Genomic DNA, 144179 nt, shown 5'->3' with positions numbered 1-144179 from the left:
GGAGGGGCGCCCGGGGGCGCCGGTGTGGCACGCAGGCGCCCGGTTGAATGCATGATATTGTGTGTTTGAGGTCGTCGTCTTCGCCGGCGAGGACGGTGTCGTGTGTGTGTGTAAAAGTGTGGTCGGGGTGGGATAACTATTGAACGGATTTTGATGAAACTTTACAGTACTATACTTTATTTATCACAATAACATATGGGCTATAATATTTATGCTAGTAAAAATCAGTAGAGGATGATAAAGTGAGCAAGAAGTCAGGTCAGTTGTGCAAATTCACTAGGAATTCATCATGATGATTTCCAGGGTAAACCCCGTGGAAATTCAAATTCAAATTCAAAAATCATTTATTCATGTAGGACATTTTAGCCGCTTATGAACGTCAAGTTTTTACATTATAATTTTTTTTCCCTACCGTCCAGTTCGGTATATAGATCCAATTGAGAAGAACTGGCAAGAAACTCAATTGAATTACTTTTTTTTTTAAATCCAGTTTATTTACAATGCATAGGTATTTATATAGGTGTCTATGTCTAACATTAAATGAAAATCCCGAACATGAAAACTATTGCCATGCACGCTCGTCATTCAAGTGATCATTTTGTGAGTAATAGGCCTTGCTCAGTAAATATGATTTAACAGATGTTTTGAATTTATTTAAGGGTAATTCCAATATATCTTTTGGTATCTTATTGTAAATTTTTATACCTATGTATTCCCATAAAAGACCTATTGACTTTTTCTAATCTAATCAACTTGACATGGTACATTTCTAGCACTGGAGTTAACAGTCCATGTTACTAACAATCCTCTTACCCTCAATGCATGCATGTTAATTGTTACGCGATTTCTTCATCAGTCAGTAGACAGCTACTACCCCATCTGTTTAGTCGTGAAGATATTATATCACATTCCCTTCTACAAACTAATTTCACTGAATCATTCCGTATATTACTTGCTCGATTGTTTTTGGCAGAATAAGTTCGTTCCGTCGCCACTATCTTAACGAAACTAAACAAAAAAAAAGAAACATAATAAAACGACACAAATAAAGCGAATTGCTAGCGTAATTCTATGATTTAGTAGCTTATCCCGGGCTAAATCGCGATTTGGCGCTATGAATGAGAAATTATTCCGTATCGCAGCTGGATTTCCATAAAAAAGCACTTAGGGATGTATTAAGGGGATCTATATTTATACAAAGGGACAACCTTGTAGGCTTTGATTAGATACCACTCGGTGAGGTAGAAGTGGAACAATACAATCTTCAGTTTTAAAATTAGATACTGTTGCCAATAATTTTATTGCAATTTCCAATTAATATCTCAGGAGAATTTATACAGCTCCATCTATACCAAAGCTAATGAGATATTGTGTTAATTTATTAAAAAACGGCATCGTCATATACGGAATAGATATTTAGTATTATATATCCTTAATCCTTAATCACTATATAGTATAAAACAAAGTCGATGTCACTGTCTGTTCGTCCCTATGTATGCTTAAATCTTTAAAACTACGCATCGGATTTTGAAGCGGTTTTTTTAATAAATAGACTGATTCAAGAGGAAGGTTTATATATATAATACATGTACACCCGTGCGAATCCGGGGCGAGTAGCTAGTAATATTATAAATATGAAAGTAGGAATGTTTGTTACGCTTTCACGCAAAAACTATTGAACCGATCATCATGAAATTTTGATCACATATTCTTGGAGGTATTAGAATGAATATAGGATACCTACTTTTTGTTAAAAAATATATTTTTGATTCAATGCGAGCGAAGCCGCGGGTAAAAGCAAGTATTACATATATTGTTCATTCAACTAATGTAAGGTATATTAGTTATAGTATAGTATAATATAATACAAAAAACTTGATTTGAAAATGGAACGAGTATATTCTTTTCAAAATTTATAGTTAAATATATAATTTTTTCAAAAATATATAGGTACATTTCAAAAGTATTATACAAAAAACTTGATTTGAAAATGGAACGTGTAATATTTTTTCCAAAATTCTTAAACAACTGATATAAACAGATAAAAAAATACATCATCAGGAATGCAACGCATGTACCGTAAATATTCATGCCGACTATTTTCACTTTCATCAATTCTGTTATCAGCTTGTTATGGTTTCCAGTTACGTAAAAATAAAAAACAAAGTAAAAAATGTCGTCGCGGCATGCCTACCAGATGTGAGATTTAAAATTTTAATGGCTTTGGTGATCTAGCAGTTTAGCACACCGCCTTACTGTAGATCGGTTCAATCCTCGCGAGGTGCAAACATATCTTTTTTTTTTCGGAATACTCTAATGCTGTTGGCAGCAGCTGGCCTTTACAGCTTCATCGAACAATAGGGGGCGAGTGCAAATCATCATCATCATTATCATCGCAGCCTGCAAGACGTCCACTGCTGGACATAGGCCTCCCCCAAAGATCTCCACGACGATCGGTCCTGCGCGCATCCAATGCCTACCAGCGATTTTGACCAGATCGTCGGTCCACCTTGCTGGAGGCCTTCCCACGCTACGTCTTCCGGTCCGTGGTCGCCATTCGAGGACTTTACCCAAGGCCATCTGTCCTACGAGCTATGTGCCACTTCAGAGTCGCAATTCTTCGGGCTATATCGGTCACTCTGGTTCTTCTGCGGATCTCCTCATTTCTGATTCGATCACGCAGAGTAACTCCCAGCATAGCCCTCTGAGTGACTCTGAGCTTGTTCATGGGCCCCATAGTTAGCGACCACGTCTCTGTGCCGTAAGTCATCACTGGCAACACACATTGGTCGTAAACCTTCGTCGGGAAGCTCCGATATATCTTTTCGTCCAAATTTCCGCGGTATCTCAAGACGAAGGGCGAGTGCAGATGGCACTTCAAACCCGCGGAAGGTCTTATGGAGCAGCTGAAGGCCAACTCCCGCCTGACGTATACGACTTTAGTCTGAGAGCACCGCTTGAGGTTTGAACCTCGGTTCAGGCAGATGTAATTTCGATCCCCGTTTGAATTGGACGGGGGATCGATCGATGAATATGATTGTCTGTATTGATCTGGATGTTTTCTATTTATATTATGTATGTATTTACAAAAAATATTGATTTAAGTATTCTAGCAATTGTATAGTATTCATAATACAAGTTTTGTGAGCAGAGCTTGTGTTATGGATACTGGACAAACACCTAGGACCAAACTAAGACTGAAACCTAGATGGTGTGTGAGCTATCTTGAGCTATTATGACGACCTCGGTAGTCTAGCGGTCTAGCACACCGCTATACGTCCGATGGTCGCGGGTTCGATTCCTCGCACGGCACAAACATTTGTATTCATGAGTATAAATGTTTGTATCGGTCTGGGTATATTCTATGAATAATATGTATGTATTTACGAAAAAAAAATATATCTATGTATTTGTATCAGTTGTCTAGTACCCATAACACAAGCTTTAGCTAGCTTAACTTGGGTCTAGATGGCGCTGTGTGAATTGTCCTGAGATTATTATTATTATTATTTTTATTTATTTATTTAAAACTTTATTGATTTTGTACAATAGGTGTGCTTAATGCTAAGAGCATTCTCTGCCAGCCAATTTTCTTTTTTTTTTCAAAAATTCTCATCTCCCCTCTTAAGGAAAGGAGATGGCAACATACCCCCGGCAGAAGCACAGTTATTATTATTATTATGATTAAGTAAAATTAGTACAGACGTTGTACTCTGAGAAATCGTAACCACAATGTTTCCATTACTTACAGAGTACGTTATCACCACATTAAGTAAAAAAAAACTATAAGACACTTCGCATCCTTATTTCCTCAGAACAGAGAAACAGTTATCAGTGTAGCTAGAGATATACATCTGATATAACTGTTGCAGACAGCAGGAAATGAATCCGAGACCGTCCGCGTAGGTTCTATAGACAATAATGTAAGATAAACGGCACAGATACAAAGATTTGCGATTGTAATACAAACTGAAGTTTTATTGTCTGCGGATTCGTGAAATAAAATAATAATAATGTAATTTAGGGACTGGACTGCAAGATTTATTACGTTACAAAAGTGACTATTTATTTACATGAATAAATTTTACTATTTGACAGTATGTATTCACATAAAGTCCTAAAATTTAAAGTATATATATATTAAATAATAAATCAAATATCCTATATGTTCATAAAAATCTTGACTTATTTCCAAAAAACAGCAATATTCATAATATTAATACTAGATTTAAAGACAAACTTGCTGTCCCCAAGTATCGTTTAGAAAAAGTAAATAGGTCTTATATGGGAATAGGTATAAAAATTTTACTGAGCAAAGCCTATTACTCACTAAACGATTACTTGAATGACGAGCGTGCATAGCAATAGTTGTTCACACACTAGATTTTCATTTAATGTTAGACATAGACACCTATATAAATATACATTGTAAATAAATTGAATTGTAAAAAAAAAGTAATCCAATTGAGTTTCTTGCCAGTTCTTCTCAATTGGATCTATATACCGAACTGGACGGTAGGCAATAAATTAAAATTAGAATGTAAAAATTTGACGTACATAAGCGGCTAAAATGTCCTACATGAATAAATTATTTTTTAATTTGAATTTGATTTAATACGCGAAACAAGAACTTTGTACCCCTATTTATGGACCATGGATGGAGGAGAAAGAAATTTCGCACACTTCACATTAATTCACATCTTACTAATATAAACGCGAAAGTTTGTGAGTATGAATGGATAAATGGAAGGATGGACGCTTGTTACTCTTTCACACAAAAATTACTAAACAGATTTTGATAAAACTTTACAGTAATATAGGTTATATATGAGAATATCATAAGCTATAAATTTCACGCAGGTGAAACCTCGGCCACTGTTAGTAGGTTATATAGAAAAAGAGTACCTACTAGCATATGCTACATATAAGAATAATGCATAGGCTACTTTCACGCGGGTAAAATCACGAGCAGAGTCAGTAGTTTATATAGGAGAAGGAGTGAAGAATGCAATTTTTTTTCTAATTTATGCATATAAATACTTTATATCAATAAAAAAACACATCCACACTAACATATATTTGACACATGCACATATACACTCTTTTAAAGTCTGTGGTCAAACTAAGAATAAATTAATATTGTTTGTCTTTAATATTATTTATCTATAGTTCTGACGACCTCGGTGGTCTAGCGGTCAAGCACACCGCTTTACGACCGATGGTCGCGGGTTCGATTCCTCGCACGGCACAAACATTTGTATTCATGAGTATGATTGTTTGTAACGGTCTGGGTATTTTCTATGTATAATATGTATGTATTTAAAAAAAATATCTATGTATATGTATCAGTTATCTAGTACCCATAACACAAGCTCTAGCTAGCTTAACTTGGGTCTAGATGGCGCTGTGTGAATTGTCCTGAGATTATTATTATTATTATTATAGTCTTCCTGAGTCGAATTTCGACCACTAGTTTATTTAAAAACACCAACATAGGTTTCTGGTTGCTCGTTCTTGTTGAGTTTGGAATGAGTGGTAGAATAAAAAATTGTTTATATTTTTGCGTATATTAATAAATTACTCTTTTGTATTCTATACCATTGTAATGTATAGTTGAACACTAGTTTAGGTAATTCGGCAGAATAATTGCTACGGATAAAGCGCTATGTTCGTTTCACACCGGAGCATAGTTCACAAAGCACAAAGTAAGGTATAAGTTCCCACAGAGACGACTTCTTTCAAAGTCTCCCACTGGTCTGTGATACATCTATTTGCACTAAATGTTAAATACATTTTATTTTAAAACCCTAGATCCACAATAGTACGTGCCTCTTGTCACACTATGTGAATTACACTAAAATGGTCATCATATACTTTTGGTGGGATGAACTCTGCAAACATACGTCTACTCTAATGAGTAATGTAATGTAAGCGACTTAAAATCGAGTACCTTCTGTGTCTGGTTATTTACTTCATCAATTAACTTAGAAATGTATTTGATTTTTTATTCGAATTTATTTACTCGACCCCGGTGATCTAGCGGTCTAGCACACCGCTTTACGACCGATGATCGCGGGTTCGATTCCTCGCACGGCACAAGCATTTGTATTCATGAATATGATCTTTTGTATCGGTCTGGGTGTTTTCTATGAATAATATGTATGTTTTAAAAAAAAATATCTATGTATATGTATCAGTTATCTAGTACCCATACCACAAGCTTTAGCTAGCTTAACTTGGGTCTAGATGGCACTGTGTCAATTGTCCTGAGATTATTATTATTACTTGCCGTGAGCGATTCGTTTTAGGGTAGGTATTAGTTTCTATAGTAGAAAAATAAATTAACATAAAATAGGACCGTAATTGTCAATAATAAAGAATCAGTACATTTTTTTAATGGATGATAATGACATGGTTTACCAGCTTACGCTAACTGTTTACAGCATAGAGTCAGGTTAGCCTGTCGTGACAAATTATCAGGAACTTATCACGTTGATTTCCAGAGTGAAACACGTGGAGGTCAACCTGACGTGGTACATTGCTAGCAATGGGTTCATTATCTATTACTAACAATCCCAGTACCCCTTGTAATGTAAATTGGACTCTCTTTTCCTCTCATTAGGGCCGTTGTATGTGTAGAGCTAGACTACTAACGTAGCCAGCCACACTCCTCCCAAAAGCGCAGAAGTCTCCTCATGTCTTCGCAGACTTCACGGAGCGACATCAAAGTTCCGAGGATTTGTATTCGTTGTGTGGCCATTGCTACGCCAGGATCACGTGAATAACCGTTTCTTCGGCTTTAAAGCAGTCCCGACAGAGGGAATTGAACTATAGCACCTATTGTGTATAAATGTTTTTTTAAGGGACCCCATTCTCCCTATAGTTGATAGTTACCACATACCTTCAGCCAGTCCGTCAGTTTGCTTGACATTTCAATTACGTAAAAATAAAAAAATAAAAATTTCCCTTAGCTTAGTGGATTTCCTGCATAAGGCACGTGTTATTCAGTCACTCCACCATGGCTCCATCTAACAACGATTTTCATTTATCCGTTGTCAAAAACAGAAATGAATTGTATATTTTTTCGCTAAGAGACCGCTTTGAACGAGTTAGGCGTATATTTTATTTATTCTACGATTACTTTACCATATATTTTATACACGTTCCTTTTGGAAAATCATTTGAGTTATGAAAATAATGAATTGAGGCTTGCTTTGTAAGATGTGTCGATTGAACGATGAAATGTATGTAATTTTATTTCTCCTGAATTGCTGTTGCAAGTGCAAGCAACAACTATAATGTCATGACTTTTTTTATCATCAGCTATCGGATGAAGTAGTAGTGACTTTCATTGTTAAAATAAAGAAAATGTCTAAATAAGGCTTTTAGCCTTAGTTACTCTTCATAATATTAGCTACATGCTAGCGAGATAAACAAGAAGATAGTTAGACAGACAATTTTTTTAATTCATTTATATGGTATAAGTATCGTATAGGTTATATATACGTATTTAGCCAATAATTTAAGTAATTTTAGCTTAATTTGAAATTACAAACAGTGTGCCTAAGATACTAGCAGCGTTGCCTCTTTGAATGGTCATACTTAACTTTTCGGCTAAGAAGCTACCAGCTCTCGTGTCACAAGTAACCTCTATAAGCCGCGCTGAAATAAAAACTAAAAGCAATTTGGCTTCCGTGCTCCATGTCCCAACATCTCCAAGCTAAATAGCAAAAACCAGATTCGAGTCTTTTCGCCTTCTTTTTCTCTTCTTGTCGCCTACATTGCTGCCGCACCAGGATGAGAAGACGATCTAGACACATAACTTGGTGTTAATGTATACACGTGGCATCCCATACTAAACGTATTTCTACTATCCACCAGATGGGAGGACAAGGGACAGTTATATACCTACTGATAATGATACAGTTAAACCGTTTCCCACATTAATGGAAAATGCAAGTTCTTTTTTCAAAAACGTTTTTTTTTTAAATTCCATACATATTAAAGCTATAGTATTAGTAACTAAATTGATAGCAGTACGGGAAGTAGCTAGTGTGGCCACCAGGACCACCATGAGAATGAAAAGATTTAAGGAGCTCGCCAACACACAAATAGCAGGAGTAGAATGTAGAATGATTCATTCCAATAACATATCTATATAACGCAGAACATAAATATTGAAAAATCTTATGATGGTGCTGAAGGTATGGACCACAGCTGCAAAAGAAGGAAAAATAGCGCGAGAATCATAAGTATTGACGCTATGAGGGTTAGTGTCGAAACAGCTGCAGTGGAGAACAGATTGGAGTGTGCCAAAGCCTCAGAACACACACCATTAATAGTGAATAAGGAAAAGGAAAGAACCTACAGTACTTCTACTATACACGCTTAATACAATACTTTTCGTGGAGGAAGTGAGGAAAAGAAGAAACAAAAAGAATTTAAAATAAAACACAAAAAGAGCATGGACTTGTTGAACATGATCTATAGAAAGCAAAGGTGTAATTATATAAGAAAAAGTAGCTAGTGTAACAGACAGTGTGTGAATAAGGAAAAAGGAGAGAACCTCCACTTCTACACATATGTACATATAACACAATACTTTACGTGGAACAAGTGAGGAAAAGAAGAAACAAAAAGAATTTAAAATAAAACAGAAAAAGAGCATGGACTTAAGTCTATAGAAAGCAAAGGTGTAATTATATAAGAAAAAGTAGCTAGTGTAACAGTGAATAAGGAAAAAAGGAGAGAACCTCCACTTCTACACATATGTACATATAACACAATACTTTACGTGGAGCAAGTGAGGAAAAGAAGAAACGAAAAGAATTTGATGACGCGAAAAAGAACAAGGACTTCAGTCTATCGAAAGCAAAGGCGTAATAAAAGAAAAAGTAGCTAGTTTAATACAAATAGATATATTTGAATTCCATTTACAAGGGAACAATCCAATCAATGTTTCAATCTACCTCGAGGCACATCCTTAATTCACAGCGTGATTGATAACACGTCGCGGACCGCGGCCGTGTCACGTCATCTGTCCACGTCACGTCGGCGGCTGTCACTCGGAGCAAACCCTTGCCTGCTAGCGCGGACATTTGTAATTTGTAACTCGAACATTTCAATAGAAATACATTTTATTTGGACAATAAACACGTTTTCACTTCAAAATCCTAAAATTAAACGCTAAAGTGAGTATGTTTGTTCACGCTGTCACGCCTTAACTGCTTACCATTACGCATGTTATCCCAAATAAGGTAATAACTCAGAGATTGTCAAATAATAACATTCCTGGATAATTCACATAACACAATCTAGTCTCAAGCTACAGACAATCATACTCATGAATACAAATGTTTGTATCGTGAGATGAATCGAAACCGTGAGCAATGGAAGTAAAGCAGTGTGCTAAACCACTAGATCATCAAGGCCATCAAATGGTTAAAGCAAAACTTGACATGTCTACATTTCGCTCAGCATATATGTAAAAGGAGGCGTACCAACCACAACGCAGATCTATCACATGAGCAGGGGTTATGATCATTCTTCTTGTGATGAATCATTTCTAACTTCTGTATGAGTGGAAGAATAAAAAAATATGACTATACAAAAGTACTTATTATTAAATTTATTAAACATTATATAATTATAATTTGTAACGTGAGTGCTAATAATATAAATCATGTTAATTGAAATTGTCGCGTTTTTAATTGTAGATTATATTGATAAAATTACAGGCAAATTAATTGTTTTATTTGTGCATTAAGTTTTAATAAACAAATAAATTACGTATTAATATGTAAGAATAAAAAAATGACTAGTAAATTAAACTAATATTTGTTAAGAACATAAAGAATAACTTCATTAATCATTATTGTAAACATGTACAACATTTATTTGAAAAGATACGAGCTGAGTTTCTTGTCAGTTTTTCTCGTCTCGATATCATTCCGAACTGACGGTAGATTTGACATATCATAAGAGTGTGTACCAGACCTACATGAATAAAGATATTTTGAATTTAATTAATTAATTATACATATTATTAATCTAAATAATGATTAATTTAATCGAGACTGGACCATTTTATTTGTCAATTATGAATTTTTAGTATAATTGTAATTATGTTAATTATTTTGTTTGACATCATATGATTATGATCTGATTATAATGTGTCATCAAATTAATCAACTTTATTAACAATGATTAATTATGATAACTTTCTTAATTATAAATGAGAAAAGTAATGTAAGGTTTCTTTTCCTATGTTCAACCAATGATAAATCAAATTCGAGATATCATAATTATGTTCCGAGAAACCTATCGAGCAAGTCTTTCAGCCGGCTGTGCATATCATTAGCAAATGGTGGAATCAACTCATTAGAATTCCTGACGTGTACGAGAGCTAATGCCGCAATACTCTACTGTTATAGACGTGTACTATAATAGGATTATATTCGGCATCGTCTCACTGGCTTCATTTCCGGCCACGCGGTTGCAACTTGATCTCCGGCTACTCGCACAACACCCTGTATATAAGCGAGTGGTGTGTTTCACTTGAAACTCAGTAAGTAGACTCCATTTCTATTTTTTTAGTATTGAGATATAAAACTAACTTAATCTCCGGTTACTCTCACAACACTCTGTATATAAGCTAGTGGTGTGTTTCACTTAAAACTTAGTAAGTAGACTCCATTTCTATTTTTTTAGTATCGAGATATAAAACTAACTTAATCTCCGGTTACTCTCACAACACCCTGTATATAAGCGAGTGGTAGGTTTCACTTGAAACTCAGTATGTAGACTCCATTTCTATTTTTTTAGTATCGAGATATAAAACTAACTTAATCTCCGATTACTCTCACAACACTCTGTATATAAGCTAGTGGTGTGTTTCACTTGAAACTCAGTATGTAGACTCCATTTCTATTTTTTAGTATCGAGATATAAAACTAACTTAATCTCCGATTACTCTCACAACACTCTGTATATAAGCTAGTGGTAGGTTTCACTTGATACTCAGAATGCAGACTCCATTTCTATTTTTTTAGTATTGAGATATAAAACTAACTTAATCTCCGATTACTCTCACAACACTCTGTATATAAGCTAGTGGTGTGTTTCACTTGATACTCAGAATGCAGACTCCATTTCTATTTTTTTAGTATCGAGATATAAAACTAACTTAATCTCCGGTTACTCTCACAACACTCTGTATATAAGCTAGTGGTAGGTTTCACTTGATACTCAGAATGCAGACTCCATTTCTATTTTTTTAGTATCGATATATAAAACTAACTTAATCTCCGGTTACTCTCACAACACTCTGTATATAAGCGAGTGGCAGATTTCACTTGACACCCAGTATGTAGACTCTTTTTTTAGTAATCAGGATATAATACTAACTTAATCTCTGGCTACTATCACAACACTCTGTGTATAATCGAGTGATAGATTTCACTTGACTCACTTGACTTGTTACACTCGGAATATGGAATATTTCTAGTAGCCGGGAAATGCAACTATTTTAAATTCAATGGTAGGAATTTATGTTGTATTTCTTGTATTTTCACTTGCCTAAATAAATATCAAAATTTAGACCCACTTAGCTTTGAGGCTAATTGAAGTATATAGGTCAGACAGAGGCGGGTACTTCTAGATTAGATAGACAACTTTGTATAAAGTCTAGAACAAGAAAGAGATGATGATGCAGGCGACTTTTTGCTGTCTACATCTGTTGTAGCATACTTTATCAAAGTCTATCACTTTTTTGAAGAAGTTTTTTTACACTATGATGGTAGCAATCACGTATCCCATCTAATGGTATTATTTTATTTTATTCATTTATTCATAACAATTTTTTTTTTTTTTTTTTATAACACAGGGGACAAACGGGCATGCGGCTCACCTGATGGTAAGTGATTACCGCCGCCCATGAGCACCCGCAACACCAGGGGAATTGCAAGTACGTTGTCGGCCTTTTAAAAAGGAATAAGCTCTTTTCTTGAAGGTTTCAATATCGTATCGGTTCGGAAATACCATTGCTGGAAGGTGATTCCATAATGTGGTTGTGCGAGGCAAAAAGTTTCTAGAAAACCGCACTGTGGAAGACCGCCATTCATCCAGATGATCAGGATGGTATTTCAGTTTCTGGCGGGTGGTTATTTTTTGATTTAATTATTGTGTTGAAGTTCATAGTACAAAATTAAAAAATCTAAATCTAAAATAACAATGTCAAAACTATAATAATACCAATAACAATAAATTCAACAATAGTAATACCAATAATAAATTCCGAATATTACAGTAACGGTCATTCATCAAAAAATTCGTCAACAGAGTAAAAGCAATTTTTAATAAATATTTATTAAGTTTAATTTTGAAATTGGTTTTATAAATAGCATCTTTTAAATCACTAGACAATGTATTAAATAGTTTTACAGACTGATAACAAGCACTGTGTTTAACAACCTCTAATCTAGGTACGATCTTGGTTATAATATCTGTAGTCCCTAGAAAATATTTAATTTAAATTATTTTTGTGAAAGGAAATTACAAGATTCTTAAATAATGAATAGGTACTGGCGCAGGATTTCGGCTCGGTATATTCCGTAATGCCTTGTATCAGTATATTTATCGCGAAGCTTCTGTAATATATGCTCGCGTCTAACAAAAGACAGTAATTGACTTCGTGATGTTGTTTATTTTATACCTATTTCGGGGATAAACAATTAGAAACGGTGCGGTTTACCTTGTTTACAGAATAAACATTTAATTTACACTGTAAGGCCTCGGTTTAATCTCTACTTTTGAATGTTGATGGTGCCCATTCATCCAAGTTTTGTTTGTTATTGCTACTTTGTAATTTAAAATGGATTAGACTGCCTTCCTAGAATAGTGGTAGAAAGGTAATGAGATGGCGGATTCGATTTGCTTTTGATTATACTCATATATGTGTTCTCTATGTAATGATGAAGCAACAAGGATAATACAAACACTCGTTTAATGAAAAACACTACATTGGTTAGATGAATTCCTAGTACACGATACGGAAATCTTTATACAATATTGCAGTCTACTTCTTCCCCGTTTTAAATGGAGAAGATTAAATTCTTTGGTTTTATGAATTCCTAGTACGTGATGCGGAAGAATCTTTATACAATTTCGCATGCTTACTTCTTCCCCGTTTTAAATGGAGACGATTGAATTCTTTGGTTTTATGAATTCCTAGAAAATTATGCGGAAATCTTTATATAATATCGCATGCTTACTTCTTCCCCTGTTACATGGAGAAGATTAAATAACCATAATATATGAAATATTGTGAAAACAGATATAGAAGACTGAAGTTACAGAAAACTTTATAAAATATTGTATGCCATATGGCAGTGAAATTATCACATCCTAGTTTTCTGGAAACTCTAATATGTGTTCTCTATGTAGTGATAAAGCAACAATGATAATACAAATACTCTTTTAATGAAAAACACTACATTGGTTTGATGAATTCCTAGTACATGATACGGAAGTCTTTATAGAATACTGTATGCCTAGTTCTCCCTCTTTACATGGAGAAGATTGAAGAACGAAAATGAATGAAATATTGTCAAAACAGATACATGAGACCGATACAGTCCTGGCACAAAGTAGTAATTTTTCCATACAGAAAGTTTGTACAATTTCATTTGAATGTTGGTATCATATTCTCATCTAATTCTGGTAACAGCTATTCGTACCTGTGTGAAAAGAGAATAGTAAGAAGATAAAAGGGAGATATTGCAGTGAAATTATCACATCGTAGTTCTCTGGAAACTTTTAAATGTATTCTCTATATAGTGGTGAAGCTACAACGATAATACAAAGCCTCTTTTGATGAAAAATACTACATAGGTTTTATGAATTTCTAGTACACCTAGTACCTTTGTACAAAGTAATAATTATCAGATAAGAACGTTGTACAATTCCATCTGCGTTTTGATACCATATTCTTACCTTATTATGGTAATAGCTGTTCATACCTGTGTGAAAAAATAATAGTAAGAAGATATGGCTATTCATACCTATGTGAAGGAAGAATAGCAAGAAGCTAAAAGGGAGATATAGCAGTGAAATTATCACACCGTAGTTGGAATGGAATGCATGCCATGGATGGAATCTCTGGAATGCATATTATTCCAGAGATGAATAGAGAAGGGAGATGAAAGTACCTATAGTAGTCATCTTATGACAAAACGAAGTATACGGTGCTGTTAATATAATATATTAATTGGCAGATGGACCGTCACTTTCTTTGTTATATCATAGTCTAAGATACGTCCAAAGTAAGACATACCCTCATCGATATCGATTATTCGATAATGACAACATTTATATGTTAGCTAATATTAGATTAAGAAATCGCACATGTAGCCCAAATGCTGGGTCTAAGGTATTATACAAAATAATGTAAGTAAAAATGAAGATTTATTATCGTAAGATAATTTCTTGTGGATATTACTATCGCCGACTAGCTGATATAACCTCATTATCATATGATAATGAGAGTATATCTCTCAGGACATATCCCATCCTATCAACTACATAAAAAAATAATGAGATATTCCGGAAGAATAATGCGCTTTAATAGATGATGGACTTGGTGGTCTTGCAGTTTAACACGTACTTTACTTTACTTCCGATGGTCGCGGGTTCGATTCCTCGCAAAGTACAAACATTTATATTCATGAGTGTGATTGTATCAATCTGGGTGTTTTTTTTTATGGATGATAATGGAATGGAGCGTCCGCCTGCGCTAACGGTTTACGCTGGCGGAGCACCAGTGGAGGATGATAAGATGAACATGAAGTCAGATCAGTTAGCCCAACGTGACAAATTCACCGGGAATTTATCACGACGGTTTCGATCGGAGGAGGTTGCCGCTTTGTTGATATCGTTGCATATGCTCTCTTGCTCACACCTACAGGTAATCTCACGGGTGTGACTAGACTGACGCACCTGTTTTTGTGTCTTACCATATTATTCTATCATATGGCAAGTACATAAAATAACTCTACCTACTCTGATCATCACTAATGACAAAGCCATCCACGTTTAACCCTTATGCTACGTTTACATTCAGCCGCTTCCCCTGCCACTCGCGCTGCCGGAAATATTGCCGGGCGACAACTGAGCGAGAGGGCTGAATGTAAAAACATGCTACCACTCGCACTGTCAGTCCATTGACTCGCGCACGAAAAACCGACAATCGAGGGAGCGCCAGGCAGCGCGAGTGGCAGCGCCAATGGCATGGGAAGTGTTTCCACTCTCGCGCTCACTTCCGTACTCACTTCCCTGCCCACTCGGGCTGAGTGTAAATTGGGCATTAAAAATTGCATTTTGAAATTGTTCAATGAACAGTTCAATAAAATCATTTCAAGGCTGCTCGGCTTCCGAAATTGGTTACGAATGTTGAACGGAATTATTTATTTCATTACACTGGTGTTTATTAACTTTGATGTAGAGATAAATAGGTTGGAGGGTCGGAATCCCAAACGGGGTTTTGTAATATTACTACAATGGAGAGTTGAGTTAAAATTTTACAATCAAATCTATTTTTAACTCTGTCGGAAGTAGTGTCAAGTTTAAAGCATTAGTGGACAGTTTTAGCTATTAAAAGTTGCTTTGTCAATGTTTTGTTTGATATTTATGAAAGTAATAAAATAAAATATATTATACAGGCAAAAAGCAAATCAAATCAAAATATCTTTATTCATGTAGGTCTATTACAGACTTATGATATGTCAAATCTACCGTCAGTTCGGAATGATTTCGAGATGAGAAGAACTGACAAGAAACTCAGTTCGTATTATTTTCAAATATGGTTTTACATGTTAACAATGATACAGATTCTTTTTTAAATCCAAATTTGGAGAGTAGAATGACTAGAAATATATGCTATAACAATTTTGTCAAAAGCAAATGGTATTAGACCATAGCTTTTAGTTTATGATCAATATATATCATATTATTTAATATGCATTATTGTAAACATGTACAACATTTATTTGAAAAAAAAAAATACGAGTTGAGCTTGTTGTCAATTCGTCTCTGTCGAAAGCTCTCTAAACTGACGGTAGATTTGACATATCATGACAGTCTGTACTAGACCTACATGAATAAAGATATTTTGATTTTTATTTTGGGTTTTTTCAACTATTCCCAAAGTAAGATAGATGTGTTAGATAACACTTATTTGCTTTGAGTTATACGCATAAGGTACAGTAATATAAATAAAAAATGCAAAGTAAATACACACGGACATCAATCAGATAACAATATGCAGTCTGTAGCCAATTTATTAGACGCAAATTAAGCATTACTTCAGTTCCAGTCGTAGGTAGTAAAAATATATTTATATAGTACTAAGTGGAACAAACCAATGTACGCACCAAGTTTAATTTCGTTAAGATATACAGCTGACACTAGGCGGCAATATTACCGTTTTCTATAAATGTCTAAATGTGACAAAGTGCCATCTGTTGGAGTATGCATACAATATACAAACAAATAGGACAGTTGCAAAGTAAATAAATAATAACCAGCGATTGTACTGAAAGTACGCAACTGTAGTTATAGCAATAATTATATATTTTAGATTTATTGTCTTTATGATCCTGATCCTGATGGCCTTGGTGGTCCAGCGGTTTAGATTCCTCGTACGGCACAAACATTTGTATTCATGTGTATGATAGTTTGTTCTATGTATATTATGCATGTATTTATATAACACAAATATTTCAGTATTTCTATCAGTCATCTATAACGCAAACTCTGTTTACCTTGGGACTAGATGGCGCTGTGTGAATTGTCCTGGGTAATTATTAAAAACTAAATACTATTATATATAAATACTAATATTATAACAAACTTTGTCGGTGGGAAAGGGTATTGTTAGTAATGTGGATTGATGATCTTATTGCTAGCAATATACCATGTCAGGTTGACCTCCACGCGGTTCCCCCTGTAAACCATTCTGATAAATTCTTGGTGAATTTGTCACGATGGGCTAACTGACCTGACCTCATGGTCATCTTATCATCCTCCACTGGTGTCCCGCCAGCGTAAACCGTTAGCGCAGTTAGCGCAACTGTTAGCCATTATCATAAAAAAAAACAAACTCTGTCTGTCTTTTTGTTATCATGTCAATACCAAACAGCTGAGCAAATCGGATATTCAATTTTAAATTTTAAATTTAATAATATTATAAACGCGAAAGTTTGTAAGTATAGATGTTTGTTACTCTTTCACACAAAAACTACTAAACGGATTTTGATAAAACTTTACAGTAATATATCTTATTCATCAGAATGACACATAGGCTATATTTTTATAGAAATTTATGTACAGAAATTTAACACAGGTGAAACAGAACAAAAATAATGTATTGATGTAGGACATTTTAGCCGCTTATGAACGTAATATTTTTTATTTATATTTTTTTCCCTACCGTCCAGTTCAGTATATAGATCCAAGTTAACTATAATAGTTATAATGTAAAATTAAGACTTTAAATTTAATTCAGTCGACCATTTTTATCATACAATTCAACACGTTACTCCCAGTACCAGTATAAAACCTCGAACAATTCTGTTGCTTTCCCGCACACAAGATTGGATGTCGCCATTGAAGTAGTCGTTTAATTTCGCACTATTCATGCTATCCTGTTATATGGAGCACTTCAAAGTAAAGCTGTCGATATTGAAAATACTTTGAACCGACTGGCAAAAGGAGGAGGTAGTCAGGGATGATATTTTTATGGAATATCCCTTAGTTTTATATGATACAAACTGGTCCCACGGTTTTAATCCGCCTGAAATTTATAGACTATGTGTTATTCTGATGTATAAGCTATATCACTGTAAAGTTTCGAGAAAATCCGATCAGTAGTTTCTGCGTAAGAGTAACAGACATCCATACTCTCTAATTTTCGCGTTTATAATATTATTAAGATATATATTGAACATATATATGTTTACAAAAAATGTATTTAAGTATGTTTATCAATTAAACAACTGATAAACATTAAAACAAAAAAGGTATTTAAGTAAATTACCTTTTTTTGTAAATATATAGTATAAATATATATTTTTTTAATACAAGCTATATTTAGTTTAAAACTAGACGGCGCTGTGTGCGACATCTATATATCATTTTTAAATAATAATCCAGTTGATTCTTTAAAAAATATATAACAATTTTATTTTATTTAATATAAAAGTTATATTTTTTAACCACACTATATGCTATCATATTTTTTTATAAAAGAAAGAAAGAAAATTGTTTATTTGGTACACTGAAAATAATTTTTAAAATTTAATTTACATTTTATATTAATAATTAGAGTACCAACTAGGTCTCCGCTCAGCATATGTCGTGTCGTTATCAAGTTTCAAACTGACCGCCGCCTTACGCCATCCAGTAGGCAGCGCGCTGATTAAAAAAAATAAAACTGCGGGAAAGCAACAGTATGCGTCACAGTTTTATGGTTGAGTTTATTTAAAATCAAATGTGTTGAAAAACGTCGTATGACATACGTATTTAACACACTTGGATCTATTACGCCCTCGCTTACGGCTCGCGCTGATATAGCGCCTTGTGTGTTATAAGCATTATAACGCACTTATATCGTAATATATTATGTCGCCTCACTACTGTACAAACAACGCACTTTTCACATATTTTAAAAGCTAAAGAAAAAAAAGCAAAAGTGAAATAGAAATTGGGTGCTTATTATAAGATACAATCTGTTTTTATCACATTTTTATAAAAGCGTATTATGAATATGAATAATTCTGTGACTCCTCTTACTTTGTCACATTAATTTCCCTTCGTGACAGTCACGTTTTTATATAAACGATGAAAACGATAACTCCGAGAACTTTGAATTAAAATACAATGGGTTCCTTCATATTGTAGCTTGTATCTAAATACGAATTACAATTAAAAGATTACATTCTATATATATATAATATAGACAGTTTACTTTATTTATTATTTATTCAACTAAATATAAACATATCCCTCTGTTTCTGCGACCCTGGTTGCTTTTAGCTATGATGTATCTGAATGTTGTTTGATTTATTTTATTTATGTATGAAGACGTATGTTGTGGCTATTGTTTTGCATGAATGTGGTACTGGATTCAATTCTCAGTTGGGACAATTTAAGATAAAAACCTGAGAAACAAAAATGGTTTGAGTCTGTAACGTAAACAAACAGACAGACAGACAAAAATTATAAAAAATGTTTTTGGTGTATGTACCGTATTTAGTCATATGCGTGTAGTAAAAAACGGTTATTTCAATATTACAAACAGACACTTCAATTTTATTTATATGTATAGAATATAGATACCTATACAGCCGTACAAAGGCAAGGCGGGTAGATAGTAAATACATAAAACGTTAACAAACAGACAGACACAATCTGACTCCATTATGTTTTTGTTAAAATTCAAATTCAAAATTCAAAAATCATTTATTCATGTAGGACATTTTAGCCGCTTATGAACGTCAAATTTTTACATTATAATTTTATTTTTTCCCCACCGTCCGTTATAAAACAAAGATTTTGCAAAGACAACAAATTACAACTAGAAATTATCAGGCTCTCAGAAACTGGGGGGAGATGATGGCTACATTACCGTATTGTTAACCTATAGATACATACTACGTACATAAATAATAGTATATATACCTATACAGCCGTACAAAGGTAAGGCGGGTAGATAGTAAATACATAAAATGTTCACAAACAGACAGACACAATCTGACTCCATTATGTCTTGATGTTATAAAACAAAGATTTTGCAAAGATAACAAATTACAACTAGAAATTATCAGGCTCTCAGAAACTGGGGGGAGATGATGGCTACATTACCGTATTGTTAACCTATAGATACATACTACGTACATAAATAATAGTATAGATACCTATACAGACGTACAAAGGTAAGGCGGGTAGATAGTAAATACATAAAACGTTAACAAACAGACAGACACAATCTGACTCCATTATGTCTTGATGTTATAAAACAAAGATTTTGCAAAGATAACAAATTACAACTAGAAATTATCAGGCTCTCAGAAACTGGGGGGAGATGATGGCTACATTACCGTGTTTAATATGCCACCTACCTCGTTATTATGTAAATAGCCTCACGAGTCACGACTGACTGAACGCTGGCTTATCTGCAATAACATTTGCATTGATCCCCCATAAGTATTGGGGGGGATTTTTTAAGTCTCGCCTCGTTCTAGACTATTAGGATTCCAGTAACGGAAAACAATCTAAACAGATTATATTTTGATACTGAAATTGTAGAATCAACGGTAATATTATGAAGAGAAAAAGTTTGACTAAAAATTGTAACTGATTTTGATCTTTTAATCAACACTTAATCGTTGTTAGTAACATCAATAATAATCTAACTTTAATTTCGTATAAAAAATGTTTGCAAAAAAAACTCTTCATAGATACGATAAACAGAATCGCCTTATCGCTTAAGCAACCTGGGAGATCGTAGCTTTGAGTAAAGAGACGGTAGGTGTAGCAACTATAGAAACAGAAATAGATAATGTATCAAAATACATATAAATACTAAAGAGATACATAGACAAAATATGCATATATAAAATAAAATAAAATAGATGTACAATAAATACAATATATAAATAAACTTACTGTTAACAGTTTTATACATTATGGAATGTAATGTATAAATAAACCCTCCTTCCTTAACATTATTTCTAATGACATATTTAAATGGAATAAGGAATATATAAATAAATATTACCAAAAAAATTGTAGAATATTCCAGAACAATTAAAACGAATTGTATAGCTCCATTGAATGAGACAAACAGTTGCTGACTATGACAAATTATTGCGTTCACGTCCGCAGCTGTCTATCTGTCAGTAGCAATTCCGATTTAAGTTTACTTAATACTAGCGATACATCTCGACTTCGCTTGAATGTACAATGAACGTGATGTAGGTCCTTAATTATATACATGTATTTATCAAGAAGCGTATAGTAAGGTTTCTTATGAGTCGGCAAGGTACGTGACACCCCTGGTGTTTCAGGCGTCCATAGGCTACGGTAACCGTTTACCATCAGATGGGCCGTATGCTTGTTTGTCACTAAAGTAGCATATATATATTCAGAAAAAAAAATAGCGATATAATACAGAAAATAATATATTTAGGAAATCCGTTGATTTTTCCGTTGTTTGAAAAAGCGTAGAAATAGATGAAAATAAACACTTTGCATTATATTGTACTATATCATAAATAAGTAGTGTAGATTCAATATTTTTTTATGTAACTATAAAAAATATGGGAATGGGAAGGAAACTTACAACTCGCCTGATGGTAAGTGGACATTGTAGCCTAGACTAGCTATACATGATCAAAACAAATTTTTAATTCTTCACAGATCCGAATATCCGTACCCGATCATCATCAACGACGTGACGAATTGAACCCGGGTATCACAGGAACATAGGCAGGGTTGCTGACCTTAAATACTTGGTCTCGTCCGAAGAAAAGTTTTATAAAACTTCGTATGTTAACTCAATTAAGCTTTGTAACCTCTTTCATTATATATTTTTACCAATTCTCGTACGTCTAAATCTCGAACATTATCATTCATTTCGAAATATGTTTTTCTCTTCCATTCATTCCTGTTCGCAGTCATCTCGTTAGTTACTCCCTTTCTTACCATATCATCTTTCACACAGTACATCCATCTCGGCCGTCCACATCCACATTTATAAACCTTCCTTAAAATATTATCTATCTCGAGCAAATACGTACAAGTATGAAAATATTCTTGTATCAAATCACGAATGTATGTACGTCGTCAAAGAGGGCTTCAACCTTCACCCGGGTCACAAGTTCCGGGAACTGCTCAGAGTCTACACACGTTGGACCCGGCATCCGCACGGTGAATCCATGGAATGCTGAGAACTTCGTCTAATTTGAGTATTTAACAGAATTAGTGCTAATTGGTTCATGGAATGCTGAGAACTTCGTCTAATACTAACTATTGTTTCATTCATAATTTAAGAGCTGTGCTCTTGTCGGCGGAGCTCTCGCCACCTTCCACAATCATCTATCAATCTTTTTAGCTGTTGATACCACATGACTCCAACTTTTTCCTTAACTTATGTACTAAATATAGCTGTGTCTTGGTCTTCCCCTTCCTCTCTTTCCATCTATTCTTTTATTATTTTTATCTAACCATTGTTAGACGTCATTTAATTTTCCATAAGAAATTATTCCCAATAATACTCACAGAGGTTCTGAGAAATCGTTTTAATAAAGTTGGTTGAAGTAAAGTAGATAGCAATGGTTGATTTTATAGCAAAAGAGGCAACATCGCCCTCGGCATCTGCATCATGATTAAGAGTTGGTCGACTTGAAGTGTTGACTTAAAGCTTCGAAGGCGAGCGCATTTTAATTTTGAATCGTAACTCATTTACTTTAAAGGTTTACCTCGGTAGACTAACAAAGTCGCCTGTTCACTATCTGATCCATTTCAGTCGCCTGCTTTCTTTATAATAATAACTGACTACTCGTCCAGGCTTCGCACGGGTGTACATGTATTATACATATAAACCTTCTTCTTGAATCACTTTATCTATTAAAAAACCGCTTCTAAATCCGTTGCGTAGTTTCAAAGATTTAAAGATATATAGAGACGGACAGACAGCGACAGCGACTTTGTTTTACACTATGTAATGATTCAAACACATAATATGCACCATGGTGTAGCAACGTGGAAGAGGGACGGACATTTTAACATTACTTATCTTGTAAATATTCTTCGATTCTATTACTCGCACAGTACAATTATTTGTATTCATGAGTATGATTGTTTGTATCGTCTGGGTGTTTCCTATGTAAATACTTTATGCATCTTTTTACAAAAAAAAGCGCCCATAACACAACCTCTGCTTACCTCGGGGCTACATGACGTTGTGTGAATTGTCCTGGGGCATTATTTATTTATTTGAATATTATCGAATTTTATGCAGTAGGCGGGTTTAATGCTAATAGAATTCTCCACCAACCAACCTTAGGGAGTGCAGAGATACTCGAAGGTGGTTTGTATTCCGACCAACCATTTCAGAGATTAACCGGAACAAACAGACAGACAGACAAAAATTGTAAAAAAATTTTTTCGGTGTATGTACCGTATCTACATTCATATGCATGTAGTAAAAAACGGTTATTTCAATATTACAAACAGACACTCCATTTTATTTATATGTATAGATTTATTCAAATAAATATACATTGTATATTCCTTCTGTTTCTGTGATCCTGGTAGCTTTTGGCTATGATGTACTTGATTTATTTACAAACAGACACTCCAATTTTATTTATATATAATATTGTAAAATAACTTAAATTCCTTACTAATATTATAAATGCGAAAGTAACTCTGTCTGTCTGTCTGTCTCGTTTTCAAGCCAAAACTACTGAACCGATTTCAATGAAATTTGGTACACAGATAGTCTAGACCCTGAGAAAGTACATATACTTTTTAACGCGAATAAACGATTGTGATTGTAAGGGGTTGAAAAGGGAGATGAAGGGTGGTATGGAAGTATCGTCATTTTTAAAACTAGGATTTTGAAACTTATTTTTAGGCTGTTCGTTAAATACTATACATAAATATGACTAAGTTTGTAAAATTGTAACCCTTAAGGGATTAAAAAATAGGTGATGAAAGTTTGTATAAAAATCGTCATTTTTGAAGCTATAACGAGGAATCTTTTTTCTTTCCCTAATATATAATAATCGAACGAAATATTTAATAATCTAACCCAAAAAGGGTTAGATTATTAAATATTTCTTCTATATTTGATCAAGGTCACTATAACACGCGGACGCGAAACTATAATTGTTACTACAGAATGGATTTAAGATTCGATTTCATTTAGCGAATCCTAGGAGAGTAATTTAAGGTAAGCACTATTCTACTGAGTTTATTAGGTCGAATATGACTATCGTTCGCTTAACAGCTGACATTTGGATAATTATAGTCATTTGCCTGTATGTGGGATCAAGTAAATTACACTATTGTCAGGGAAGGTTATTAGCCGACTTCGAAAAAGAAGTACATTGTAAATAAACTGGTTTTAAAAAAAAAAGTAATTCAATTGAGTTTCTTGTCAGTTCCTCTCAATTGGATCTATATACTGAATATAAAAAGATTATAATATAAAAAAATTTACGTTCATAAGCAGCTAAGATGTCCTACATGAATAAATGATTTTTTAATTTGAATTTGAATTAGATTTTCTGTTTATTGTAATAATAATAATAATATATCTTAGATCAATTCAAACAGCGCCATCTAGTCCTACGATAAGCAAATACGTGAAGATCTTCACGTTAATAGTATATTACAGTGTAGGTCTGTGCGTTATGATAGTTATAACACACTAGCAAGGGCGTAATAGAGCCGAGTGTGTTAATACGCACGTATAGCGTACGAAGTTTTTCAACACACTTCACACAACACAAAAAATAAAGTTATAATGTAAAAATTTGACGTTCATATACGGCTACAATGTCCTACATGAATAAATGATTTTTGAATTTGAATGTTGTTTTATTTAGGTACTAAGCGCTGCGGACGTGACTAGGACTTTAGAAATCTAACACAACATGTGTACATCATCTGAGGTAAGAATTTGTTCTTAGATATCTTCAAACCTTATGGTAAATACTTTATTATTATTACATAATATTAAATACCATACACAATTCCCACAACGCCATCTACTCTACATCTAGTACCTAAGCAGTAGCTAAGCAGAGCTTTTGTTGTTTTGAGCTGCATTTTTTGTACAGCTGACATAAATTCTTATATTTTTTTAAATACATCCATATTATACATAGAAAACCCCAAAATCAATACAAAGAAACATACTTACGAATACAAAAATTTGCACAGCGCGTGGAATCGAACCCGCGACTATCGAACGTAAAGCGATATGCTACCGCTAGACTACCGACACCGTCAACAGAATCACTCTTTCATAAGAGTATAATAACAATGTTACTATAAAGAAATACATGCCTTCTGATTCAGTCATCTCATTTCCCAACCGAGAACTGTTAAGAAAAGCTGTAAAGATACGCGGCGTTATCTCTTATCTCTCCGCAGCGAGGGTTCGTGTAAACAAACAAACACAATTACATTTGCAAATACCACCGAAATCAACATCTATTTATTTCCAGTGGTTCTCAACATTTTGTCTACCGGGGACTACTTGATTCTTATCTGACACTTACAGCCCACGCACATAGAGAGCGGTCAGGAGTTCCGAGATCCGAGTTCCGCGTTCGGCGTTTTTTAGAATGTACGAAGTCTATACTAACAGCACACACATCGGGCAGTCTGACCGCGGCGGTCAAAGCGGAATTTCGCGTTCCAAGAGTTCTTTTCCCGCCAAGACAGGGAACGCCGGAACGCCGCGATGTCTGAGTTTGGAACACGGAACAGTTGATTGAATTGGTTAGGGAAAGGAGTTTATTATATGAGCTGAGCTGCTAAGTTCCACAAGAGCAATAATTCTTCATCGGATGACGAACTTTCTAGTGACTTGTTGCATGTGCAAAGACCCAAACGAAACTAGAACGCGAGAATTTGCACGCTGCTTCTGTGCATTGGAGATCTTGGGTGGTCAACGGTCACTATAACGCAGAACTTTGACCGCTCTCTGTGTGCGTGGGCTCTTAGGTTTAAAAATATAAAAATAAAAAAATCATGCGATTAACTGATTGGCTTCTGGCCGATTCACTTATCTTTACTTACTTTATTTTCTCGAGAGATTACAGCCATGGGGTTTTTCAAGAAGGGTATATTAAGGTTTCTTAAAGGTCGGTAAAACGCATCAGAGGTGTCCTCTGGTGTTTCAGGCGTCCATTGGCATGCTTGTTTACCAATGTTGTAGTATAAAAAAGTCTTTCCGTGAAATATTTACGTTTATTTTGAATTAAAAAATTGTAACTTGTCATTTGTCAAATATATATGCTATTTGTATTATACATATGTTCATTTATTGACCACTTTGTCGGTAAATAAGTTGATGTCATCTGATGGTTGAATCTTCTACTTCGGACAGCATTTTCCTGACTTATGGTTACTACACTTGCTTCCATTTTTATGTAATTATTTCCAGATATTGTTGTCCAGACGGAAAAAATATTACATGTTAATAAATAATAAATTTAATTCGTTTTTCATTGATTCAATCTTCCCCGGATCACATTTTGTTTCTTACGGACTACGTGGACTACTGTTTGGGAACCACTGGTTTATACTGATGTGAAACGTAATAGATGCGTCAGTCGGGCGCTTTATTTCCGCCTGTCAGCACCAGGTAAGTTGATTGGTTTGAATAATAACCTATTTTAGCTTTGCTAGTGTAGGTTTCATGAGGCCGCAGCATCCGAGCTGTTCTGTATGTTTGACACTACTGTTTAAACTTCGAGAAGTGACACCTTTACACATAAAATTAAATCTACACGACCGTTATCCTAGATAAGGTAGGCAGAGTTATATTTTTAGTGGATGATAGGGGTATGTTCCATCCGCAGGTAAGCTGCGGTTTACGAAAATGATAAGATGATTAGATCAGGTAAGTTAGTCGTGGCAATTTCATCAAGAATTTATTTCAATGGTTTCCACGGAGACCCGCTTCGAGGTCAACCTGACATAGTACACAGCTAGCAATGGGGTCATCAGTCCACCCTGCCCCCTAGGCAGAGGTATTCTTATGGATGGTAATGGAATGTAGTTCCCGCTTGCGCTAACGGTTTACGCTGGCGGGGTACCAGTGGAGAATAAGATGTGCATGAGGCCAGGTCAGTTAGCCCATCGTGGCAAATTCACCAGGAATTTATACCGACGATTTTCAGAACTTCAGAGAATGAACTTCAAGGGATCCTCCCTTGAAGTTCATCCTGATATGGTATATAGCCATAGCTAGCAATGGGATTATTAATCCAGATAATCCACAGCCACAGGGATCTAAATTACGGCCTGAGTCGAGGTTCGAACCCATAGCGATGACAGACTAAAGTAGTATCCGTCAGGCGGGAGCTAGCCTTCAGCCGCTCCACATATTCGTCCTTTGGTTTGGAGTGCCTTGCAGATGGCACCTCGCCCCCTATCGTCCGGTGAAGCTAGAAAGGCTAGCTGTAGCCTACAGCATTAGAGTAGTCCGAAAAAATAATCACTATATACAAAGGCTTTCTCTAGAGACTACAGTATGAAGTTTTGTAGGGCATATTATGGTTTCTTAAGGGTCGGCAACGCGCAGGTAACACTTGGTGTTTTAGACGTCTATAGGCTACGGTAACCGTTTACCGTGGACCGTATGCTTGTTTGCTATAATCTTGATATAAGAAATGCTACCTTGAAGAATAAAATATTTAAATTCACTTACATTTTACCATATTTTTCTACTTATCCCATTATTTATCGCAGTATAAATTCCCCTTACGTTTCTGTCTATCGCCCATCAGTCGTGTTCAATCAATTTTCACACATGTCATCATTCAAGCAAATCCATCCATCTTATTTCAGGTATATCTTCCAATACGCTTAAGTCTGGAATATTCTAATATTGGAAGTGTATTGTGTTCGGAGCATAACTATAACTGTAAACTGTTAGTGTGATGTTTGTTTTTAATCGACTGCAAATATTAGCTTTTAATTTTTTATGTTACTATCCATTTTCGTTAATTCTAAATGAATTTCATTATCTTTTATTTCGTTAGTTCTAAATAAACTTATTAGTATTGTTTAATAATAAAAATAGTTTTCACAGGTATAATTTTATTAAATTATATTTGTGATTTTTATTTGTTAGCAATTATATAATAAAACTAAAATTATGTAATTTGTGGAGATGAAATAAAATTTATTTATTATTATTAAATAATTCTAATATTTAAAAAAAAAGAAAAAAAAACTTCATTTCATTATCTAACTGACGGCAGATTTGACATATCATAAGAGTCTGTAATAGACCTACATGAATAAAGTTATTTTGAATTTGAAATTGATTTGAATTTATTTTTGCAATTTCGATTTATATTCAACATCATCATCATCTCAGCCCGGAAGACGTCCACTGTTGGACAAAGGCCTCCCCCAAAGATCACGACGATCGGTCCTGTGCTTTATATTATTTTATTTGAATTAAATTGTAGTGGCATTAAACAAAATATATGTAAATCTATTAAGCAGTCCTAGCAACAGCAACTTTATGTTTCTACGGATAACCAGGTTTGTAATTAAAATACCTACTTTCAGTTAATTTGTAGGCAATGAAACACAAAATGAATTAATTAACGTACTTTAATACGAGTGTTTAAGTATGTAGTTTCATTTGAAATTAGCTCTAGAAATGAAATTACTTCTCGTAGTAGATATTTAATCTATTTTTTTTTAAATGAAACTTATAGAGGTGAATTTTCGGTCACGACATTGTTTGTCGAGCTTTCACGCCAAAACTACTAAACCGATTTAAATGAAATTTCGTACACCGATAATATATACCCTGAGAAAGGACATAGGCTACTTTTTAATGCGAAAAAGGGTTGTAAGGGGTTGAAAGTAGAGATGAAAGGTTGTATGGAAATATGGTTATTTTTAAAGCGAGAAACTTATTTTATAGGCTATAGATGAAATATAAATAAAGAAAAAAGGGTTGTAAGTGGTTGAATTGGGAGATGAAAGGTTACACGGAAGTATCAATGAAGTCATTTTTACACCTAGTCTTTACATAGTATAAAACAAAGTCGCTGTAGCTGTCTGTCCGTCCATATGTATGCTTAAATCTTTAAAGCTACGCAACGGATAATATACTTAATTGTTTGAAAAGAGATTATATTTATTACAAACAATTGTCTTAACAAGTATAACAGCGCATTACAAATAGTATCAATTTTAAACAACTCACCTGAAAAGAGAAACAACATTTAACGGTATTACTTCACAAAATTATCAACTCAAATTATAAATAATTATACACGATTATTCAGGTCAAGATATATATATATAATACAAATGCGCGCCAAATGAATGTCAATGACTTTCATTTACATATATATGTATATAATACATGTACACCCGTGCGAAGCCGGGGCGAGTAGCTAGTAAAATATAAAACAATAAATTACTGGTTTTAGAAATTACCGTAGAACGCAAATATTACGGAAATATCTAAATTGTTTTTTATTTCTACCTTAAGGTTAGTTGATAGAGAAAGCAATGAATGGCATAAGCTCACCTTTTGTACAGCATTTCTAATACAATGAAGAATAAAAAAATAATCCCATACTTTAATAGCTTTGAAAAATGGCACTAACAATAAATATAATTGGTTCCTGCTACCTAGTTTAGAATTCAGAAAATAGCATTATTTCCCCGAAAATACAATGAGGAAAGCAGAAAAACCTTGGTAAAATCCTATGAATAATAACCACGTTGTCAAAAAGCGCTTGTGTTTTTATCATACACGAAAGAACACCTATACCGCTGAACAAGAAGCCACATAATGGGAGAACCCGTAGCATCACCCTGAAAACGGATGAATAATATATGATTAACAGCCATTATAACTTGATACACTCCCCGTCCCACGAATTAACAGGAATATAAACATGCAGGGGTAATACCAAGGTGCGCTGGAGGTCTTCTTGGAGTGGCTTTCAGCACCCTCAAGGAATGTATGATAGCGCAAAAGATATATATGAGCGACATCAACTTTTTTTCAGAAAACTTGTTTCTATTTATTTTGTCAAGACAATGTTCATGGGAAATATATATTTTATAGAGTGATAATAAGGAAGTGAATGAAGTGAATTTTTCAGGAGCGTTGTGCTATATTTAAATTTAATATCGTTATTTTCTGAGGCAGCATAACGACTGGGTAATATTAACTCGGAATTAGTTTTTTTGTTTATAAAATCCTTTCACATTTTATTAATGTATATTATAATAGATAAATGTATGAATAATATTAAATTATATGTTATAGTTAGTTATAGTACTAATAATGTTATGTTTGCGTACCCTAACAGGGTCCATAATGATCTCAAACGAATTAAGAACATTTTTCATTGTAATATTATGGAATGCAATAAATATTGAGTATTGAGTATTAATATATTCTAAAAAAAACCTATTTACAATCTATACTATCAATATATTACAATTATTAATAAAGTCACGATTTTATTTTTATAGAATTTAGGTACCTATATGTATATATATAAGGGTATATATAATATATATGGTCTCACATGCTACTAGTAGTGGAATTAAATAAAACAATATAAATTCATTAAGTAACAAAATTGACCTTTGTAATGTATCACATCATCATTACATAGTATAAAATAAAGTCGCTGTCGCTGTCTGTCCGTCCATATGTATGCCTAAATCTTTAAAACTACGCAACGGATTTTGAAGCGATTTTTTTAAATAGATAGAGTGATTTAAGAGGAAGGTTTATATATGTAATAATATATGTACACCCGTGCAAAGCCGGGGCGAGTAATTTGATAAAATAAAACAGTCCAGTTTGCGAAACTGGGACTATGGCGCGTAGTAAAACAAATATTGACTTTGGTATATTAGATTGTATAACACAGGTCAGACCAATTAGTATATTTTAACGAACTAATTAATATCCACTCTGAGATCTGCATACATAGATAAAAAGCAATTATTTTATTACAAAGAGCAGACCGCAAAACAGCACACATCGGCTGAATTGAGTCAGTCCATCCCAATTTCACTGACCCACATAAAGGACCATTGTTCACTTAAATTAATAATATATTTCTAACATATTACAGTGTAGAACAATGAAATATTTTATTTATTCAAGCACCCTAATTTTGTATTGAAATGAATGTACTCATTACATTCTTTATACGTAGATTTCTCTGTCATAAAAATGTGCGTTATTTTTGTATTCATCAACTCCACTGCCCGTTTTTCAAGAAACTTTTTACCATGCACCTTCTCATTCTGATATGTGTAACAGATACAACATGTTACGTTGATAGTGTCATTCTACGACAATAGACACTGTCAGTCTCCAGTCAATCACGACGTTAGTGTATCTGTCGTGAATAAGGACCATTATTGGGAGCTGTTGTTTATGCGTGACTTGACTACGAGCTCTTGAAGGGAAGTGACGTTTGCTATATTTTGATTATTAAATCATAAATTATCTAAGTAATCGTTGATTCATTTCCGAGATAAATAATTTACTCTCAATATCGTCATGCAGACATGATTCGACCCATTGGCTTTGCGGCGAGACATTGCATCTCTGTGAATTTTCTACCGCGTATATCATACGGAGTGTTCTGAGGAATTGTTCGGATTAATACCAACTGCTGAATTTCACTATTATACTACCAGAAACTAAAATACCATCCTGATCATCTGTATGAATAGCAGTTCTCTACAGTGCGTTTTTCTAGAAACACTCTGCCACACAACCATATAGTGGAATCGAGAATGGTACTTCCGAAACTATACGATTAGTATTTCGGTCCCGATGTCATTTTGCAACGTTCAGAAAAAGAGCTTATTCCTTATTAAAAGGCCGGAAACGTACTGCTGTGCTACCATTTACTTATATCTGACTTAACATCAAGAGAGCCGCAAGCTCGTTTGTTATAACCAATCTCCCGTGTTATAAAAATGTATGCAAAAAGTTCTTATAAAAAAGGCCACTTTAATGCAGTTGCAATTTTACACAGCACTCATGTTGATAGTTACTTATTTTAACAATACCATTAATAATATATAATAATAATCTCAGGACAATTCACACAGCGCCATCTAGACCTAAGTTAAGCTTTCTAGACCCAAGTCATATTCTACATATTACTCAAACTACTCAAGCTTGAATTTTATGTTTTTATTATTTACCATGAACCGTCAATAAACCAGTATTCCTGCAATCTCGCGTTTCACTACAATTGTCTAGACAAATACCAGAATTCTGAGACCACGTATATAAATAAATTCCAGCCAAATCCAAAGTTAACCCGTAAAGCATACGGGTATCACGTGACCTACCATCACGTGCCGTTCACATGTTACCTGAGTGCAGTTTCAAAACAAAATACAATTCCTGTAATATTTTCCACTATATACAACATGTATATCATTTAAATATGCTATTTTTCTAGAATGGCAATAGACCCGTTATGTCCGCGGATACACAGTGTAAGCGTCGCCTATACATGAACATAACGAATCGCAAAATACATTGCGATAATGAATTACCATTGTGTGCACTATAGGGAGTAGATGCATGATAATATGATAATGAAATTATATTCTATATCTACCTTCAACCCGCAACAGCTGCATTACAAGTGTTGCAAGCTATTGCAGGAATGAGAGGACTACGGACAAGAATTAGTGAAACAGAGGTATCTGTTGTATGTATGTTTTCTATGTATAATTTGTATTTATTTACAAAAAAATGTATTCATATTTATATCTGTTTTCTATATTCATAAGACAAGGTGTATCTTGGGATGGCTTAGATGGCGCTGTGTGAATTGTTCTGGGATATTATTATTATAGGTAGTGCAGATATTAATTATTGGCAGTGCAAATATAAGCAGTTTTAAATAGTCATATTTTTTATTCTATCACTCTTCGATTTAATTTATTCAATAAACACATGTACAAAAAATAACGGGGTGGTGGATTTAACATTATTCTGTATTTTCAACCAGGCAACCATAGGTAATGCAGAGATTAATTGTTGGCGATGCAAATATAAGCACTTTTAAATAGTCATATTTTCTTATTCTATCACTCATTCGGGACGCAAAATGAATATTTAACTCCTATAGCATTATCATTTTCTGGTGACTATAATTTATATATTTGTATAACTTTAATGTTATATACTATACAAAAAGTAACAAAGTGCAATATTTGTCGGACTTATTTTCTACCAGGCGACCATAGGTAATTAAGAGATTAATTAATTGATTCGAATAAGCACTTTGAATAATCTTATTTTTTTTAGTACTTTTGAATATTCTACCTCTCATTAGAAACTCATACTTATATTTAATGCCTTCGGCATTAAGATTTTCTGATGACTTTATTATATTTATTATTATTACAAAAAGTATAAAAAAAGGCGTGCATTTTATTTGGCGTAATATTTTTTTTTTCCATTCATATCTGTTCGCAGTTTCCGTTATTTTCTCACCATATCATCTTTCACACAGTCCATCCATCTCTTTTTCGGTCTTCCTCTAATAACCATCCACATTCATATGTAACACCGTCCTTAGTATGATCTTCATTCCTACGCATTACATGCAGACATCGGATTAATTGCAACCATAAGTAGGGGATTAATTGCAAAATCACTCTGTAAGAGTCATTTTTTTATTCTACCACTCAATCAGAACGCAGACTCATGTTTAATTCCTACAGCATTAAGATTTTCTAATAATTATAATGCCAAAGTCGGAACATTGCTATTTCCCACGCATATCAATAGTTGACTAGTACTTTGCAGTTTTCGCCTCGCAGTTAAATTATAGGAAGCGACTCGAACAGAATGGATTACCGCCGCGCATAAATCTGCGAAGCGGTAACGTCGCATAATAATTCGCTTCTAGAACGACACAGAAGACGGTCCATTTATAACCAACTTCTAAAAGCAGGAGGTTCTCAACACGACTTGATCAAGTATGAATATAAAACCTCCTTGATCATCTAAGTATATTTTACTTTTTATTTACATATTGATTCGAAATTCGAATTTTAATAATTATTAATTACAAAAGTTATACAATAACATGGTGTATTAAAAATTAATTTTATTTTGTAATTTACTTAATATAAAACACTAGTGGATAAATGTATTTTTTTTTCTGAAACCTGATAGAACTAGCAGGTTAGTAATAATAATAATAATAAACTCAGGACAATTCACACAGTGCCATCTAGACCCAAATTAAGCTACCTAAAGCTTGTGTCATGGGTGCTTGACAACTGATACAAATATATAGATGTTTTTTTTTCGTAAATACATACGTATATTATACATAGAAAATAACCAGACTGATACAAACAATCATACTCGTGAATACAAATGTTTGTGCTAGCCGCTAGACCACCGAGGCCGTCGAATTGGTAAATTGGTATTATTTTTTGGATCCGTTAATCAGTACTTTATTTTTCCCGTCGTTTATTTGTTTGCTAGTTATTCTGCGTGATTCATGTGTTTTTTCACATAATTGTGTGTGATGACCTAAAAATATATGTATATACTAACAATTAACTTTACTTATCTAAAAAAACCTAAGTTAACCTAAGTTACTCCTTATTACATCAGCATCCCGTCAAAATTGGTCCAGCCATTTCAGAGATTAGCCGGAACAAACAAACAGACAGACAGACAGTAAAAAATTGTAAAAAATGTAATTTTGGTGTACCTACTTATATTACATGTATGTATTATTGTTATACCGTATTTATATTCATATGCATGTTGTAAAAAAACGTTTATTTCAATATTACAAAGAGACACTCCAATTTTATTTACATATATCATATAAAGAAATTAGAGCTTTGTACTAATTCCATTTGTGCAAAGCTGGGGCGTATTGCTTGTATACATTTTCATTTTTCCTTAATATATAAATCCACTCAAAATGTAAAAATCTGGGTGTAAAATTTTATCCGCCCAAGTTAATTATATAGGGGACCCAACACAAACAGGCTGCGGCTGTAACGCTCTTAAATTTAATATTTAAACCGTTAAAAGTTCAAATTCCACAACGACGACGGATCCATATGAATGTTATGGATGCAAAAGTGTACTTGTCCATCTCTCCATCTGTTTGTTTAGTTATCTTCTCACTGCTTCTGAATGGATTTTCAACACATTTGCCCGTAAAGTGGATCTAGTTTCACCGGTTTTAGATATAAAAAGCAGTACATAAAACGCGTGCGTTGTAAACGCAAATAGTGAAGTTATATTCCATAACCGCAATATTTGCTATTTTCATTTTTTAAATTTCGAACTTGAAACGCATTCGTTATAAACGCAAATAGTGAAGTTATATTACAAAACCGCACTATTACTTATTTTCTTTTTTTCAAATTTTGAACCTAAAACGCGTAAGTTAGAAACGCAAATAGTGAAGTTATACTACATAACCGCACTATTACTTATTTTCTTTTGTCAAATTTTGAACCTGAAACGCGTATTAGAAACGCAAATAGTGAAGTTATACTACATAACCGAACTATTTTATTTTCATTTTAGAAACGCAAATAGTGAAGTTATACTACATAACCGAACTTTCGAACTTGAGAAACGCAAATAGTGAAGTTATAAACGCAAATAGTGAAGTTATATTACAAAACCGCACTATTTGCTAGTTTTTTTTTTCAAATTTCGAACTTGAATCGCGTACGTTATAAACCCAAATAGTGACGTTATATTCCATAACCGCTTTATTACCTATTTTCTTTTTTCAAATTTCGAACTAACAGCGACTCCAGCCAGGCAGCGCGCTGATTTAAAATAGTAAAACGGCGGGAAAATAACAGTGTGCATCACAGTTTTATGGTTGAGTTTATTTTAAATCAAGTGTGTTGAAAAACGTCGTACGTTATACGTGCGTATTTAACACACTCGGGTCTATTACGCCCTCGCTAGTGTGTAATTATCATAAAGCACTTATATCGTAATATACTATTAACGTGAATATTGGATTGCTACGACGGATTGACTTCATTTATCTCAAATTTGCTTAGCGTAGGAATAGATGGCGCTGTTCGAATTGTTCTAAGATATATTATTAGTATTATTACTATAAACAGAAAATCTAATTTAAATTCAAATTAAAAAATCATTCATTCATGTAGAATATATTAGCCGCTTATGAACATCTTATTTTTTACATTATAATTTTAATTTCTCCCTACCATCCAGTTCAGTATATAGATCCAATTCAGAATTGAATATACTGGCAAGAAACTCAATTGAATTACTTTTTTTTACTTTACAATATTAGTAATGAAAAAGCAGACAAACTCGCTGATAAGGATTAGTCTTGAATAAAATAAAACTGCACAGAATCTAACTGCCGGCTCCATTATAAAGGTAAAAATGCTTGTAAGAAAGCTATTTTCTAATTGTGCCCGCGCGACTGTAAAACTCCAGAGTACATAAAAGTACCTACAACTAGTGAATTGCTGTTGGTGTTTGCCACACTGCACTCAGTGGTACGACCTTTTATTGGGTATATTTTTTTTACTAATATTCGGCGTTGCTGATGTGAATTGTACTAGGAATTCATGTCTCTCACCATCTGCCTCTTCTTTATCCCATTCATTTGGGGTCAGCGTAATACGTTTTTCTCTTCCATTCGTCCCTGTTCGTAGTATTGTTATGTACTCCCTTTCTTGCCATATCAACTTTCACACAGTCCATCCATCTCCTTTTTTGGCTTTCCAGTGCCTTTATAACCATCGACTTTCATATATAATTCAGGAAAAAGATATTATGTATCTGTATCAGGTAATTTGACTGACAAATCTCAACGCTTCAGGCGAAACATAGCGTTCATAGATGCTGCTTTACGACTAGCTGTATACGTACGCAGATGACTTTTTACAAAGTCTATGTTTGGTAAAATTTGGCTGGTAAATTATTTGTTATTTGTATTTTATGTGTTAGTTTTTGGTTATATTTTACAGGGTTTCAATTAAACTGAATAAATCATAACCTAACTTTACTATAATTTTCTCTACGTTTCTGTCTTCACTATTTTTTATTTAGGTTTAATGTGTACTAAAAATAAAAGTGATGACTTTATTTTTAAGTAGATATTTCATTTTTTTATATCGTCTCCCTACCTAAGTCTCTCAGCCGTTTGTATTGTATTGTGTTTCGGTTGTACATTGCAGATTAGGCAATGAAATTACAGGATGACATCTTAGTCCTCTGGAATGATAACGTGATACCACGGGTCACATGATAACGTGATATTTAGACAATAGTAAGCATTTACCAGCAACGAGGCTGTCAGCTTGTTTGTCACTCCAATTATATAAAAATAAACTTTGAAGACACTACAGACTTGGTTGCAAATAGAACACATCTCCCAGATTGCACTTTCGGGCACTTACAGTAAAAGTCAAAACGTAGTGAACAAAACTTAAAAGCTAGTGGCTCAAATTGTTCCCGCGGGACGTGGAACGTCGCCGAAAGTCGCCGATTGTTCTCGACGACGCACGAGCGAAGCAATTTATAGCTATCAGTGGGTGTATTCGTAAGTCTTAAGTGGAATTATCTTTGTATGCGTATTGGTGTTTGCTATAACAGAAGAGGTAATGGAGAATCCTATAATGCTATTTTATTTTTATGTGTGTACATTTCTGTTTGTTTATTTAACATGTCTACATATGTATGTATATATGAATGTCGATATTATGCATATATATATATATATATATATATATATATATATATATATATATATGCAGAATATATCATATATATATATTTAAATCGCGAATAAAATATATTACACAGGCTATATGCATATATACTCTTTTGTTTATTGCCAGTGCCTGTGAGAAGTATATCTTTATCTAATGGAACCTAAATAATATTCAAACTTATAATTTAACTAGCTTTTGCCCGCGGCTTCGCTATAATTTATCTCCTTAGGGGTGGAATTTATCAAAATCCTTTCTTAGGGGATGCCTAAGTCACAGTAGCTTTATGCATGCAAAGTCTCAACCCGATCGGTTTAAAATTGACAAAGTTTCATACAAATTTTCATCCCCGATTTTATCCCCTTGGAGGTAAAATTAATCAAAATCCTTTCCTAGCGGATGCCTACGTCATAACATCTACCTGCATGCCGAATTTCAGCCCGATCCGTCCGGTGGTTTGGGCTATGTGTTGATAGATCATTACGTCAGTCACCTTTGAGTTATATATACATATATATATATGTATATCGATATTTAGATTTAGATTTAATTATGGTCGACTTTCAACCATGTTTTCTATTTATTCGTTTTAAAAAATAAAACAATTGTAAACTGGAAAGCCAATAAACTCTACAAACCTGCGGAAAAATACTAGGAGCGCAAAATTGCATAATAGTTTTTTCCGTGTCCCATTGAAAAATCGTGCTTAACTTGTCCAACTGTTCTTGGTACACAGGTTTACAGGTGTTACCACCGCGGTGATGTATCTGTCAGGAAATGTGAGGGGCGAAGGAGATCAAGTTACATTAGACATTATTTTGGAATGGACCGCGCGTTTCGAATAGTAGCCGTGCTTTCCGGTGTTAGAAAACGTTTCTCTTTTTCATGTTAGCCTAGTGCTTCATGGATACTGGTAACCGGGGAAACAGGATTTTTAGAAATCAAAATCAAATAAGAATCCGGTATTTTCATTGTTATAGGCGACAATAGTGGTGTAGTGGTGACAATGTATGTTTAAACACTGCCTCAACTTTCTGTGGGCGTGGGTTCGATAACAAATATTTTTTCATGACTATTCTGTATTACTTTGAATGGTTTCTTTTATATTATGTATGTATTTGTACCCAATCTACAAATTCTATTTAGTTTGGAATTAGATTGTCCAATGATATTTATTCCAGTAATTTTTTTATATAATTTCTTCATCTACTCTAATAATATATAAGAAGAGAAAATTGTATTCTATAGAACATTTTTTAAGTTGATAGTAGTTAAGTTGTTTTTTAAATTATATTATTTGTACCTATTAGTTTTTTTTTCGGACTACTCTAATGCTGTTGGCCACAGCTGGCCTTTACAGCTTCACTGGACGATAGGGGGCGAGTGCAGATGGCACTCCAAACCCGCGGAGGGACTCATGGAAGGGCTGAAGGCCAACTCCCGCCTGACAGATACGACTTTAGTCTGGGGGCACCGCTAGGGGTGCGTACCTGGGTTCAGGCCGTCGTAACATTGAATTTATCTATTTAGATCCCCGTTTGAATTGGATGGGGGGGAAATTGTATTAGTGAATAAGAAGCAACTACATTTGCTGCGGAATATACCTATTGTGTGAAGTTTGATTCTACTAAGCTATAACCGCGACTTTGTCTGCACAAACGTTCATCCCCTATTTCATGTCGTTACACATTATTTTTTAAGGTACAAGGTAGCTCATGTTCCACCTTGTAATTCAATCTATCTTCATGGTAAATTTCATTAAAATCAGTATAGCCGTTTAGTCGTGAAAAGGTAAAAGGTAAAAAGAACCAGATATATATTATGATATTAGCATGGATGTTTTAATTTTAATAATAATAATCTCAGGACAATTCACACAGCGCCATCTAGTCCCAAGTTAAGCTAGCTAAAGCTTGTGTTATGGTTACTAGATAACTGATACAAATACATAGATTTTTTTTCGTAAATACATACATATTATACATAGAAAACACCCAGATTGATACAAATAATCATACTCATGAATACAAATGTTTGTGCTGTGCGAGGAATCGAACCCGCGACCATCGGAAGTAAGGCGGTATGCTAAATCGCTAGACCACCGAGGCCGTCTAATTTTAATCGTAAATAAGATATTAACGTATTCCACAGATGGGATCAAAAGTGAAAATATAATTGTGAAATATTACATACAAGTCTTATTATTATTTCACAGCAGTCAGCAATAAATAAGGATCTGAATTCTGAAACCTTATATGGTTAAGGCACATTCACACTGACTACATAGAAGCGATTGACGAAGGTCTTCATTTGTACCGGGGACTAGCGATTAATTTCTCCTCGTTATTAATTCCTGGTACTTGTATAATCGCTACAATCTGTCAACTGCCCTGACTCCATGACTTCACGTTCATCCTTATGTAGGATGCATTGGTGCCCTGCCAGCGTCAATAAAGGTGAGTTCCTGGTACTTGTATAATCGCAACAATCTGCTAACTGCCCTGACTTCATGACTTTATGTTCATCCGTATGTTGGATGCATTGGTGCCCTGCCAGCAGCAATAAAGGTTTTTACTTGTATAATCGCCACAATATGCTAACTGCCCTGACTGTATGACTTCACGTTCATCCGTATGTAGGATGCATTGGTATAGCGTCAATAAAGGTGAGTTCCTGGTACTTGTATAATCGCAACAATCTGCTAACTGCCCTGACTTCATGACTTTATGTTCATCCGTATGTAGGATGCATTGGTGCCCTGCCAAGCAAGTTTGTTGAGTTTTATGTGTTATATATGTTATATTAGGTCAACATCTCAGAATAAACAATGCATGAGTTTTATTTTGCATGACTGTAGTATACATATTTAAAAAAGAGGAAAGGAAGATCTTTATTAAATTTAATATACATTATATTTGCTTCTTTTTTTATTTATACAGTATAATGTGTATCTGTGTGTATCTACTGATGTGATTAAAGTAAATATATATATTTCTTTAAAAGGACAACGAAAAGATACCATCAGAAAAGCCACGACCACTCTGTCAAGAGTGAATGACTGAAGGAGAATAAATTCTTTATCTTTATCAAATTATAGAGACTAAGAAGCGCGTATATCATGTTATTGTGTGTTAGAAGACAAAATACTAAATAATATCAACATTATATTACGAACTGGATCAATTAATAAAGATTAAAAAAAATATTTAATTCATCGATTATTTTAAGGAGTTTGGGCGAAAAGTCGAAATATCAAAAGCCTTTTAAAAGAGTCTGCCTCACACAGAAGATATCTCTGTATATATATATAGAAGGAAATAATTATAAAAATGGCTGATAAATAAGTCTTATAATGAAACTGAAGAACATTTGTGCCCGTATTCTTTTATCTCTATGTACATAATAAAAAATTATAAACTGTAATGTTGTAAGGAATGAGCATTGATTATCCTAAAGTCAAGATTTTTCCTATTTAGGGAGCAGGGTTTAATATTTTACACGGATAAAATGTAACATTATATTGTACAATAAATAGAAATACATACAATATATACAACAGGCGCTGTGTGAGTAGTCTAGGTTATTATTAGTTTATTTATTTAATCAGCGATACATGTCGCCTAATGCAGTCAGTCTGAACCAGTCCTTACGAGTGTACTCTCATAAAAATTCGCATGATAAAAATCAAATACTGACGTAAATATGACAAACGATGTGAAAGCCCTTATTCCAGCAACTTATTCACATTTCTAAATTATATACAGGTTTTTGTAGATTTAAGGCCACTTTTACACTTTCGATACATCCGTACAGTTCATTACTCAACTAGCTGTAACTACTAACCCACAGTTTCACTCGCGTGAAATTCGCCTATATGTTATTCTGATGTATAAGCTAAACTAATGTAATGTTTCATCAAAATCCGTTCTATAGCTTTTGCGTGAAAGAGTAACAAACATCCATCCAAACTTTCGTGTTTATAACATAAATAACCCTGGACAATTAACACAGCGCCATCTAGTACCACGGTAAGCAGAGCTTGTGTTATGGGTACTAGACAACTGATATAAATACATAAATAACCCTGGACAATTAACACAGCGCCATCTAGTCCCACGGTAAGCAGAGCTTGTGTTATTTACTTGCATTGCTTGGGTACTAGATAACTGACATAAATATTTTTACTAATTTTTTTATGTAAATACATACATAGAACACTCAGACCAATACAAACAATAATCATGATTACAAATATTAGCACCGTGCGAGGAATCGAACCAATACAAACAATAATATTAATAAGATTACAAATTTTACTATACCAAGTGTGATGTTCTTCTTCTCATTCAATACGTTCTTGACAGAACATGGTCATTGATAGTCAGTATTGGTCGTATGACAAATCTGTTGCAACTCTTCCATTCCTCGGAAATGCGCCAACCCGAGTCAGGACGGATCTTGATAATGTAAGCCTTCTCTTTAACCGGTCTTCAACTATATCCATTTCAATATTTATATTCATGAGTATGATTGAATATAATGATTGGTCTGGATGTTTTAAAAAAAATGTATTTAAAAGTATTTGCACCAGTTGTTTATTACTTATAATACATGCTCTGCTTAGCTTGGAACTAGATGGTGCTGTGTGAATTGTAATCGAAGTGCGCAATTCTGTCATTAACAAGTTTATTGAGAGATCTAAATGCAATACAGCTACGAAAATCTATACATCACTCGAGACTCGAGTTTGAAACACTATTCTTCTTTTTTGTTCATTCCTCAAGACTGAGGTTCGTGATCACCAAAATGCTTCTTCCAACCAAATTTCTCCAGGCATTTCTATCTTGTGGCACCACCGTCTGCATATTTATTTTGACGACCTCTCGAACAGCATCAGTCCAACTGGCAGGTGCCCTACCTCTGCCTCTTCTTCCATCCACGTGACCAACCATTATACATTGTTCCAAATTATCTGATTTCCGACGACCCAAATCGCCGAAAAAAAATTATCAGACGCTAGAAGCACACAGTGCAGCCACGGGTTCTGATACCCAGTTGTTCCAAAATAGATGCATTAGTGCAGCGCTCCGTCCATGAAATTCCTAACATTTTGCGCCAACACCACATCTCGAAAGCATCTTTGGATTTTACGCGCGATTTCCAGGTCTATATCTCACAAGCATACCAAAATATGGAGAAGATTAGAGTCCGCATTAGCCCGATCTTGGGGTTTCGAAATATGTTTCTGTTTTTCCACATCATCTCTAGGTGTTTTACAACTGCTTTAGAATCGATCTGCTATCTTCGTATTATTCCTTTCATACAATTTCCATCAATTGTTATTTAAATAGGTTGTGAACACTGATTAAATTTTTTTGTTCTTTGCGATAGCAATTTCCATCAATCATAAACATGTTATTTAAAAAAAATAAGTCTCGATATCATTCCGAACTGACGGTAGATTTGACTTATCATAAGAGTCTGTAATAGACCTACATGAATAAAAATATTTTGAATTTGAATTTGAATTGCGTAATTCTGTCATTAACAACCTTAGCGAGAGATCTAAATGCAATACAGCTACGATAAAGATCAATTTATACATCACCCAAGATTCGAGCTTGAAACGCAATTAAATAAATCAGGCCCCATCTCGGCGTCTTATTGTTATTCATGTTGGCGCTTGTTTTCTTTAACTAACTTCCTTATTTATGGAATTGGAAGCGGGTGTTGTGTTGCCATCTTATTGGGTTTACTACTAAACTGGTAGAATTTACACGCTTAGTGTATAATTTGTTACTGGTGGTTAGTGAATTTTAAAGTATATAGAACAGTTAAATGTATTAAAATATGTTTCGCTAAATAAGTTACTTGCTATAAACTTAACTATATGCTATAAGCTAAACTTTTGCGATTAGTAAACTTTTTATTATAAAAGTTTGGCTTCAGTTTGTATTTGCAATAAATTACTAATATAGCTTCATTTTATTCATAAATTAATAAACTTTTAACACAAATATGTAGAAGATACAAAGTCATACACTTTGTATATTCTACATATTTGTATTGAAACTACTTTTGTCTAACTCAATTACTTTTGGCGCATTTTTAATAATTAAATAATAGGCCTATATTTAAGTACAATTTTGTGGTATTTTTCATTGAGACATCGTAGACAAAAAAAGGATGAAAATTGCTGTAGTAACTTATAGTTTTAAATTAGTTTTTCGATTTCCACTTTGTTTCTTTTTAAAAGTTGTTAAGTTTCATGAGTATACTGTACTTGACGTATGGTTTGGTATATTTTATTCAGCCTGTAATTTTGAGTAACTTTGAGTACTTTTCGACGTCAGACTAGTGTGTTTGCTTAAACTATGCTGGCAACACGAAGCGGGAGGCAGAGGTAATAAGAAGATTTTTACAAGAGTCTATTGATGTTCCATTAATGCTAACGATTTTACTTTAATCTCTGATTGTTCATGAGGACTTGGTAATTATCGTTAAAGAGACCGTGTTATGAATTAGTATGTATATAGGATAGGAATAGGTAAGTAGGTATAAATGACCATACAATAAACACATTTAGCCTCAAATTCAGTAAAGCATTGGTTAGAACTGAGTAGTACTTTAAATTCCTTTTTTTATGCAATTTGATAGATTTATTTAATTTTATGGTCCACCTGATAGTAAATAAACAGCATTACCAATATCACGTTATCATATGATGGCAGTATTTAAGAGTTCGTATTCCAGATGACTAAGATATTCTACCTCCATATCCAGGTAGGTACAAAATATATCTTAGATAGATATTTACAATATAATTAATTTGCATTTTATATATATTTATATACTAATCATATGTATATAAATAAAAATAGGAATAAGTAAAAATAATAATATAAATAATAAAGAAAATAATGTAATAGAGACAAACGTATATCTGAATGCATTTTTTTAGGAAATGGTGGGTGACAAAGCAAGCGAAAATAATGTAGAGACAAACGTTATTAAGATACAATTTTAGGAAATGGTGGGTGACATGTAAATAGGAATAAGTAAAAATAATAATATAAATAATAAAGAAAATAATGTAATAGAGACAAACGTAGACAAAAAAGTTCACATGCATCCTAAGCAAGAAAAAACTAATAGAGTAGTAGATACAATTTTAGGAAATGGTGGGGGATATGTAAATAGGAATAAGTAAAAATAATTATATAAATAATAAGGAAAATAATGTAATAGATACATACGCAGACAAAAAAGTTCACATCAATCCTAAGCAAGAAAAAACTAATAGAGTGAAAATATTGGAGAGGGTAGAAGCAGTTGTTGAAAACATAGGGTACAGGTAGTTGGTTATAAATGACATACTCATAATAATAGGAGAACATAAAAGAGGTGGCGTCAAACACCGAAAAATCAATTTACCACCGTTGTATCGGATGAAAATTTTGTAATTTAATCTTACATATGCAGCAGGTGTCAAAGAAATTTAAAATAAAGAGATAATAACACGTTTCCCTAAAAGGGTGCTCTCGTTTATTGATACAAAAGAGTATTCATTCCGTTTTACCCTTAGTATCAAGTTGCGTAAAGGGCTTCCTTTACTGTTGGAAGCTTCCCAAATGAAATGTATATTTTTTAATTAAATACAATATGTTGTTTACTAGACGGAATGGAACGACTTTGCCAAGACCAACATATAATAAAAATAACATACTTTTTCTCCGCTACAGACTTATTCATAATATTAATACTAGATTTAATGACAAATTTGCTGTGTCTGAGTATAGTTTATAAAAATTCAATAAGCCTGTTATGGGAATGCATATAAAAATTTACAATAACATACCAAACGATATATTTATGTACTGTTAGTTTTAATTGACTAGTTTTTTTAATTTTTGTGGCTAAACAACAGTAGATAAAGGAAAAATGAAAGGGGCCTTTTTTGTGCAGAAAATTTTTCTCTATAACTTTTATTTGAAACATTTTGGCATTTTTCTTACTGTTGTCAAGTTATTTTGATTTTAAAAAGGCGGTTTTCAACCTTTTTTTTAACATTTTCGTTTCTTTCCCGTCAACTTAAATCAAAATTTCTTTCGGGATAACATTATTCACGTATTTGCAGAATAATTTTTAATATTGCGTGAAAACTGATCACATTATTATCTAATTTAATATTTTATTGGACTAAAATGGTAAACATGTTTAAAATAATTTGAAGGAGGTTAATGAACTTGCCCTTCAGCGTATTAGCATACCGGTTAATAAAGTAATTAATATTAATAAAGATATAATAGTATTTTTACGATTTAGTAAAACTGAAAGATGTCTGCAGTTGACGACGTGTAAATTGTATTATCTTGTAAAATGCGGCGTATAACTTGTAAGATGGAGGAGCACACAAACAATCATAATATAATGCTATAATAAAAATATATAAAACAGAATTAAGCTTACAAAATCCAAGACGGCGTTGTATGGCTATAGAATCAGCGGAAAGCAATATTATTTTATTATATTATATTAATAATTCTAAACACATGTAGAATAATCCGCAAATTTTTGTCATCATAATCATTTCTTTTATAATTGCCATTATTTGGTGATTTCCAACCGCAATAACAAGTTTAACACCCCATCAAAAGGAGATATATAAAATATATACATAAACAATAATAATAATAAAATCCATTGACAATTCACACAGCGCCCTCCAGTCCTTGTCCTCTGGAGCTTGTGTTATGGGTACTAGACAACTGATACAAATACTTAAATATATTTTTGTAAATACATACATAATATACGTAAAGAATACACAAGCTGATACAAACAATCATACCTACTCACGAATACTTATATTTATTATATTACTTTTATGTCGACTTCAATATAATGTATTTATTACTAACTATTACCCGCGACATCGTTTGCATTTTAAGATAAATATTAACTATTAACATTTCTAATTTCATTAAGATCAGTTCAGCCGTTTAGTTGTGAATAACTAACAAACAGATAGGCACACACTTTCATATATATAATATTAGTATGAACTACCTCTTTACTTATACTTATATTTATTTATTCGCATATCTCATGGCCACACACAATTGTGACATCGGAATAAGCCACAACAGAGGTCGGATGAGGTCAAAACTAGACCCTTACTACAAGAATTCGTTATAATACTACGAAAATATTAAATTCTTTTCCTTTTATAGTCGGAGATTTAATTAGACGACAGCGCTTTTAAATTTCGAGTTACACATTTTTTTTTTATTGTAATAACATATTGTGATGCCTTCTACGATAGAACAAGTAGTTGTGGTAATATGGAAGAAAACTTAGTATTGTTTTTATTAAAATAAAGTTAATAGAAAATCTACTTAATGGAAAAATGTTTAAAGTTAATTTTCCGAAAAACAGTTTTCAATCCGTTACTACAGTTAATTATTAAGCTTGCGATATTCGGATTCGAAATTTGAAATTTTGTTCAAAGTCATAGTTGCATGTGTTAAAGCACATTGCCACTGCTCACTCACTTATGCTCTCCTGGTACATTCTTATCAATATTTGCATACAGCTCATAATGTTTTTTCGAGTTTTGATTGGTCAAAAATACCTAATTACTGATAAGGTACTTTTAGATAGGCCTCTGATCAAATAGTGAGAGTCAGATGCATTATGATCATCTAGCTATGTAGATTGATTGATACACTTCTCCTTCATTAGAACTTCAGTCAAAAATATAAATCTTTCAATTATTTATGTTGCCCCGATTCGAACTCTTAGGTCTTTTGTTGTCGGTATACTATATCAATATGGCTACGACGCTCTCAAAACCAGTTTACTACGGAGTGATTAAAAATAATAACACATAACTTACTTGAACTTCCAATTCTTATCTATAAAACCTAATTCTTCGATAAGATCATGTAATATGTAACTATATAAATTAAAGACACAATACCCTAGCTGAAAATGAACGCAATTTATATACGCGCGGGAATGGAACCAAACACCACAACAAAAGCATTCCAGCGAATAAGTTTAGGAAATAAGGTTCCCTAGAGAAAGGTGAATTAGCTCTCCATTTTTATGTTCTCTCTGTAGAAATAACGGCCGATCAATTTAATTGTAAATGTATCTACAATACTAGTCTCTGCCTGCTGCCTGCTTTTTGGCAATGGTTTTAACACATTATACGCCAAATGTCATGAAATTCTAAGAAAAAACACCTAAACAAATTTTTATTTATATTATTTAAGATACATTATCTATTGTAGAATAATTTTTGGATATAAAAATAGAAGAATAATACAGGAATGGCTTATAAAACCTATAAAAATAGAATTTTGTAGAAAAGTCTAAAAGAAAATGGTAATTTTATATATCAACTACTTATATGTATCAAATTCAAATATTTTTTTATATATCTTTATTTATTATGAAGTGCATTTTTTAGGTTGCAGTACCAAAATAGGATGATAGTTTTAAATAAAACATCTGAAATTTTAATCAAAATCAAACATTATCTAATTTTGACAGATTTTAGTGACTTCGAAAGTTGTAAAGCTTTGGAAGACATTTTATTGGAATTATACGAAATACAAAGTTAATTTAACTATGTCTTACTCTCAGACTAAATATAGTACTTACATTTTTCTTATCAATTTAATTTAAATAAAAATGTCCATCACAGGTAACTCAATGATGAAGTACTGGAATTCCATAAATGTCCAAGAGTTTAAATCTAAAATTATTAAATATTATTTTAGGTATGTAGTAGTCGCTTCTAAGATACATGTACCAGGATAACATAATCGCCAAAAAGTAATGACCACAATATTATTCACTAATAACAGTGGTAACGTGTTTGTTTGCGGACCCTAAAATCCCGTCCTCCTACCCCCAGGGAACAACAAACCAGCAACGCTAATGCAGACGTACGGCACTCATTATCTCTAATAAAGCCCATTTTGTTCACCTACATTTTAGAGTCGTCGAGTTTTCAACATTACTCTATAACGGTCGGGCTAATCTACCACCGCGGTATAGAACGACGTAAGCGACGTAATATATTTATACCTACTATTATAATGAGAGAGAGAGAGCGAATTTTCTTAGGGAAATAAGGAAAGAAAAAGAACCACTTTATTAATAATAATAAACTTCTAAAAAGTGCTACGATTTTCAATAATTATGATAAAGTATTTTTAATGTAATAATAATGGTACCTCGCCAGTACTAACGGTTTACGCTGGAAGGGTACTAGGGGAGCAGAATAGGATGGGAATTAAGTAAGGTCAGTTAACCCCGAATTCACCAGGAAATGATCAAGATGGTTTCTAGTAGAGAACACGTGTCGACCTGATATTACTTTGCCATTGGGTGTTTCTATTCCCAACAATCCCTCTGTCACCTAAAAAAAATTTTCTTAGGTAAATAAGGAAAGAAAAAGAACCACTTTAATAATAGTAATAAACTTCTAAACTATGTACTACGATTTTCAATAATTATAATAAAGTATTTTTAATTTAATGGTGCAGTATACTCGCCAGTGCTAACGGTTTACGCTGGAAGGGTACTAGGGGAGCAGAATAGGATGGGAATTAAGTAAGGTCAGTTAACCGCGAATTCACCAGAAAATGATCAAGATGGTTTCCAGTAGAGAACACGTGTCGACCTGATATTATTTGCTACCATTGGGGGTTCCCATTCCTAACAATTCCTCTGTCACCTAAAAAACTTCTTTATTTCTCTAGTCCATTCATTCGGCACCATTTTCTATATTCTTTCCCCTACCCAAAAGTTAACTGGAAGAGATTGCTTATCTGCTAAGACCACCTTTTGTAGTTTATTACTGTAATTTATGTTCTTTATAATTTACTTAAGGTGCAATAAGAGTTATTAAAAAAAACTAAAAAATATTTCAATTAAAATAAAATAATGCATCCATTTTTAAGTACGTAAGTTTCGAGGAGATTGGTGCTAAATAGTGTCATATTCAAAACCTATGGCAAAAATTTATATATACTTATACATTTAATATATTATTTTTTTATAAACAAAATAATTTTTCGTAATTAAAATTAAAAAAAATACAATAACATAATGCATCAGTTTTTTAGTTTTTAGTATCCTAGTTTGGGCTAAATGTTCAAAAATCTATGGAAAAAATTTATAGTATATACATCTTTTTTAATAAATATTTTAAATAAAAAAATAATAATCGAAATAATATTAAAAAAAATGAGATAAGGAAGAAGCAACTGATGAATATGTCAAACATAAAAATAATGCATCAATTTTTTAGCATCCAAATTTAAGGCTAAATTGTGTCATGTTCGAAAATTTATGATAAAAAATTTTATATACATTTTTTTTATAAACACTTACATTTCCAGTACAGTACTTACGACCTTGTTCCACGCAACGCCGGTAATGGATACCCGCGCTATGACAACGTAAATAAGTGCTACTTAAAAGTAAAGTAGAGGTAATCCCCTTCTGTGGCACTCTTTATTATGTTAAGGTCTGTATGAAAAATGTACAAATGGGAACTCCTAATGGGTGTATTCTGTTTTGTACCTGATATGTAAACTGTATTTTGGACTGTATCGTTCTAATTTGATATGTCCATATTCGCTGAATATATTCTAGTCCCGCTTGGCAAGAGACGTATTTACCAGTTTTTTTCGTTTTAATTTCTTTTTTTTTATACTACTGGCATATTTTGTTTTGTTTTTAATCTAATTTTGTATTTTTTATACGGGTGGCAAGAAAGCATACGGTCCATCGCATACAGTTTTATTTTAGATTGTTGTCATCGGAGATTTTGTTACGAATTATTCATATCAGCACATAGTATAAACTAAGTCGCTGTCGCTGTCTGTCCGTCCCTATGTATGCTTAAATCTCTAAAACTACGCAACGGATTTTGAAGCGGGTTTTTTAAATAGATAGAGTGATTCAAGAGGAAGGTTTATATGTCTAATACATGTACACTCAGGCGAAGGTGGGGCGAGTAAGTTATTTTATCATTTTTTGGACAAATTCGAACTCCTGGCATTTATAAGTTAGTTAAATCACTACGCTACGAGGGCTACAACTGTGTACATAGTAATGAATAAGATACAATCATATACAAAAGTTTGAAAGGGGCGAGAATTGAATGAGCAACCATCTAAAGATTCAGTACGCTAGACCACGGTCGAAGTGCCCATATATAATTATGAAGTGTATGTTCTCTACATAAACAAATATATAGGTTCGACTAACCCAATTAACCTCACGTGTAAATTTCTCAGAATCCGACAAACCGACCCAATCCACAGAGTACAAAAACGTGAAGTGTATTGACGTTTATAATACAATTAATTATCAATTCCAAATTTTAAAATTGGAACTACGTGTATCATACTCAATTATTAATTGAATTTCGAACCAGGTTGACATAACATGTACATTTCCCAGAAACCGACAAATCCACACTACTGATCGAGTACAAAAACGTATCGCAGTATATTGACGTTTATGACACTAAATTATTGAATCCAAATTTGAAAATTCGAATTACGTGTATTATACTGATAATTATTAATTGAATTTCGAACCAGATTGACCTCACATATAAATTTCTCAGAATCTGATAAATCCCCACGATTCGTCGAATACCAAAACGTGTCGTAGTATATTGACATTTATGACACTAAATTATTAATTCCAAATTTGAAAATTTTGAATTTCGTGTGCGTTACACATAATTATTATTTGAATTTCGAACCAGATTGACCTCACATGTAAATTTCTGAAAATTCACACGGCTCATCGAGTACAAAAGTAAATTATTGATTCCTAATTTGAAAATTTCGAATTAAGTAAATATTATTTGAATTGCGAATCAAGTATCTAATTCTATTATTCTAATTTACTTTGTGAACTGCCGTTACAAATCTTTCGAATTTATTGTTTACAAAATCGTTTTGTATTTCGAATTTCGAATATTTTTATCAGAAATTGCTTGCATGGAGGATTAATCGCTTGCAAAATAACAAATGGAACTATTGCGGAAGTTAATTCCAGAACTACCATAACGCTGCCTTTATTTTTGAAACGTGTCCCAATATTAGCTTTAAATCGAGCCGGAATGGCTCTTAGATGCAGTTTCGTGGGACATACGTCGTAATGGCGGCAACTTTCGAATTTTATGACGCAGTCTTATAATAACCATAGTTTAATGGGCGTCTCAGAACAGTGCCGGACTAAGGGCGGGATGTGAATTGAATTTTCAGGGCACATTTTCAGATATATTTTGAATTATTTATAGTTGTGCTAGTTTCGACCTATAACTATTTTCTTATTAGTTAATTAAATATTTTTTATTGAAGTGGAGGTATCCGATGTATATGATGAGTGAGAGGTATCGAAGGTTTTGTGAGGAAAAATACAGAGACAAATGAAAATGCGGCTATTATGACAGACATACTTAGTAGATTATTACGAAAAAGATATGTCAAAAAAAAAAAATATAATGTATGATAATGGAATGATGCACCCATCTGCACTAACGGTTTACGCTGGCGGGGCACTAGTAGAGGTAATTTTTAATCATTTTTAAACATTTGCAACCTGCGTGGCATTTTCTCAAGGAATTTAATATGATGGTTTCCAGAGGAAACCGCGTGGAGATCAACCTGACATGGTATATTGATAGAAATGTGGTTATTTACCCACATTACTAAGAATTCTCTTCCCCTAATAACGTTTAGTGAGCTTATTTTAATATAATATGTTAGTACGGATTTATGTACCTTTAAAACAGCAAAATTATTAAAATCAAAGGAACGTGGTTTTTTAGTTCACTACAAACATACAAACAATCAAATGATTCCTTTTTATAATATTACGTACCTTCAAATGGGTTGAAGCTGAAAATCAGTGTTTTGTTCCCTGAACAATGTTCCAGATGTTTTTGTAGGTATAAAACACAATTTTATAAATCTTATGTTGTATTATGTATTTTTATATTCTTATGAACATGTTATGTGTGTGACTAGTAACAAACAAATAAACGATATATCTATCTATCTATCTATTAGTGTAGAATAGTGTAGATATGTAATAGATGTAGGTATTTAACCTATCGACCCCAAAATCTTTATTAATGTAAAAATAGCGTAAGAGCGTTACAAACGTTTGCATGTAATGATTTGTCGGTTCAAGAGCCTTGAAGCAATAGCTACCATCGACTTCCATGCATGGACGGTCACAATGATAATTTACCTATCAACAGCACACTAGGGATGTGCCATACAATATTTAATTATCGATTATTTTTGTGATTATAATAATCGATTCTTTTTATTCAATACAAATAAAAAATACTTTATTTACTTTTCAGTACATATATTACTCATATATTATTATTATGTAAGCATATTAGTATTGATATATTTACCTAAGTTAGGTAAATACCAAAAATATGTTTTTCTCATTACTGCCCTTCAACCGCTTTCTGTTTTTACACAATGATTAGTAGGTAGTGATCGCCCTATGGCATTAAGCTCGCTAATGATACATTTATTTTAAATAGTGCAATAAATAATAAGTAAATAACTCTGCAATATTAACACAGAGCCATCTTGTGATGAACTATGCAGAGTTTTGTGGATTACAGTTTGTTTTTCTTTTGGTACTTCCAAAAAAATATTATTATTCACAGACGAGTTTTCATCTATATGATCTAAGAAACAAGTCGAAAATAAAAACAGTGTGGTCTTGTTTTTTTTAATAGGTCAGCATAAAAGTTAGGAATGTGGAAAAATAATCGAGTATTAAAATTCTATTATTATTATATGTGTATTATGTCTATACTGGGGACTTAAAAAAATGGTCTGTGATAAAGAATCGATTATTTGTTGAATAACAATCGGTTATTTATTTTTCACATCCCTACAACAGAGTCAATTGCGCAGAACCGTCATTACTCTATCAAAAGCGACACTGACTGGTGCCTTGTACAAAATGATCGCCGAAATTATAATATTTATAGTCACTACCGTGTTTTTTTACATACTGTATGTACATAAGAAAATACATTACTTCTTCAAAGAGAGGGATGTGAAGTTCTTACCTGGCGTTCCCATGTTTGGGAACATGTATCAGAGTACGGTTGGGAAAAAACATTATTTGGAAGATTTGGCTGCTGTGTATACAGCTTTTCCAGATGAAAAGTGAGTTCATTTTTTGAATTATAACGTACGGAATTTAATTCCACAATTCAAAATCAAATTCAAATTCATTTCATTATAACGTTCGAAATTTAATTCCATAATTGAAATTGAAATTGAAATTCATTTAAATTATAACGTTCGAAATTTAATTCCATAATTCAAATACAAAAATAATTTATTCATGTAGTACATTTTAGACGCTTATAAACGTTAAATTTATACATATTTTATTATTTTTGTTCATGATAATATAGTATGAGATTGAGAAAGTGGAGATAAAAACTGATAGACAGACTTCATCTTCGACCTATGTAGTATACTATAGGCAGTACCATTCCATTAGGTGTTTTTTTTTTAAATTATAACGTTCTAAATTTAATTCTATAATCATATTATATACTTATAACATCATACTAATACATATATTACACTCATAACTATAGATGTTTGACTGCGAGGAATCGAATCCGCGACCGGAAGTAAAGCGATATTTTAAACCGCTAGATTACCGAGGTCGGTGTAATAATATATTATTAGTGTAAATAAGTATTTATATACTATGTGTACTCGTATATACAGTTAATACCTATACAATAGACAGATGTATCTTAGACTAGCTGTGCCCGCGGTTTAGCCGCGTTAAATTTCAATATATAAATAACCTATGTCTTATTCTGATGTATAAGGTATATTACTGTAAAGTTTCATCAAAATCCATTCAGTAGTTTTTGCGTGAAAGAGTAACAAAAATCTTTCGCGTTTTCACAAACTCTCGCGTTTATAATATTATTAAGATTAAGATATTTAAGATCAAATTCAGTCATAAATGAAGATTACAAATATACAAATATCACTGAAACAAATAAAATACCTACGTAATATTTATACAAAACATAATAACACACTACTCTTTTATCTGTCGGTCATGTCTGATAAAAATTATTGTTTATATACAATACTAATACATATGCAAACATATATATGTATATTATATGAGTATATACCTACGATAAGATAATTAGGGTTGCAATAAAAAACCGGTGCCATAAAAAATTTACTGCTTTATGTCTTATTGATATTATAAACGTGAAAATTTGTATCTATGGATGGATGTTTGTTACTCTTTCACGCAAAAACTACTGAACGGATATTCATGAAACTTTACAGTAATATACCTTATACATCAGAATAACGTATAGGCTATAAATTTCACGCGAGTAAAAACGCGGGTACAGCTAGGATTGAATAAATAAATAACTAGATACTCAGCGCCATCTAGTTGACTTTTTTTAGAAAGCACAATGGCAAATCACTTGAACGTCTAAAGTAATGTTAGGTTTTAGGTATATCATCATATAACGCCCTTTTTCTTCGAACTATACTGATGCTGTTGGCCGCAGCTGGCCTTTACAGTTTCACCGAACGATAGGAGGGGACTACAGTGTCACTCAGAACCTGCGGAAGGACTTATGAAACGGCTAACTCCCGCCTAACGGATACGACTTTAGTTTAGGGCACCGCTTAGGGTCCGAACCTCGGCTCAGGCCGTCGTAACATCGATCCCACTTTAATAACAAAAATGAATACAGTAACTAAATATTAGCTAACAATAATTACTAGTTGTCGAAATTTGACCATCATTAATTTAACAATCAATAAGACTATAGACAAATAATATCAAAGAGAAACAATGTTAATCTATTCTCAATTTGACCATAGACTGACAATTAACAAAAGAGTATACATGCGTTAGTAGGTTAAATACATGTTAGTGTCTTTCATGTTTTTTATGCACAATTGGAAAAAAGAATAGAATTCTGCACTCCATCTCTATATAAACTATAAGAATGCGAAATTTGGTACTTCTCTGTCCATGCAATTGTTATTAAAAGGAGTATAAAGTTTTTGCTTGATTTTTGTATTTTTTTATGGATGATAATGGAATGGAGCACCCGCCTGCGCTAACGGTTTACGCTGGCGGGGCACCAGTGGACGGTGATAATGAACATGAGGTCAGGTCAGTTAGCCCATCGTTCTTGGTGAATTTATCACGATGGCTTCCAGGGGGAACCGCGTGGAGGTCAACCTGACATGGTACATTGCTAATAATGGGGTCATTATGGATTAATTACTAACAATCCCCTTTCCCCCCATCCTGCTTTTTGTTGAGGTAAAGAACAGACTCAACCTTTATTATTTTCTTATCTATGGTATTGTCTCTATAAAATATAGATGTAAGCTTTATGATTATTGTCTTTGGTTAAAATGTCTAGGAATTAAGTTATAAAGTAAATTGTATCAGAATATATAAGTAAAGTATTAAAGAAGTGATTACTGAAAACAATAGTGTATTTATTGTGAACATTTACAAATAACATTACTTTTTGTATTAATTATAATGAAAGTGCCTAGAATTCTAAATGATTATTCAAAACAGCTTATATTAATGTATGAACAAATACTAATGTCAGGGGGAAAGGAGATTGTTAGTAATATGGACTGATGATCTTATTGCTAGCAATGCACCATGTCAGGTTGACCTCCACGCGGTTCCCCCTGGAAACCATCGTGACAAATTTTTGGTTAATTTGTCTCGATGGGCTAACTGACCTGACGTCATGCTCATCTTATCATCCTCCACTCGTGCCCCGCCAGCGTAAACCGTTAGCGCAGGCGGGTGCACCATTCCATTATCATCCATAAAAAAAAACTAGTGTCTGATACACCAACATTCTTTACAGGTACGTCGGCCTCATAGAAGGTGGCTCCCCGATAATTATAATCCGTGATCCTGAATTGATAAAAACAATCACTGTTAAAGATTTCGACCATTTTGTCAACCACAAGCAATTCTTCGACCCAGACGTGGACCCGTTGTTCGGTGGAAGCATTATTATGATGAAAGGTACTTTCGTTTTATGTACTCCTAGTACTCTACAAAGACTTGAATATGTACATGGTGAGGAGGGGGAGGGATTGTTAGTAATAGGGACTGGAGAATCCATTCCTAGCTAGTACCCTATTTGGTTGACGATAAGGAAACTATCCTGGTTAATTCCTGGTGACTTCCCCCTGATGACCAACCTAACCTGAATTTTTGGTTACACTATCGTCCTCAATCGATGCCCTTCCAGTATAATCTGTTAGCACGAGCACAATATCATTACCATCATAAAAAAATACATGTTAATTCCTTCCTTTCTTTTTAGAAAACTTTCCTTCTTAAAAGGCCGGCAACGCACTTGCAATTCCCCTGGTGTTGCAAGTGCTCATAGGCAGCGGTAATCACTTACCATCAGGTTAGCAGCAAGCTCGTTTGTCCCCTGTGCTATAAAAAGAAAATGGTCCTATATTTATCCATGTATTATTTACATTTAATTTATCCACAGATGACAAATGGCGTGATATGCGCGTAACTTTAAGCCCAGCCTTCACCGGCTCCAAGATGAGACTGATGATGAACTTCATGACTGAAGTAAGCCACAACATCATCGACTATTTGAAAGGTAATGTTGAATGATCTATAAAAACTAGGTAATAGAATAGATTCCCTGCTGTTATAGGCGCTCATAGGCTACGGTAACCACTTACCATCAGATGGGCCATATGCTTGATTGCCACCATCGTAGTAAAAAAAAAATAGAAACTTCGTGAGACTGATATCAAAATCTTTATCAATTTATTTATTATATTTTATTTCACCAAACGTGAATTATGTATATATAGAATACTGGCTGTTCCCGCAAAATCGTCCGCGTGGAATTTAACTTTATATTTCTAAAATAAATGTAGCCTAAATTCCTTCTTATTACATCAGCTACCTACCAAAAAAAGTTCCGTTAAAATCGGTCCAGCCACTTCAGAGATTGCCCGGAACAAACAAACAGACATATAAAAATTGTAAAAAATGTTATTTTATTTATATACATATTTATTTATTTATATATATTGCATGTAGTAAAAAACGGTTATTTCAATATTACAAACAGACACTCCAATCTTATTTATATGTATATATGAACACTACGATGATAGAAATACTATTAAAAAATCGAGAACACGACAAACGGGCCTCGCCCCTTATCTTTTTATCGCATGTCGACAAAACCAGTTTTGCAGTTCACACAACTTCGACTATTGATAACACCCTTGACCCCATGTGTATATTATATATTATATTATTCAAAACTACATATAAAACTATATAGTTATATATATATATATATATATATACTCCTCCGAAACTGCTTGACCGATTTATGAAATTTTGTATGCACATTCAGTTGGTCTGAGAATCGGCTTGATCGAGTTGTCCATTCCTAATATATTTTTATTTTTTGGTAATTTTTTTTTATTATTGCTTAAAGTACCGATTAAAAAATACATACAAAGCAAAATTTTAACCCCTATATCACCAACCCCTATTTTATAATAGCTATTTTAATTTATACGGCAAAACAACGTTTACGGGTTCAGCTACTTATTTCTATATTCCTTACAAGATAAACAGAAAAACAGGTGTACTTTTTCACTATCATATATATAAGAAACCACAATATATCGTCTATTGGCATTTCGTTTTATATTTCAGGCTTACGTGGTGAAAATGTATAAAAAACTCATACAGGACTATATAACATAAATACAAAGTGAAAGCTTTACAGCCAGTGCTCACTTGAATAGAAACTTGATAACTATGAATAACTGTCAATATCCCATTTTAAAACCTGAAGTTCATGATATTTTTAATATTATGTTATTCATGTTAGTGTTAGAATAAAATAAAAATAGTCTACATTCAAATGAACTAAAGATAAACACTTTTGAATAGCTTTTTTTTATTTACTGACGCATTCGGAATGCAGATTCTTACAAGATGCTCTTTTCAGACAAATGTTTCATTATTTTATATATTTCTTGAATGTTTCATTTAATGTTAGTCATAGATACAGACATATAGTAGACAATTAATAGTGTCTTTAAAAAAAATAAAGAAAGTCAGTTGAGTTCCTTGCCAGTTCTTCTCAACTAAACGAGCAGGTGAACGGTAGGGAAAAAAAATTATATTAAAAAAAATTTACGATAAATACTAATAAGAATAAATAACAATACAATATAGACTAAATACTACTTGGTACCTATAACGTAATAGCTCTAAATCTTAATTATCAAAATATTCATAATTTACATGACTAATGTAACAAAATAAATCAGTTTTATTGCCTGTAGTAGACCAGCCAGTGCCTACGGGCACTCTTTTATTTGGCTGTATTCTTCGGATTAATGTAGTGCTCAAGTTTATACTCTGTATATTATTGTTTAGTAGTCAGTGGTCAGGTACAAGAAACGAGTCTACGCCATGCCTATTTATATATATCAGGTTACGTCATATCTACGTCTTAAATGAACGAACATAATTTACATAATCAAGTTATTTTATTTATAATGGTTATTATAATATTAATTATAAACATATATTTACAAAAATAAGTAAATACATACAAATAAACAATAAACAATTATATTTATAAACTAACTTTTGCCCGCTGTTTCGCTCGCGTTAATTTATCCCCTTAGGGATGGAATTTATTAAAATCCTTTCTTAGGGGATGCCTACTTCATAGTAGCTTTATGCATGCAGTCTCAACCCGATCAGTTTAAAATTGACAAAGTTTTATATAAACTATATCCCCTATTTTATCCCTTTGGGGGTAGAATTATTCAAAATTCTTTCTTAGCGGATGCCTATGTCATAACATCTACCTGCATGCTAAATTTCAGCCCGATCCATCCAATGGTTTGGGCTGTGCGTTGATAGATCACTACGTCAGTCACCTTTGAGTTATATATATTTAGATACAAATGTTTGTACCGTACGAAATCGCTAGACTAGTATTATAGTTGACAGATTACTTTTAAACTATTTAAATAACATAAATGTCATAGTTATATTTATAATAAATATTAGACATAGAACATTATAACATAGAAATAATAATACTCATAATAAATTATAATCATCGTTAAAATACACGTCAACAATATTATCTACTTATAGATAAACAAGCTACTCGCCCCAACTTGCCACGGGTAACATGTATTATATATATAAACCTTCCTCTTGAATTACTCTATCTATTTAAAACAATCCGCTTCAAAATCCGTTGCGTAGTTTTAAAGATTTAAGCATACGTAGGGACAGACAGCGACAGCGACTTTGTTTTATACTATGTAATGATGTACAAATTCTAGAATCTTCGGGTGAATAGGTTAATCAAATAAATGGTGTCCCAATTGCCTAATGTATGGTCACTTAACTCGTGCAAATTGTAGATATAACCTTGTATAGGCGCGCTGTATACGATTATATAACGTATGTACATACATCTTAACAATTGTAGTCCTAGACATGGTACTCAAAGTTTCAATTCTTGTCCCTGATTACTACCTGATTGATACCTAGACCCGCTAGGTAACGAACTCTGAAAGAGGGCGAGCGCAATAGAGCTATGTAGGTCGCAGTACTTTTTTTTTGTGTATGATAATGGAATGGTGCACCCGCCTGCGCTAACGGTTGACGCTGGCGGGGCACCAGTGGAGGATGATAGGATGAGCATGAGGTCAGATCAGTTAGCCCATCGTGACAAATTCACCAAGAATTTATCACGATGGTTTCCAGGAGGAACCGCGTGGAGGTCGACCTAACATGGTACATTGCTAGCAATGGGAGTTACTAGTTCCCATTACTAACAAAACCCTTCCCCCCAGGTTGTAGTACTACAGGTGCTACAAACACCTGACAATGGCCCAAACAACGCAATAAAAAAAATAGATAAATGTACAAGTTTTGGTTTCATCAGGTCAATAAGTTAATCATACCGCCTAATGTATGATCACTTGTGCAAATTGTAGATATGGCCTTGTACAGACGGGATGTACGAGTATATGACGGCCTCGGTGGTCTAGCGGTTTAGCACACCGCTTTACTTCCGATGGTCGCGGGTTCAAATCCTCGCACGGTATAAACAATTGTATTCATTAGTATGATTGCTTTTATCTGTCTGTCTATTTTGTATGTATTTACATAATAAAAATATATAAGTATTTATATCAGCTGTCTAGTACCCATAGCACTTATGTGTTATGTAGATTGTCCTGATTGATTTTTATTGTTATTATTACATAGTATTTAGATGTCATGTATTTGGGGCTAGATGGCGTTGTGTGAATTGTGCAGGCTTTTTATTATTATTATTCTAGAATACTAAGATGTCATGTCTCTTATTATGTAATTACACTGCCTAATTTTATCCTACAACCAAAAAACAACAAAGCAAGCTACTCAGCGCGTAAAATAGATGAGACTGAGGCATCCACCCAAACGGCTTTTTACAGTTTACCTTTGGGACATTACTACCAGAGGTAAACTGTAAAAAGTCGTATTTACGACATGCAAATAAAATCTTTTGTAGCACACGGGACATTAGTACCAGAGGTAAACTGTATAAAGTCATCTTTATGACAAGCAAATAAAATCTTTTGTAGAGCATATATCCGAAGAGATTCATGTTGATGATTTGGTGCGTCGCTATACCCTGGACGTCATCGGGTCAGCAGGCTTCGGTATTCAAGTGAATTCTGTGCGAGATAAAGACAATGAATTCTTCAAAATAGGCATGAATTTGTTTACCTTCGACTTTCACCAGAAACTGGCATTATTTATGTCCGCTCAATTTCCTAAACTTGGAAAGGTAAAATAAAGTTTTATACCTTTTAATTACTGTAACGCTGACTGTAAAATTGTAAAATTATCAAATGACTGGAACAGTTACACTTTAAAAATTAATAAAGTAAATGAAATAAGTAATGTAGAGAATATGAATAAATTTTGAAATAAATAAATGTAATATAATATGTATATATGAAGTTACAAATGTAAATATATTTACTAAATGTATTTATTATAAAAAATTTAATAATTTTATTACATGTTACATAATATAATTACTTACTTATAATATCTATTTCTCCTCAGTCCACCTAGACAATACCAAATAACTAGATCCTTTCGCATCTATAAATTGTCAAATCTTTAAATTAACTTCAATATTTGTTACAGAAATTGGGAATTACTGTATTTCCGCCAAGGGTGATGAACTTTTTTAAAAATACTATCACTGAAACGATAAGTTACAGGAAAAATAACAATGTGGTACGACCCGATATGATACAGCTATTGATGGAAGCTTCGAAAGGTAAGTTTACAATTTTAAAAACTTAGCCTAACTTAAGAACTAGTGTCATACTTATGGATTTTTCGAGTAAACATATATTGGAATTTTATTTTGAGAACCTTACTTTTTATCTTCTGAATTACTTTATTTTTAATTCATATTGCTTAAAAATCGAATAACTCAAGCATCTTTGATAATACCTTTACAAACGAGCTACGCTAATTTGTTTCGGGGAATAGATCTATTTAGGTTGAATACAGATATCGTATTACTTAAATAATGGTTTTTTTACGAAACAAAATTTATATTAATATACTTATTCCAGGAACATTAACAGACAGTAACCCTGAGAAAGAAGATGTCGGATTTGCCACTACCGAAGAGGCATTAAAACAGAAAGGTGTTACAAGAGGTAAGACAATAAAATTAAAAATATACAGCAAGAAATTTTATAGAAGAATTGCAATTCTTAGCGAACTTCTATAATTGCAAGCAGAACACTATAAAATATAAGCCTTCGCTTGTGTAAACTAATAAGTTTTTTTATGTATTTGGAATGAAAAACAATCTGAAGGCCTCTGTAATCACATAGCCTACATATATGAACAGCTCTATGGATAACACGTCTTTCCAGAGGACTAAGATGTCATGCCTCTTATCCTGTAATTTCACTGCCTAATCTGCAGAGTACAACCGAAACACAGGTTACAAAAGCAAGCTAATTGGCGACTGAAATAGGTCAGACTGTGGTACCAACAGTTGACATTTTAGAGTCCATTTCTATATGCAATTTGGAGAAATCATACCACGTTTTATTTATTTTTAATGAGTTCCTAATATTTCGGCATGATCACGGGTAAACTAGTGGTAAAGCTCCCTTGATTTTTCCATGATCATATGATTGATTCTAGAATGGACAGAAGATGAAATAATTGGACAAGTGTTCATATTCTTCGCCGCTGGATTTGAGAGCTCTGCAGCAGCTATAACTCTATGTATTCACGAATTAGCCCTAAATGAGGAGGTCCAAGAGAAACTGTACAAGGAAATACAGCAACACCAAGCAAGCAACACTTTGTCCTACGAGAATGTGAACCAGTTGAAATATTTGGATTGTGTTGTAAATGGTAAATATAATTTGAATTAATTTGAGTAAAGACTCACAATAATTAAGTTAATTAACTAGAAATTAACATATTTCGTTTTGGCAAAATTGCAATAGCATATGCTGGTGGTCACTCTATTCTCCCTAATTAGAATTTAAAAATGAATCTGTATTTTTTTAAAGATGTACAAGCATATTTGAAAAAAATAAGAAGATTAGAAGACAGAGCTGAATTCTTCTTAGCTCTAAATGACGGTAGATTTGGTATATCATAAGAATCTGCAATAGACCTACATGAATGATTCTGACATATGTACAATAGATGTAAGTTCAGATATGACGAGAGATAGGGATCAGTGCAATTAGATGACATACTGCGCCGACCGGCAAGGCAATGATGATGATGTACAATTGATTGAATTATATTATATATCTTGAAGATATAGGATATTCTGTAAATACAATGTGAGGTGTGATAAACTTTAAACAAACAAAGTTGTCACATTGACAACAAAAACTGTAAATAAGTGTAAAATAATAAATAATCTATGCCAGTCTTCATTACTTCAATTACGTGATATATTATATTTAGAAATAAATTCTATATTATATATATGTAATGATGATTTTGGATGTTTTTTATGAATTTATAGAAACATTGAGAAAATGGACAGCAGCTATCTTCATGGACAGAATGTGTAATAAACCATACGAACTACCCCCACCTCGGGAAGGAGGAAAGCCTTATCGTGTAAGTGTATAATACAAATTACATTTCTAATATTTATTTATAAATGACATACAACTACATTTCACTTATATTCATTGTTAATTTAATCACAATAACTAAGTAGCAAAATTTTTTCAAATTGTCGGAGATATTAGGGAAACTTTATAAATACCTAATTCTTTGGGTAGTGTTACTTAAGATCAGGGATGTAATATTACATAGTACTACTTATATCATAATAATCCTTTGTTAATTATTAATTACTAGTTGTGCTCGCTGTTTCACTCGCGTGAAATTTATAACCTATATGTTATTCTGATAAATGTATAAGTTATATTATTGTAAAGTTTCATCAAAATCCATTCAGTAGTTTTTGTATGAAAGAGTAACGAACATCAATCCATATTCACAAACTTTCGCGTTTATAATATCAATAAGATTATTCATACTAGAAACATTACTAGCAATAATGCACTATATAATAAAATTGACAACATATCAAATAACACCAATTTTTCATATTAATTAAAAGTCTTTCAAGAAGACCACACTAATACTGATAATTATTGTCATCAGCTAAACCCTGGAGATGTAGTATACAATATGGTGAATGTCATTCACATGGACGATAAGTATCATCCTAACGCGCAACAATTCAATCCAGATCGCTTCTCAGATGAGAACAAACACAAAATTGTACCATTCACTTTCATGCCATTTGGAATGGGACCGAGAAACTGTATCGGTAAGTTGAAATTTGTCTTGCTCTTCATCATTCATTACCATAATTTTATTATGTCTATCCACTGTTGGATGTAGGTCTTTCCCAATGCCTTCCACTAAGTGCGATCTTGCTCCTTCCGCATCCATTAATTTCCGGCTACCTTCGTGATGTCGTCGGTTCATCTTGCAAGAGGGCCTGACAGTCCGTCGACCCGTCTCTCTCTTGTTTATTATTTTTAACATTTCTTCTTCTTCTTCGCCTTCTTTCTATCTTACTTCTTCATATCACTTATTGTTAATATTCAGATTTCTTATCTTATAATATATGAACATGATGCAACATCTATTGCTTTTTTTCGAACTGTTCTAATGCTATTAGCATCAACTGGCCTTTACAGCTTCACTATACGATAGGTGGCTAGGGGGCGAGTGCAGATGACACTGCAAACCCACGATAGTACTTATGGAGCGGCTGAAGGCAAACTCCCGCCTGATGGATACGACTTTAGTACATAGGTACTAAAGTCGTATCCATCACTAATAACATTAACTATTTCAGTTTCTTTGTTGTTTATATATTTCTATTATCGATACTTATTATCTAATTAAATTTTAAGATTTTAACAAATCTGCATAGTTGCTAACGATTTCTTGTTTTTGTTTCCCACGGACATATACTCTGTGGTCCTTTTGATTTGTTTCTATATATTATTATGTTAAGAGTTTCCAGTTTAAATTCTTAATCTATTATAATTAAAATTTTAATTTCGAGTACATAGATTTTGACCAAGGTTTGGTCAATCTATGGATTACCAATCTATGGATCATAATACAAAATTCTATTCTAAATCTATTCATTCGCTTGTTTCTAATTAAACTTGATAACAATTAAATTTATATTTTCATTTTATTACGTACGATGTATGAGTAAAAGAAACTTAATTTTAATAAATAAGTAAATACAGGTCTCATGAACCTTAATTTTAATAACATTTTATTTTAGCTTCTAGATTTGCACTTCTTGAAGTCAAGGTATTCTTATACGACCTGGTCCTGAACTTCAAAATCGCCAAAAGTCAGAAGACTGCAGACCCTATACGTTTACACAATCTGGACTTCAACATCAAGGCGACGGGTGGTTCATATGTGAAATTTGAACTGAGGTCTACATAAATGTCATGAAGAATGTAGATCATTGAACCAAATGATTTAAAACGGCCGGGAAATATCACAGAATGAAATAACATAAACACATAAACCAAGTTAATAATAATAATAACCCTGGACAATTATCACAGCGCCATCTAGTCTCACGATAAGCTGAACTTATGTTATTGCTACTAGATAACTCAGATTTTTTTTGTAAATACATAATATACATAGAAAACACCCAGACCGATACAAACAATGATACTCATGAATACAAATATTTGCACCGTACATCGAACCCGCGAAGACCACCGAGAAGGTGAAAAAATTAACCTACAGAGTAATAAGGTGTGCTAAATATCCCGAGGGCGTGAATAGTACAAAAAAATCACCTCTCCACCTACAGAGTAATAAATAATATGGCCTCTGAGATTAGTGACTGATTTGCTTAATAGACCCATAATGTTAACCCACGATAAGACAAACGGTACATTATGACCGTAATAAACCAATCAGTTACCTATGAACCGGCGGGTATATATTTTTATTATTCACTAGCTGTTACTCGTGACTTGATCTGCTTAGAATATATTTTTTTTAATTATTTAGCATTTAATTAGGCCATTCCCACCATTTTTACAATCAGCCTCTGACAACTGCACAGAGTACGTTATAAACATTAATTATGCCAAATACTATATATACTACAATTATATATAATTAAATTTCTGAAATAAAATAGCCTTAGTGAGTTCTTCTAAAATTAGCTATGTGCGAGTTAAAGTCCCGTCAAAATCGGTAAAACCGTTTCAGAGACAAAAAAATTGTTGAATTAATTACCTTATACATATACATATATATATAATAAGCATCAAAATTAATGTTATACTATACTGGAAGTAGATTTATTTTGGATGTATATTTTTTTTGTTCTAATTAAACTTTAAAATATAAATTCGTGTATAATTTAAAGACAAAAAGTTATAATAAACAAATAGTGACTTTGACTGATTATATTTTTACATGGTCATGGTGACACAATTATTACTGTTCCGAGGTGGATATGAATGATAATCTGACTCCAATTTTAAATGATTATATTTTAAAAAGTTACAAATAAATTTTATGCGCACGTCATATGTAGTGGACGTCGAAAAGGGTACAGGCGAGCCAACCTCAACCGGATTGGACCTACAGCGAGCCGATCGCTAGTGTTGTGCGCCGACATCCTCCGGGGCCTTGGAAGCATCGGCTTCCAATGAAGTCTCCTCTGATGGCTCCATCAATGGACAGATATACTTTACAGCACGTCGGAAATTGCCTGCTGCAGTTTTAATTTCAACAACGCGCACCACTCCATCTTGACCTGGAAACAGAGAGCAGATGCGACCCATTCTCCAGCACATGGGAGGGGAGTTATCTTCCTTTAACAGCACCAAATCATTTATTTGAAGCTGTCTATCTGGGATCCGCCATTTCTGCCTTTGCTGCAATTCGGACACATATTCTAACTGCCAGCGTTTCCAAAATTGCTGCCGTAAAAGCTCCAACCGTTGAACACTGTTTAAACGGTTTATGTTTTTATCCTGCAAACTAGGTGTCGGTAACGACAAAAGTGGTCTTCCAATAAGGAAGTGCCCTGGGGTTAAGGGTTGAAGGTCATCGGGACAGGACGACAAGGGATATAGGGGTCTACTGTTAAGAATTGCCTCAATTTGACTAAACAACGTTGCCAATTCTTCAAATGTGAGATGAGAGTTACCTAAAATCCTCTTTAAATAATATTTTGCTGACTTCACGCCTGCTTCAAATAAACCCCCGAAATGCGGAGCATAAGCTGGTTGAAAATGAAATTTAATACCTTCTTTGGAAGAAAAATCAGAAATGTCATCAGTATTGGCGCTAATAAACTGTCTAATTTCTTTAGAAGCTGCCACAAAATTGCGACCATTATCGCAAAATATATCTAAAGGCTTACCTCTGCGAGAGATAAAACGACGCAGTGATAATATGAACGCATCTTTAGAAAGTTCACTCACGGCTTCCAAGTGCAGACACTTGTATCTAAGACACACAAAAACGCATAGATAACATTTTGTTATTCGAGAACCTTTACCCTTTCTGTTGCTTATAAAGAATGGTCCAGCAAAATCGACACCAGTACTAATGAAAGGAAAATCTGGATTTACGCGTTGCTTGGGTAGTGCACCCATTAATGGTGTTGGTGTTCTACCGCTTGCTCTTCTACATACAGTGCACTGTCTAGCTACAGTACGCGCTAAATCTCTACCAGCTATAGGCCAGACAGATTCTCTAACCGAGGACAGAAGTAGCTGAGGACCAGCATGAAGAAGACGTATATGTTCCCGCTGAAAAAACAACTTGGTAAGTCTATGCTTAGCATGAAGTAACATAGGATGACGTTTATCAAATGTGTAGCAAGAATAATTCAAACGTCCGCCTACTCGCAGGATACCATTACTGTCTATAAAAGGACTCAGTGAACATAGATAATTTTTAGAACTAAGAAATTTATTGTTTCGTAATAATGTTTTTTCATTAGGAAAACTTTGTTCCTGAGCTACTTTAACTAAAAATTCAAACGAGTAATTTAAGTGTTCAGGTTGTAAAATACCAATCTGCTTATTTGAAGGGTATCTACAATTATGTATGAATCGAAACAAATATGCGAAAGTACGTTGTAGACGATTAAAATTTGAAAATCGATCAAAATCTATTATTGATTCTGCACTTTCATTACACATGCTAACATTCACCTTTATTTCAGGCAAATTGTTAACCTGTATCCCTGTTGGAATAGAAGTGGGCCATAAAGAAACATGTTTACGCAAAAATGAAGGACCATGCCACCATAAATCAAAATTAAGAATTTCTTCCGCATTGGCACCACGTGAAGCTAAATCAGCTGGATTTAATGTTGTAGAAATATGACGCCAATCAGCGGTACTAGTTAAATCAAGAATGGCACTGACTCTGTTCGCCACGAAAGTTTTTAGTTTGTCGTATCTCGTACCTAACCAAGCCAATACTATGGACGAATCAGTCCAAAATATCTTACGCGTAATTACACATCGTAAAGCAAAACAAACAGCGCTTGTAAGTTGTGCACCTAACAGACATGCACTTAGTTCGAGACGCGGGACAGTTAACGGTTTTACCGGAGTTACCCTAGCCTTAGCACATAAGAGATGAACAGTTATATCACCTTGCTTATTTATAGACCGAAGATAAATGCAAGCAGCATATGCTGACTCTGACGCGTCACAGAAACAATGGAGTTCAACATCTACAGGGGATTCGCACAAAGCATGCCTTGGAATACGTATGTCTTGTATATATTTTATATTATAAATAAATTCTTGCCATAATTTAGCTATATCCTTTGGAGCGGGATCATCCCAGCCAATGTTATCCAACCATAATCGTTGGATTAAGATTTTTGGTTTAATAGTAATTGGACTCAACAAACCAAGAGGATCAAAAACTTTACATGAATCTGACAATATAGATCTCTTAGTTGGAATGTCCTTTGAATTTAAATAATTAGTTGGAAAATGTATATAATCTTTGTTAGGATTCCACCCTATACCTAATGTGTGAGATGATGAACTGATAATTAAATCCTTTTGGTCGTTCTGTGAATCGACCAAAATAGACGGTAAGTTTGAACGATATTTGCGTAAGCTAAAGCAACCAGAGGAAAGAGCGCTTTCCACCGACTTCTTAATATACACTAGTTCATCTATATTATCACTACCAGTTAACAAATCATCAACCAAAAAATCATTTTGTATTATTAATTTTATATTTAGATTATCACATTGCTCGCCTAACTGCCACAAACAACGTGTACTTAAAAAGCTACTACTAGTGTAACCATAAGTTACAGTATTAAGTCTAAGAGATTTCAGTGGTTCATTTTCATTGAAACGCCATAATATCATTTGTAAATTTCGATCACTGTCCTGAATTTCTATTTGCCTGTACATTTTTGCAATATCGCCTGACAGTACATATGTGTATTGACGAAACCTAATTAAAATATTAAATAGAGAATCTTGAATGTAAGGTCCAGTCATTTGTATATCATTAATAGAATAACCAGATGTAGTTTTAGCGCTACCGTTGAATACAACGCGTAGCTTAGTAGATTCACTAGATGGCTTAAATACTGCATGATGAGGAATAAAAAAGGATTGATTCGGAATAAAAACAGGCGATTCCGTCAAATGTCCTAAGTCTGCATACTCCTTAATAAATTCTGAATAAGATTGATTGAGTATTGGATTTTTCACGAATCGTTTTTCTAAAGCTAAAAATTGTCTTTTGGCTGATCTGAATGAATCTCCCAAACAGTCTGGTGCAGTAATAAGGGGCAATTTAACACAAAATCTACCGTCCTTATTTCTATATGTATTTTTACAAAAATGTTGTTCACATAATATTTCCTCCTCAGTTCTTTTATTATTAGCTGTCGGAATCTGTTCCAACTCCCAAAACATCTTTACTGTTTCATTTAAACGATCATTACTAATATCTTTATGTTCAATAGCAAGATTACAAAATACTGAATTAGTGTTCCTGGTATACATTGGACCTGCTAATATCCAACCAAGTTTGGATTTTCGAATTATTGGTTTATTTGGACCAAGTTTAATTTGTTGAGATTCAATCAGGTCCCAAAAGATATCAGTGCCCAATAGCATGTCTATGGGTGCAGATCGATTAAAGTTAGGGTCTGCAAATTGTATATTAGAAGGCAAGTGAAGTTGAGAAATATCAAATGTTTTATTAGGTATATTGCTAGTAATTTGTGGAAGTACAAGACATGATAATTGTGTTTTAAAATTTTTATATTTAGATTTTACGTTAACTATACAACGTTCTAACGCATTAGAAGAAAATAAATTACCAACGCCTAATATATCAACCCGGATTGGCAGAGAAGTTAATTGCAATAAGTTTGTCATTCTTTTTGTAATAAGAGAAGACTGACTTCCGCTATCCAACAAGGCTCGAACTGTAATAGACTTATTCGTGGTTGGATTCTGTACTTCTATCAAAGCTGTAGATAGCAAGGCATTGTTACTACAAAAATGATTTGTGAAGCCACATATACTGCTTTCAGAATTATGTCCGGTTGCAGATAAGGCAGTTTCAGTATTAGAAGTAACTGCATGTACCTGAGATGAGTTTACAGGTTGAGAAGACTCCCTATGTAGTAAGGTATTATGACGTCTCTCACAAATAGAACAACGACTTAATCTGCATTGATGTGATGAGTGTCCCTTACGTAAACAATTAAGGCAAACCTTTAACCTTGATGCTTCAGCGATTCTGTCCTCTACTGGCTTGGATAGGAACGATGCACAATCATACAAACGATGGCTACCGCGGCAGAGGATACACGAAGGTGAAGAAGCAGAGGCTTGGGTTTTAGCTGAAACCACAAAAGATTTGGAGTGAGATCTTCTATTTTGATTAAAAGATGAATTATGATCTACCTTTACTTGATCTACACGATCAGGCTTGATGTGATTAAATGATTCTAAAACATCTGCTCGACGCTTAAGAAAATTAAAAAAATCATTTAAAGAAGGCGATTTCTCAAAACTATTTTTATGTTCCTCCCATTTAATACTAGTACTGCCGTCGAGTTTTGCTGAGACTAAATGGATGACAAGAGTATCCCAGGACTGAGTTGGTTCACCTAGATTATTAAGAGCGCGCAAATTCTTTGATACATGGTCAATTAAAAACCTTATTCCCTTGGCAGAGTCGCGAGTGATAGGCCGAATATTACATAAAGAGTTTAAATGATTGTGTATTAACTGCTTCTCGTTGTTGTATCTCTCACATAGGAGATGCCAAGCTTCTTTGTAATTGACAGCACTAACTTCCAAATTACTAATGACACGAGAGGCTTCACCCTCTAGGTAAGAATTTAGATAATGAAATTTATGGATAGGGTCAATATTATCATTGTTATGTATAAGCGAAGTATATGTGTCTCTGAACTCAATCCATTTAAAATAAGTCCCATCAAAGCTCCCAATTTTTAGAGTGGGAAGTTTAAAGTGAAAGCTCTTATTATGACCACATGACTTATTACAATCTGAACTCGATCCAGAGTGAATCGATTTATAATCATCTACAATCTGATTTTTCTCTAAAATTACTTGAGTCTTAGCAATAAGAGTAGAAAAATCAGTTTCGATTTCCTCTCTTGTATCAAGTTCCGATTCCAAACTATTTGAATTCACAAATTCAATTTGTGATTGACAATCATCAAAAATGGACATTAAGTCTTTAAATCTCTCAAATCTCTGTGTTAACATAAGCAAACTAGTCTTATCGCACATCCCGTGTAAAAAGGCCGCAACTACACTTGCGTCAAAAATGTTTTATTACATAAATAAAGCGAGCTTCGCGGTTTACACCTTCTGTCAAAATCTCATGAAGCTATCGACAAAAATGAAGGAATTAATGCAAAAATACTAAAATTTTGCGACTTTAGAAAACATAAAATTCCAGCATAAAATAGAGGTATGCGTATTTGCATTTATTCGCTTTACAATTATCCCGCTCATAAAGTCATAATTGTATTTACGTAAATTTTAAAAGAAGATTTACAAAAAAATGTTTAACGCAAATATACTTAAATACTTGTTCCTATATCTTACAATCTAGGACTATTGTGTAATTCTAATTACTTACTTCTTCTACGAAACTTTTAGCTGATAGTTTATGTGTGATTATTGTTACATACTTTTCCCCCAGCAAAACTTCACAATGCGTAAAGTGTAGTTGTAGTTACTTCTTTATTACACGTAACATTTCATACCTGATGTTGGGTAATTTTAAATACAGCATGTATTTACAAGAAAAAAAAATTAAGAATATGTTCATGTAATTAAAATTAAGTAAAAAAATAAACTATTTTTAGCTAATTGTATAAGCTGACGGCGCACCAATGATGGATGATAGGAGGAGCAGGAGATCAGATGAATTTGCCAGGAATAGTAATAATAAATGATAGAAAAATCGATCTGCTTTTAGACATTTACCATAGAAGAGCGAATTGATACAAGTGTATATAAAAACAATAGATAAAAAGAATACTTCTATTTTAAATATGGATAAACGAATATACAATTGCCAGTGAATCTTATTGTAGGTCTAACAGGAATTAACTAACGATGGTTTCCAGGATGGACCGCGTGGAACTAAATGTACCTTATATTGCTAGCAATAATATTCAATATTAATTCCCGCTACCCATAATAGGTACACATACAATACTAGCTGGGGACCAGCTAACGTTACTTTGTTATAAATTACTAGCTATGCCCGCGTTAAATTTCAATAAAAAATATATCCTGTGTTATTCAGATGCATAAGCTATATTAGTGTAAAGTTTCGTAAAAATCCATTCAGTAGTTTTTGCGTGAAAGAGCAACATACAAACTTACAAACTTTCACGTTTAGAATATTATATTAAGATTAAGATTTCTGAAAACTATTAAGGGGTTCGAATTCGAAATTCAAATTCGAAAAAATCGATTTTTTTTTTTCATAAATCGCTCCCTTAACATGTCTAGAATACGGTAGTAAAGCGATTTTAGAAAATTCGAAGTCGTTTTAAAGATACAGCAGGTAAAAGAAAGAGCGGTTCGGAGCGGTGAGTTGGCAGTTAGAGACCGGGCCTATTGTGTACCGTCGGCTTTATACCTGGCCTCCCTTTTATTAATATATTTGTTTATACAAGTTTAGACACGTTTCTACAGACTTAAACAGAAATTTCTATTGTTATAATATTTTACCGAAGTTATTTTAGTCTTGGTTGAACTTCGAAGAGAGCAACAGCTACAAATTATTTTTTTCATAATGAGTGGACGGAAAGGAAGTACGAGTGGAAATGTTCATCCTGGTCGTAGTAAAAAAAGAAAGTTTAGTGGAAACCGTTTTACCCACCAAAATGATACTGTATTTACATCAGCTTCGGCCAAAAAACTTAAAAATAACATGAACATGATTGTGCCCATCGCTTCGAATTTCGCATATTGCATTTTGGAGTTTGTTTCTGTATTTGCTGCAATCTCTGAAATAGTTATATGTAAAACTTGTAAAAGTGACGTGTCTATTTCGCGATCAAGTTTCCGAGGCCTAGGCTTTAAAATTATTTTATCGTGTGAGTGTGAAAAACAGACAGTTATAAACTCAGGCCCGTTGATCGGAAATGCAATGCATAATCGTCGGTTTATATTTGCGATGCGATTATTGGGAGTTGGTCAAGAATGAGTAAATCTTTTCTGTAGCTTTATGGACATGTGTTCGGGTGTTGCAAATTCTACTTATACTGCACTACTGGAAAACATTCATATTGCTACATCTTCACTGTGTGATACTTTATTGGCATTCGCTGTTACGCAAGAAAAAACTATGAATGAAGAATCAGGAAAACCACAGGATGAATTGATTGTGTCAGGTGACGGTACTTGGAAGAAAAGAGGCTTTTCATCTCTGCTCGGCGTATCTACGTTGATCGGCAAGTACACTGGGAAAGTTTTAGATGTCATGGTCATGAGTAGTTTTTGTGGTGGATGTAATTTGTGGAAAAATAAAAAAAAAACAAATCCTTTAGAATACGAGATGTGGTATGAAACGCATGTAGATGAATGCACCATAAACCATTCCGGAAGTTCCGGTAAAATGGAAATAAGTGCCATCACGAAAATGTTTCTGAGGTCTGTAGAAAAATATGGCGTAAAGTATCTAACATACATTGGCGACGGTGACAGCAAAACTTTCAAGGGCATCCTAGATACTAAACCGTATGGAGATACTGCGGTTACAAAAAAAGAATGTGTGGGTCACGTAGAAAAGAGGATGGGAACACGACTTCGGGCTGTTAAAAAGGATAAAACCAATAAAGGAATAGGAGGAAAAGGAGCAGGTAAACTTACTGATAAAGTTATCCAAGAAATTACAAAATTCTACGGATTAGCAATTCGACGCCATCCAGATTCGCTTGAAGATATGAGAAAGGAAGTTTGGGCAACGTACTATCACAAATGTTCTTCTGATGAAAACCCTCAGCATCAATTTTGTCCAGAAGGCGAAGACAGTTGGTGTAAATGGCGTAAGGCTGAAGCTAATAATGAACTGGACCAATTTCATCACGATAAACCACCTCTAATTCCGCAAGTCCAAGAAGCTATCAAACCGGTTTTCGAAGATTTATCGAAAGACGAATTATTAATTCGTTGTTTAGGAGCAGAGACACAAAACAATAACGAATCTTTGAATTATTTGATTTGGACTTTCGCTCCTAAACATCTTCATTCTGGTCCCAAAGTTGTTGAAATTGCTAGCTACTTAGCAGTTATTATCTTTAATGAAGGTTTTCAAGGTATTTTAAAAGTTATGTCGATTATGGGATGCCCTGTTGGTCGTGAAGCCCAAGCGTATGTTGAGAAACGGGATGAAAAGCGAATCTTACGCTCTGAGCGGCGCGTAAGTGATGTCGTTAATCAAGCCAGGATTGACTCAAGAGCTGATCAATCTGCTTTAAAAGAGTTTCACGAGGAAGAGGAAGGAATACTCTATGGACCAGGCATCGCCGATTGAGAGTAAGTTGATATTTTAATAGTTTTTAACGGACTTGAAACTTTAAACGCGTTTTTCTCAAAACTGTGTTTTTCAAACTTTCCTCCATTGTATCTCAGAAACGGCTGGACCGAATTACTTGAAATTTACAGGGCACACTCAATATATGTAAACGCATGGAATGAACTATTATCAATCGAAAATTTTCAAAACTTCGATTTTTTTATAGCAAAAAACAAAAAAAAAAAACGCCTAATTTGCAACTTTTATTTCAAATGTCTATCAAAAATCCAATTTTTTTTATATTCATTTGATTATAGGTCATTCCGTGCTTTTAAGCCTACAAATTAAAACGCCGTTTTTTTTTTTTTTCAGATAAGCCGATCAGCCGGAATCGTGGAGGAAGTGGGAGCTCTTTTTTTCGAGGCGGGGGTGTTCAGAGCGCTGTAACTCTAGTTTGACTGAATATTTTTAGCTGAAATTTTATATTTATACTGTCCAAATATGTGTTAATGAATGATAAAAAACTTGAAGCTCTAAATATTTACTGGTCGTAGAAAAAAAATCCTAAAATATCCCTAAAAAACAGGCCGTTACATAGGAAGACCCCCTTAAAGTACTAATCATCATAATTTCAACTTGTGGCTACCCACAGTTGGATATAGGCCTGTCCGAATTCGGCTTTGGTGGTCTAGCGTTTAAGCACACCGATTTACTTCCAATGGTCGCGGGTTCGATTCCTCGGACGGTGCAGATATTTGTATTCCTGAGTATGACTGTTTGTGTGGGTCTGGGAGTTTTCTATGTATATGTTTCATGTATGTATATAAAATCTAAGTATTTATTGATATAAAGCTTGTGTTATAACTGATGTTGTCCCATAACACAAGCTCTTCATACCGTGTGACTAGAAGGCGCTGTTAATTGTTGAGTATTTATTTATTTCCCAATTTCTTACACCATGTGCGATCTTCCGCCTTTTGTTTCCATCGACTCCCGGTCACCTTCGTGATATCGTCGGTTTATTTTGCAGGAAGGCGCCGGACACTCCTTAACTTATATTAGAACTAATATCGCTATTAAAATGTAGGAGTTGATGGTAGAAGGAGGAAATGTAGGAGTTCGATGTATGTATTATTATGATTTTTTTATGATTCAGTTAACGATGAAGGTGGTCCAAATCGATAAGGTTGTTGATAACATACTAATAGACCAATCAAAATAAGAAGTAAACCAAAAATTTCATTGATCAAATTAATATGTTTCCACATAAAGAATCGCATTATCTCCGCAATCTAACAATGATAAATTCTAGATGAAAAGCATAATTGCGCTAAAATGCATAGTTTATACTTATAGTGCATTAAGAAAAACCCAGATTATGAAAATGTTACTCCAACCTCTCAGAGATGGTACTATAATATTAAGTACTTACATATGAAATTGGTGTTTTGTCGTACTGGCCACTTTGATCTCAAATATCTCCTCTTTCGCCAGGAATTCAAAGTTCAAATTTGTACAGTTATTTACTCATGCATTTGTTTTTCGAAAACCGTAATCTATATGTTTTTTCCATCTTTGGTTTTTTCTTTACGTCACTGAGTTTACAAAATGGAAAACATAAAATATCGCGTTTTTTAAGAGTACGAATTCCGTCGTGGCACCAGTGTGCAGAAACGACTCGAAGAATTAATGATGTGTATGGCGATGGTGTTGCAAAAGAAAACACGGTGCGTTTTGGTTCCAATGTTTTCGTTCTGGAAATTTCGATCTGCAAAACAAGCCCCGTGAGCAGCCAGAGTCCAAGGTTGATAATGAAGAATTAAAGGCTAATGTGGAAGCGGATCCATCGATAACCACGTCCGAGTTAACTGCAGGCTGCAGTGTTAGTAACAAAACTGTTTTAATCCACTTGAAGCAAATTGGGAAGGTGAAAAAAGCTTGAAAAGATCATGAATTGAATGGAGCAAATCGACAAACGCGCGTAGACTGCTGCGTTATTAGCCAACCGGCATAATAATGAAGGGATTTTAAATCGGATCATTACCTGTTATGAAAAGTGGATCTTGTACGATAATCGGAAACACTCATCGCAATGGCTGAATCCTAGCAAACTAATCAAATCCTGCCCCAAGCGAAAATTCAAACTCAAAAAAAATTACTTGTGAGCACTTAGTGGACTAGTGCCTGTGTTGTTCACTTCAGCTTTCTTAAATCTGACCAGAATATTATGGCAGATGTGTATTGTCAGCAATTGCAAACCATGATGGAAAAGCTAGCTGCTAAACAACCGAGACTGGTCAATCACCGTAGGCCACTGCTGCTTCAGGACAACGTTACGAAATTAGAAGAGCTTCAAATGTCCAATATTTCCACCGTACTTCCCGGATCTTGCTTTCTTTCAAAATTTGGATAACTTCTTGCAAGGGAAAAAATTCAAATCCGATTTATCGATACCCGTCCTAATGGTTTTTTAGTAAAGGGATCAATAAAACTACATTTTTACATTTTGATTAAATAAATATATTATATTTTGAAAAATCAACTGAAATTGGCGTTTTGTAAGGGAGTAATTAGGTTACTCCCTTACAAATTTCATATGTTAGGACCTAATATATTTACTAAACGAGTTGGAGTAAAATTAAAGAGATTTCGGCAGATCCTCAATGTCCGGGGAAATTCCAAATAAATACGCATTCGCTGATGAGACACCAAATAATAGACAAATAGAAGGGGAAGAGTTATGAGAAAAAAAGAGCTGCACACAGCGAGCCTTCTGAAATCAAGCATTAGTATGATGCACCGTTACCGATACCTAAAATATATACAAAGACTTGATGAATCTATATAAAGATAAAAACATACCACCACACTATCGACGTTTTATAAGAACTTAAGTACTACATCTAAGACTAAACTAAACTAAACCACAGAGTCCGATTCAAAAGTTGAGGATAATGAACGTTAATAAAAATAATAAAAATATCACTATTTTGAACATTTTTTGATTAAGTTGATTATGGAGGCAATAAAAATAATAATAAATTAATAATAACCCTGTTTGTTTTCATATTCTCTAAATTAATTTGCCCCTATATTTATACTTTTGACTTACATGCACGCACATAATAGACTATTTACTGTAAGAAGTAGGTATTACATGATACAAATTAAATATTCAGTTACTTTCCGCATTATAAAAGCTATTTTTATAAATACACTAACTAAACTAAAATAAATGGCTCCCTAGATATACGTAACTCGATGTACAAAAAATGATATTTCGTTAAATAACAACGTAATTATACTTGCAATTCTAGATTTTAATGAAATATAGCAGAGTATAAAGAAAATTAAAACGTAAGTAGAGTTAAATTTGTTCATATATGTAAAAATACATAACAATAAAGCAATAATTGTAGTTACCCCTGCAAATGTTCTTTGTGTTTCGTGGAATACAGAAGTAACCGTGTTTTTTTAGATTATCTGGAAGTACATGAAGCTGTTCCTAAATTAAATGACACATGTAGTTGAAGGCAACTGTGACCTACGATTTTCTCTTTGAGACTTATTTCTAGAACTCATACAAAAAATATAGGACAGTTTTTTTAAGCTCCTGAAAAGTTGGTGAAAATCACTTACTTCCTTTTTCCACGAATGGTGCGTTATCATATTTATCATATGAATCAATAAATTTAGTTAAAAAATTACTGTATTTTGTTATGCGACCTTTAATTGAACTTCGTTTGGTAATGAGATCCTTTATATTACTAGGATTCATAGTTGGAACATCTAATTTAATGTTCTCTAAAGGTGTTCTCACAGATCGATCTGAGGTGTGTGACATTATAAATATCACTTAAACAATTTACTAAATAAACTTAAAAATGATTGACTATGATAAACTAAAAATATACGAAAAGAAAAATAAAATAAATGATACGTAAATGTAACCAAGCCGGCCTATGACGATGACGTAATAGATCACTCGACGCACGAAAACAATAGGGCCGGGCGATGCGAGCGCAGCAGCCAGGTAAGCGGTAGGTACTTATTGCAACTGCGCTGGCGCACTGGAATGTGTAAATATTGCAAATGTTATAAAAATGTACCAAACATAAAATGTTAATATTGCATTTATAATATTTATTATTACTTCATAGTGAATAGTAATAAAATTACAATGAAATAACTAACTACTTGAATGTGATATAATTATCTCACTAAAGTATTTGTGCTACACTAATAATCAAATATGCAACAATCTATATTCTAACTAAATAATACTCAAATAGACAGATACAATAAAACAAAGCTACTAAAATAATTTACTACTACTAAATTAATTTTCTACTTAGGGATTTAGATATCTTTTATATGTTTTACTTAATTATTATATCTACTATTGTTATACTATATACATTAGTATACAATTGCATCTATTCTATTCTATTGGTTATTCACTATAATAGTGTTACAATTATCTATTTTAATCGACTTCTACGTTTCTAAGTTGAGATCGTAGGTAGTTATGATAAAATAATATAAAGAATGTACGAACGTTTGTACGATCAACTATTGAAATGTTTAGCTTACAATTAATAGATAAGCTTTTATATAATGTGCTAATAACTACAGGTATACTAAATAGTATTAGGTACCCCTAATTTAATAGACTCAAAAAAAAGAATAGAAATTAAATCTACGTAATCAACTTATATGGAAAAAAATCACTAATTAAGAAGTGGCAACTAAAAGCAAATTGAGGCAGAATGATTACAATAATATTAGGTAGGAAAGATAGGATAAGGCACTTCCCTTGCTAAGCTGTGGCTGCGGCGCTGCTCGTAGTCTGCTGGTGGACCGGCTGGCTTTAAGCAATTGGTGGATAGCCTTCCGTAATTGTTGATGTATTTTATAGTCGTTGTAACTAGCTTCTCCAGAAACAGATATATAAATTTCTTCAATATATTCCCATGTAATTTTGAGGTAGATAAATATTCTTCTTGCTAAGCGTTAGCTGCGGTGTTTTATTAATACTGTTGACCGGCTGGCTTCAAGCAATATTACTTTATATTCATTGATATCTTGAAAATCACGTCGTGGTCACCATGTTCCGAGGTGGATATGAATGATAATCTGACTCCAATTTTAAATGATTATATTTTAAAAAGGTTACAAGTAAATTTTATGCGCACGTCATATGTAGTGGACGTCGAAAAGGGTACAGGCGAGCCAACCTCAACCGGATTGGACCTACAGCGAGCCGATCGCTAGTGTTGTGCGCCGACAATTACTTATTTATCAATATAATTTAGTTTAAAATAGCAACAACAACAATTGATTAAATTAAATAATCCATCATATCAATAATTCTTTATCGCCATGTTGCGAGACATTGACTTTGCTAGACCTTCCTAATCACTACTTAAAATTTGACATCCTAAATTAAAGACGAATAGTTATAAAGGAATAGCGACTTTGACTGGTTATATAATTTAGTTTAAAATAGCAACAACAACAATTTATTAAATTAAATAATCCATCATGTCAACAACTCTTTATTAATATTACTAGACATTCCTAATCACAATTTAAAACTTGAAACACTAAATTAAAGACGAATACTTATAAAAGAACAGTGACTTTGACGGATTGTGTTTTTACATAGTCATAATGACAATTATTACTATTTTATCAATATATTTTAGTTTAAAATAGCAACAATGTTGATTCAATTAAATAATCCATCATGTCAACAACTCTTTATTAATATTGCTAGACATTCCTAATCACAATTTAAAATTTGATATCCTAAATTAAAGTCGTATTACATAGTCATGGTTACACTATTACTACTAATTTGTCAATACAATTTAGTTTAAAATAGCAACAACAACAATTGATTAAATGAAATAATCCATCATATCAATAATTCTTTATCGCCATAGCGCTACATTGACGTGACATATTTATTTTATGGTTTATTTTTACAAATGTATTATTCTACTGATTAGATATTAAGAATATTGTATGATTTGTATGTAAAGAATATTTTTATTATATTTTTTACATACAATAAATATTGTATTTTTACATTGCACTGAATAAAATATTTTTCTTTCTTCTTCTTTCTTCTTTCTTTATTAGATACTAGCGACCCGTATCTGTTTCGCACGGATGCAGTACAAATCTTTCATTTCTCGGCATATTCTATACTATAACATACATTTATTATACATATAAATCTTCCTCTTGAATTACGCTATCTATTACTGCAAACCACATTAAAATCCGTTGCGTAATTTAAAAGATATACGCGAACAGCGACGGCAACTTTGTTTTATACTATGTAAGAATTTAATAGGTCGCCAATTAAGGGCCTCATGAAGAAGCTCAGAGTCTGGAATGGAGAGGGCTATTCTCAGAGTTTCTCTGTGTGATCGAATCAGAAATGATGAGGTCCGCAGAAGAACCAGAGTGACCAACATAGCCCGAAGAATTGCGACACTGAAGTGGCAATGTGCAGGGCACATAGCTCATAGGACAGATGGCTATTGGGGCAATAAAATGCTCGAGTGGCGGCCACGGACCAGAAGATGCAGCTTGGGAAGGCCTCCAGTAAGGTGGACCGGATCGCTGGAAGGTATTGGATGCGTGCAGCACAGGACCGATCGTCATGGAGATCTTTGGGGGAGGCCTGTGTCCAGCAGTGGACGTTTCCCGGGCTGAGATGGTAATGTAAGGATTTAGTAAATGAAGATTAGCTATGTTGATTGAAAGACATCTCTTTTAGTGATAAGCCTGCTTGTCTATATACAGTTAATTGTTTTTATAAATTTTATTCTTGTACGATATGGTGTATAATAAAAATAATAATTTTTCTTTATTTATTTTATTTACGCTCTTTATTGTACCAGATACAGAAAATAATTAAAATAGTAAATATACATTAACTGATACAAAACTCGGTCTTATCGTCAAGCAATTTCTTCCATGCGACTTTTGGTTGGATAGAGAAAGTAAAGATAAACAGAATTACTGGATTTCTATTATTTTATTTAATTCAGCCACTATTAGCATGTGTGAGAACACACTGATACAGGGAGAGAGTTCCTCTCTTAAGGAAAGACGATGCGAATAAAGAGCTTCACAAAATAAGAGATAACAAAACGCCACTGTCTTTTACAGTGGCGTTTTGTTATCTCTTATTTTGTGGGATTAATCAAAAGGGTACGCTAATTAGCGTAATCGTTTGATTAATCCCCTGGGATTATAATGTTATAACAAACGCCACTGGGACAGGTCCCATTCTAACGGAAATTCCAATGTCCTAAACTAAGGTACCAACTTCGGTGCCCTCAGACTTAAGTCGTATTTGTCTAGAAGGAATAGGTCTTTAATCGCTCTGTAAATCTTTTCAGGCCTTTGGAGTTCCTTCTGCACTCACCCCAATGTTCATTAGTATAGCTGTAATGGCCAGACATAGACAACATTTTAGAATATATTGTAGTGTTATTTTACATATGTATATATATATAAGTAAAAATAAAATACAGAAAACCACTTGAAATACGAAGATATATATTAGAAATGATTATCAAAACATTGAAGTGTAAACGAAAAATGTACTACATAAAGGAACTATAGATTTAAATACCAATTAAGAATAAAAAATACTATTCTGAATAGTCAGTATAGTATATAACAGAATATTAAAACGAAACAGTTATTTTATTAGTTTGTTTTAGTCGTCACCTGGTTCGCTGACCAGTTAACACTACGCGTCCATGCTATAGCTGAACTCTATTCATTGCCTGATGATGCCTGCCGCCTAAACGAGGCAAAACACGTATCGTAATATGGGTGTACATCTAATAAGGGTCGGAATTTTATCAGTAACAGGGAAGATCTCTTCTAGGAGCGGTCAGATTACCGAAATAAATATTTGTAGTCTCACTCATTCTAATGATTGCGGAATTAAACAAAATAATATAAATGTATTAACTAATGAAATTATCCTCAAAATATTACTTAATTCAATAAAATATATACTAGCTATATAGACTAGCCCGCAACTTCGTCCGCGTAGAATTTAACTTTATGTTTCTAAAATAAAAGTAGCCTAAGTTACTCCTTATTATATCAGCTACCTGCTAATAAAAGTCCCATCAAAATCGGTTTAGCCATTTCAGAGATTAGCCGGAAGAAACAGGCCGACAGACAAAAATTGTAAAAAATGTTATTTTGGTGTAGGTATGTACCGTATTTATATTCATATGCATGTAGTAAAAACGGTTATTTCAATATTACAAACAGACACTCCAATGTTATTTATATGTATAGATATAGAACATATTGTAGTATGACATGATGGTGACGACAAAATATATGTTAACCATGTTTTTAAATTTCGAAAGAGTTGCTACGAAATATATATACATATATATAGATATACATGAACTAAACTAGATACATCGGTATGTGTGATTCAATTAGAATTGATATCACTAGTAGAAGGTCACTAGCGTTACATCGCCATTCCCCTATCAAAACCGACCAAGACAAGTACTCATATAAAATGTTTGCTGAACTAATAATATTCATAATAACCACTTTATTATTTTATTACATATACGTATATAAGAAAATCCACTATTTCTTTAGAAACAAAGATGTTAAGTTCTTACCTGGTGTGCCTATATTTGGTAATATGTATGATAGTACATTTGGAAAGAAACATTACATAGAAGATTTGGAAACTGTGTACAAAGCTTTCCCGAATGAGAAGTGAGTTATTTTTGTTTAATATGTTTACATTATCACTTGTAAATTTATCACTATTTACCGGTTTGTCAATAATGAAATTACTGACTTCATAAATTGCTATATTATTATATAAATAACATTTTAGTACTATTTTTCTACAAGCTGGTATTGTTTCATTTAAATCTACTAATTTTCTAATAATAAGAGCATAACACTTATACTCGGTGACTATTTATATTCAATGTCAAAATATTCATAACATTTAATTATACATACAAAAGTCCCAAGTTAAGCACTAAAGCCAGACCGATAAAATATAATTATTTTTTCAATCATACATATTATACATGAATACAAACAATCATACTAATGAATACAAATGTTTGTGCCGTGCGAGGAATCGAACCCGCGACATCGGACGTAAAGCGGTGTGCTATACCACTAGACCACCGAGGTCGTCAAATTTTTAAATAAAATAAATTTTATAGTCTGTAAATTAAATGTAATTCTGATGTATAAACTATATTACTGTAACGTTTCATTACAATCCGTTCAGTAGTTTTTGCGTGAAAGAATAACAAATGTCCATCTGTCCATACTTACAAACTTTCACGTATATAATATTATATAAGAAGTAAGTTATAGAAAAATAGTCAAACTAGAATTATAATGAAGTCTGGTCTTGTATTTTCTTTGAATTGTTCTTAGAGGTAAAGTAATTGTTCTTAACATCGCGAGTAGAGTCACTATGACTGAAACAATTATTTTAGTTCATTGTCAATTTATTAAGATTTTTAACCATACCTTTCCCGTTCATATACCTTTTAGATCATTTTATTATTTATTACACACGGCAAACAAAATCAAGTAATATAAACAAGAATAATTACAGGTATGTCGGCCTCATCGAAGGTTGTGCGCCGATAGTTTTGATCCGTGACCCTGAATTGATAAAAATAATCACAATTAAAGATTTCGACTATTTTGTCAACCACAAACAATTCTTCGATGAGGACACAGATCCATTGATTGGTGGAAGTCTTTTCATGATGAAAGGTACGTATTCATATAAACCAGTGGTCATCCAATGGCCATTGGATCATAATTAATTTAAATTATAGCATATGCTGACCACCAGATTCTATCCTATTCAGATTCTATTCTACCAAAATTGAATTTAAAAATGAATCTGTATTATTGTAAATATATACAACCATATTTGAAAAGAATACGAACTGAGTTTCTTGTCAGTTCTTCTCATCTCAAAATCATTCCGACCTGACAGTAGATCTGACATATCATAGTAATATACCTACACGAATAAAGATAATTTTATTTCATTTAATTGATTTAAACATTATTAGCTTCTATTGTCCAAACCTAAACTTCTATATGTCTGTGTCAAATACATGGTAGTAACTCTATTGCTTTTTTTTTATTGATTTAATGTATTTTTTATGCATAATTAAAAATGTAATCTAAATATATAATAATTGTATCTAAATATAAACATCTAGTATTATTTTTATGATAGTGATATTACACGTGAAACAAAAACTTGGTACCTTCTTTTACGAAAATTGGGCGAACGGAGTGTGAAATTTCTCACGCTTATATTTAGAGAAAGTGTGGTGAACACTAATATTATTTTTAAATTAGCATAAAAATATATTAAATCATTAAAAAATATATTACACACACTACCATATATTTGACACACACACATAGAATTATACTCTTAGACAATAGAAGCTTAATAGCCTTAGACAATAGAACCATAATAATATAAGTTAATTATGATCGAATATCGACCACTGGTCTACAACTAGTATTAATTATACCCCATTACGACAGGTGACAAATGGCGAGACATGCGTGTAACTTTGAGCCCAGCGTTCACCGGTTCTAAGATGAGATTGATGATGAATTTCATGAGTCAAGTTAGCTATAACATAATCGATTACATAAAAGGTAAGGCACCAAAATATTTAGTAATATTACAGAGAGATTGTCAAATTAGACATCATCTTGTAGTAGAGACAACAGTAGAACTTAGAATCTAACTGTATTGAAGCGCATCACACACGCGTAAGAGCGCATAACTTCTATGCCATATACCATACATACGAATAACATTCCTATTTTTTTTTATGATAATGGAATGGTGCACCCATCTGCGCTAACGGTTTACGCTGGCGGGGCACCAATGGAGGATGATAAGATGAGTATGAGGTCAGGTCAGTTAGCCCATCGTGACAAATTCACCAAGAATTTATTACGATAGTTTCCTAGGGAAACCGCGTGGAGGTCGACCTAACTTGGTACATTTCTAGCAAAGGGAGTTACTAGTTCACATTACTAACAATTCCCTCCCCCATAACCACTCTATTAGGCAGAGCTCTGGCAAGTTCCAACAGTGTCCTGAAGGCAATTGTTTGTCAAATAGACTGTCCCATTCTGAGGTACTGGGTGGGACAGGTGATACGTTAAAGAGTTGTCCCACTATTTTACTAACATTGTTTAAGTAATTATTACAATCAGAATGTACCATGTCTGACAATAAATTATTATTACTACTTCACTGTTTCATAGATCATGTTTCTGAAGAAATCCACATAGATGACCTAACGCGTCGTTACACCCTCGATGTCATCGCATCAGCAGGCTTCGGGCTCCAAGTGAACTCAGTCAAAGAAAAAGACAACGAATTTTTCAAAATGAGCAATAAGTTATTTATTCCTGGTTTAAAGCAGAAACTGGCAATGTTTATAGCTTCGCAGTACCCAAAACTTAGCAAGGTAATAAATTATGGTAAAAAAAGCTATAAAGAATGTTGAACATCTAAAAAAATCTAAGTCGAAGAAAACAAAATGTGTTTTGATAATAATAGATCTTTTTGACTAAATGATGAAATAATGATGTTGATAATTTACTTTGTGAAGCCACTAGTGTTAAATGTACACATGCAAAAAAATGGTAGAAATGACAACCATCTATTTTTCGAAGTGGAACAAAAGTAACGTATAAGTACATGAATCATTCATAAAGTTACAAAGTCAGGCCTCTCTTACATGTTAATATCTAGTATACGTACCTAAATAAATAAGAAATCAGTAAACGAAATCTTAATTCAGATTTATATTTGATTATATTTGTTGTCCGTCTCGACCTTTCCACGATTATATTAAAAGACATAACCCCAAATAGATTCTTTTTTGCAGAAATTAGGATGGAAAATACTATCAGAAGAAACGATGTCTTATTTTAAAAACACTATTGCGTATACTATTAATGACAGAGAAATTAACAATATAGTACGTCCAGACATGATTCATCTACTACTAGAAGCTTATAAAGGTATGTGTACAGAAGATACAGACAAGATAAACATTAAAGTAAACAAAGATAAAACAAAGAGCCAAAATATTTTATTTGAACTTGATTCTAGTGATTTTCAATATATAAATAAAACACCCAAATAAATAATCAACATTGTTTCAACAGATAAGACTATACAAAGCGGTAGGTAATATATACCTGAAATCGTTTGCATTATACCAAATACAACATTTTTCGAGTCAAATTTAATGTATAAATCTATTAGCATATTGTTAAAGGTACGTTGAAAGCTACACAAGCAGAGAAAGATGATATTGGATTTGCTACGACAGACGAAGTCTTAAAACCTCGAGGTGGTATAAGAAGTAAGTAATAATAAAATTAAAATATGTACAACAGAATTATGTTTATTTGAAGCAATAATTTAAATTAGGCTAAGCAATCTCGATATTATAACAATATATAATAATATTAAAAGAAAATTACTTGAAAATATGGTGTGTGTGTACGATGTATTCGGTAAAATTTTAGCAATTTCGTTACCTATTTGTCACCCTCGTGAGGTGGCTGGATCAAGACTTCCGAAATATATTTTGTTATTGCTGATCGTCAAATCACCTTTGTAATTGTACTTAATAAATTAAAATTAAAACTTATCACTACAAAACTCACCTCAAAATTGAAGGATATCCTCAAATTTGAACCAATTTAATATCTCCGTGTAGATCGGCTGGTGTTCGATCTCGCGATTCTTGTCAGTTATATATTCATCATTCCCGAATTTAGGAATTTATAGTAACGGGTATGTAATATAATATTACGGTGTTATTGACGATGCTACTTTAGTGTCGCAAATGTATAAAATTCTCTACTTGCAGATAAATTAAACAATGGCGATGATTTGTGTATTTGCCTTTTACAATTCTAGAATGGACTGAAGATGAAATAATGAGCCAATTGTTTGCATTCTTCGCGGCTGGCTTTGACAGTGTTGCAGGAGCTATAACTGCATCTGTCCACGAATTGGCCATAAATCCAGGAGTCCAAGAAAAATTGTACCAGGAGATCAAGGAATTTGAAGAGAATAACAAAACTTTATCGTACGAGAATGTGGGCCAGTTGAAGTATTTGGATTGTGTAGTTAATGGTATTTTTTTTCATTTCATCTAGAAAATATACTTAAGAACGCATAAAAGTTATAGTAACTTCATAATTTGAAGATAAGGCAATTTATTCTATAATATTTTCTGCACACGATAAATATTCTTCATAGCCTACTTGCAAAGTTCGAGTGGTAGACTCGAATTTTTATCTGTTATTTGACTTTGAATAAACTTTGTTATTTTATATATTAATTACTAGCTACCTACCCTGGCTTCGCACGAGTGTACATGTATTATACTTATAAACCTTCCTTTTATATCACACTATCTATTTATATGACATCGACAGCGACTTTGTTTTATACTATATAATTATTTTTTATAGTATTTTACAATTCGGCGTCAGTGGTTTAGCGGTTTATCATGCCGCCAATGGTCGCTGGTGCGATTCCTCTAAACATTTCTATTTCAATCAGTTGTACCCATAGTACCCATAATACAAGATCTGCATAGCTTGACTAGATGGATCTGTGTAATTTGTCTAGGGATATTATATAATATATTATTGCGACGCCTTTTCAATATTTCATCTTAAAAAGTACCCGAGGCGTCCATAGCCTTCGGTAACCATTTACCATCAGATGGGCCGTATGCTTGTTTGCTACCATCGTAGTATATAAAATATATGTATGTAATATAAACAAACTTTATTACCATTACAGAAACATTGAGGAAATGGCCACCATCCATTTTTATGGACAGGGTATGCACTAAACCTTACGAGCTACCATCACCTAGAGAAGGAGGAAAGCCTTACCGTGTAAGTATCCATACAGAAAGACAAGATTCAATGATACTCTTAAAATAATCTTTATTACGGTGAAATTAGGACACAAATTCATTTACATTCTTCTGTCACACTTTTATTGTGGCATTAAACTTGTTAATAATACAGTCAACATTGAATTCGGCAAACTTCGATTAAATTCCGATTCTGATTAAAATTGGTCAAAAATGGTTTAAATTATCCTCTGCGTGGAATCTCATCTAAACAAATAAATAGCATTAAAGTGTCTGGTTGTAATTTCGGATTAACAACTTTTCTCTAAATACATATGACAGTACAGTACCTACAACAAGTATTTAAAAATTGGCGGTCTATCTGTTTGTCTGTTTGTTCTTGCTAATCTCTGAAAGTGGCTGGACAATTTTGACGTGATCTTCACAAAAAAGTGTTAAGGGAACCATTTATAAGTAATTAAATTCAGATTTCTTTGACTGTTGACATTGCTGCAGATGTTTTAAGGAATAGAAATTAATATTTAATCAAATAAACTCAATACAAGCAGTTTTGAATAGTCATTTATTTTTTTATTCTATTAAGAGTCCTGTAATGGTAGATCTTAAAGACTTCTAAAAGGATCTTGACAATTTTAGGCTGGATGAAGAACAAGACAAATAATTATTTGTAAATTTGTTTGTCAGTTGAACCCGGGTGACATTGTTTACAATATGGTGAATGTTATTCACATGGATGAACAATACCACCCCAGACCTCATGCATTTGATCCGGATCGGTTCTCTGATGAGAATAAACACAAAATAACACCGTTCACTTTCATGCCCTTCGGAATGGGACCGAGAAATTGTATTGGTAAGTTTTTGAAAAGTAGGAAACGTGTTTTGATCTCCCTTCTTGAACAGTACGTGCACATATAGGTAGCAAATCATCTGAGTATATTAAACAAACTTAGCACAAAATTTTAAATGGTAGTTATAATATTCTACAGTAATATTTAGATATAGCAGTTTAACACATCGCTTTACTTCCGATAGTCGCAGGTTCGATTCGTCGCAGTGCAATATCTGTATTCATGAGTATGATTAAAAAGTATTGAAGTATATAAATATGTATAACAGTTGTTTATTTATATATTCATTCTATAGTGTTGTTTAGTACCTATAACACAAACTCTCCGTAACTTGGCGCCGCGTGAACTGTATTTGGTTATTTTTATTATTTATAATACATATTTGTTATTCTTAATGCAGTAACCCATAAGATAATTGTGAAATTAATTTAACAAGCTCCCACACCCCAAATTTTTTTTTAGAAGCTGCATTAAAAATATTTACTCCCTAAATTTCCACCCTTCTACCACCTACCCCTGATTTTTAATAGCGATATTAATGTATATCACAAAACAACGTTTACCGAATCAACTAGTAATATATAAAATTTACACTTATTTCTTTTTTCTCTTCATTTGTTGTTTTATTGTTACAGCTTCAAGATTTGCACTACTGGAGATAAAAGTGATCTTATACGATCTGGTGTTGAACTACAGGATCGTAAAAAGTGCAAATACAAAGGACCCTGCGCGTCTCAAGAGAGATGACTTTCGCATCAAGATCTTTGGTGGCACATACGTCAAATTCGAATTGAGACATTAAGTTTAAAATTTATTGCTATATTATAGTTATTTGTGTATTATATCTTAATAATATTATAAACGCGAAAGTTTGTGAGTATGGATGTTTGTTACTCTTTCATGTAAAAACTACTGCACGGATTTTGATTAAATTTTTCAGTAATGTAGCTTATGCATTAGAATAACATAATATATGGGCTATATTTTTTATTGAACTTTAACGCGGGTGACATCGCGAGCACAGCTAATACTCTATAAAATTAAGAATATAAATGTACTAATATTAAAGAAGATTGTATTATCAAATAGAGTAAGTATGTAAGAAAAATTGTATTAACTGAGTAGAATTAAAAACAATTGTATTCTGTATCACATTGCTGTATTAAAATGAACCGATGAAATGTAAATAAAAATTTAAAAATTATTTTCAGTGTACCAAATAAACAATTTTTTTTCTTTTCTTTCTTTCATATATTTGCGAGAATTGACTTAACATTTAATTTTCTTATAAATTTGTAAGTTATCCTTACTAATGTTATAATGCGAAAGCAACTCTGTCTGTCTATCTATCTCGCTTTCACACCAAAACTTAAGTACCGATTTAAAAGAAATTTGGTAGACAGATTGTCAGAACCTGAGAAAGGACATAGGCTACTATTTAATCTGAATCTAAAATTAAGAAAGGATTGTAAGGGGTTGAAAGTGAAGATGTAAGGTTACATGGAAGTATTAATAATTTACACGATCAATAATTTACGAGGTTGCGGGCTCATCTAGTTAAGAATAATTGTAATTTTGCATACCTCCTGAATATGAGACTAACATTTGTACCTAAACACTTGTATCTACACTAATGTTCAAGCAAATAAATCATCTATCTATCTATCTACTTTATTATAATAAGTATAAGAACGCATTTTAAAGTTTAAGCAGTTTTTTTTATACTACTATGGTGGCAAACAAGCATACGGCCCATATGATGGTAAATGGTTACCGTAGCCTATGGACGCCAGAAACACCAGGGGTGTCACGTGCGCGTTGCCGACCTTTAAGAAACCTTAATATAACCTTTTTGAAAATATCCAATAAAAAAAATTACTATATTGACCAATAAAATATGGTACAAAGGGACATAATGATATAGCATTCTGTACCAGACAACTATAGGGAAGAGCAGAAATAAATACACGCTTAGCTATAAATATGCAAAAAATAAAAAAATTACCTTCATAGCATTTTAACAAAACTAGTAGTGTCACCAAAGAAAAATTCAGCAACTATAAGAAGATACGTGGAGAACTTTGGGGGAGGCCTTTCAGCAGTGGACGTCTTCCGGGCTGAGATGATGATGATGAAGATACTAGGTACCAGACAACTGATAGACGTACTTAAACATTTTTTCTAAATATATATTTTATAGCAAAATATTAACCCTAAGATTTCCATGTACGCGTTGTATAACTTCAAATTCGTGAAAGCTAGTTAATACGAAATTAAGTACCCTCCGATTGATACCCCGTCCAATTCAAACGGAGATCGAAATTACGACGGCCTGAGCTGTGGTTCAAACTCCAAGCGGTGCCCTCAGACTAAAGTCATATCGTAGGCGGAAGTGGCCTTCAGCCGCTCCATAAGTCCTTCCGCGGGTTTGGAGTGCCATCTGCACTCGCCCGCTATCATCCGGTGAAGCTGTAAAGGCCAGCTGCGGCCAACAGCATTAGAGTAGTCTGAAAAATATTATTTATTTTGTATTTCTTTATGACACTTTATTGCACCAACATAAAAGACATGAACAAAATTGAAAAAAAAATATATTTGTTTACATTGTAGGTCTCTATTCTAAGCCACATGACGTAACCAAGGGTCAAGGTATAATAAAGGACAACACCAATACAGTTATCCGTGACTAATGTGACAATTTATTTTTCTTAACAAAGTGGGACACCTAACTAAAATATTAGAATAATATTCTAGTGTTATTCTTAATTTTTAGCTACTCTTGTATTTATTTTTGATATGTAACCTCTTTCCGCTCTCCGTAATGTGTGCGTGCGACTTCTTAAAGGGATAGAGGTGTGAATAGGAAGTCGGGGAAGCGTGTGTGGTTTGTTATAAAAATCAAAATATATTGTTACATGTAGGTCTGTTACAGACCTTATAACATGTCCTAAGAGACTGTAATAGACACCTATGTATAAAAATATACTTTGAATTTTTATTTTGATTTAGACCTACATGTCAAATCTACCATAAATGATACGGACTGCTTCCGAGCTAAGAAGTACTGAGAAGAATATCAGTTCTTATATATATATGTAAGAGTAGATTTTTTATATGTAAACCGAACGACCACGCAAGGTAGCTGAATTAGCCATCATATGGTACCAACATGTTCTTAAAGAGGTTGATTCAGCGGTTGGACTCAGATATAAAATTGGGTTCACTTGTTTTTTTTTAATTTACACATTTTTTTTACCAAACGATATTATAAACCAATTATATAAAGGCGACTTCAACTCGGATGGGCAGCGTTCGGGAAGCTCCGATATATCTTTTCGTCCAAATTTCCGCAGTGTCTCAAGACGAAGGTTTACGACCAATGTGTGTTGCCAGTGATGACTTATGGAACAGAGACGTGGTCGCTAACTATGGGCCCCATCAACAAGCTCAGAGTCACTCACAGGGGAAAGGAGAGGGCTATGTTCGGAGTTACTCTGCGTGATCGAATCAGAAATGAGGAGATCCGCAGAAAAACCAGAGTGACCGACATAGCCCGAAGAATTGCGACTCTGAAGTGGCAATGGGCAGGGCACATAGCTCGTAGGACAGATGGCCGTTAGGGCAGTAAAGTCCTCGAGTGGCGACCACGGACCGGAAGACGCAGCGTGGGAAGGCCTCCAGCAAGGTGGACCGACGATCTGGTCAAGATCGCTGGAAGGTATTGGATTCGAGCAGCGCGGGACCGATCGTCGTGGAGATCTTTGGGGGAGGCCTATGTCCAGCAGTAGACGCCTTCCGGGCTGCGATGATGATGATGATATAAAGGCCATTCCGAAATTGTTACAAACGCCGGAAATTTAACGTTTATACAATATATAGAATACTATACAAACGGTAAATTTACCGTGAATTGTAAATGATCGTTAAAAATTCATAAACCAGTATTTATGCTCTGACCAGACGGCATTAAAACAAGACTGTCCCACCCAAACCACGATAGATAGTCACACTACTTACTGAATCATAACAATTTTAGAAACATCAACAGCGGGAGCAATTTGTTCGTCATTTAACTATCAAAAGCGTCAACGGAGAGTACTCTAACAAAATGATTGCAGAACTTGTAATATTCCTAATTACAACCCTATTGTTTTATTATTTATATGTTTATAAGAAGATACACTACTTCTTTAGACAGAAAGGTGTTAAATTCCTGCCTGGAATACCGTTATTTGGGAATATGTATTACAGTTTTATTACGAAGAAACATTTCATTGAAGATTTAGATACTGTATACAGAGCTTTTCCGGACGAGAAGTAAGTTTTTATATTTTCCTTTTGTTATCTCATATTATTGGTTTTTAATTAGATAATTTCGAACTAGTTACCCATGACAAAGTCATAACCTATATACAAATAGAATATAAATATATAGGTTTTGCCAGAAAAACCTATATACTTATATTTTATATTTATATTCTAACAGATATAAATACATAGAAGATTACCTATTTCCGTCATGTGGACCGTTGCATAATATATTTATGGGTTATGATACGGTTTTGATATGTTTATCAATAAATAAATAATTATCTATTTATTTATCTACACAAAGATAGAAAAGAATAGAAGTCATCCATTCAAATAAACTTACATTTAAGCACTCTTGAATAGTTATATTAATTTTAAATTTATTGCTCATTCAGAAAACTTTCTCATAACACGATGAGCGAGTAAGAGACTTGCGTGTTGCTCTTTTTATTAACTATTGTAACATGCCGGTGTAATTTAAATTCAAATTGAAATTCAAAAATCATTTATTCATGTAGGACATTTTAGCCGCTTATGGACGTCAAGTATTTACATTATATTTTTTTCCCCTACCGTCCAGTTCGGTATATAGATCCAATTGAGAAGAACTGGCAAGAAACTCAATTGAATTACTTTTTTTTAAAAGCCAGTTTATTTACAATGCATAAGTATTTATATAGGTGTCTATGTCTAACATTAAATGAAAATCCCGAACATGAAAACTATTGCCATGCACGCTCGTCATTCAAGTAATTGTTTAGTGAGTAATAGGCCTTGCTCAGTAAATATGATTTAACAGATGTTTTGAATTTATTTAAGGGTAATTCCAATATATCCTTTGGTATCTTATTGTAAATTTTTGTACCTATTCCCATAAAAGACCTATTGACTTTTTCTAAACGATACTTGGGGACAGCAAGTTTGTCTTTAAATCTAGTATTAATATTATGAATATTGCTGTTTTTTGTAATTTTGCCTGTCACTGATCATATTAAATGTTTTATGCCTATTAATAATCTTCGCCAATAGTATAGTATGGATTGTTTAGTGTCCGTAGATAAATTATAATAATAATAAGAAAGATAGAAAGAAAAACATTTATTTACAACCATTATTACATTTACACATTTGACAAAGGTACATTTTATATATATATATGTAAAATGTAAAATGTGGATTACTTAAAGGGGTCTTATCGTTGTAAGATATACATATACAGGGGCGTACCTAAGGGCTTTTTGGGCAGCCCAGGGCCCCGAGAACAATATCAGAACTCGTATACCTATCTTATTTACTATTATTCTCTCATTATAGTTGGCCATATATTTTTACTTCAAATTAAACGTAAATGAAAATTATAATATCAGTAAACCCGGGAATTCATTCACACAGCGCCATCTAGTCTCATGCTAAGCTTGTATTATGGGCCCTAGTCAACTGATATAAATACTTCATTTTTTTTATATATAATATACATAGGTAACACCCAGACCAATACAAACAATTATAATGAAATGTTTGCACCATGCAAGGAATCGAACCCGCGACCATCGGAATTAATGCACAACGCCTAACAATGACACTCATGAAATTTAATGTATGTGCTCGTACCATACGAGGAATCGAATCCCCGACCACCGTCGTCAATTGTAATCATAGAAGTCGTTATATTTTCTTAACTCACGAGATAATACATGACCGGTAATCAAAAGGTGACTTGATATGAATTGGTTATATAAAACAATTAAAATAACAAATATTAACTGAGATAAATTAAGACATTGTTTGCTAATTACAGTATATTTAAAAAACACAACAAGCTCGGCAGATATCGCTGTAGAGGTTATTGTACAGCAAAAATAACCGATTTATAACAACAAGTCTGTTCTAAATAAATGCATTTACTTAAAACTGGTTATTTGCGTGTAAAAACCTTATTAGAGACTATTTATATTATTAACCGGATCTTAACATTAATAATTTTATGGTAAATAAAGTCATAAAGTCCATGTAATTGTTTTGACAAAATCCTTTTTAATATCCAATTAAAAAATCAATTTATGTAATATAATAATAATTAAAAATTCTCTACTGTACAAAAATTACTCTTTTCTTAACTCTCTAAACGGCTTTTAATATTTTTATCAAATCAAAATTTGATGAGCCTCAATACAGGGCCTCTGTGTCTATTTTAGGGCAATTATTGCCATGCAATTAACGTACATACAATTGCGAAATCTATTTATATCCTATGTCGACTCTCAACGATCAACAAACATACAAATCTGTTATTGCCGATCCTGTGCTGAACGCCGGAACAAATTACTGGATTGAGTTGCACGCGCCTAAAGTCCCCTCTACTGAATGCCACTATGATGATTGAAATTAAAAAATATACCACTTTCATTCGAGTAAATGGCCAGGGCATATAGCTCGTAGGACTGATTTCCGTTAGGGCAGTAAGGTCCTCTTGTGACCCCGGACCGGAAGAGGCAACTTGGTAAGGCCTCCAGCAAGGTAGATCGGCGATCTGGTCAAGATCGCTGGAAGGCATTGTATGCGTGCAGCGCTGGACTGATAGTCGTGGAGACTTTTGAGGGAGGCCATTGTTCTGCAGTGAACGTCTTCCGGACTGAAATGAATGAATGGATGGTTTAAAATTATTAACTGCGTGGAGTTTAACCCGACATAACATACCCCTATAACTCTCTCGGTGAGAGAGACGATTATTAATCTCCATGTTCCTCCTACGGTTGGAACCTCATATTGCGTAATTGCGTAAGGTTTTACAACAAACTACCAGAGCTGTTGAAAATCTGCTGGAAAAAGTTTCAAATGTCGATACTCTTCCTTTGTAAACAAGCATATTATAAAATTGAAGAATTTGTAAACGATAGTAATGTTTTGTAGAAAAATCTTAAAATTCACAGCGCTGACAATATTATCTGTGCATTTGCAATCATCTATGCATTTTGCATGATCAACCAAATGTGTTTTATTTTTCTACAGATATGTCGGTCTCGCAGAAGGTACCACCCCTATAGTTTTGATCCGCGATCCAGACTTAATAAAAGCGATCACCGTAAAAGATTTCGACCATTTCATAAATCACAAGGAGTTCTTCGATAAGGACCTTGATCCGTTGTTCAGTGGGAGTCTATTCGCGATGAAAGGTACTACAAATAATAAATGAATACTCAATTTAGTGATGAACGAGTATTTTTTACAGCTTAGAGTTTCTCTATACGATGCATATCAGATGGTAAGTGATCACTGCCTATGAGCACATAGTACCAGGGGAAATAAAAAATTCTTGACTAATAAAAAAAATAGCATTTAGATATCTACATTATATAAGCAAGTAACTTGATATGTATTTCCCATGTTCGGCGGCGCCAAATAAAGTTAGTCATTTAGCTTATGGAGTAAGTAAAGCAGTTAAGTTATGAAAGATTTGTTAAACCCTTTGCCATTTCATAGTTTTTGTATATGACATACGTATAACAAATAAAGAGGAATGTATAAAAGATAAAAAACTTAAATATTTATAAGCAACAATTTAAGAATAGGGAATGTATCATATGTAACATAAGTAACACTATCTCTCCCAAACAATGCTCGATCTATCTAACCTTCTGAGCGCACATGTAATCTTGGTACATACGATTTTCATTCCATTTTTTATTGATGACCGAATGGTGATCCCAGGTGATGGATGATATTTTGGCAGAATCAGTGAAGAATGAAGAAGACCTCGGATCCCTTAACCATTCTAAAAAAATACTAGGAACCCATGATGGTTTTCCAATAGAGACCATGTACAGGTCGACCTATCCAATCTGCTTTATGTTGTTGGCAAGACAAGAGAACCCAGTACTAAAAATCCCTCTTCTTTTGAAAGAAACCAATTATTAAAAATCCCTATAGAATAGAATAGAATAGAAAATTATTTATTCAAATAAACTTACATTGAGGCACTTTTGAATAGTCATAACATTTTTTTTTTTTTTAATCTACCGCTCATTCGGAATGCTGTCTCATCACAAGAAGAACAAGCAAGAAACTTGTGTGTTGCTCTTTTAAATAATTTATTCTTACTTACAATTTAAGTTTAAGTGTGTGAATACAAACCACCTATCTTATTTTAAAATAAGGATGACAACAAAAATGGATAATCTTTTAATATTAATTTCTTTTCAGATGATAGATGGCGGGACATGCGTGTTACACTGAGCCCAGCATTCACTGGCTCTAAGATGAGACTCATGATGTCTTTTATGAGCGAAGTTAGTCACAACATCGTTAATTATTTAAAAGGTAAATTAACTATTATTTATAATTTCACTAAATACCATCACGGGTATCACTTGATAACGTGATATCCGTAAAATTGTTCATGTATTCTTTACTTTATTCTTTACGAGTTACCCGCTCCGGCTGCACACAGATGTATATGTATTATACATATAAATCTTCATTTTGAATCACTCTATTTATTACTAAAAACTGTATTAAAATCCGTTGCGTAGTTTAAAAGATCTAAGCGAAGAAAATGCGGAAGCGACTTCATTTTATACTATGTAAAAATTGTACATACTTATAGGAAAATATGAGAGTAATAATATAAATGAAAAGTATAGAGACGATTTTATCTCTAAAAAAGATTTCTTCCAGAAAACTTAGAAAATGTTATAGGATAATGTGTTCACAACAATACGTGTACGAGAAAAAAAAATAGTACTACTAATAAAAGAATAAATAACCCTGGACAATTAACACAGCGCTCTCTAGTCCCAAGCTAGTTTCTGTACTAGACAACTGACATAAATACTAAGAATTTTTTTGTAATTACATACATAATATAAATAGAAAACCAGACCGATACAAACAATCATACTCATGAATACAAATCTTTGCACCGTTAGGGGAATCGAACCCGCGACCATCAGAACTAGACCATCGAGGCCGTCATCATATTATCGTATACATATATAATATGTATATAAGCGACGATTACCTCCAGATAGTTAACCGTCACAATTACATAAAAATCAAATCTACTGCCGACATTCATAAATTTTACACTGCGCCTGCGTCATCAATTGAAAAATTACAATTCCTGCCGTATAGTGATACTAACTGAATTGAAATGATCATGACCTTGTCATGCTACTCCCCCTCGACAATTCACTTTTACTGCGCAGCACACAAATATAGAATACTAGCGGATGCATCTAACTTTGTTTACTTTAGAATTGCAAAATCGGATGCCTCTAACTTTGTTTACTCTACAATTTGCTTAGAATTGTACACAATTATAGAATACTACCTATAATAGAATATAAATAGAATTGCATGCCTAGAATTGCATAATTGGAACTCTCTGACTTTGTTTACGTTAGATTTTTACTTAGAATTGCATAATTAGATGCCTCTAACTTTATTTACATCAGAATTTATGCTTAGAGTTGCATATTTTCATTTTTGTGTTGCCTTGTCCCCCCTTCGTTTTGTTGTTTGTTGTTTTACTTGAGAAATAATTCATTACTCATACTAAGTTTCATCCCCTATTTCCCTTTGACAGATTATAGTTAACCTAAGATGTTTATAATGCGGTACTTTTACTTTGAAAGCTACCAACATTTCCCTTAGCAGCAATTTAGTAGCTTCTTTTTTTCTGGAATATTTCCGACGGTTGCAGGTTCGATTCCTCGCACGGCACAAACATTTGTATTCATGAGTATGATTGTTCGTGTCGGTCTGAGTGTTTTCTATGTATGTATTTACGAAAAAAAAAATGTATTTGTATCAGTTCTCTAGTACCCATAACACAGGCTTTAGGTAGCTTATCTTTGGTCTAGATGGCGTTGTGTAAATTGTCTTGAAATGAAAAAACAATGATAATATGTAAATAATAATTCTTTTAATTGTTTTTTAGATAATAATTCTGATGAGACCCACGTTGATGATCTGGTGCGTCGTTACACTCTCGATGTCATTGCATCGGCAGGCTTCGGGCTCCAAGTGAACTCGGTCAAAGAAAAAGAGAATGAATTCTTTAAAATGGGCATCAAATTATTCTATTTCAACTTCAAGCAGAAACTGGTAATATTTATTACTTCACAGTGTCCTAAATTGGGAAAGGTAATTAGAGTTACAGCTTTTGTATCAATTTTTAAGGTCAAAAAATCATATAATTAAGAATAAACCTGGACAATTCACACAGCGTCATCTAGTTCCAAACTAAGCAGAGCTTGTGAGTACTAGATAACTAATATAAATACATAAATACATTTATTTTGTAAATACATAGACAACACCAGACTATATAAACAATACTCTTGAATACAAATATTTGTTCCCTGCGAGTAATCGAACCTGCGACCATCGGAAGTAAAGCGGTGTGCTAAACCGCTAGAGCGCGGAGGCTGATAAATGATCAATTAAATAATCTATCGATGTACGAGTACTATTTCAATTTTTTTTTTATTTCTTCAGGCATTAGGAATGAAACTCTTCCCACAAGAAGTCATGAATTTCTTTAAAGGAACTATTAATAATACCATGAGTTATAGAAAAAAGAACGACGTGGTGCGACCTGACATGATCCAGTTACTGCTAGAAGCTACAAAAGGTTTGTCCATAATTTTTTTTAAAAGAGATTTGAATCCAAGAGTACATTCGCTCTTGGATTCAAATCTCTTTGTTGTGTTGCGGCTGCTCATGGGTAGCGGTAATCATTTACCATCAGGTGAGCCGGAAGCTCGTTTGTCCCCAGAGCTATTAAAAAAGAAGAAATTATATGATAATGGAATGGAGAACTCGCCTGTGTTATACTCTCGGCAAATTCACCAGAAATTTAACATGATGGACCGCGTGATGGTCAACCTGACGACTATACGAGAGCGTAATAGACGCACGTATAGCGTAATAGAGCCGAGTATAGTTATATACGTATATCGTACGACGTTATACAACACACTTGCGAGGAAAAATTATATAAGATCTCGGTCTTATATTTTATTCGTTTTGGCACTTCCCGTCGTTTTATTTTTGCTAGCGCTGCACGGCGGAGTTTTCGAAATTTTACTGTAGCAATTAATGCGTTATGGAATATAACATCTCTATTTGCGTTTATAACGCACGCATGTTTTATAAGTTGGTTTATATATCGAAAACGAGTGAAAATAGATCCTAAAGTGGACGTGTAAGTGTAAGTCCATCAGTTGTTGGTTTGTTGTCACTCCATCCAAGAAGACATACCTTTCTAACAGTCACTTTTTTAAATCGGATCAGCAGAATCGGAGATTACCCCGAACAAACAAAGATACAAACTTTACCTCTTTATAATATTAGTATAGACTAGCTCCACCCACGTCGTCCGCGTGGAATTTAACTTTATTTTGGTTATATATATCAATATTTAACTAATATCTATTCGTTCTGAAACTATTCAAGGTACTTTAAACATTGGTAATGCCGAAAAGGATGACGTTGGTTTCGCAACTACACAGGAGGTTTTGAAACCGAAAACTGTTACAAGTGGTATGTATGATATTATTAGATATACCTACATGTGTATGTTACGACGGATTCGGTGATGGAGAGGTTTAGCACATTGCCTCTGATGATTGCGGGTTGGATTCCTCGCACGGTACAAACATTTGTATTCCTGTGTTTTCTGTGTATATTATGTATGTATGTACAAAAAACGTATTTATGTATTTGTACCCATAACAGAAGCTCTGCTTAGCTTGGGACTAGATGGCGCTGTGTGAATTGTCCTAAGATATTATTATTAAATTGAACATGTTTTTCAATTGATTGAGAGGGTCGTGACATAGTATTTTACTACCCTGAATTACGCTCAAAGGATCGTGAGTTTAAATCTGGTCGATACCAAAAAAATCTTTATGTAATAATTTGTATTTTCAACTTAGTCTCCAGTAAAAGAAACATCGATAACAAACCAAAAATTTATCTGAGAGACAGCGATATGCTCGCCCTCCACCAACGTGGTATAGAAGGAAATAGAAGAGGAAGAGAATAGAACAGAAATATCTTTTAAATTTTTTTTATTTTTACTATTAATATTACATCCGTGCAAAGCTGTAAATGTATTTATGAACATTTATTTATTTGAATCATCATTGAAAGATATAACTACTTGATGCTTAACCATTATGTACTATATGACATGACTTTTTTTTCGTTTCTAGAATGGACAGAAGATGAAATAATCGGCCAGGTGTTCATATTCTTTGCTGCTGGGTTTGAGAGTTCTGCAGGAGCTATCACTATGTGTGTCCACGAGTTGGCCGTAAATCCTGAGGTGCAGGAGAAATTGTACCAGGAGATCAAAGAGTTCCAGGAGACTAATAAAACTTTAACTTATGAGAATGTGGGCCAGTTGAAATATTTGGACTGTGTTGTCAATGGTAAATACTTCTTTATTTCTAGGTAGATAATAATAATAATAATGACGTTACGAGAGACTTGGCATGCCCCGTCCTTGGTACCTGGGTCCGCCGTGAAAAGAGAGGTAAGAATAAAAATAGTCTTCAAACACTAAATATTCACCCTAGCCTACCAAATCTCTTACAAAAAGCCACAATACTGAATACCTGTAGCGTAGCTAGAAAATTCTTGACTTCCTCAATAATATCTTTACATAGCGCAACCACTCCCACACTTGGCCTGTATGGGTAAGTATTACCTTCGTTTAAACTGATAAAAGAAAAGAAAAAAAGATAACAATAATAATCTTTATTTGTCTCAAATAAAAACTAATACAATTCCTGCTTATAATATAATTTAAAAGTAATGAACGAGACAAAATGGTCTATAACTCAGAGAGGGAAGTGAGTCCACACACTCTGCTATTCTGTTATAGCCTTTATTAGTTAATTAACACGATAAACAATCAACGAGGCTGATAACACTTAAGTTCTAAACAGTCCTCTACTAACCAAGTAAACATAAAAATTTTGCAATAACTTAACAGAATCACTATTAATTGAAGTCGCTTCCGTTGTATGTTTACTTAGATCTTTGAAAGTACAAAACTTTTTCTAACGAAGTTTTTAGCATTAGATAGTGTGATTTAAGAAAAAGGTTTATATGTATAATAACACCCGTGTAGGTACACCCGTGCGAAGCCGGGCGGGTAGATAGTTATCTAAATATATATAACTCAAAGGTGACTGACGTTGTGATCTATCAGCGCACAGCCCAAACCACTGGATCGGGCTGAAATTTGGCATACGGGTAGATGTTATGACGTAGGCATCCGCTAAGAAAGGATTTTGATTAATTCTACCCCCAAAGGGATAAAATAGGGGATGAAAGTTTATATGAAACTTTGTCAATTTTAAACCGATCGGGCTGAGACTTTGCATGCATGAAGTTACTATGACGTAGGCCTCCCCTAAGAAAGGATTTTGATAAATTCCACTCCTTAGGGGATAAATTACCGCGAGCGAAGCCGCTGGCAAAGGCTAGTTTATCCTTAAACAACAACACAGACAATCTGAATTACTTTTCAGAAACACTGAGGAAGTGGTCACCTGCTATATTTATGGACAGAGTATGTAGTAAAACATACGAACTACCCCCACCTAGAGAGGGAGGAAAGCCTTACAGGGTGAGTACATAAGTAAGTAAGAGATAGAGTAGATAGAGATTACTCTATCTCTTGACATGGCAACAAAAGTGGTAACAATGAATTTATCCTATACTGTTTGTATCGGTTTATGTGTTTTCTATATACATATACTTTTTATGGATGACAATAATAAATAAATAAATAATTAACCCTGGACAATTAACACAGCACCATCTAGTCCCACGGTAAGCAAAGCTAAAAGGAAAGGTAATTAGAATACAGCTTTTGTAGCAATTTTCAATGTCAATTAACCATATAAATAACAATAACCCTGGACGATTCACACAGCGTTATCTAGTCCCAAACTAAGCAGAGCTCGTGTTGTGGATACTAGACAATTGAAATAAATACATAGATATTTTTTTTTTAATAAATACATACATAATATATATTGAAAACAGCCAGACTGATACAAACAATCATATTCATGAATACAAATGTTTGCACGTGCAAATATCGCAAGCAAATCGGTGTGCTAAACCGCTAGACCAAAGTCATCGATAATTGTGCACCCATCTGCACTAACGGTATTCATTGTCTGGGCACCAGTGGAGGATGATAAGATGAATATGAGGTCAGGTCAGTTAGCCCATCGTGATAAATTCATCAGGAATTTATCAGGTTGGTTTCCAAGACGAGCCACGTGATCCATAAATATGCTAAGTGGTTGTCAGACATGTGCACCATATCATTATCATTCTTTAGAAAATAGAGGAAGCCTCAATATTCATTTTGAAGATAATTTTTCTAATTTATGGGTAAATTTTCAGTTGAATCCTGGCGATATAGTCTACAATATGGTAAACGTTATACAAATGGATCCAAAATATCACCCGAAACCGGAAGTGTTCGATCCTGATCGCTTCTCTGATGATAACAAGCATAATATTCAACCTTTCACATTCACTCCCTTTGGTATGGGACCAAGAAATTGCATTGGTAAGTTATTCGTTTATCATTCATCACTATATACCATTACGGCGACATCTCTATAGGCAGTATAGTATAGCAGCAGTTCGATTTGTTGCGATGCGATGCGATCCGATTCGATACGATGCGATGCGAAGCGGTGCTTTGTGCTGTAACTTACAAGAGATTATTTTACCAATGATAAGGTAAAGTGACGCTGACTGGAACCACACGCCAAGGGACATACAGGGGCGACAGGGCATCCAAATCAGCATTAAGTACCGTCGATTATCACGTACTAGGTACGGCCTGATCATTAGTTACGTTGTGCAACGTTTTTGACCAAATGCTTTTCGCATTCGTTGCCATAATCTCGATGAAGATGAAGTTCCATCAAGTTTTCCAAATTCTTACCGAAACCTGGAAGTCCTCATGGCGGTGTACGACTATGTTAAATTTCTAGGTACTATAAAAAATATTTTTGTTGTTCGATTCTCATCATTCTTTTATACGAATTTGACCCATTCCACTACCAATATCTTAATAATATTATAAACGTGAAAGTATGTGAGTATAGATGAACAGATGTTTATTACTCTTTCACGCAAAAACTACTGAACGGATTTTTGATGAAACTTTACCGTAATACATCGGAATAACACATAGGATATAAATTTCATACAGGTGAACTGCGGATACAGCTAGCGTCATATAAAATCTGTCAGAATCTAATATGTCGATGTTTGTTGAACTTCAGTGCGACATCTTGCTAAAGCTCTTTAAATTAGAGAAATAACGGAACGCATCGTACCGCAATACATTGCAATGTATCGCACCGCACCTGTAATAATTAGTATAGAAAAAATCGTTATTTATGTCTGTATTTTCCACGTATTCTACTAAAGCACGTAATAAATTTAGTTAAGATTTTGTTACAAAATATTGCGATTACAATATTTCTTTTTTTATTTCAGCTTCTAGGTTTGCACTGTTGGAAATGAAAGTATTTTTATACGATATAGTACTGAACTACAAAATCGTAAAAAGCCAGAGGACTTCGGACCCTATTCGTCTACACAATAATGACTTCAACATCAGAGCCTTAGGTGGCACTTACGTCAAATTAATATCAAGAAAATAGACTAAATTTATCTCCAAACGTTTCTAATATAAACAGAACGTTTTTATACTAATGTTTTGTAATTATTATAAGTGCTTTTATATTTTTATGTCAATATTTGATGTTTAAATATTAATAATTAATGTAAGAATAAAATTATTGTTAATTTTATCAATTAAATGTACCAATTAAAAAACCGTCATGAGCTTTTATATTAATAATTATAATATTAATAATTAATGAACAAACAAAATTATTAGTATTTTTATTAATTCTATGTCCGTCATGGACTATTGGTTAATTATTACAACTGTAGTGAGTTCAAACCTACCAGCAGCAAAAAACTTTTATTCTATTCCTGAGTGACGTGCTTCTAACTGATGTGAGTTTTTTGCATTTGGTATGTTTGATACATACCGACAGCAAAAAACTTTGTTACATATATTTTTGAGTGACATGCTGCGTTCACAAAGTTGTTATTTGACAAGGCTTACGCCTGTATTTCAGCATAATAGTCATTATGTACACATTTGAGTATGTGGCACTATTTAATCTGAAACCTGAACAATAAAGTATATAGAGTCAGAAATATAAATTCACACGATAAACTTTCTTAATGTCCAACATATTCGAACTCACGATCTTTGGAAACTTAGTTGAAGTAGTAAATCACTACGCCAAATTATATATTCACTCGAAATTGTAACGAGTGTAGTTACACTGTAGTTTTAAATCAACTTTCATGTCCGTTCATAAGTTTAAAAATAAATATAAAAAATATTAACTCCCCACAATCCTATGTAACCCTGGTGACATTTTATTGAATCGCACATTAAAAACTTCACAAACATTGCTATAAAATAAACAAACACGTTTATGATGAAAACATACGGATCTGTTTTGCACAGACAAGCGTGGCGGTCAGATTTTTCAAATATTTAATGTGACATAATTACTAACACCCGCTCCTGATAGTCTTACCTCTTAATACATTATATCCTCAAACAGAAACACTCACTGGTGGTAACTCTATTCTGGCTAATTCAATTTCAAAGTGAATCTGTATTTTTGTAATCTACATGATTACTAAAATGAGGGAAATAATGGAACGCATTCTATTCAAACCTCATTTGAAAAGACCCTTGAAAATTACTTGAGTTTCTTGACATTTCTTCTTAACTCAAAAGCACTCCAAACTAACGGTAGATTTGACATATCATAAGTGATAGACCTACATGAATAAAGATATTTTGGTTTGAAAATGCACTTCAATATATGTAATATAACATTAATTGAACTGACCATCTTGTCAGGTTCATTACGGTTTATTCTGTACTTAACATGGCAAATTAGCTAACAGAATATAAGCATCAGAGAATATATGGCGTCATTTATTTGCCATTCCTGTGGAAGTGACTCCAAGACGTCCTATTTCCAAATCCTGAAATTTGTGAATGATTGTGATTTCTCAACTTTCTTACTGGTGGTACATAATTTACGAAGACGGCTGCTTGATCAAACAACTTATCAAGAAAATATCTAATCAAACCCTGATACAAGAAATGCCTACTTAAAGCGCTTTATTTATAATGGTATGGTTCACCCGCCTGCGCTAACGGTTTACTCTGGCGGGGCACTAGTGGAGGATGACAGGATGAGCATGAGGGCACGTCAGTTAGCGCATCGTGGTAAATTCACGACGGTTTCCAGAAGAAACCGTGTCGAAGTCGACCTGACATGGTACATTGCTAGCAATGAGCATTACTACTTCCCAGTACTAACAATCACATTCCGCCCTACAAAAATCTGTTACAAAATAGAAGAAACGCCGCGAACATAACAACGTATGTTCACATTAATTGCATACATTTGGCTTTGGTCCTGTTTTTAGAACAAGCACATTTTAACTCGACTCCACGATTCGTAGCAGTTTGGGGTTTCCTGAAATTCAACGCGGAGTATAATTCCCGTTAAATATTTGCACAGTGGAGGTATTTTGAAACAAAATGTTTCTGGCCATAGCAAATGGCACTAAATAATCAACCTAGTTGCTAATAATGGATTATTAATTAGTTAGTGCTGGGTCATAAAGGAAAATTTGGATATTGAAGGCCAGTGGTTAATTTTACCTACTAGGTAATCACGGACTATATGAACATATTTGTTTGCTGTCTGGCTAATCTTAATACCAGATTATATATAGGGTAGACAGAGAAAACCGAGTGACTATATTTTCTATGGATAGATAGAGCTTCTATCTTTATATATATATATTTGGAAAGTTTGACTTCATTCATGACCACCTCTGTGGTCTAGCGGTCTAGCACACCGCTTTACGTCCGATGGTCGCGGGTTCGATTCCTCGCACGGCACAAACATTTGTATTCATGAGTATGATTGTTTGTATCGGTCTGGGTATTTTCTATTTATAATATGTATGTATTTACAAAAAAAATCTATGTATTTGTATCAGTTATCTAGTATCCATAATACAAGTTTTAGCTAGCTTAACTTGGGTCTAGATGGCGCTGTGTGGACAATTCATCTTCTATAATAATAAGATTATCATTATTATTATTATGATTCATTATAACTATTAATAATGTTATTAATTACTAGTGACCCGCTCTGTCTTCGCACGAGTATTTAATCAAAATATATTTTTTAATCTTAACACACATAAAGTACATATAATATATGGATCCTGTATATATATTTTATAATGTATCCGTATGTTTATAAATTTGATTTAATCACAGTAACCGTAGAATTTATTCAGAAAGTCGTGTGAACTAATATTTATAACATTTGTACGACATCAGAATAACGATATGCGACTGTCCTATGGTGGTAACAAGTTCAATCTAGTGTTACTTATTTTAAAAAAAATAACAAATACTATTTAAAAGAACTTTCATTTAAATTTATTTGAATAAAGAATTTTCTGTGTTCTATTTCTCTTCTATAAACCTAAAACATCTATGATTTTTTTTTAAGTTTATAGATTGTACAAGGAATAAGGCTGAGCGCGATTATATATAACTAGCTTTTACCCGCGGCTTCGCTCGCTTAAGTTCATTACTGATTGCTAGATGACGTTGAAGTAGCAAAATGTTGATATTTTATTGTTTAAACAATTAATGTCCTAAGTTCATTATATTACCTCCAAGAACATGTGCACAAAATTTCATGATGAACGGTTCAGTAGTTTTTGCCTGAAAGCATAACACTACGTACTAGCGTCCCGATATTCACATCTATACATATAAATAAAATTAGAGTGTCTGTTTGTAATATTGAAATAACCGGTTTTTACTACATGCATATGTATATAAATACGATGTAAATACACCAAAATAACATTTTTTACAATTTTTATCTGTCTGTCTGTTTGTTCCGGCTAATCTCTAAAATGGCTGAACCGATTTTGACGGGACTTTTATTGGCAGGTAGCTGATGTATAAGGCGGAACTTAGGCTACTTATATTTTACAAAAATAAAGTTAAATTATACGCGGACGAAGTCGCAGGCGCAACTAGTTTATAATATTATAAGTAAGGAGTATATGATGCCTAGCAACATAGACTCGTATATAATTACAATAATTAATAATAATTACTTCAGGACAATTCCCACAACGCCATCTAAACCCAAGTTAAGTTAGCTAAAGCTTGTGTTATGGGTACTAGATAACTGATACAAATACATAGATTTCTTTTTTCGTAAATACATACACATTATACATAGAAAACACCCAGACCGCTACAAACATTCATATACAAATGTTTGTGCCGTGAGAGGAATCCAACCCGCGACCATCGGACGTAAAGCTTGCTGACTAGCTTGACCGCTAGACCACCGAGGTCGTCGTACATATATATATATATATATGCAAGCGTTACCACTTACTATGAGATAGGTCGTCGGATTGTTTTCTATTTCAGACACAAAATAAACAGAAAATTGTTTTAAAAATACAGTTCAGTGTTGTGCCCACACTTTTCTATCCATTTTGAATACAGTCGAATGATCAAAGTAATCAAAGCCTCGGTGGTCTAGCGGTTTAGCACACCGCTTTATTTCCGAAGGTCGCGGGTTCGATTCCTCGCACGGTACAAATATTTGTAGCCATGGGCATGATTGTATCGATCTGGGTAATTTCTATATTTAATATGTATGTAATTATAAAAATGTAAATATATATTTGTATCAGTTGTGTAGTACCCATAACGCAAGCTCTTTTTAGCTTGGGACTGGATGCCGCTGTGTGAAATATTATTATTACATAGTATAAAACAAAGTCGCAGTCGCTGTCTGTCCGTCCCTATGTATGCTTGAATCTTTAAAACTACGCAACGAATTTCGAAGCGGTTTTTTTTAATAACTAGATTCAAGAGGAAGGTTTATATATAAAACACATGTACACCCGTGCGAATCCAGGGCAAGTAGCTAGTTATTATTAATAATAATAAAATATGACTATTGAAATTGTATTAAATTTATATGAAAGAATATTATTTCTATGCTACTATATTCTTCTACTTCTAGATTAAATCTAGGCTATTCTATTCTATTCTATTCTACTTCCTTACCATAACATAGCTAATAATGACCACAAAATGTATACCTATTATTGCGATATGGCTGGAAAATGGCTCAGTCCCAACTTCTAAATGGAAGTGAGACCGCAGGCAGGTAGTTAGCGAACAGTTTGAGTTATTTTAATGCTAATTTCTCTACCATAGACTCTGGCCACGACCGCTAACTATTTCGTGCACTCATTGTCTGTCTATGGTCTTATAGGTGTTAATCTACAATATATATTTTATTAATATGAGAAGCATAAACTTTGTACCCCTTTTTACGTAAATTTGCAGTCGGGGGTATGAGAATTTTCCCACACATGTAATTTACTAGCTTTCACTCGCATTGAATCCATTATATATATATATGTGGAAAGAGGATTTATGCATTTAATTTATATTATAGTTTTATTAAAAAAAAGAAAAAAAAAATAGAGTTGACAGAACGATGTAAGAGGATGTAAGACGATTTTAAGACGTAAATAAATAATTTAATATTATAATATTATGACTATATAGACTTTTCTTCAAATCTCACTCATGATAATCCCACATATATATATATTAAATAATAAGTTTGAGTTATTTTATTTCTAATTTCGCTACCATAGACTCTAGCCACGACCTAACTATTTCGTGCCGTCATCGCTTTGTTTATTAGATTATTTATCTTTATCTATTAGACTTTTTTGGCAGGTAGCTAATGTAATAAGGAGTAACTTAGGCTACTTTTATTTTAGAAAATAAAGTTAAATTCCAGGCGGATGAATTCGCGGGTACTAGTTGTATTAAATAATTTTCATAGTGATAATATAATAATAATAATAATCTCAGGACAATTCACACAGCACCATCTAGACCCAAGTTAAACTAGCTAATGCTTGTGTTATTGGCACTAGATAACTGATACAAATACATAGATATTTTTTTCGTAAATACATACATATTATACATAGAAAACACCCAGACAGATACAAACAATCATACTGTGATGTCTATGTACATATCATATAAATAGCGTCATCTACATATGTTTTGTATATATCTACAGATAGTATTAAATAATTTTCATAGTATTATATTATGCTAATTGTGGATATGTACTATATATATGTAGACGACGCTATTTATATGACTATGTACATAGACATCACAGCGTTGTCAACTGCAGCATTCCGCTGTAAATACTTATCAGTTATTCAATGAGTAGAGATTTGGCAATGGAATGCAAGGTAATTGCAAACAATTCTGGAATAGCTGACAATTATTGGTTCTTATATATTATTGTAACATTTAACCACCTCAGTGGTCTAGCTGTTTACCACACCGCTTTACTTCCATTGGTATCAGGTTCGATTCCTCGCACAGTACACACATTTGTATTCATGAGTATGATTGTTTGTATCTGTCTGGGTGTTTTTTATGTATGTATTTACAAAAAAATATATATCGTAGTATTTGTATCAGTTGTCTAGTATACATAAGTTCCGCTTACATGGGGACTAGGTTACTGGCACTGACTTCGTCTGTGTTTTAAAATTAATTTACACAAAATTTTAACAAATTATACAACTGAACCTTCCATAGATATCACTCTGTTGATGGCTAAAAACATAATCGCAGTCGTCGTACATCTACGTTCCCAGAAATCACTCTATTGTTGGATAAAAACACATTAAAATCCATTCAGATCTATTTTTAATATAATCACATCTATTTATTTGTATAATTTTAGATAAATATCAATTTCATCAAAAAGAATACTTTAAATATCATAATGTCATTGTTAGCAATGAGACCCAATAACGATGATCATGATCATTATAATAATGATGCGTATGAGGGAATCATTAAACACATAAAATATTTCATTATATTTATTATAAAATTACTTTATTACATGTATAGAAATACAAAGTACCATTACAAGTGTAACTTAGATTTTAAATAAATATCAACTTAACATTATCACAAGTCAAATTAGAAAAGAGATATTGTAATAACATAATCATTAATTGTGATAATATAATAATAATAATAATATATAATAATAATCTCAGGACAATTCACACAGGGCCATCTAGACCCAAGTTAAGCTAGCTAAAGCTTGTGTTATGGACACTAGATAACTGATACAAATACATAGATATTTTTTTTCGTAAATACATACATATTATACATAGAAAACACCCAGAAAATACCCACCCACCTCATGAATACAAATATTTGTGCCGTGCGAGGAATCGAACCCGCGACCATCGGACGTAAAGTGGTGTGCTAGACCGCTAGATCACCGAGGTCGTCATAATAAATACTAAATAAATAAATAAAACTCAATTCACTAATCTAAGATCAAAGGCAAGTAATAAAAGAGATACGCGTTGTGTTATACATAAATATTTCAGTTAAACCTTTCATATTGCATTCAGAGATTTTTAACATTTTGATTAATAAATAAATTTGACACAATTCAGAATAATATAAGATTTTTCAATTTTAGAATAACCTACACGCATTTCATAAAAAATGGTCAAAGAGTGTCAAGTTTATCTCGTATAAATATTGTGATTTGTGTGTGTGTGACAAGCGCTTATTGTTGTTATATTTATTTATTTATTATTACTTAATAATTACTATTAAATAAGTATAATAATAATAAACTCATGAAATTATAATATTTATAAAAGATAAAACCGACATCTCTTGACCATTTTTTATGAAATGCGTATAGGTTACTCTTAAATTTGGTCAACTTAAAAGATAAAGGATAGGAGGGCAGTTTTATTGACATCTAGTGATTAGAACTGAACCACATCAATGCGTGGTGAGGTTAACAATGAAATAATAGAAAATTTTTACTTTGAATTTAGTGTCATATACTTTTATTATCGACTTTGATTTCGCTTACTTTTTTCTTATTCATATACAATAGAAATATTGATTTACTTCAGAACATGTTTGTTGTTTACTTAACTATATCAATTAGTTTTCTAGTATTTATAGTAACAGCTGTCCTTAGTTTGGGACTATACGGTTTTGTGTATACATACTTTTTCATTTATTTTACTCAAATATTATTATTATTGTTCTTATCATCATTCGATACATTATTATATCACAATGTCAAATCATTTTGAACTTTACTGTTTTAAGATCTAGCTTCAAATTTCAAGTAAGTACCCCCCAATGCTTTAATATTGAAGTCGTTGTGATGCAGACGAATAGGATCCAATGTCTTCTTGCTTTTAAGTACTCTGAAGTTCAGTATTAGATCGTAAATGAGCACTTTGACCTGCATCAATGCAAACCTGGAACCTGATATAACATAACATAATTTAGTAAACTGAGATAAATTAGAATAGAAAATAGTAAAATAATAATAATATCCCTGGACAATATACACAGAAATGTAACAAAAGAGAATAGAAATAAAATTCAAGAATTAATAAAGAAATTAAAATGTGATGATTCAGAATGGAGCAGGGAATTATTAAAATCAGATAAATCAGAATAGAATAGTAAAATAATAATATTCCTGTACAATATCCGCAAAAATGTAACCAAACAAAATTGAATTAAAAATTCTATAATTAATAACAAACAATATTAAAATGCTGATAATTCAAAAAGAAACAGCGAAATGCTATATTTAAGAATGGAAAATCGAAGTGTGGTTGATAAGTTCAAAATGACACGTTCCGTTGAAAACGTCTGATGGGCTTTTTGAACGTAATCGTAATATATAAAATTTAAGATATGTAATATTTTATGCAATTAGAATGGCAAGCAAGCTGACGCTCATCTGACGATTTTTACAAAGTCTATCTCGGTAAAGGTTTCAATTGCATAGATATATTTAATTTGGTTTCGGTATGTAGTTGGCTATTGGCTATTGGCTCTTTCTCCAGAACTATGATTACAGTCCAAAAAGGGATTGTAATCAAATCAAAAATTATTTATGTAGGATATTTTGGCCGTTTATGAATTTCAAGTTTTATGTATTACATTTTTTCTACCGTAATCGTAATTTTTATCGTTTTTTCAATAATATAAATTCTAATGAGTCTACATTTGAGAAAACACGAAACATTTTCTTAGATGAATTATTTCCAAAGTATAATATTTATACAGTCCTGCTGTCATGGTGAGTCTCATATTCGTTATACTTCCCGCATTTCATTAGATAAAATGAGGTGAAATAAAAATAAATGTCATCATCATCACCTTGCGTTTATCCCATTATTTGTGTCGGCGCAGTATGCTATCTTCTTCCATTGATCCCTATCAGTCGTCATATCTGAGCTTACTCTCCTTTTATACATATCATCTTTCACACTATCCATCTCTTTTTCGGTCGTCCTTTCCCTTTCCGCTCTTCCGTATTCATATTAAATATAATACTTTCTTTAATACCTGGTCCTAGATCCTAATGGTAAGAGTGTATTGCTTTTCTGTTTTCTATATAAACGATTATGGAAGAATTAATATATGATAAAAATAAATATCGTGATCACATACCGATACAATTCCTTGGGCCATTGCCAAACGGCATGTAAGTAGTTGGTAATATATTAGCTTTATTCTCATCTGAAAACCTATCAGGATTGAAGATTTCAGGTTGCGGGTAGTATTTCTCATCCATATGAATACTGTTCACCATATTGTATACAATATCGCCAGCTTTTATCTGTCAGAAAAGAATTTAGTACTTTAAAAAAAATGCGTTTAGATCGAGTCACATGGCTTTAGTAATGTCTTGTTTTAGATTTCATTGATTGCATTTTCTATATTAAATTATAATCCTGTTAGGACTGTTATTCCAGAAGGAGTAATTAGAGGTCTTGTCAAATATGAATGTCATAATGAACGCAATACTTGACGTGAAACACTCGGTATATTTTGAATCCAATGTGGCAGGAGACGAACCATCTGCCGTCTTTCGGATAATCTTTGGTTAGATGCCGATGTATTCTTCACAGGAGTCAGAAATATTAATAGACAAACGGAATTTTTTTGGTGTTGTGACCATATTTGAATTAATGAACTCTTGGGAGTAATTCAGGGTAGTAATTAGGCCTTGACGCTCTCATTTACATTTTTCTTATATCATACGGCTTACAAGCATCGAGCTAGGATCTGGCGTGGTGGTTTCAGGCGCCCTCCCGCTTTGCTTTCTCGCACCTGGATTCGCCAGAGATCCACCGAGACACAAAACCAAAGATGGAACCTAACCACTGATTGCCAAACAATCAAAAGTGGCAATTCCAAAAACAAACCATCGATTAACAACACGCCTACTTAATCTAGATAGGCATAACCTTAAAATAATGATAGGGACAATAACGGGCCATTGTTCCTTAAACAAGCACCTACATATACACAATAGATGCTACAGAGAGTCCCCTTTGTCGGGGCTGCTTTGAAGCTGAAGAAACGGCGGCTCACGTAATCCTGGAGTGCTTGCAGTGGCCCCACAATTAAAACAAATCCTCGGAACGGTGAGGTAGCTCCGTGAAGCCTGTGAAGACACCAGGAGTCTTCTGGGCTTTTGGGAGGAGCTTGGCTGGCTACTTTAGTAGTCTGGCTACTTTAGTAGTCTGGCTCTACACGCACAACGGCTCTTTGCTATACTTACTTGATATGGTTTTCCTCCCTCTCTCGGTGGAGGTAACACGTATGGTTTAGTGCAAACTCTATCCATTAAGACCGCTACGGCCCATTTCCTCAATGTCTCTGCAATAGTGTTATAAAAATATAGTTAATCTTGTCATAGTGGTTTCTAAAATGATTTTGACAACTTACCTGTAACAACACCGTCTAAATACTTCAACTTGGTCAAATTTTCGTATGTCAAGTTTTCATGATCCTCTTTGAAATCTCTGAGTTCCTGGTACAATTTTTCTTGTACTTCTGGGTTTAAAGCCAGCTCGTGGAGACAGATTGCTATTGTACCAGCTGTACTCTCAAAACCAGCAGCAAAAAAGATGAATACTTGACTAGTTATTTCATTTGCTGTCCACTCTAAAAGAAGTTTCTGTATTATCAGTGCCTTATTTTTTTATAAATCGTTTTTTACTTGTATCGAATTAAAATTAAAATTTGTGATATCCTAAATTATAATAATAAACTATTATCTATCGTAAATTTATAAGTATTAACCCCTAAAATTGCATTGTACACCGTTTTAATTACAATGGCCCTGGATACGATTCCTCGCACGATACTAACATTGTATTCAGGAGTATGATTGTTGATATAGATCTGGGTGTATAAGAATGTAAAAAGATAATTAAGTAATACTATTAGTTAACTAGTACCCATAATACAAGCTTTGCTTAGACAGGGCAATTCATACAGCGTCATCTACATGGCGTTGTATGAAATGTCCTGTCTTATTACTATTCTTATCTGGAATAGAATTCTACAGAGTGGTGTTCCAAAGATTATGGAATTAATATTAATAGACAGTAATGGAGTTTACACGTAAATCTTTACATTAAATCTGGTAAGATTATGATCAAGACATAAAGATAAAGAGAATTACGTTACATACCTCTAGTAATGTTCCGTGACTTTAAGCCCTCCTCAGTTGCGGCAAAACCAGCATCATACTTCTCATCTGAGCTTGCTTTCAATATTCCTATAAAATTCAATGGTTATTGATTACTAGTATCCATTGTTATTTTATTCTCACTATCTATACTATCGTTCCTACATTTTATTTCTTCAAAGTCAACATTTTCAGTTGGAGAAATTAGCAGCGCAAGGGAAGTAAAAGAGTAAAAAAACCCACCCTTAGAGATTTCTTCACGTAATTTTTATTACAAACAAGCTGACGGCCTGCCTGATGGTAAGCAACAATCCTCGCCTATATCTGTATATGAATAGCAAAACGGAGATCACGTTTTCAAGTGATATCGTGTTATCACGCCATTCCAGAGAACAAAGATGTCATTTATCTTATCCTGTACTTTCTCAACAGCTAAAATAGATGAGACTGAGGTCCCACACCGATTACTATATTTATAATTATATTATATATTTATAACAGTACTTATAAGATATTATTGTTGTACACCGTCACTAGCATGTGTGAGACCAAATATTTAGTGCGGAAACCTGGCCACCGCTACTGGAAGCGTTATGGCCTTCCCTATTAGTAATTAAATTCCGGCCGCTATTGGATCCACACCCATATCGCGACACGTGTTTCACCTCTAAATGATCTAAACGATTCGCATCATCAATAGAGTTCAGATGCAGTTCGAAGTCTACAACACAGTCCGTAAGGTTTGTGCACTGAATATTTATGCTAATAGTAACGGAATTAAATAGTATAATATAAATGTATAAAGCATTATTTATAGTTTTTTTGTTTAATTGTTAACATTACCTTTAGTTGCTTCTATTAAAAGCTGGAGCATGTCTGGTCTTACCACATTATTCTTCTCTCTGTAACTTATTGTGTCTTTGACAGTGTTTGAAAAAAAGTCAATAGTCTCTTGTGAGAATAATTTCAGCCCCAATGCCTGAACAAACAATGTATTAAATCCTATTGTAATATGGTGTAATATAGCAGTTTAATACGCTGACGATGTGGTTTAGTACTAACGATGTTCCCGCATTCGATTTTTTGTACCATGCTAACATCTATATTCATTAGTAAGATGTATTAGTCTGGATTTTTTCTGTGTATATTATGGGTTCATACATAATTTACAAAAAAATATTTAAGTATTTCTATCAGTTATCTAGTACCCATAACAATAGCTCTTCTTAACTTGGGACTTAAAGATGCTGTATGTACTGTCCAAGATTATTATTATTATTATTGGTAACGGTTGGACCATCACGTGGTCCGTTGGCTTGCTTCTAGTACATTGCCTTATCCCATTATTTATGGTTGGTGCAGTAAGTCATCGTCTTCAATTTGAGTCCTATCAACAGTCATATCTGAGTTTACTCTAATTTCATACATATCATCTTTCACACAATCCATCCATCTATTTTTCAATATCCTGAAACCTATACCATTAAAAAAATTCAACGGAATTACCTTGCCAATGATTGGACAATGACTTGAAATTAACAGTGTGATCCACTGTTTATAGCTGAATTTGAATAAATTTGAACCCAATCTAAAGAAATCATTGTTTTTGTCCTTAAGAGAGTTGACTTGAAGCCCGAACCCGACTGATGCGATGACGTCCACGGTATACCGCCGGACCAGGTCGTTCACGTCACTTTCATTGGTAGGATTTTCTGATAAAGATAATTATAATAACATCTATTAATTAATTAATTATTTTATATTTATTAATTATTTCTTCATTGATTTATTATTATACATTTATTAAGAGAGCAAAGCTGAACTTATCTCTAGAAGAGATCTCTTATTTATTATTATATTACCACTAGCTGTGCCCGCTGTTTCACTCGTGTTTTATTTCAATATATAGATTTCAATAATAAAATATAGCCTATGTTATTGTGATGCATAAGCTATTGTAGCTGCTATAGTAAGCTGTAGTTTCATCAAAATCCGTTCTATAGTTTTTGCGTGAAAGGGTAATCCATACAAACATCCATACTTACAAACTTTTGCATTTATAATATTAATAAATTTTTACAGCATGGCCTAACCAGTAGTGAGTCGGTTACGATTTTATAACGTAGATAGATATATAGATAATACTTTTTCTAATCATTGTTTTATTTACAGTCAAGAGCGGATCCAGCTTTGGCGCCAGGAGGGGGTCACATAGTCGTGGTCAAGACAAGAACTCATAATTTAATTTTGATAACAAGTAAAAAGTAGGTATTTTATTAATAATACAAATTAATTATATTATATTAAATTATTTAAATATTGAAGGTATGTAGTTCCGTAAAATCTGTATGGTGACAGAATATAAAAATAAAATCATTATATTCAATGAGTGGTCCACCTAAGTCCTGGAACCAGCTCAGGGGGGTCATGACCCCCGTGACCCTCCCGCCCTGGACCCGCCGTTGTACAGTGAATACTTACAAGCAGTATAGATGGACCCGTACCTTTAATGTACTCCACTATGTTCTTGCTAATTTCCGTCATGAACGGCATCATGAGTCTCATTTTGGAGCCGGTGAATGCTGGACTCAGGGTTACGCGCATGTCTCGCCATCTGTCATCTGAAATGATAATAATCACATAACGATAAATGATAATTTGCTCTTATACGTTTCACTAGCAACTCGCCCCGGTTTCGCATGCATTACATTCTGGAATTTCTAGGCCTTTCTGTATTTGTATTTATTTATTTCAGTATCACAAAAGTATAAAGCACATAAATAGAGAGTTGTTAAATTGTAATAATACATTTTTGACGCCCTAAAATGGGTATACACATGTATTATAGGTACATATAAAACTTCCTCATGAATCAATGTTTTACACAAGACTGCATAAAAATCTGTAGTTTCATTTAAAAGATATGAGAGTATGTGACCGTGGAGACTTTGTTTTACCTTAAACTGAATAGTTTTGGTGAACTGATATATTTGTATATACAGATAAACCAACATACACAGAGATTAACATATAAATTAACCTTATTATGCAAATTAAAAAATTTATTTAAAAAATCTTTGAATGATTTGACGAACTTTTAGCACTTCCGGTATTTCAATAGTAATGTGGCACAAGATGGCGGCCTATGAACAGTGCTTCGGCCAAATAAGTCATTATACGAGCAGCCAGCGAACGCAACGGACGAGTTGTGTGCATTTTCTTAATATAATCATGTAGCACTAGTGTATAGACTTGTGCTACTGGATTAAATTAGGATATTGTGTACGACTTATCAGTATTCAGCGATAACCTCGGTAGCTCATTATGGAAATCCGATTGCCCGACAAATGACTTTTATCGACCAACTTCATTTAAAATAGTCCACACTTATATAAAATAGTAACTTCATCTGGGACACATGATAGAAACCGTAATTGCAAATCTTACCCGAGCGTTCCCCCGTCTAATTCAAACGGGGATCGAAATTACGACGGCCTGAGCCAAGGTTCGAACTCCAAGCGGTGTCCTCAGACTAAAGTCATATCCGTCACGCAGGAGTTTGCTTTCTACTGCTCCATAAGTCGAGTGCTATCTGCACTTGCCTATCGTTCGTTGGTACTGCAAAGGCTAGGTGGAATAAGGATAGCAATCCTTATTCCTCATTCCTTTCATTAAAGCTCTGGTATACCCTGATATGGCATGAATACAAATGTTTGTAACGTGCGAAGAACAGAACCCGCAATAATCGGATGCAAGGTTACTACCTTATTATGCTAAACCACTAGGCCTTCTATATCCCTGTTACCTGCATGTTGTTTAATAATAATAATCTCAGGACATATCACACAGCGTCATCTAAACCCAAGTTAAGCTAGCTAAATCTTGTGTTATGGGTACTAGACAACTGATACAAATACATAGATATTTTTTTCGTAAATACATATTATACATACAAAACACCAAGACCGATCGATACAAACGATCATACTCATGAATAGAAATGTTTGTGCCGTGCGAGGAATCGAACACGTGACCTTGGAAGCGTAAGGCGGTATGCTAGATCGCTAAACCTGCCAGCTTCTAAAAGTATATTCTCGTACCTTTCATCTGTATCAGGCTGCCTGCAAATAAAGGTTCTATATCTCTGTCAAAGAAATCCTTATGATTGACAAAGTGATCGAAATCCTTGACAGTGATCGCTTTTATCAAAGTCGGCTCCCTCACAAGAATTACAGGCACCGTCCCCTCGATGTAACCCACGTATCTGAAATTTAATTTATGTGTATTACATATATTTAACTTCGGCGCAAATTGTATGCTTAACAATATATACATATAAATAAAATTGGATTGTCTGTTTGTAATATTGAAATGACCGTTTTTTACTACATGCATATGAATATGAAAACGGTACATACACCAAAATAACATTTTTTACAATTTTTGTCTGTCTGTCTGTTTGTTCCGGCTAATCTCTAAAATGGCTGGACCGATTTTGACGGGACTTTTATTGGCAGGTAGTTGATGTAATAAGGAGTAACTTAGACTATTTTTATTTTTGAAAAATTCTTTTTTTTTAGAAAAATAAAGTTTAAATTCCACGCGGACGAAATCACGGGTACAGCTAGTAAATAATAATACTGTTGTAGTTTTATTTTACACGTGTATGGGTAAAAGGAAAACTATAGAAAAATACTTTGTATACGCAAATATATATAGGGGAAAACTCTTGACAAGATAGAATATAATAAGTACATATATACAAGAATTGTACTATCAATAAAGGAAATATAAATTTAGAATTAAAAAATACACTTCCGCTTAGCCAGATACAACATATACTAGGCAACTGATATAAATACTTAATTATATATACATATTTATGTTATATTTAAAAGAAATTCAGTTGAATTTCTTGCCAATTCTTCTCAATCGTATTTGTATATAGTACTGGACGGTAGGGGAAAAATTACAATACAAAACATTTAACGTTCATAAGTGGCTCAAGGACATTTGTCCTTGATATTTGCACCTTTGAGATCACCAAAATTCAATGCGGAAACCTGACCGCTGCTTTACCACCTTCTCCATTAGTGAGCAAACAGTGTAAATATTAAAGGTCAAAGAAAAGATGAGCCATTTTACAATTTTACATGTTAAAATTTTGTCATTGTATTTTATGAACGATAATAAGGGCTTGAAATGTAAATCAAAACTCTGTGAAATGTGATATATGCATATAATGAACAAAAAATACATATAACTTGATATAACAACAATTTTATCCTTCCTTTTTTAGCAAGTAATTAATGTAGAAATTAAATTTATTAATACTGGTTTTGCTTGAAAATATGGAGTTTTATTTGAGAAATTCCTCTTGGTGCTTCGCACTACTATTAACTGTATACCAATCATCCAAATGGACAAAAATAAATATGTATGACGCAATAGTTCAAAGTGACAATTATCTTGTGTGTACAGGAGCAAAACACTCAATTATGATAATAACGGAGTCCCATTGCGACTTCAATCGTATTTAACAATGTACCTACTTGATAGAATATGCTTTATATGTAATGTTCCACCTATACTGGTTTTTAAGACCGAATCCGAAATGAAAACCGATTTCGGAAATGATCTCAGTTTCGGCCGAAACCGAAACCGACGCTTCCTTACAAGGATCATAGTATGAGGGAAAATAAAAGAACTTTATTAATTTAATCAGTCAGTTTTCTAATAACAACCATGAAGAAATGTTATTTCGACTAACAATAACTAAAATTGTAGAGGATTGCATAGCTATGTAATTTGAAGATAAAAAAATTACTCATAACATTAAAAAGTTTTTTTAAAAATAATAATAATATTAATTGCGCCGTAAAATGCATAAAATAGGTATGTATTTATTTAAATAGGTCTTTTGAATGTTATTCCTGACTTTTTTTTTATATTTAAAATAAAATTACTTATTAAAGTTGTTTCCTATATCACTATAGTTATATGTATTTGTAACATACAGTGAAAGAGGCATAACCTGAAAAGCTATTTATTTTTTATTTATTTCAGGCAACTAGGCCCATATTATAAATACCTTATAAACTAATATACATATAATATAATATTTATAAACTAATACATTGATATTGTCTGTGTGATCACGGCACTGAAGACGGCAATCTGCCACGGTAGCTCCGATATACCACACCTTACCAGTAGTCCTCTTTCATGAAGGTGGGCAGCAAGTCGGTGGGGACCAGGGCCAAAGTCAAAAATATATTAATTCATTCAGAACCTTTCGGCATCCTATACACGTCATTATTTGTATCCTATCCCTACCGTCCAGTTCGGTTGAGAATAAAGAAGAAACTCACTGGTAAAGTTTGCGAATTTAGATACTTGGGGCAGACTCTGTTACTATTTATATGTATAATTAGGAAAAATCACGAGATCTTACCACGTTTTATTTCTTTTATTGAGTTTCCGACATTTCAGTAGTATTTCAACCGCCATAATCACGGGTGAACTGAATAAAACGTAGTAAGATCCCGTCATTTTTTTAATTATACATACAGGGTGGCCAGAAGTCACTTTACATTTTGAATATTAAATAACTTTTTTTCTATTAATATATTTCTTTTACTCTTTTCAGAATTAAAAAATATAATCCCTGGAAAATTTTATCATGGATAAGTTTACAACAGAACAACGAGTGAAGATAATTGAATTTTACTTTGAAAATGGATGGTCAATCCCCCTAGTAGGCCTGCAATAAGGAACTTAGTGAAGCGTTTTCAACAGCATGGCTCTGTAAGTGATAGGACTAGAAGTGGACGAGGTCTTTCAGTACGTACACGTGAAAGTACTGAAGCTGTGAGCCGTAGCATTGAAGAGAACCCAACCACATCCACTCGAAGGCGTTGTCAAGAACTTGGCATCTCACGGAGTTCTCTGCAGCGCATTCAAAGAGACTTGCACATGTACCCTTACAAGGTTCAATTAGTGCAATCTTTAAAACCAGCAGACTTTCAGAAACGAGTAAATTATGCTGTCAGGTTTCAGAGAGCTTCAGTACTTTCCCGTGTACATATTGAAAGACCTCGTCCACTTCTAGTCCTATCACTTACAGAGCCATGCTGTTGAAAACGCTTCACTAAGTTCCTTATTGCAGGCCTACTAGGGGCTATACCATAAACTATAACATCTAGCATAAAGAAGCTGAGCTGGAAAATGTTGAAAAAACATACAACAGACAATTTAGCGCGAGCCGGCTAGTATAAAATATCTTGTTTTTATTGCGTCTCGGCATATAAACGGATCAACCTTGATATAGAGATGGACATAGTTAATCTATCCTGCTCACACAGACGTAATCAAGAACACTGTTAGTCAATAATAAAGATTATTATGTTTGTTTACATAAATTTGGGCCGTAAGTTTAACGTTGATAAGAAATCTTATTTATTTATTTCTAAATAACAGGTATAAAACGATTATCAAGTGAGTGAGTATTGGCGCAGTGAGTTATTACCCCGACATATGACTACAGAGGTCGTTAGTTCTATTCCGACCATGAAAAACAATTTTTTAGTGGATTTAAAACAGTTACAACCTTGTCATTATGTTGTCTCCTATATGTTCTTAGAATATATAAAAACTCCACTAAAAAAATGGTGATATAAGTTTAATGTACATATGTGTCTGTGTGTGGCATATTAGCTCCTAAACGAGTGGGCCGATTATGATGCAGCTTTTTTCGTTTATTTTGTTCGAAAGCAGTCGTGTTCGAAATGGTTATTAGCTATAATAGATGATTTTTTTTATTGGTGGTTTATTTCAAAATTTATTATTATTACGATCTTCTGAAGAACGTTATGAACGCATTTTTTGTAAGAAAATATTTGAAGCTATCTACTCGTCCCTATTACACTATTCACACAGAACTTATAAGTCTATAAGAAACTGTTAATAACATTAATACACGAACTAAAAATAATAATAATTCCAATATTAATAATAATAATAACTTTATTGTGCAAAAAATAACAAATACAAAAGGGACTTAACTAAGGTTATATATCTATATTAATTCCATATATATACAATAGTTCTTAAAACTATTTAACTATTTAATATTAGTTTCCCATATAGCTCTATAACGGACGAACTTACATAACAAGTGTTCCATTACATCTTTTTAATTTGAAGAAATATAAACATCTATTCAAAAGAGCAACACACAAGTTTCTTGCTCATTCTCCTTGTGATGAATCTGCATTCCGAATAAGTGGTAGAATAAAAATATGACTATTCAAAAGTGTTTGTATTGAGTTTATTTGAATAAAGATTATTTCTATTTCTATAAAACAAAGATATAACTTACTTTTCGTCGGGAAATGACTTGTAAACAACATCGACATCCTCCCAAATGTGACTCTTCAAAAGTGTGCTCTGCAACGAATTCCCGAATAGTGGGACACCAGGTAAGAACTTTATGTCTCTCTTCCTGAAGTAATCATGCGCTTTATAATAGAGGTATATGTAATAGGCTGCGAGAAATGTGAGAAGAAATATTAATAACTCCACGAACATAGTGACTACTTGTATCTACCGCGTTTGCAGTTACACTGGCGGCGATGACTCGAGCGCAGTGTCTTTTACATATCTATATAGTAAAGTCTCAGATAATATAGTATTACATAGTAAAGCCATGTTTATATAAACCAATTTACAGTACAGAAACTTTTATTACCAGTTTGGTATAATTAGGAATAATCACGGATTCTTGCCATTTCTTTATTTTTACTAGCTGCGCCTGCGTTTCACTCGCGTTAATTTTCAATCTATGTATACTTCATTACATAGTATAAAACAAAGTCGCTGTCGCTGTCTGTCCGTCCCTATGTATGCTTAAATCTAAGTTTTTGAAGCGGTTTTTTTCAATAGATAGAATGATTCAAGAGGAAGGTTTATATGTATAATACATGTACACCCGGGCGAAGCCGGAGCGAGTAGCGAGTAGTTTGTTTGTTTGAACGCGTTAATCTCAGAAACTACTGGTTCGAATTGAAAAAATCTTTTTGAGTTGGATAGTCCATTTGTCGAGGAAGGCTTTAAGCTATGTAACATTACTTTATGACCAATAGGAGCAGAGCTGCAATGAAAAATATTGCAAAAGGTGGGGAAATAAAAAGCAGACGAAGTTGCACGGGTCAGCTAGTATAAAATATAGCCTATGTGTTATTCTGATGTATAAGCTATACTACTGTAAAGTTTCATCATAATCCGTTCAGTAGTTTTTGCGTGAAAGAGTAACAAACATCCATACTTACAAACTTTAGCGTTAATAATATTATTAAAACTAGCTACTCACCTCGGCTTCGCACGGGTGTATATGTATTATTATATATATATAAAAAAAAACGCTTCAAAATCTGTTGCATAGTTTTAAAGATTTAAGCATACATAGGAACAGACAGCGACAGCGACTTTGTTTTATACTATGTAAAGATTAAGATTGCCTTCTTATAGTGTATTAAGTCTTCATGTACACATGAAGATGCTGTGAGTATAGTTTGCCAAGATGAATATCTAGCGAGTTTCAATAGTAGCAACAAACGGAGATGTGATGCTTCACATCTCCGTGCTCACAGCATCTTCATGTATACAAAGACTTAATACAAAGTCGTATAAAACAAAGTGCTCGCTGTCTGTTCCTATGTATGCTTAAATCTTTAAAACTACGCAACAGATTTTGAAGCGAATATGTCTGTCCATAAAAGATTTTATTTACCATCAATTTACCCGTGATCATGGCGGTTGAATCACTGCCGACATATCGGGAACTCTATAAAAATAAGTAAAACATATATTCACATAATTATTTATAATTTTTCCCATTGACATGGATAATGTAATAACATTAAAGAAACTTATTATAAATTTTGTAATGACATATTGTAAATTAAATAATGTAAATTTAATATTGTAATGGGTGAAAACTGTGATCGGTACAGCCTATGCTGTAAATAATATAATTGACGTAGTGGAGTAACCTGAAACAGTCATGCTCGCTATAAAGTTCAAACTTGTGGCGGCGTGGTGGGCCGGGTCGATGTGCTCCCTCAAATATGGTTGAGTGCAATGATGGCTGGCTCATCCGTCATACTCGTGAACGGGTGCTACTTGTGGGGACTGGTCTGTTCAGGTTGTGAACACTGATTAAATTTTTTGTTCTTTGCGATAGCATATGCTGGTGGTCACTCTATTCTCCCAAATTTGAATTTTAATGACTGTGTATTATTATAAACATGTTCCACTATTATTTGAAAAAAATACGAGCTGAGTTTCTTGTCAGTTCTTCTCATCTCGATATCATTCCGAACTGACGGTAGATTTGACATATCATAAGAGTCTGTAATAGAACATGGACACATGAAACATGAAAATAAAAAAAAAATCCGTGATTTTTTTCTTATTATACGTATAAATAATGACTGCACCAAATTTAAAACATTACAAAATTCCTTTACAGACAGATTTATGGGTAATAATAGTGTGACTATTCTGAAATACAATACAATGTCATGCCAAGGTTATCTGTAAGATAGAGAACCTAAAACGTGGTCGAACGCAGTGATGGCTGACTCTGTCATGCTCGAGAACGAGTGCTGCTTGTAAGGACTGGTCTGCTCTAATCACTTCCACAGAAATTTAAATAAATAAATTAATATAATTTGCTAGTTTGTATTTACATATTTAAAAAAAAATGTAAAGTTACAGGTTAATTATTTAAAAAAACAACACGCAAGTTTTTTGCTCGTTCTTCTTGTAATTAGACTTTAGCTTAGAATAAGTAGTAGGTTAAAAAAATAAGTATGATTATTCAAAAGTACTTAAACGTAAGTTTATTTGTTGACGGCCGCGGTGATCTAGCGGTTTCGCACACCGCTTTGCTTCTGATGGTCGCGGGTTCGATTCCTCGCATGGGAGTTGAGTATAGAGTAGGTTGGATTCCATTTTCCGCAATTGGCCTCTCATTTGGGCCGTTGTGCGTGTACAGCCAGGCTACTAAAGCAGCCAGCCAAGCTCCTCCCAGAAGCGCAATCTCCTGTTGTCTTCGCAGCTTCACGGAGCGACCTCACCGTTCCGAGGATTTGATTACGTTGTGTGGCCACTGCTACCCACTACAGGATTACGTGAGCAGCTGTTTCCTCGGCTACAAAGTAGCCCCGGCACAGGGGACTGTCTGTAGCACCTATTATGTACAGATGTCTGTTTAAGGGATCTGCCTGTCCAGATTTAGTAGGCGTTTGTCATTCGTTGGTTTGTTTTAGGAATTGCCACTTTTGATTGTTTGCAATCGGTGGTTTGTTTCCATCTTTGGTTTTGTATCTCAGTGGATTCCTCGCATAGGACAAACAATTGTATGCATGAGTATGATTTTTTGTACCGGCCCGGGTGTATTCTATGTATATTATGTATGTATTTACAAAAACAAATTAAATATTTATATCAGTTGTATAACACAAGCTCTGCTTACCGAGGGGTTATTTATTTATTTGAAAAAACAAAATCCTATAATATTTGAAGTAACGATAGTGTGACTACCTTAAAATATATTACAATGTCATGCCAATTTTATCCGTAATTAATTGTTTTGATTATAAGACCGCTTATTTTAATAATAAGTACAGTAGGTACAGTTTTTACTGTTTTTTTTTGCCACTAAAATTTATAAATAAGAAATCTTTACATATAAAATGAAGACGCCGCTGTCTGTTCGCTTAGATCTTTTAAATTGCGCAACGGATTTTAATGCAGTTTCTAGCAATAGATAGAGCGATTCAAGAAAAAGGTTTACATGTGTTAAACATGCGTGTATAGAACATGCTGTGAAATGCAAAGATTTGTAATACGAAGCCAGGTGCTCTCTCTCTAGTCTATATATCTATCAACGTACAGACCACTGGACGGATCGGGCTGAAATTTGGCATGCAGGTAGATGTTATGACGTAGGCATAAGAAAGGATTTTGATTAATTCTACCCCCAAGGGGATAAAATAGGGGATGAAAGTTTGTATGAAACTTTGTCAATTTTAAACCGATCGGGCTGAGACTTTGCATGCATAAATCTACTATGACGAAGCCATCCCCTAAGAAAGGATTTTGATAAATTCCACCCCTAAGGGGATAAATTAAAGCGAAGCCGCGGGCAAAAGCGAGTGTCTTATAAAACACATTCTTTTTAAGAAGCTTATTATAAAACTGAAGAGTATATAAATGATAAAAATCTTTTTCTAATGAAAACTAATAAATAATATCATATATTCTCATTATGACATATTAGTATATCTAGAATAAATATCCTAATGTAGATAATAAATCGTAAAATTTATAAATTTTACCAAGATAAACCTTGTAAAAATTTACGTTACTTTAGACAGATACCGTGTCAGCTATTTCACCTGCAAACCAGCTTTATATTCGTCTTACTCTATTATTACTCTTAATATATAGAGAATAATTTCGTCATTCTAATTTCAATATCTTGCACATTTTAGAGGAGTCGGCAGCGAGGCGAGGATACGCAGTTTCAGAGGAGCTTCCTCCCGCGTACACTTACATTGTGGAATGAAATTCCTGCTGAGGTTTTCTCACGAGACTACAGCATGGGGTTTTTCAAGGTCTTAAGGGTCGGCAAAGCGCACCCACTAGGGGTGCGCTTTGCTTTGTTTTGCTTTGTTTTGTTTGCTTTGTTTCAGGCGTCCATAGGCTACGGTAATCATTTACCATCAGATGGGCCGTATGCCTGATTGCCACCATAGTGGTATAAAAAAAAACTTTTTTTTTTATTTCTATTTTCTCGCGAATTTGTTTAAAGATACATGCTTTTATTGATGAAAATCGAGAGAAAAGGGAGTTGTGTACCGCCGTTGCCGTGGCAGATTGCCATAGTGAATGTGATGACCAAAAAGTCAATACTAATATTTTATTATTTTCTATACATATCAGTCCTTATTGTATATAGAATATGGGTCAATATTGTTAAATAAATTATATTCGGTTGCCTGAAATAAATAAAATAAAAAAAAGTCAGGTACATGTAATTCTAAAACTAATTCGTTTAAATAAAATCTAATTTGCATGAAACGTTGATATATATCCTTATCTTATAGACAAAGTTTCATCGAACTTAATTGGTTATTTAAAAAAAAACATATTAGTACGTTTTGTTTGGAGGCCTGGCACATGCAGCCTTAAGTATAGTAGCATAATTTTGCCAGTAAGTGTACTACAAGACCTAACATTAAACTATACCCAGGTTTTGAGTCAATTACTGTACGAACCTATTTTGAATATAATGTACGGTTCAGTGTTTCGTTTTTATACAGCTTTATTATCTGTAATTTACTGTCTGTGCTATTGTTACCTTGTATGATCGTTTATGTTGTTTGTAAATTCATCTCCGTGGGATTTTATTGTTAATTATACCACGGGAATAGATATATCTGTTGCATAATCAATCAATCAGCCATTCAGTCGATCAACCGATCGGTAAATATTATAACATGGCTCAATTCTCGTATATCTTTGAGTAATTTTTTTAAATATAAATTTTCTTAAATTATAAATATTTATTATATATTTAGTATGTCATATCATAAATCGTGTACAACACGGCAATACACCACCCCAGGTCTTGCGCTGAAAAACAGCGTTGCAGCGCTCCAGCCGCTGCAGCATTATGCTGAGCACGGACCTATTCGGTAGATGCTTCGACAAACATACACATGCACGCACACGCGAACACACGTAAATTGTGTACTTTTTTTTTAAATTGTTGCACTGTTTGCTATTTTTTTTGTTTGTTTAATGTGTGTTTAAGTTTTTTCTTCTACTGAATAAATATAATTTCATTTCATTCAAATATTTAAGTGTTCATTGTAGATCTATTATGTTATGGTCTATATTAGTTCTTATTCCCCCACCTTAGCCTTCTTATGCGCTAATATTTGCATCGTGCGAGGAATCGAACCTGCGACCATCGGAAGAAAGTGTATGTGCTAAACCTTTAGACCACTGTGGTTGGGGGGGAAAGGTGATTATTAGTAATGTGGACTGATGATCCTATTGCTAGCTGGCTGACTTGATCTCATGCTCAGCCTATGATCCTCCACTGATGCCCGGCAGCGTAAACCGTTAGCGCAGTGGGTTACACCATTCCAATATCATCCATAAAAAAACCACCCTCGTCGACCGCCGTTATATGTGGTTACCAAAGTTTTCTAAATTCATGAAAAAGAACTGAACTGAACATAAATAAATATAGCTTCAGAAAATATTTATATTTATTTTAACAATCAAATTTAATGAAGTCGTAACTTGGTCCGACTTAGTTGTGCCGACTTAATTGGAAGTTAATATTCAAATAATTAATATTCATGCGATAATTCTGAGTATCGATTGTTTGAATGATTGATTCATAATTTTTCAAGTTATAAATGAAGTTAAGTTATTACAAAGCAACTGTAATAATAATACTGCCAATAAAATCGTCAAAATAATAAGTGACTAAATACATAAATAACCCTGGACAATTAACTCATCTAGTGCCACGGTAAGCTAATCTTGTGATATATCTAGGTACCAGACAACTGATATAAATACTTAGATATTTTTTTCTAAATAAATAACCCTGGACAATTAACTCATCTAGTGCCACGGTAAGCTAATCTTGTGATATATCTAGGTACAAGACAACTGATATAAATACTCAGATATTTTTTTCTAAATAAATAACCCTGGACAATTAACTCATCTAGTGCCACGGTAAGCTAATCTTGTGATATATCTAGGTACAAGACAACTGATATTTTTTTGTAATAACATAGATAATATATCCTCGATTAAATAAAAAAAATGTCATTTTCAAAATAAGAAGCTAGAATTACCTCCTTTTATATAAGTCAATAAAATTAACCACGCCGTCTTAATCATTATCTAAATACTTTTAAAATGATATACTTCTGTGTAAAATTTAAAACATTAAAGGAAAAATAAATTAAAAAAATACTTTAAGTACTTGTCTTGTAAAAAAAATACATTTTGAATACTGTCATTTTTCTATTTAACCGACGATATATAGAAAACACCCAGTCCGATACAAACAATAAGATTCAGGAATACAAATGTTTACACCGTGCGAGGAATCGAACCCGCGACTATCAGAAGTGCTAAATCGCTAGACCACTGAGGCCGTCAAATGTATTAACTAATCTGGTTTCATCCCCATCGTTAATCATTATTACTAAAATTATATGTTATATCCATAATTAATTCTTTGACCTATTTATTTTATGTTCTACTAACTGTGCCCGCGATTTCGTTCGCGTGGAATTTAACTTTATTTTTCTAAAATAAAATTAGCCTAAGTTACTCCTTATTACATCAGCTACCTGCCAATAAAAGTCCCGACAAAATCGGTCCAGCCATTTCAGAGATTAGCCGGAACAAACAGACAGACATACAAAATTGTAAAAAATGATATTTTGGTGTATGTACCTTATTTATATTCATATGCGTGTAGTGAAAAATAGTTATTTCAATATTACAAACAGACACTCCAATTTTATTTATATGTATAGATGCATAGATTATAACTAAAGTTGTCGGCCTAGGTCCCTCAGATACAAGAATTAAAGGATATTCATAGGAGTGATGATTCTTAGATTTTTATCTCCTCAGGATAGAGTATATACTTTCCAAAGGATATATTTCGTTTATGCATGAGTAGGCTACAACCACATGGGACGTGTAGTAGCGGTTCCACTTCCATTTGGCATTTTAAATGCAATTAGCACAGATTTGTCTCGGACAGTGCAGTTTCAGAGTAGCTTCCTCCCACGTACACTTAGGTTGTGGAACAAACTACCTGCCCAAAGTTTTCTCTCAAGAAGGTTTTTCAAGAAGGGTATATTAAGGTTTCTTAACGGTCGGAAACACGCACGTGATACCCCTGGTGTCTAAAGCGTCCATAGGTTACGGTAAGTATTTACCATCAGATGGGCCGTATACTTGTTCGCCACCATAGTATATAAAAAAGATAATATTACATATATTAGAGACACAAAATATTTATTCCTTATTACTAATATACTATGAATATCAAAGTATAACGTACATACAAATTAATATTATTAAAAAACATAGCACAATAACAAGTCGTGAAATTTAAATGATTTAACTAAGTATTATTAATAAATAATTATTAATAAATTAAAATAATTAATCAATTATTTAATACAATAAACTTAAGTAATCAATTATAAGTAATAATTTGTTTCAGGCGGATTAATCTCAGAATCTCAGATTAATTTTATGTCAATGCGTAATATTGAAAATTATTTCTGTTTCGCAGCGTGACCTTCATAGGAAGGTGATATTTTAACTGAAAATGGTTTTGAAATGGCCAACAAGCTGATGGCCCGCCTGATGAAAATCCTGAACAGTAATCTTATCATAAATACTAAATTAATGTTTTTTTATATATATATATATATTTGAATTGATGAACAAATTTGCAACTCACGTTAATTAATAACCATACTTTGCTTGAATGACACTACCATATACCATCACGTCATCATGTGATGACGGTGAGCATCAAATGTGGATCAGGTAAGGGAGAAGACGACCAAAAAAACTATTGATTATTATAATTTTTTTTCGGATTACTCTAATGCTGTTGGCCGCAGCTAGCCTTTACAGCTTCACCGGACGATGGGGGGCGAGTGCAGATGGCACTTCAAACCCGCGGAAGAACTTATGGAGTGGCTGAAGACTCCTGCCTGACGGATACGACTTTTGTCTGTCGGTCTGAGGGCACCGCTAGCGGTGCCCTCCCCCTAGGGGTTCGAACCTCGGCTCAGGCCGTCGTATCGTATAATTTCGATCACCGTTTAAATTGGACGGGAGATCGATCGGAGCGGTATTGTTTATGTGAAAGACGATATCAATAAAAGGAGAGTATGCACAGATATGACGGCCGATACAGATCAGTGGAAGAGAATGACATACTGCGCCGACCACAAATAATGGGATAAAGGTAAAGCAATGATGATGATGTTAGAAGATTTACTAAATAAATGTAAACATATTCTATCTATCTTGGATGCTGAATAAATGAGAGAGAGAGCCCACGCAGAAGAATGATAAGAAGGTCAATAGGGATCGGTGGAAGAACTAGACATACTGCGCCGATCACAAATAATGAAATAAAGGCAAAGCAATGATGATGATGTTAGAAGATTGACTAAATAAATGTAAACATATTCTATCTATCTTGGATGCTGAATAAATGCGAGAGAGAGCCCACGCAGAAGAATGATAAGAAGGTCAATAGGGATCGGTGGAAGAAGATGACATACTGCGCCGATCACAAATAATGGAATAAAGGCAAGGCAATGATGATGATGTTAGAAGATTGACTAAATAAATGTAAACATATTCTATCTATCTTGGATGCTGAATAAATGCGAGAGAGAGCCCACGCAGAAGAATGATAAGAAGGTCAATAGAGATCGGTGGAAGAAGATGACATACTGCGCCGATCACAAATAATGAAATAAAGGCAAAGCAATGATGATGATGTTAGAAGATTTACTAAATAAATGTAAACATATTCTATTTATATATTTTGGATGCTGAATAAATGTAAATGTGAGAGAGACCCACGCAGAAGAATGATAAGAAGGCAAATAAGGATCAGTGGAAGAAGATGACATACTGCGCCGATAGCAAATAATGGGATTAAGATAAATTATTGATGATGATGTTAGAAGACGCATTAATTAAATGTAAAACATATTCTATCTGTCTACCTTGGCTGCTGAAATAGACGAGACAGAGAAGCCCACACAGAAGAAACATTCTTCTGCGTGGGCGAATAGGGATCAGTGGAAGAAGTAGACATACTGCGCCGATCACAAATAATAGAATAACGACAAGGCAATGATGATGATGTTACATTGTTATATGTGATTTGAAAGCCACGGTGGCCTAGTGGTTTATCACACCGCTTTGCGTCCGATGGTCGCGGGTTTGATTCCTCGCACTGTACAAACATTTGTATTCATTGGTATGATTATTTGTATCGGTTTGGATGTTTCTATGTATTTACAAAAAAAAGTATCTATGTACTTTTATTACTAGTCTAGTGCCCATAACACAAGTTCAGCTTAACTTGGGACTAGATGGCGCTGTGTGAATTGTCCAGGTTTATTCTTAATTATATGATTTTTTGACCTTAAAAATTGGTACAAAAACTGTAACTCCAATTACCTTTCCCAATTTAGGACACTGTGAAGTAACAAATATTACTAGTTTCTGCTTGAAGTTGAAATAGAATAATTTGATGCCCATTTTAAAGAATTCATTCTCTTTTTCTTTGACCGAGTTCACTTGGAGCCCGAAGCCTGCCGATGCGATGACATCGAGAGTGTAACGACGCACCAGATCATCAACATGGGTCTCATCAGAATTATTATCTAAAAAACAATTAAAAGAATTATTATTTACATATTATCATTTTTCATTTCAAGACAATTTACACAGCGTCATCTAGACCAAAGTTAAGCTACCTGAAGTCTGTGTTATGGGTACTAGAGAACTGAATTGTCAAAGGATATTATTATTATGTACTAATTAAATATAAACATATTCTATCTGTCCAGGGCCGGCGGAAACGAGCAAACAACGCACGCAGAGCATGCGAGCGCCTCGTCGAAGGGGGCGCCATCACGCGATTTGGATATATATACTATAATATTATTAAAATATAGAATCTATACTTAATTATATCTAAATTATAATAAATAAAACTTAACTATAATTAAGTATAAATCGTACTACGATAAAAATTGTATGCGGGCGCTGAGGACCCTAGCGCCGGCCTGTATCTATCTATCTCGGGTGCTGAAATAGACGAGATAGTGATGCCCACGCAGAAGACTTTATCCAAAGTATATCTGGCTGAATAATACAGCACAGAAATATCCAGATGGCATAAACAGACTCTATCTGCCAAAACTTTTTCTCCTTGGCTCAAATCTACATTCCGAACTTATGATATGACTTATCATAAGTGTCTTTAATAGTCTATGAATAAAGATAGCCTGATTTGGTTTCATTACAGTAGTAGAACAGATAAATATAGCCACAGAATACAGTATATATGCTGTTGACAGACATATATGTAAATAATCTTCTATATATATAAAGTGAATTGCTGTTCGTCAGTATTGCTAAAAGTCAAAAACGGCTGAACCGATTTGGATAATTTTAGTTTTGTAATATTCGTAGAAGTCCAGGTTTAAACAGTGATAAAATATGAAGAAATTGCATGTGAAACAGTAAAAACATCAATTTTATTTTCCCATACAAACTGCTGATACCTGTCAAACAGGGTGTGTTCAGAAATTCTTTGCGTAACTAAACTTCAAAAAACTGATATATCTAATTTTGAGGCGGAACGAAGTTCGCGAGGTAAGCTAAATAAGACAATACACGTAATCTATACACGTAAATAAAATTGGAGTGTCTGTTTGTAATATTGAAATAACAATTTTTATTATATTCATATGAATATAAATACGGTACATACACCAAAATAACATTTTGTATAATTTTTTTCTGTCTGTCTGTCTGTCTGTTGTTCCGGGTAATTTCTGAAATGGTTGGACCGATTTTGACGGGACTTTTTTTGGTAAGTAACTGATGTAATAAGGAGTAACTCAGGCTACTTTTATTTTAGAAAAATAAAGTTAAATTCCACGCGGACGAAGTCGCGTGCACAGCTAGTAATATATATATATATATATATATATATGAGAGTACGATATCAAATAGAAAGCCATTCGGAGTGTCGTCCCCAGTGGGCCGAAATTCGTTCAATGTTTGTCATCTATATTGCTGACGCGTAATGGACCAATTTGCGGTGGTCCACGCTGATTGGCCGGCTATGTCATGACCCGGCAAGGTTAACGAGCCCAGTGTGGGATGTTATTGGTCACTCTCCTTTTTTTGGGTTCCGTAACTGTTATATTAATATATATATATATATATATATAAACTGAATTGTAATACAACACTATGTATACCTAAAATAAATTATATATACTCATTCTAAAAACGCTAGATAAGGCTAAATAATAAAAAGCACATTAAATAGAAAATAATATATAATTACGTAATACTACGACTTCGTCCGATATATATATAAATATCTTCCAAAAACAAAACATATCACATAAAATTAATACCATACGTAAGTACCCTAGACAATACCATACCACTTTGTGCCCATCATCCCTTTATTTTTTTTTATTGTTAACGTGTAAATCTTCAAAAGACCTCACCCCGCCAGAGGGAGGGCGGGGCGGTGTGTGAGATTTGTACTCACCAAAAACCACACTGTGTACCTACGAGCGCCTATGCCGGAGCAAGGGGATTCACATGTGCATTTCGACCCCAGCTCCGACGGCGACAGCCCGCCCTGTAGATGTTGTAGGGCAGGCCCCATCTCGTTACGGTTAGGGCGACCTATTTCGCCCTACTCTATTATGGAGGCGTGTGGGTACACGTGCACACCTCCGGGACCATTGGACTGCCTCCCTCAAATGTGCCCATCATGCACTAAGGAAGATTTAAAGAATGCGCTAAAGTCTTCACATCGTACTGGAGAAGGTACATTTAGTTGCCGTTGAAACGAAAGAAGAAGAAGAAGTACCATAAATAATTTACTATTCAGCTAAAATTAAAAAAAATATGTAATCCATAAGAAAACACTTGCTAATTAGTTAAGATTACTGGCAACATGATTGATATTTTGTTTTTTATTTTTTTTTTTTCATGTTTTTTTTTTATAAAACTATTCTAATTATTCAACATCAAACTCAAACTCAAAATTGTTTATTAACATGGAATTTTTCGGTCTCTTGTACACGTTATATTTTTTGTCACTATCGCCTTTACAGCCACAACTAGCCTTTACAGCTTCTCTGTGCCAAATAGAGAGGCAAAAGGGCACCACAGACCGCGTAAGGACTTACAGGACACCTTACAACGACTACAGGCAAACCTCAGAGACAAGACTTCTCCATTATGACCGGAGAAGCGCACGTAATCATGCTGGAGATGTGGTTGGGGTCATCGTCCTCTTTGATGTGGACGGTGTCGTGTGTTTGTGTGATATTGAGGTAGAAACAGAGCGTTTGCCGTTGTGGGATCATCAGGCCCATTACTATTGTGCATTTAACAGCATCGTCTAACGATATACTCAGATGGCCATAAGATACTATTTGTCCTGGTCAATCATGATTACGCGAACAGAATCGCGAGCAGAAGCTAGTTCACAGAATGATATATAACGACACATATAAACATATATTAAACCTGTTAAATCATTTTACACGCATATCGTTTCCGTCAATCTAACCCATCAATTTCCACATTAAACTCTGTAGTCTAACAGTTAACTCTGACAGCAGCGGGTTTAACGGGCCACTTGATAACCGGGAATAAGTGTTGTGCGTCCCGCGGGATCCCCGGGAACGAGGGTGATGCGATAACGCGAATCCGGGACGGCTATTTGTCCTTGTGGCTATCTCGTGGAATTAGATTGTAGTTGTGTGTACACGCCCGCTCGTGCTTGCATCTTGTAAATGTGTTTTTGGGGATTTTTAGCAGATTTATCAGTATGTGAGAATTTGCTATTTATATGCCGCATTTAGGGCACAATTTGGGTGTCCTTTATTATGTGGGGTTATATTTTTGGAGAACTAGCTCTGTCCGCGGATTACCCGCTTTAAATGTCAATATATAAATTTTAAAAATATAGCCTATGTGTTATTCTGATTCATAAGCTATATTACGGTAAAGTTTCATCAAAATCCGTTCAGTAGGTTTTACGTGAAAGAGTAACAAACATCCATACGCACAAACTTTCACGTTTATAATATTATTAAGATTAAGATTATTTAGTTTTTTTGTTGTGTATATATATTTAAAAGAAGCAATATAAATAGACTATAAATAGACCTATATACAGGATTGTATATAGGTGGCAAATGGTGACCCATTTGCCATCTAGTAAACTGTATTTTTGGGGATTTTTAGCAGATTTATCAGTATGTGAGAATTTGTCCTTTGTTATGTAGGGTAATATTTATGCAGAATTATTTTGTTTGTTTATTGTGTATATCTATTTTTATAAAATGTAGTATCTAGGTGACCGCTTGGCATCTTGTAAATGTATTTTTGAGAACTATAAGCTGGTTTATCAGTACGTGAGAATTTTCTATTTACAAACCTTGTATTTGGAGTAGGCAAATCCTTCCTAAATTGTGGGGTAATATTTAAGAAGAAGAAAACAGTTTGTTTTTTTGTGGATATATTTTTATTCAATAATTTACGCACATTATAAAATAGAGCCAATGTGGACAACAACTCAGCATAATGCTGGTAATATAGTTCTCCGTTATGACAACACATGACTACCTAGAGAACTAGGGGTGGCACATGATAACGCAATGTTAGTGGTCTTGTTTAAGAATTACTGTTAAATAAAAGTCCAAAAAAACGGCGTCCTCCGTCTGTGCACAAATGCCGGACGGTACGTCCGTAATGACGTGATCGCCCGCGACCTCAAGGTCCCAACGGCGGAGCAGTTGGTCGTCCGGTTGACGCGCGCGATGATCTCGCGCGGTGACAGCGGCGCGAAGCGTACCTGCGAGACCTCACCCCCTCTCCATGCGGGCCCACCGGACGCTGACAAGCAGCCGGCTTCCGGTCGGACGGTAAACGTACGACGCTGGGGTTGTTCACCCCAGAGAATGCCAGGGTAAGGAGCAATGCTCGAGGCCCGTATCCAGCGTTCCGCAAAGGACCAGCGGACGACCCGGTAGTAGTAGCTACGAATGACCTACCGTCAAGTGGGCTGTCAGTTTAATTAATAATAAAGATGTATAAAAAACGCCAATGATATTATATATTAATTTAAAGTATCTAAATAAAAAGGGGAGAGCGAAATATCATGTACATGCGGGGTGCCATCTCATGGTACGTTTGGTCGTTAGCTCGCTGATGACACAAATCGGGCATCGATGCGGTAATCTGCTCAACCGACTTATATCATCCAACTAAGAAACAAAAAGACAAACGGATATGGTATACACGTAAGAACTGTACTATATATGATAATAATATTTTATAGAAGGGAAGGGCTGGGAAAGCCTCCAGCAAGGTGGACTGACGATCTGGTCAAGATCGATGGAAAGCATTGGATGCGAGCAGCGCAGGACACATCGTCGTGGAGATCTTTGGGGAAGCCAATGTTCAGCATTAGATGTACCAATGATGGTGTGCCCTTGGTAGACGAGATTTACACAATATTATATACATGTGTAGGTGCCCTATCTACAAGCTGCTATGGATATGTTGACGGGGTTTCGAGGTCGTTCGTTGAAGCATACCTACAGCTTTGCTCTATGTTGGAGTTGGCAACACTGGCGGCGACTCTTCAATGCTTGCACTGCCAGCCTCCAAGACAAAAACATCATCACTATTCTTCCTATTTAACGTATTCTCGATTAACTTTATAATAGATTTTACATCAATACAGCGCTCTTATTAACCCGTAAGGGCTTCACAACTCCAATACCTTAAGTATTTATGCTAAATCAAGTCGTGTTAAATCTAATAATGTTATCTACATGATGAACTATCAGCCGATGTTTTCTCACGAGACTACAGCATGGGGTTTTTCAAGAAGAGTATATTAAGGTTTCTTAAGGATCGGCAACGCGCACGTGACGCCCCTGGTGTTTCAGGCTACGGTAACCATTTAACATCAGATGAGCCGTATGCTTGTTTGCCACCATAGTAGTCTAAAAAAAAGATAGCAATTGTTATAATTAAATAATTTACGAAAATAACGTCTTCCTTTAACGATTTTTTTTAAATATGCCATCTCCATACACGTTCGTTGCTCCACTAACATCTCAACCCAAGATGGATTTTCCCCCGGCGTGACTAGAAGATTTTTGATCGATGTCCCAGCATCTTCCAACGATGGGACATATTTATCTGCTTCGCAAAACAATTTCTGCCAATATATATATTCGTATATTTCCCTCCGATCGTCTCATATACTCGCCCGCAACCAGATATTAGACATTTCTGAGTAAACAATTTGGTCACGACGTCCAAATATTTCAGCGTCGGACATTTTTGATAAGTTTCCCCCTTTATTATTAATTTGTGTTTACTTGTTATATTGTAATCTATATATTAATACGTGAAGAATACTTTGAATCTCTTTTCACGGAAATTGTTCGGACACCTCCGTGTATGAAATTTCGCACATTTATAGTTAATATAAAGGAGTGCAGAATATTATTTTTTAATTATGCATAAAAAATATTCCGTCTAATATTTAATATCCTAGAGATAAATTCATTGTGATTTACCACAATGGGCTAACTAACCGGGCCATCTTATCATCCTCCACGGGGGCGAAGCACAGTGGGAACTTTGACTCATTTTCATCTTATAAATCTATAACTGCCGTATTAATAAAGATATATACATGTTTTCTTTTTCTGGTAATCTTAAATATATATGCTTTTAAATAATGTATGCTTTGTGAGTAAAAAATATTTCTAAAAGTTATAATCCTAAGAAGTAGGTATATACAGAAATAAGTAAAAGTATTTGCGTAAAAAACAAAAACTCTTATAAAGATAGCTTACAAGTCACTCAAGAGCTCCTTTGATTCATCAAAAGTTCTAAATATTTTTTTATTGGAAGGTTTTCTTAAACTTGTTATGTATGTGTCAGAGGTATATAAAAATGCGTGTAGAACATCTTTGTTAGAGGCTACCCTCGAACATTGTCTTGCATGATCAAGCCTGAACTGTTTATAGTCTTTGTTCCGTGACTCTTGAGCATCTTCTGAAAGTTGCCCAAGAGGCAAGACAGAAAAGTGACGTATCACACGTTCACCATGAATTAACACCTTGTGAACAGGAGGATGGTATATAGCATTTATATTTATTAACATACTACTGTGCTGTATCGAATGCATATTTGCCAAATTTACTGGCATCAATACCTCAACCGCGTGTTTGAATATGCTGTTATATCATATGTGCCGGTTCATTAAGAAGATTACTGCGCATTTCATTCATTTTTCTGCCGGGAATGCTCGTAAAATATCAATGATGAAACCCTTAAACCCTGTACGTATGAGTTCAGTATGAAATCAAGTCCACAGGTATAAAGCAATCCCTTTTTTTCCGTTTCTTTGTACTCTCTGAGCTGTCTTCGTACGTTTTAGAAGGTCTTCCTCTTTTCCCTGTCGAAGTAGAAGGTTCAGGTTCGCATATAGTTTTTTATAGATTTACAGTGAAAATGCCATCCAGCCCATTGCTATTTTGCAATTTCAATTGCATTTCGGATAGCTTTGACGAAACTGAGTTATGAAGAACTTCTGAATACTTGCGATATTTTTTTCTATATCCGAATCTGAGGATTCGGTAAAATTATTTCATATATATAGTTTGAGAGAAAATCAACATAATTTGTATCACTTTCAATCAATAAGAGACTTAAGTCGCGTCTGGTACACGAGAATTTACTCATTGCGGAGAGAACAATTGTTTAGTAATGACAAATGCTTATGTAGAACTGTAATGTTTCATATGCAAATGCACTATTTTATACTTAATAATGATCAGAGACGTGTGCAAAATTACTTGATAAAAATATTTATCATTATGCGGTTATTCGGTATAGAATAGGTCTGTATGGGAATGAGAACTAAATACTGTCTGAAATACTTGATAAAAGTAACGCAAAAGATAAAATATAAAGTAATAGAGTGACGTGAAGTGACGCCTCGGTGGTATAGCACACCGCTTTACGTCCAATGGTCGCGGGTTCGATTCCTCGCACGGCACAAACATTTGTATTCACGAGTATGATTGTTTGTATCGGTCTGGGTATTTTCTATGTATGTATTTACGAAAAAAAAATCAATGTATTTGTATCAGTTATCTAGTACCCATAACACAAGCTTTAGCTAGCTTAACTTGGGTCTAGATGGCGCTGTGTGAATTGTCCTGAGATTATTATTATTATTATTATCTCTTAAAAAAAAATAAAGAAAAAAATCTTTACATACGTACTTAGAAAAAAAAATCTCACTATGATATTATACTAGATTTAGATATGTTACGCAGTGAACTGCAAAAAAAAAATATTATGCCATCAAATTACATTATATTTCCTAATAAATAAAAGCAAATTCAGAACTTCGGCAAGCTTCGGCAACTGTCAAATCTCCGACTGAAAGTTTGAGAAAAGAAAATAGTACATATAACAATATATGGATCTTTGGTCAAACAGTATTCTACTAAACTAAATAAATTTTAATTTTATGGTAAAGTACACATTCTAAGCATTCTAAAATGGTATCACACTATATCAGTTGATATTGTTTTGATACTATAAACTTATATCAAACAAATTTAAGTTACAAAATTATTTTTGTATTTTTTTCATACCTTGACTTTAGATGCTCTATTCTATGAAGTAAGAATAGTCACAGATTTAAGTCATCATTTATCATGATAGAGTAACTCTTTAGCTACAATTTGAGTTATTATACATGCATATCCACGGAGTTTTAGAAAAAGTATTTATGAGATGGCTTTCTT

At 33.6% G+C, this 144179-nt stretch overlaps 5 protein-coding genes across 6 annotated transcripts; 3 read left to right on the top strand and 2 right to left on the bottom strand.

Annotated features, from left to right (window-relative positions):
* The first annotated feature begins 53609 nt into the window (after positions 1-53609).
* On the top strand, positions 53610-66102 carry LOC131846290 (probable cytochrome P450 9f2). Its single transcript, XM_059195553.1, has 10 exons — positions 53610-53834; positions 56576-56739; positions 57224-57340; positions 61380-61585; positions 61954-62089; positions 62394-62480; positions 62980-63195; positions 63827-63924; positions 64480-64648; positions 65630-66102. The coding sequence occupies exons 1-10, from the start codon at positions 53626-53628 to the stop codon at positions 65797-65799; spliced, it is 1572 nt and encodes a 523-aa protein (XP_059051536.1). The 5' UTR covers positions 53610-53625; the 3' UTR covers positions 65800-66102.
* Positions 66103-66825: 723 nt separating this feature from the next.
* LOC131846270 (uncharacterized) lies at positions 66826-79456 on the bottom strand. The gene is made up of 3 exons (XM_059195532.1): positions 79089-79456; positions 75301-75324; positions 66826-72141 (listed from the first exon to the last, which is right to left on the bottom strand). The coding sequence occupies exons 1-3, from the start codon at positions 79250-79252 to the stop codon at positions 66984-66986; spliced, it is 5346 nt and encodes a 1781-aa protein (XP_059051515.1). The 5' UTR covers positions 79253-79456; the 3' UTR covers positions 66826-66983.
* A 4526-nt stretch (positions 79457-83982) lies between these two features.
* LOC131846292 (cytochrome P450 9e2-like) lies at positions 83983-91469 on the top strand. Of its 2 annotated transcripts, XM_059195554.1 has the most exons (10): positions 83983-84195; positions 85067-85230; positions 86029-86145; positions 86767-86972; positions 87396-87531; positions 87792-87878; positions 88442-88660; positions 89339-89436; positions 90102-90270; positions 90904-91469. In XM_059195554.1, exons 1-10 carry the CDS (start codon positions 83987-83989, stop codon positions 91068-91070), a joined length of 1572 nt encoding a protein of 523 aa, XP_059051537.1. In that variant the 5' UTR covers positions 83983-83986; the 3' UTR covers positions 91071-91469. The 2 variants fall into 2 exon arrangements, with proteins under 2 accessions (XP_059051537.1, XP_059051538.1); XM_059195555.1 differs by lacking the exon at positions 90102-90270 and having other exon boundaries at positions 90904-91005.
* Positions 91470-94349: 2880 nt separating this feature from the next.
* LOC131846293 (probable cytochrome P450 9f2) lies at positions 94350-106467 on the top strand. The gene is made up of 10 exons (XM_059195556.1): positions 94350-94585; positions 97589-97752; positions 98780-98896; positions 100518-100723; positions 101078-101213; positions 102038-102124; positions 102799-103017; positions 104125-104222; positions 105014-105182; positions 106127-106467. The coding sequence occupies exons 1-10, from the start codon at positions 94377-94379 to the stop codon at positions 106291-106293; spliced, it is 1572 nt and encodes a 523-aa protein (XP_059051539.1). The 5' UTR covers positions 94350-94376; the 3' UTR covers positions 106294-106467.
* A 7355-nt stretch (positions 106468-113822) lies between these two features.
* Positions 113823-126029, bottom strand: LOC131846294 (probable cytochrome P450 9f2). The gene is made up of 10 exons (XM_059195558.1): positions 125786-126029; positions 121506-121669; positions 119904-120026; positions 118912-119117; positions 118249-118384; positions 117409-117495; positions 116658-116876; positions 116491-116588; positions 115374-115542; positions 113823-114170 (listed from the first exon to the last, which is right to left on the bottom strand). Exons 1-10 carry the CDS (start codon positions 125992-125994, stop codon positions 114004-114006), a joined length of 1578 nt encoding a protein of 525 aa, XP_059051541.1. The 5' UTR covers positions 125995-126029; the 3' UTR covers positions 113823-114003.
* Positions 126030-144179: the final 18150 nt, after the last annotated feature.

This window comes from Achroia grisella, unplaced genomic scaffold (genome assembly GCF_030625045.1).
Source record: "Achroia grisella isolate CSIRO2021 unplaced genomic scaffold, CSIRO_AGI_Agris_v1 utg509, whole genome shotgun sequence".
Classification (NCBI taxonomy): Eukaryota; Metazoa; Arthropoda; class Insecta; order Lepidoptera; family Pyralidae; genus Achroia; species Achroia grisella.
Note: the sequence above shows the minus strand (reverse complement) of the source record. Positions and strands in the feature narration are given on the sequence as shown.

Coding starts and splice junctions, on each gene's coding strand:
- LOC131846290 (XM_059195553.1), top strand. CDS start 53,626: ATGATCGCCGAAATTATAATATTTATAGTCACTACCGTGTTTTTTTAC. Junction 56,740..57,223: donor AAGCATTATTATGATGAAAG/GTACTTTCGTTT, acceptor ATTTATCCACAG/ATGACAAATGGCGTGATATG. Junction 64,649..65,629: donor GGGACCGAGAAACTGTATCG/GTAAGTTGAAAT, acceptor ATTTTATTTTAG/CTTCTAGATTTGCACTTCTT.
- LOC131846270 (XM_059195532.1), bottom strand. CDS start 79,252: ATGTCACACACCTCAGATCGATCTGTGAGAACACCTTTAGAGAACATT. Junction 75,325..79,088: donor TTAACTAAATTTATTGATTC/ATATGATAAATA, acceptor GGCTTGATTAAC/GACATCACTTACGCGCCGCT. Junction 72,142..75,300: donor TCACTTACGCGCCGCTCAGA/GCGTAAGATTCG, acceptor CGATAAGACTAG/TTTGCTTATGTTAACACAGA.
- LOC131846292 (XM_059195554.1), top strand. CDS start 83,987: ATGTTTGCTGAACTAATAATATTCATAATAACCACTTTATTATTTTAT. Junction 85,231..86,028: donor AAGTCTTTTCATGATGAAAG/GTACGTATTCAT, acceptor CCATTACGACAG/GTGACAAATGGCGAGACATG. Junction 87,879..88,441: donor ACCTCGAGGTGGTATAAGAA/GTAAGTAATAAT, acceptor TTACAATTCTAG/AATGGACTGAAGATGAAATA.
- LOC131846293 (XM_059195556.1), top strand. CDS start 94,377: ATGATTGCAGAACTTGTAATATTCCTAATTACAACCCTATTGTTTTAT. Junction 98,897..100,517: donor CATCGTTAATTATTTAAAAG/GTAAATTAACTA, acceptor ATTGTTTTTTAG/ATAATAATTCTGATGAGACC. Junction 100,724..101,077: donor AGTGTCCTAAATTGGGAAAG/GTAATTAGAGTT, acceptor TTATTTCTTCAG/GCATTAGGAATGAAACTCTT.
- LOC131846294 (XM_059195558.1), bottom strand. CDS start 125,994: ATGTTCGTGGAGTTATTAATATTTCTTCTCACATTTCTCGCAGCCTAT. Junction 117,496..118,248: donor TTTAATAGAAGCAACTAAAG/GTAATGTTAACA, acceptor TGAATTTTATAG/GAATATTGAAAGCAAGCTCA. Junction 116,877..117,408: donor GTCACGGAACATTACTAGAG/GTATGTAACGTA, acceptor AACTTCTTTTAG/AGTGGACAGCAAATGAAATA.